General features: G+C 39.4%; 6 protein-coding genes and 1 long non-coding RNA gene across 20 annotated transcripts; 4 read left to right on the top strand and 3 right to left on the bottom strand.

Moving 5' to 3' along the window:
* Positions 1-20,806: 20,806 nt before the first annotated feature.
* SLC40A1 (solute carrier family 40 member 1) lies at positions 20,807-35,618 on the bottom strand. The gene is made up of 8 exons (XM_040562265.1): positions 35,371-35,618; positions 35,185-35,252; positions 30,783-30,942; positions 29,863-29,978; positions 29,416-29,542; positions 26,028-26,270; positions 23,606-24,271; positions 20,807-22,594 (listed from the first exon to the last, which is right to left on the bottom strand). Exons 1-8 carry the CDS (start codon positions 35,414-35,416, stop codon positions 22,275-22,277), a joined length of 1,746 nt encoding a protein of 581 aa, XP_040418199.1. The 5' UTR covers positions 35,417-35,618; the 3' UTR covers positions 20,807-22,274.
* A 30,474-nt stretch (positions 35,619-66,092) lies between these two features.
* ASDURF (ASNSD1 upstream open reading frame) lies at positions 66,093-68,981 on the top strand. The gene is made up of 4 exons (XM_040562260.1): positions 66,093-66,226; positions 67,172-67,225; positions 67,608-67,683; positions 68,541-68,981. Exons 1-4 carry the CDS (start codon positions 66,128-66,130, stop codon positions 68,609-68,611), a joined length of 300 nt encoding a protein of 99 aa, XP_040418194.1. The 5' UTR covers positions 66,093-66,127; the 3' UTR covers positions 68,612-68,981.
* On the top strand, positions 68,632-72,677 carry ASNSD1 (asparagine synthetase domain containing 1). Its single transcript, XM_040562254.1, has 3 exons — positions 68,632-70,113; positions 71,645-71,826; positions 72,348-72,677. Exons 1-3 carry the CDS (start codon positions 68,632-68,634, stop codon positions 72,607-72,609), a joined length of 1,926 nt encoding a protein of 641 aa, XP_040418188.1. The 3' UTR covers positions 72,610-72,677.
* A 26-nt stretch (positions 72,678-72,703) lies between these two features.
* OSGEPL1 (O-sialoglycoprotein endopeptidase like 1) lies at positions 72,704-78,269 on the bottom strand. Of its 4 annotated transcripts, XM_040562256.1 has the most exons (9): positions 78,118-78,268; positions 77,427-77,662; positions 76,401-76,788; positions 75,310-75,514; positions 75,082-75,230; positions 74,446-74,576; positions 74,243-74,314; positions 73,907-74,010; positions 72,704-73,119 (listed from the first exon to the last, which is right to left on the bottom strand). In XM_040562256.1, exons 2-8 carry the CDS (start codon positions 77,636-77,638, stop codon positions 73,920-73,922), a joined length of 1,248 nt encoding a protein of 415 aa, XP_040418190.1. In that variant the 5' UTR covers positions 77,639-77,662; positions 78,118-78,268; the 3' UTR covers positions 72,704-73,119; positions 73,907-73,919. The 4 variants fall into 4 exon arrangements, with proteins under 4 accessions (XP_040418190.1, XP_040418189.1, XP_040418192.1 ...); XM_040562255.1 differs by lacking the exon at positions 72,704-73,119 and having other exon boundaries at positions 73,680-74,010; XM_040562258.1 differs by lacking the exons at positions 72,704-73,119; positions 78,118-78,268 and having other exon boundaries at positions 73,680-74,010; positions 76,401-76,783; positions 77,427-77,559.
* Positions 78,270-78,517: 248 nt separating this feature from the next.
* On the bottom strand, positions 78,518-86,520 carry ORMDL1 (ORMDL sphingolipid biosynthesis regulator 1). 4 transcript variants are annotated; one of them, XM_040562263.1, is made up of 4 exons: positions 86,381-86,520; positions 84,055-84,235; positions 81,627-81,778; positions 78,518-80,044 (listed from the first exon to the last, which is right to left on the bottom strand). In XM_040562263.1, exons 2-4 carry the CDS (start codon positions 84,226-84,228, stop codon positions 79,909-79,911), a joined length of 462 nt encoding a protein of 153 aa, XP_040418197.1. In that variant the 5' UTR covers positions 84,229-84,235; positions 86,381-86,520; the 3' UTR covers positions 78,518-79,908. The 4 variants fall into 4 exon arrangements, with proteins under 4 accessions (XP_040418197.1, XP_040418198.1, XP_040418195.1 ...); XM_040562264.1 differs by having other exon boundaries at positions 84,055-84,248; positions 86,381-86,490; XM_040562261.1 differs by lacking the exon at positions 86,381-86,520 and adding an exon at positions 86,026-86,220 and having other exon boundaries at positions 84,055-84,248.
* On the top strand, positions 86,030-132,523 carry PMS1 (PMS1 homolog 1, mismatch repair system component). Of its 8 annotated transcripts, XM_040562249.1 has the most exons (15): positions 86,476-86,613; positions 89,067-89,220; positions 92,537-92,719; positions 94,799-94,901; positions 96,336-96,499; positions 107,363-107,479; positions 111,176-111,298; positions 113,250-113,393; positions 114,584-115,476; positions 120,712-121,161; positions 121,708-121,838; positions 129,526-129,686; positions 130,773-130,797; positions 131,891-131,996; positions 132,097-132,250. In XM_040562249.1, the coding sequence occupies exons 2-15, from the start codon at positions 89,089-89,091 to the stop codon at positions 132,113-132,115; spliced, it is 2,751 nt and encodes a 916-aa protein (XP_040418183.1). In that variant the 5' UTR covers positions 86,476-86,613; positions 89,067-89,088; the 3' UTR covers positions 132,116-132,250. The 8 variants fall into 8 exon arrangements, with proteins under 8 accessions (XP_040418180.1, XP_040418179.1, XP_040418183.1 ...); XM_040562246.1 differs by lacking the exons at positions 130,773-130,797; positions 131,891-131,996 and adding an exon at positions 86,030-86,167 and having other exon boundaries at positions 86,408-86,521; positions 132,097-132,523; XM_040562245.1 differs by lacking the exons at positions 130,773-130,797; positions 131,891-131,996 and adding an exon at positions 86,147-86,167 and having other exon boundaries at positions 86,408-86,613; positions 132,097-132,523.
* A 333-nt stretch (positions 132,524-132,856) lies between these two features.
* Positions 132,857-140,225, top strand: LOC121072569. Its single transcript, XR_005821315.1, has 3 exons — positions 132,857-134,960; positions 136,001-136,060; positions 140,068-140,225. It is a non-coding gene; the product is annotated as an uncharacterized LOC121072569 (long non-coding RNA).
* The last annotated feature ends 2,480 nt before the right edge of the window (positions 140,226-142,705 follow it).

Below are 142,705 nucleotides of genomic sequence, written 5' to 3'. Positions count from 1 at the left end.
GGATATGTGTAATGAAAGACGCACCTTGCACTGGGCGACAGAAACCTTCGCTGCTTACCCTGTTGGATTTGCCTATGTTAAAAAGAGCAGCAAGGCCTCCAAATACACTGGTGATGTTTCAATAAATATTTTTATTCACTTTCATTTCCAGAGAAACTAAAGCAATCCCAGTTTATGATGACAAACTCAGAAAATATCCAGATAGTCCCAGATCCAAATTATCATGTGAAATGAGACAGTATTGAGGCCTGGTAGGCCTCAAAGATTAAAGCTAAGGCATGATCCACAACTGTTTACACCACCAAGAATGCTGATCTCATGTGGCACTGATAACACTGGTGTGGGCAGTCCACTGAAGCAGTTTAGTCATGAGTCTGGTTTAATATTTTGCAGGTTTTAATTTTGTACACATGTTTTTTAAATTCGCATTTTGTCATGTGACATATTTTGACTTTTGGTAAATCAAAGCTGAAAAACATGTCAAACTTTGCTTTAATCCCAAAAGCACATTCCCCAGATCAAAATCATATGACTTAAGGGTCATTTGTGTTCCTTAAGTGTTACTTCAGACATGTCTGCTCATCGAACCACTAACAAGTCACGGCACTTCTCTCCTGCTCCCAGCACCTAAACCGATGAGAAAGCTGATGGAGCAAATCTGCTGTGGCTTCTAGGGTTTACAAAGGGGAATCTTTCATGCTTAGCTGTCCCCCCAGTTGTGCAGAGAAAGGCCAGTCTGACTAACCACAAAAAAAAAAAAAAAAAAAAAACTCGAGTGATGCACTGTCTTCATTGTAGCTCTCATTACTTACAGTTTTTAATGTTTTTCAGCTTTTCCTTTAACTTTTCACATGTCATGTATTTATTTTAAGTATCCTGCCAAAGAATGAACCACCCAGTAGATAAAGTAATGGAGCTGTGGTTGCGGTTCCACTGGAATATGTTCCCACAAGGACCTCCAGGGCCACAGGAAGGCTGAAAACAAGAAGCAAAGCAGTCCTTAACCATTGACTTCCCACAAAGCATACCTTGCCACGGGTGGGCTCATCCAGCTGAAACATCTTTTAGGCTGTCTCAAAGTGCAGCTTTCAGTCTAGCTAAAATGTATTTTTAGAAAAGAACTTTTAAATAGCTGAGATGGAGAAAGCTTGAAGTATGCCTCTCACCCCGAGTGCTTTTATCTTCAATTTTTGATCTACGGCCAACTACATGACTGGAGGAAAAATACACAATTTTTCCTAATAAAAATATACCTACGCCAGGGATTTTATTCCATGTTCAAATTCCAAAGAGGAAAGGCATTCAAAGATTAGCAACATACACATCTCTTTTCGTACCAACAAACTGCAGCTCGGTTGGATTAATCACAAAGGTAGCTCACAAGTCTTTGGAGCTAATATGAAACAGGAAAAGTATTTCCTTCCTGTTCTTCCTGAGAGCTGACTTCCTTCATGAGATGACATGCGTTTCATAAGGCTGGGGATGGAAGCAGCTCCCCTGCACAGCCACCCCACAGAAAACACATTGTGAAAAAAGAAAAATTCCCCTTGGCTTTGACTACAGCAAGTCTGGCAGCCTGAACAAACAAGTCAGTCTGAAAGCTGGCAGGGATGGCTAAGGGCAACCAGAGAGATAAGAAGAAAGCACAGTGACAGAACTGGACTCCTCTTTATTTCTCTTTCCAAGACTCCTCTCATGGGCTGGCCCAGAAGGGGATGCATCTTGATGAGGAACGTGAGGGTTTGTAACTAGAAAAGGAAAGCACAGAGGTTTAAAGTAAAATACAAAATAGAGGTCTTAATGGCACCATGTAACATGTAGCTAAGGAGATAAATGTAGTTGTTCCTCCTGCCTGGATTCTGCTTGAGATGGATGTCTGGGCTGGGGGCCTCTGGGCACAGCAGTCAGGAGGACAAGGTTATTTATCTCCAGTGCCATCTATCTCTGCTGTTGCTGCTACCAGTGTAGCTGCCCGGAAAGCAAAATAGTGCTGCTACCTCTGCTCCTTTCCACAAGGAAGGCTGGTACAAGAGAGAACAATATTTGTTTTAGTTTGTTCTTGAACCAAACCAGGAGTTTTTTCTGTCCCCATTTCAAAAATTTCAAGTCTAAAGAGCTTTTTAGTAAAGGGTTAGAATGGAGATTCAATGATTTCTAGAGGTAAATATAATGCTGCAAAACCACCTCACTCACCTCTCTGTGGGGGCACAAAGCTTCTGGAGAGAACTACAAAGTAAGAGCTTGAGTGGCTAGCCTAGTGTGAATGCGTCACAAAACAAAAGTCCTATTTTAACCTCAGGAAACAGAAACAACGTTCAGCTCACACAAGTTTTGGACTGAGTGTGAATTTCAAAAGCAAACGTTCACAACTGGCTTTCTGCAAACAGCCTGCAGAAGCAGCATTTTTCACAGGGAAGACCAAGAGGACCAATATTCCCCCGGCCCAGGGTGGCCCCACCACCCCAGCGCCGAGCTCCATGCTCGGGGAAACAGAGCAGCCACAAGGCCCTGGGCTGCTCTGCCATTCAGCCAGCACTAAGGGAGTAATAGCATTGTCCACATTTTTTATTAGTGAACGCTGAACTCCTATGTCAAGGATGAAATGGATTGCTTAATACCCAGGTCAAAAAGTCAAGATAATCATGGAAGGTTGTCTATGCCCAATGAGCATCTCTATCAATAGACTCTTACAGCAGAATATGCACAGCATAGAGATTTTTATAGGATGAGTAATCCATTTTATAATTCATTTTTCCAGTAATTTTTTTTTGTATTGTTAAGTATGACGTTTAACTACAGGTTTCAGATAGCAATTTAATCCATTAAGCATAGGACAAAGGGCCTATTTTTATTTTATTAAACTTTTGCCCCTACAACCAATCAAGGCAGCAACAAGGGCACGATCCTGAAAGACAAAATACAATACATAGGCCTAGACCACTCAGATACTCGAGACTGCAGTACCTGGAGAGGTATCACACTGCAATTGCACAACAGGTAAGGTATGGGGATGACTATTTTTATAATTCTTTGCAAAAGCTGAAGGGTTATAGCAATAATTAGCAGTGGCCCTTATTCTGAAACAGTAACCACATTTTCTTTCTGGCAGGCAGCTTAATTAATGTTTGCAAAGGAGACTGAGATCTATCAATAGAAAGTGTACTAGAGGCGGAAAAGACACCAGTGCATTATACAGACCTGCAGTAGTTTTACTCCTTTGAAACCTATTTTGAATTAAGAGCTGCAAAAAACTTTGAAGTGAAGCAAATAATTGTCCTGCCCAAAACACAATCTGTTTTTGTGCTTTGAAGATGTGTGGCAGCGAAGAGTGGGAAGTCATGATTGATTTCCATGGGAAACATATGACTCCGCAGTACCCCGTCATTGCTCAGACGTCTGCTCCTGGGTCTTCTGATTACACTATGAAAGGATGTGAAACCTCAGAAGTATTATTTCGTGTATATTTGTACATGTCATGAGCACAATGAACACAATTACTCCCAGGAGCAAATCACAGAGAGTGCTGCGTGCTTCTTGTTGGAATCACAATGCACTGAACTCAGATTTTGATCTACTAAAATAGACTATTTACAGCTAGTGGTTCTTTTTTGAAGACATTTCCCCTTCTGAAATGTCATTTAGAGTTTGATGGTACATGTGTGCTATCATACATATTACTTTACATGGTAAAGGATGCATCATTAAGCACGGTGTGTATATTAGGGCTTTGGTACTGACCACTTAAAATTGTAATGAGAAAGGTTCACAGAAGCAATTTCCCCAACAGATTGTCAACCAAATAGCAAAAGTTGATGTGGCATAACTCATTCTTCCCTTGAATGTGTAGTTCACCAGGAGAAAGAACCACCAAAACCTGGTCAAGAAACAGATTCGTACTGTTCATAGAAGCCCAGATACTTCCAGGACCAATAAATAAATAAATAAAATTGTTTCTGATGCTGTAGTAAACAAATTAAATTTAAAACAAATTTAATTCACCTAAAGACAGAAACACCTGGCTAACTTTAGCAGGTGACATGTAAAATATGTGTTCTTAGACACAGCTGTATAGGCAGACAAAATAAATACTTTTACGTACCCTACTGTTTTATTTTTCCCTGCTCTATTTAAGCTTTCGTCATACACCTCTCAAAATGTCTGAACATCTTTGCAATGCTTTTCTGCTCAGCGTCTCTTAGCAATGCGCAGTCATTTTGCAGCTGCTGCCTCTCATCCTCACATTTCTGGCAAGTGTCTCTGACACTCTGACAAAACAAATAACTGTTGGACCATAATACAAATTACTACAAAACCACTTTCTAATTAAAATGTCATTTGAGAATCCCTTCTTATCCTAGCAGCTGAAATTACTTGAAACTAATATTATAAATATATTTATAACTCATAAAATATTTGTTCAATTTCAATGTTTTTTTCTTTTAATTTCTAGCCTGTGTTAGGAGGGTGGAAAAAAAAAACAAAACCCTGAAAGCCTGCAAACAGGAGCAACAGAAGTTCATTCCAGACCATATGCAAGGCAAAAGAAGCACATTAGCTCTTTTCGAGGCAAAAACAAAGATCATATGAGGCATGTGCCAACTTTCCATAGATAACCAATAGACAACAATTTGACTTCCTTCATGTATTTCTGCTTTTCCAAGGTCAGAGGAAAGAGAAGAGTTTCAAGGAAATGAAACTCCATAGTTACAAGTATCAGCATAATTACATTTGCTGTATCTGTGCTGAGACACACGACTTTCTAAGTGCAGAAATAAATAACAGCAAATATTCTAACAAGTGATCCTGAGGTAAGAGGCATCACGTGAATTTTCTGGTTCACTTAGACATAATGTTTTGGAGTCGGCAGCCACATGTCGTGGTTAACCCTCCTGATGTAGAATAGCCACTGGAGTAGGCTCTTCAGCAGCTAAAGCATCCTTGCTATTCACGGCCTCTGAACCAGCAGATTAAGCTGCTCTCCAGCACAAAATTTCTTCCATATCAGTGGCAGCATGGAAGACAGTTACATATCTTCTGGGGCTGAGGTGGAGTTCCTTGTATTAAATTAAGCACAGACTTGGGATGGTGCAGATGGTGTTTTGTACATTGCTGACCTCATACCCACATCTTTGTACTGTGCGTAGAAATGTTTTACTGTACTCCACATCTCTGTTTAAGGAAGTATTTTCACTACTTTGTCAATAAATTAGTATTTGAAGCTTCACAAAATATAATGGAGATTGTTGATTGTCGAACAAAATCAGCTTTAAAATTTCTGGTAACAGATGTGCTATGACAGGACTGCGGCACAAAAACGGAGCCCTGTGTTGCACTCGTTTGAAGATGCAGTGCTCCGCAGAAAATGGGAGGGAAGGAGGTAACGGTGTGGAATAGAGCTCCGAACCACCTCTTAATTAATCCTTTTAAGTGCCTGTGTACTGAAAATAGTTGCTAGATTGAATTTAGGTCGTAAGTCCATTGCTCATGAGATCCAAAGCCCATTGAAACCTGTGCAAGTATTTTTTTCCCCCATCAACTTCCATGGGATTTAGGTCTGGCCTGCATTGGTCCACTTAGTCCATAATCTACAAACTGTCAGCCTAAATAATGGGACAGAACGGACAAAACGTTCAACAATTAGAGAATACCACTGTAGGCACCTCAGCAGATATTGCTCCTGCTATAGCAATACCAAGGGCACCCATGGGAAATATTTTTCTCCTGCCAAGCTGCTCTTCTCTGCCTGCATCTCACCATGCCTGGCACGAGCCCTTCGGGGGGCCAGAGGCTGCTGATGCTGTGAGCTGCTGTGGGTGCCAGCAAGCCCAGGCTGCTGCACGACGGGCTGGTGGGTGGGAAGGAGGGGGCTTTAGCTTCTGACCAAGATGATGGAAGAAGTTCCGAGACTCAGGCGGAAGCTCAGGGAGGAACGCACTCAAGCTAGGATGTCAGCCTAAAGGTGCTGAGCAGATCTGAAGGTTAGAGTAACAGCAATCTGTTCTTAAACTGTGAGAGCTGCTCTCAGGGTGTTTGTTAATGCAGAGACGCTTGCATTTACTTCTTGTGTCCACTCCTACCGCTCAGCCAGTTAACAGAACCTAGGCTGTTCTGGAAAACATCTAATATGCATATTTTTCACTTGTAGTCTCTCAGCTTAAATTGTAGTTTTCTTGGCTCCTCTTTAACTCAGGAACCAGAATCAACAGAGAGCACTATCTAAGGCCAATGGAGAAATATTTACTTGCAGTGGAGTGCCATTAGGTTCATAAAGCTTAAATCATTCTATTAATTGCTCCCTATCATTCCTTGTATGTTAAGCCTAACAAAAGAGAAACTTGACCCTCCCAAAATATGTAAGACTCCTAACAATTGGATTATTACTATTTTAGCTCAAAGCAACAAATTGTTTCTTACCTAATGAGCTATGTTACCATGTTGTGCAATAGCTGCTTTCTGACTTGATAATCAGAACTCAGGCTTGTGATTTAATGCAGCTGAGAATATATATTAGTAGTTATAAACTTGTCTTACAGGAAACTGCACACATCTGACCACTTGAGTACAACTTCTGTTCATGTCAGCACAGACTCAACACCTGCAGTTGGAAAAGTAGACGGTTATTCTGTGATCAGTTGTAACCATCATTCTGATAACACTTCAGTAACAAGACAGTATTTTTAGCTTCTCCTCATTCCTAAAGCCTGTAATCCACACAGGGAATCTATTCAGGTTTGCGTAAAGTAAACTGCATGTACTAATAGCTTAAAGTGAAAATTTACTTAAAAATAAAGGTTTATACTTCAAGTCAATAGCCTTATCAGATTTGTGCCATCCAACTTTTTGTGTTCATATCTCATCATTCTAATAATTAGCATTATCAGATAAACATTATTAATATGAAGTGGGTGGTGAGTGGCAAAGGTAATATTGTTTCATCTTTTAAAAGATGGAAGGTCCTATACAGACTTCTCTGTTGTCATTAAACAGTATTTTCCGGGGGAAGTGATTTTGGAGCCTAATCAGAGGGTGTTTGGTTTTCCAGGCATACAGAGCCACTCACACATGCAGTTTTATCATCATGATGTTTTAGACAGAAGGATAAGATGAAAGAAAGTAAAAGCCAGTCATATCTCCATCCAAAAAACACAACGTGTGTTGGCAAGGAACTTCTTTACTTGGAGAAAAATCAGAAAGAAAAGGCTGTCACCACCTAGGAAACTCACAAGCACCTGTGCTAAAAGAATCTAAGGTAAGTGCAATGTATTATAAAATCATTACCTTTACCAATGCTCTGGATTGCCACAGATTTCCATTCATTACAACCATTTGTTTGAATTATTGTTTGGAACTTCCTATAAAATTTCAATACTTAAGTAATTTCTGAAGGAATGAACACAGAAGTTTCTGACAGAGTCAATTTTAGTTCCCCACACACACCTACACACAGAAGACACAGGTAATAACACTCAACATCCTCTGACAGCTTCTCCGAGACTAAAACAGGGAAGACGTTCATCAAAACAGCTGCGGCACGGCTCCGGCAGTGGTGGGAGGAAAGCTTTGTTGCGCCTGCCAAGAATCTCAGCGACGGCGAGCAGAGAGCTGAACTTTGCCTTACATAGAGGCTGACAAGCCCAGCACTCTGTAAGGCTTTCATATCTTCCTTGGGCTTTACTTGCTCACAACAATGTAAACTCTGTGGGAATCCGGTGAAAAGCAAGCTTTCATTTTGAATTACTAATTCATGCTGTGTTAAACCAGTAGCTACAGGTCAGCTTTTGCTATAATATGCAGCCACTACAGATTTCTTTTAACATATCTTCTCATAAAAACTTTCCCTCCTTATAATGACTGAAAAAAATTGATTTATTTATCTAGACTCTACCTACAGCGCCCTGCTTTGCCAAAAACAGCCAGGAGAAAAACTCACAAGAGAAGCCTCACATTTGCATTTTCCTGTCAAAATGTTTAATCTTGCCCATGTGAACATGAGCTGAGTGAACACAGGAGCACCCAAACCCTTGACAGCAATTTTGCCGGTGCTACCTATGCCAGAGGGAAATTGATTAATTCTTGGAGGAGATTATTTATTTTCTTAATTCTTTGGTTTGTTGCTGTTGTGGGGCCTTGATGCTACGTGGCACTTCTTCTTACCATTTCATCTTCACACATCACGTTCCCCTCCCCAGCCATACAAATCAATAGGCTGGGACTACAGCAGCAAGGAAATTTTGTTGTGAATTTGGATTAAATCACTGAACGGCTTCAACTAAAACAAACAAATTTTCCTCTTGAGTTTTAAAAAAAAGTTTGGGGTTTGACATTTAAAAACATTTCAATGTTCTACTTTGCAGAGTTACTTTTGTTTAGAGAATAATACTTTAAGTCACATTTTGGATAAAGCTCAATAATTTGGCTTTCCCAAAATACATTTTGGAGTGTGTGTTCTTTTGTTGCAAATTTTTGTTTGTTTTTGCCAAGAGCATTCAAGTTTTTGAGGCTGAGCAAGACCTGTGGTTTTTCTTTCCTCAGTAATCCCCCCCCCTCAGTTCAGTCATTGAACCAGTATCTAGTTTTATTGCCTAGCTGTAAACCTCACTTTAGTTCTCGATCACTGACTGAATTTGCAAAGACATTGTGAATTCTCAGCAAATCCCACTGAGAATTGTGCTGATTACGCTGTTCTCTCAGCGGGCACCGCTCTCAGGTCAGATTCCTTCCACCTCTCGTTCCCTGCCCCTCCCTGCAAAGGAAATGCCATGAGATTTTTTTCTCCAGAGGAGCAAGTTTGGCCACAGGGATGCTAGAAGTTTCTCCCTGCTTTCCAAGTAACCTTCCTGCCCCACAGATCTGCTGAGCAGTCCCTGTCAGGGCTGCTCCTGCAGGGAGCTGCATGGCCTCTTGATGGGCTCAAGGCCACCTCACAGCTCTGTACGCCATAGGAGCTTGCAGAGGCAGCATCTCACACAGGCTTTTTGGCTTTTTTTCTTCTCTGTGCGAGCAAGAAGGTAGACATGGGGCATCAGATGTGCTGCATCCTATTTTCTAACTGAAATTTGAGGGGGGGACAATGAAACCTAAGCTTAAGGGCCAGGTGGGTACTGGAGCAGGGAGGCCAAAACGCATCCCACAGTGAGGCACCGCACCAAGGCTCCTCTGTGGGAGGCCGATGGCGGTGCTGCCCCTGCATGTAAGGTAACCAGATGCCTAGCGAGATGGGGAGAGGGCACAGTGCAAGGCCTCCCTGTGTGGATAAGGAAAGGGGATTTACATGCCGCCAAAGTGCCCATCATCACATGAGCTTTGTTTCCTTTTTAGTTCTACTCATGATTTTATGGCAAAGACAGGAAGAACACTGCTTACTGCTCGTGATGCTGGATTTCTGCTACACAGAATGAACCCTCGACACCTACCTACAATGATGGAGTAGCACACACCTGGCTGCAGGTTAAACAACACGAGCATTTCTCACACACATCCCATATTTTAAGATAAAAAGGTAGGATTCAGCTATGTTTATGCTCATTCTTACTCTGTCGTTTCAATTTGCTAGCCTTACAGCTGGCCTCTAACCATTGTATTTTTTGATTTTCAAGAAAGATACAAATGAGTAATTGCAAATCAAACCCCAATCCAGGAGACACATACAAGTTGCTTCTTCTGTGCTAGCAGCCTTGAGAAGGTTGCTAACCCTCCTGCCTGCACACAGTGACATAAAGCTGTACTGTGTAATACAAGTGAGTTCACCCTGTCACGGTTATATTTCCGTGGGTTTTGGGTCTCTTTGGTTGAAAGTTTTCTCACAAGAACTAAAGTATCACAGAGAGTGCCAAAGATAATTATGTTCAGTGGGAATATTTTTAGTGAAAACTGTATTCATTCAGCTGAGCCCTCTCCTTACGTTGTATAACTTCGTGTGCTCTCATACTTCTAATGAGTGATACATTAATAGATTTACCATATAATCACAGATAAAGTAAAAACGGAAAACTATAGCTAAGGAACACATGATAGCAAGCCTTAAAATACTCTGGGATAGGTTTGAACGACTTGCTGGCTAGGAAACTGCTGAATCATTCCCTCACAGTCATACTGAAAATAGCATTTAATTTGGCAAAGCACATACAAGCTACTCATGTTCCCTATTGTTTAATGTCTGCTGAATAGCTGCTGATCAGTAAAGGTGAAGAAGCACTCTCCTAACTTTGCTGCCTCCTTGGGAGGAAAAGAATAGTGATTATATTTTTTCCTACATTAATTCTCCCTTTCATAACATTAGTTTTTAAATAGGAATAAACAAATAAACAAACTAATAAACAAACAAATAAATAAAGCCCCCAAAACAGTTTCAAACCATCCTGTGAGTTTTCTGAGCTTGAGGCACCTTAGAATAGAATGTATTTGCCTTTTCACACACAGAGCACTAAAGGGTAGCAGCTATCACTCATCTCTGTTACACAGTCAGTCCTCTGGGGAGGTTGATGTTTTCAGTACAGGGCCTGTAAGTTATTTCTTAGATCGAAGTGAAAAAAAGAGCCTATCTATGTCAATTAAACATTGAATCAATATGAAGGAAGCGGTGCTCTTTGAGGCCTTAGAAAAAGTGATTGCTTAATACTCTTAACAAGAGGTGAGAGGTTTTTAAAAGTTGAGTTCAAAAGTTCCAGCTGGAGTTAATTATGTTCTCTAATAGGCTTTGTAATGACTGCATTTCCCTGCCCCTGGCGTCCCAGTGGTGGAAGGAGAGACAAGAGCTGCACTCTGAGTTTCTCTCAGAGCCTAGCAATCTCCTCCCTTACTCCTTCTGCCCTGGTATGACGGAGCCCTGGGCTGAAGTCCCAGGTTTATCAGCAGAAAGGGCACAGCGCAGGCTGCTGGCATGACCTTCGCAAAGTCTGTCTAAGGCAGATCAATGCCGCACTTCCAGCAGCACAAGCTTCATCCTCTCTCCATCCCCTGGTCCCCATGGTGCGTGATGCCAGCACGGATGCTGTTGGCCTTACCCTAGGTGCCTTAGCCCTGCTAGAGGGATAGGTTGTGCAGAGTAGTGCTTTCATCAGAGCTGCCAGGGGACAGGCACCAAGAAAGTGTAGGGAGAAACTTAAGAAGGGAAGGAAAATGACTGCAGTTTTCTCTGCTCAGTCTGGGAGCAACACTTCCCATATCTCTCCCGACTTGACCCCTCTGCGGTGGCTGACCAGCACTGAACTCGCCAACTGTGCTCCCACTGGGGCATTGCCTGCTACTGCTGAGCCCCTGCTGGTGCTGGGAAAATGGTGCAAGGTCTGATAATGAGACAAGGATGTAACTGTCCAGTTAAAATCTGACCATTTAAAACATAATGGTGTTTTTTAAAAGAATAAAAGATATACTGCCCATTAAACATTTGCCTTGTAAACTTTATTCAGGAGCCTGTATATCACTTAATGAAACATTCTCATGCACTTTGTATTAGTGCAGTGGAAAATAAAATGTCTGCGGTAATCCAGCTGTGTGAAGTTGCAGCTCTTGCATTTTTGTCCGTAACTTAAATACAATCATGTAATTTTTCTTGCAAATAAAATCCACCTTTGAAAAGAGAATGCTCTCCAGGCAGGAAGCGTGGGCAGCCCAGCTCTCCAGTCTCCACGGAGGGCAGCTTGCTCTGAAAGCAGAGGGTGGTGTTTCCGGTGTTTCCTTTACAGGACTCCAAATTGCGGTAGGTTGGACACACGGGGGCTGCTGAAGAGATGTGCTGAGTCAGTTTGCTGTTTTAGCAGCACTGCCTGGTACAGCTCATCTGCAGTTTCCACACCACACAGGAGGTTATAGGTACTTCACTTCCCTAATTACCTTTTCCACTTCTGCTACCTGTTTCTCACAACTTTGTGAGTAATTCACTAAACTCTTCGGCAAAGCTGTAATCAGCTAATTCCTCTTGGTCTTTCTGCCTGACAGGTTAAACTTTTTTTCCAGAAATTCACAAACATGTTTTGCTTCTTGGTCCTACTTTTTTAGATTTCAACAGTAAATGACTGAGCCTATCCAAGCCCAGAAATTGTGGTCCCCCACACTCACAAAGCCCAAGACACAAACAAGCTGTATTAATTAACCTTCAGCCAGCACCATTAGGGTGGTGCAGAGCCACCTCACTCCAGGTGACTTCAGAAGCAGGAGGAAAGTCTAGAGGCAGTTTGCTAGAATGACAAGCAATGGTTTGGGGTGAGGGAGCAGGGAAGGATGGGAGCTGCCACACAATAAGATAAAGATCTGAAGGGTGCAGGGATTTCAATAATGCCTAGAAGAGAGGTGATAACGTGAAACCAAAAAACCTCATCCTTCGATATTTATTTGCCTGTGCTCCATCATGTGTTCCTGGTGAGCTGCTACACTTCCTTCTTTCTTAATATTTTATATCCCTTTAGCTTTCCAGCTGAGCTCTCCAGTGTGCTTTTCTACAGGCATTGGATTTCTGATATATTTTACCGATCATGACATAAGACAAGAACTGCTGACTCATCCCCAAGTTCATCCAATAATGCCTTGTATCACTTCCTCTGGGTGGTCTTGCAAAATTGTTCCGTCCTTTTTTTTTTCTTCTTTTTTTTTCCAAACAGTGCTATTCATAGATGCAAAGTTAGCTGAATAAAAACACATTGTAAGAACTGCAGTCAATACTACTGAAGTGAGCTTCTTGTATTTATTTCATTCCTTAAAACTTTACTCAGTAACAATTTGTGTAGGCATCAATATATAATGACTAAATTGTTCATTATTTGTCTAATAAGAAGCAGGATAACATACTGATATCCTTTTATTTCTAAGTGTTAAGGAGGATTAGAATTGCAAACTTTTGTTAACAGTTCTGCCTCTTAATGAAGAGAATTAGAAGATCAAAATGGTCACCAAGAAATCATTCTCTGAACATGTCTGTATTAATTCAGTACAACATTTGCTTGTTGATGTAATTTGTAATAGCACTGCATGGAGCTCTCTGCAGCATGACCTCAAGTAGAGAGGCGCACGTTCAGTAAACTACAAAAATTGAAAGTTGCAGCTGCCTTGGTTGTCTTGTTTGGCACTAGGCAGCACGTCAAGTCTGCACCCTGAAGCTTAGTATGTGAAAGCCACCAATAATGATGAAGTGCCACCAATAATATAGCTCCTCCAGATCCTTTTTTTCCAATGTCAAATTTGTCCATGAATACAAAATTGTCCTTAGCAAATAGCTGATGCATTGGAAACATACAGACCTCAAAATCAGCACCTGTCCTGAAGACACAAGTGCAGCTTCCATGGTGTGGGGCTCTGTGAATGTGGAGGTGCCTGGCTAGGGTTGAGGAGAATGTGGATCTGTAATTCAATTTCTTTATCACATTTAAGAGTACTTACACTTGCTAGAAAGTGCAGTGGCTATTCATACGATCTTCTAGTGCTTCTGCTTCCATGCTCTAATACTTATCTAACCTATGTCCTCAGCATCTGAATGAGGAATGCCAACTAGGCAGCAGATGGAACATCAGAAAGAAATACAAAATCAGTCTGAAGTCACAGCTTTCTGCCAAGCATCCAAATATTGGCCTCTTCTGTTTGCTCTGTTCCATTTAGATAAGACAAACATTTAGATTTTACCTCAGCTAAACAGATAAAATGAAACCTAACTTCCTTTGTAGCCTTGAACTTGAACTTAACTGGTACCCTAAGTTAACATCCAAGCAAGTTAAGCCAAGTTACCATTTCATTACTGAAAATGTAGTCTCAGTTAGCAAAGCAAAACCGGTTAAGAACTCATTATCTGTAGAGGGGGAACAAACCTATGCATTCACCTTAAGGAAAAAAAAATAATAATCTAATTCTTATTGCCTAATCAGGCTGTGTTTGCTTTGAATCCAAAGACTGGACATCCTCAGCTCTGGTTCCTCTATTCACTGAATTTCTCTATTCAGAAAATCTATTCCTCTGGGTGTCCACCTGGTCCCACAAAATTAAAAATACAGAAAAGAAGCAGTGGGAGCACAGTTTCCTTCTTTCCCTCTTTTGGCCAAACGAGGCCAAATGACACAGTCAGGGGAAAGATTTAAAGGTGATGAGATATATTGCATTCTTTTGTAGATACGGTTGTTTCAGCACTGAGGCTGGTGGTATCTGCCAAGTTTGGGCACTATTTAAAGCACACAAGAGAGCAGAAAATAGAGCCAAAGCATGACTCTACTTCTCAGGCAATTGCAAATCTCTAGAAAGGCTATCCTGGCAAGTAAAGGCAGTAAAAGGGCAGTAAAGTTAAAGGCCCTTGAAACGTGCATGACAAAACCAGCTCTTTTTTTTATCATAAGACAATTTCTAGGATTGCTATCCTGCACAAAAGGAAGAGAAATGTTATATCTTGAAAATAAATGAGCACAAGCTTCCTGACCTGCATGAACTTTCTACGTATTTCAGATGGGGAAGAAACTTTTCAGAAGACATTTAGGAGACTTTCTTCTATAAAACTTTTCTCCTGGTAGAAGTATTTAATGTTGTTGTTTTTACATTCCTTCCATGGGCATATAGTACCGTAGTGCTATGTTTTGTGTCTCTCTCCAAACTGGTCGTGTTCCAACAGCCTTGTGGTGCGCTGGGGTTGCAGGGCAATTTGTTCCTGATGCCGTCCCCTCGGTCCACTAAGATCCTGAGTTTACGCTACCGAAATTTGCAGTGGGTCTCTGCAGAGCAGGTCTGGCTGCTTGTTCACAACCTCTTGAAAGAAAACATCATGTGGGTGAAGTCTCCTGTGCTCAGACTTCCACCAAGGAAGCCTGGCAGTTCAGAGGGGCTGTTTAGTGTTTCTTTGGTCCCTGGCTGTGACACAGTTTGCTCCTTTTGGGCATGGCTGAACAATGCCAAGTCACTACACGCTGACATGGAATAAGTATTTTGCAGCCAAGCAAATAAAAATATCAGTGCTCATAAAGTTTCAATTAACTTATTTTTATTCCTCTGAAACTTTTGTCAAAGCTGTCCCAAAGAATGGGTTCTTTATCTTGTTTTGTTATCTTTAGGAGATAAATGGACTGCAGCACACTTCATACTGTAAACAGTGACTTTGACTGGCCTTACTCCAGGAGCAGCTGAACAAATATTTCTAACATGGACAACTCCTCCTCCCTCTTTCTCAGCTGGACAGACAACATATTTTTGTAACTCCCTGTTAGTTCTTGTGTCTAATGTGGTCGGCCTGCAGAGGGAAGCCCCCCAAAATGAAGAAATTCAAACATCGCAAGTACCTTCTCGGTAGTCTTAAAACCAAAATGTGCCTTTCTAGGAGCAGTCCCACAAAACACAAAGTCCAAATTCTCCAAGCTAAGGTCTGCAGCTCTTACTTAAATCAGCAGGCTACAGACAGCTGAAAGAGCTTAAAGAAGCAGACTGCATAGGAGATGTACACATATCATGTAGGCAGGCTCTGCACAGGAATATTGTAGCATGTGAGCACTTTGAACAACTGTTTTTGCAAGTCTGCTTAATGATAACAGGATTGTTTGCACTGTTCTACCAAAATAATTTGAGGGGAAATCTAATATTCCTAACTGTCATGCTAAAGTGTAAGATATTCTCTGCTGAACTAATAAGGACATGAATCAAGAGGCATTGTTTTGAGTCCTTTAGTTCAAGATAAAATACCTGAAACGGTTTGAACCGTATTGCAAGTGCTAATGTAAGGAATATATGTTTTCTTCACTTTAGGTGTCCTGCTTTAAAAGGATCCTTCAGTGGAAAGGTGCTGAAGCCGTGTTACTTGTACTTTCTAAGTATAAAGAGGATTTTCACGCTTGTAATAGTGAATTCAGAGTTTGCTTATAAACTGAAAGCAAATATTAAGTCTTTAAATGAAAAGATACATTTCATAGAATCATAGAATCACAGAATGGATTGGGTTGGAAGGGACCTTAAAGCTCATCCAGTTCCAGCCCCCTGCCATGGGCAGGGACACCTCCCACCACCCCAGGCTGCCCAAAGCCCCATCCTGCCTGGCCTTGGGCACTGCCAGGGATGGGGCAGCCACAGCTTCTCTGGGTAGTCATTGATGGAGAGCTAGCCATTGGACAGATCTTGGGAGGGCAATTAACTGGGGAGAAAAGTCACTGTGAACTTGTCTGCTATCTCATTAGTGGCTCTGGGGGAAATATAGAACTGAACCAAATGTGGAAAAATATTACGTGCAACCGGAGAAAAGTGGAGCTGGAAAAATAGCACCTCCCCCTTAAAGATAATTAGTATTAGAAACTCCACAACTTACAGGGTTGCAAGCATACTGTAAGCTGCCTTTGTTCTCAAGCAAGATTACACAGTATTCTCATCCCCTCTTATATACACAAGTATGGTTAGCATCACCTTTCAGTCTTTATATGACCCCAGTTCTTTCACTCCTCTGGTTTCTCTCCAGTTAGCACTGCTGCTCAAGAAAAAATGGGATGCAGTACCCCAGTCTTCCCAGTTCCAAAGAACAGCCTGTATGGTTCACTTCATGAATCACGCACTACATTACCTGTTCCCATTTCTCTTTTCATGTTATGGTGTTGACTTATGTTTGGCCTTGATGCTATAACACTGCAATTCTTTTCTACAAAAACAGATAGGTGTTCCCTAGCCAATATGCGAGCACTCAGTTGTTCCAGCTTAAACGTAGAGCCTTGCACTTGGCTATACGTGGTTTCGACTTATTTTTCTTCCAGACCATTTAATCAATTGGTTAGGATGCACTATTGGCAATCAACTAATTACAGCTGTATCACACAGCACGTTACAGGCATATTGCTTTTTTACCCATTTTCTATGGACAGGGGACTTACACAGTCACTCTGCTTTCTGTAACACGCCCATCCGTCACTTCATGGCAAATAGCTCCCAAACCACCTGGTTAATTCCAGCTACATTGGATGAAAGAGAAAGGTCTCCAGGACTGATTTTAATCGTAGAATCCATTTTAACGGATTTATGAGAATCAGCACCTGGCTGGAGGCAAGCCTGGCACTACTTCCCCTCCTCTGTGCTGTTTGTGCTGTCGACTGGCTAATCAGCCCCCCAGCACCCACGGGCCGTTGCAGGCACAGCACTCCTGAGGGTCAGGCAGAGCATGTGCCCTGCTTTACCCTGCCGATAACAGCGGGCAGCACTGCAAGGATATCTGGTGGAAGAGCCAGGAGCACACAAGGCAGAGTTAGGAGCTACGGTTATTGCGGTTGTGGGTGTACAGTGACCTAGGACACACACAGAAAGTCACACTTCGTTAGTTGTGCTGCTCAAGGAAGAATGTATTTTCAGATTTGGGTATGGTGTCATCAGGATGCTGATATGCTAAACGTTGTACCACGAACAAACGGTTGGCTGTGTTTTCTGAGCTGATACTACCATTTTAACAAGCGCTTGTTCTGCTGTTTTTTGGGGGCTTTGTTTGTTTCATTTAAAGGAGTGGTGCAGTTATCTACTGAAGCCCTAACAGCACATGCTGCTCTGCATTTTCATTCCCTTATCTGCCTAAGGAGTAGAATCAGATTTTCTAAATGTAAGTCAAGTAACTTCCTGCACACTTAAAATGGAGTAAGACCTCTAAGTCTGCGCGTGCAAACAAATTGCTCCATCACTCTCTACCTAGAATACGAGCGGAAAGCACATGGTTGCAAGCTTGTGACCAAATGCAATGAAAGTTTAACTAGAAAGAAATATTGACCCGCACAAGGACAAGCTGAAGTATTTGAAAAAGCATTACTGAACAGTTCGCACTTTGTCCGTGCACTTTGCAAGTCTTTAAGCAAACATCGTCATCCAGCTTTTTCTGGCCATCAGAGTTGCAAAACACAGTCTGTCTTATTTAAAGCACAAGCTGGAGGCACAGTCTTACTACAGGAGCAAAATACCTTCTTTTAATCCCACAGTGGTTATTACACCATGCGGTTAACAGCACCCAGAAAAAAGAACATGAGTACAGAGGGTAAGAGAGTAGTGAGCACAAGCACGCTGACATCTACTACCAGCCTCTCTGCTACTAAGTACAAGAGAAAAATCTGAATGCTGAGTGCATCAATTAACTCCTGGAGGACCTAAAAACTGGTCTGCTCCAAAGCACATTCACCTCCACAGAGAAAAGTCACATTATATGCACTGCTCTTCAGCAGAAACAATCGTCTTTACTCTGAATTTTTTTTTTTTTGGTATCCTTTTGGACTTGCAAAGAGCTTATGACTTCACACTGACTCAGTAACATCTGTTATTTTTTAATACTAAACAGCAGAAGTTATTTGAAATGAAATACAAGAACGGGCTGTTCATTTGTTGCAGAATGCTTGTTTTTTTTTTTTTTTAGGAATTTTTATCTGCGAATTGTGATCCTTTGTACATTAACAGTTTAAAGACTGTGCTTTGCAACACTAGTGAAGCAGGCTCTGAAAGAAGAGGGAAAAGAGTGAGGAAAATAAAACCCCACAGGAAAAGGTGTGGGCTTTGAGACTGATAGGAAACAAACACTCAGCCAATTTATTAAGCAAATGAGTTAGCTCAGCTAACCTGGGACATACTTGATCCCATACACCACATACTTTGTGGAAGTAAAGACAGCCATAACTGTAGTATTTTTAAAAATATTAAGTATGAACCTGGCCTACTTGTTTTGAACTTCTAAGGGATAAAACTTTCTGAGGCAAGAAACAGGAAATAGTCTAACCTATAGGGATTGAGTTTATTCCATCCTTTTCCTTGTATCAAGATATGAATTGGGGGTTGAAAATTGGAAGTGCTAGCTCTAAGAAAACTATTTTGAAAATAAAACCAAGAAGAATCTCGTCATGGAAATCCTACTGCGTAAGTACAGCATCCTTCCAAAGACTTAGTAATCACACAAACATACACACCTTCTATAACAAGCAGCAGTCCCATACAGAACATTCACCTGAAGTCTTTTCAAGATACAAACCACAGTATGAGAAATATCATGTTTATTTGCAACCACTATTATGCCTAGCTGTTGTATAGCTTTCTCACCTACACATTGCTGCTACAAAAGGCCATCATCCCAAATTCAGTATGGTAGGAAGATGACTGGGAAGGTAAAATCATTTGCTTCCTGCTGCCCAGAAAGTCAAGAGACAAAACTGCTGTATCACAATGCTGGTCCTGTGCTGAGGTTGTAAGATTCTGTGGAATGGTAACTAAAAAGCAGTTTACTGAAGACAGACTTAGTGTCATAGAAAGGTTTTTACTCCATTTACTATTTCCTTTCTCCTCAATGCTATTTGTTAGTGCTTCCTGGCTGTTCCCATCCCACCACAACAGAAAAAAACAGCTATGGGATCAGTACAAGACACACACAAACTGAATAACAAGCAACAACATTTTTTGTGCAAATTTATTCATTAGCTTTAACAAGATTAATACATAAATCAATACTATGTCCAGCATAAGGTCGTATAACAAAATAGTCTATTTTGGAAAGATTAATTTTTAGTGCGTACATTTTAAGGGCAGTTCTCATCCAAATTGGACACATTTAAAAAAATAAATAAATACAAGGCCAAAAATGCTTACTTAATGAAAGTCCTGCTAACTAAGACTTCAGGCTCCACATTGCTTCAAAGCACTGATCAGTACAGGTGTCTGTGTACATTTTAAGGACATACACATGGGTTGTGCTCAAGCAGCGTACATTTTTTGACATCTGACTCACTCTAAAGCATACTATACTAGATTTCCAATTTAGACCTCCTTATTCCTCTTAAAGCTAGTATCTATCTTGCTTTTCTGCCTTTTAGGATTGTCTTGCCATCCAGTTGTATATCTGCACATACAAATCCCAGGAACAGTATGCATACAGAACGCGAAGGACCAGCCCCCTCCCAATACCACTTTTTTGGCTTGAGATCCAGACTGCAATATCTAGTGGGCCTCTTTGTGAAACAAACTGCTACTCTACTGAACTAGGACTACAATGATCTTAAAAATAAGAATGCTTTGGGAACAGATGGGAACATGGTAAGCTCCCAGCTCTACTTGCTGTATGTTCTTGGAGCTCTCCGGACTGCAGGAACAGATCCTCTTTGGGATGCCTGCTGCTTAGGGCTGTAGCATTAAGCTTTAGGCACACACAACTCTGGGGGTATAGAAAGCCCACAGGAAACTGCATTTTCAGCTTGGCTTCCCTGAAGGACAGAGTGTCCAATACATAAGTTGCTATTTAGATCTTCCTCAAAGTCCAGTACAGAGGCATTCACTGTTATTTGGGCTACCTTTGTTTATATTCAGCAATACTGAAATCTGGTCCCAATACATGAGACAACATATTTGGCAAAACAGACATTTTATTTACTACTTTTAAATTCCTTACTGGTTCAACCCTATTCCCTATCATATGCTGTAAAGGCAATTATTTGGGCATCTTTATTCTACAAATCTAGATTAAGCTTGATTTATTTCTCTTTGATTTAAGTTCTACTGAGGGCAAAATTCCCTTTTCCTCAAGAATTTACACTCAGGATTGAGTCACAAATTTTAAAGCTCTTCTAATTGACATATTACATAAAAGAAAACCCCAAAGCTTGGACAAAGAAAACACAAACATAGTGAAAACATCCCTGAGAACCCTTCAGTAACATATTAATAATGATTAGTTTTGGTCCATTAGAGGCAAAAAATTATTACATCCAGTTATTGAATCCTGAGGGCTACAAGTGGATTGTACATTGGATTCCCATTCATTCACTTTCACTCTTCTTACAAAATACTGTGAGACAAAAGCCACTAGAAGTGGTTTACATTCAATTTAGATAATCACCACAAATTTTAAGACAGATGGTCTAGATTCAGCCCTGGTGTAACGCCTTTAATGTCAATGGAGTTTACACACTTACATTCCAGGGTCGAAGTTTAGCAACATAGATGACTGTGTGAAGGACAGTACCTAAAATAAAAACCTTAAAAGTTATGTCAGCAACTTGTGAAAATTATCCTTCATGTTTCTGCATACTTCTTATAATTTGGCAAACAAACATTTTACAAAGATTTAGGTCGAAAGGCCATACTGTCATACCATAGGAAAACCTGGAACTCTACAGATTTCAACTCTACAGAAAAGCAAAGTGCTTGGAATAGTTTCCACAAAAGTGCATAAATGGCTAAAGACTACAGAAGCACTGTGTTAGTACACGTGCAGGGTCAACTAACACAAGAACTTCTTGAAAATCAGAGGGATATATCATTCTCCATTTCTCTGAAGTTGCTTTAGAGGGCCACACAATCCAACATCTCATTGTTCTAGCAGTATTTTAGAACAAACTAAGTCAAAATCCACATAAATGTAAAACAGATAAAAGCAAGTCATCCACTTCGTTTCTTCTGCCTGGAATACTAACCATTTTCCAATACATCAGACTTCAAGAGGGTTTCTGAAAACAGTAGCATTTGAAAATAAACTAAAGCTGCTTGTAGTCAAAAGCAAAGGCTAAGTTAGCCCAGACTTTAAGTTTTCTGTACCAGTACTCCTGACCTTACTACTCTCTGCTACATCAAACCTGAGCAGACATGTCATTTGCAATTAAAAAAGCCATGCTTTATAATGTTACATTATATTAATAGCTTCTGCTAAAATGAGGTTATGTTCTAGTTTATGAAGTGCAACAGTGTAATACAATATCTTGTACCTATGGCTAATATAAATTGTAAGAAAACATGCAAAAAAACCTACACAGGTGTTTCTATAAAGTTAAACCAGAACAGATATAATACTAAAAAGCTCTTTGGGGAAAGCATCAGAACTTCAGAGTTCCCTTTAGGAACAGGACATTTTAACCCTTTTGAAAACACAGGGGAGAAATATGTGGAACAGAATGTTTATGGTTAGGGGAAAAATAGAAAAAACAAATATGGTATATGAAGCTTTTCTATGAAGCAACTAATTAAAAACCTTGTTTTGCTCAATGTGCAAAAGAATTGTTCAGAATTCACAAGGTGACTACATTTAACTGCAAAACAGTATCACTGTAGGGGTCTTGGGGACAAATTCAACATTATTTTGTGATCAAATACTAGATGTATTATTTCTGAGGTTCCCTTGAAACACTAGTCATGAAGATCCAGCTAGGTTGTCCTAGCCAAACATGAAACATTTGTGCAGGCTCTCTAAAATAGATTTTGGTTCTCTTGGGAAGGCTTCCTTACATGTTTAAGTTATGCATTCAACTCTAGAGAAACACCTTAGACATGGTAACAAAAGGCCATATATGTTTTTAACCATGATATTTGTGTAGCAAGTTAGTAAGAAGTGGATCCTTTCAGACAGTGGACGTATTACCAGGCAGTGAACTATCAGAGACTGCTTTGGGATCAGGAGTGCAACAAGCAAAAAGTTGTTTTCCCAAGCTTTTCTGAGCAAATCTGAAGTACATTATGTGGCCCATTGCAACAAAAGACACAGAAATAAGCACCAATAAGCCAAAAGCTTCAGGATTAGGGGCCAAGATGACCATGATGAAGTGCAGCAGATCAAGAAGGTAATTCATGGAGTTTTGGACACCGTTTATGATGCCTCTTTCAGATTCTACCACGTTTTCTTGGAGTAACTGTGTGACAGTCAAATCAAAGGACCAAAGGCCTAAGGAAAGAAAAAAAGTTATCCATACAACTGGGCTTCTCAAGATAAGCTTTCATTATTGACACAATCTAATTCATGTTTGTGAACACTTATTTCTGCCTAAAATATGCAGGTCAAACTAACCTCCTGTTAGAATACTATGCATTTCACACTGGCACGGTGAAGAGAGACTTATTTCCCCATTACTCATATTTCCTGAACTAATACAAACAGCTTGCCCATTAACTTGCCCATTACATTTTGCTTCAACACATCTATTAAGCAAACAATGTTTTGCTCACCTGTTCCTTATTTAAATAGCTGTTTTACAGCAACTTTACATTGCTAAAAGCTTCCTACATGTGGATCAAGTATTTTCTTCCTCCAAAATTCAGCAAAAGCTGCAGAAATTCTTAAGAGTACAGAAGTTCTACAGATGAAATTTACTACATGTACATATTTAACTTTTTTTTTTACTGTTGACAAATACTAGACTATCTGGCAAATCCTCAGAAAATTAAGCTGTCATTTAAATCAAAGTTTCCTGTTCTAAACTCCTTTGCTGGTCACAAGTTTAAAGAAGAGTTTAAAGAAGAGAATTTATTTCATGAATGAACTAACTTTAGTACACTGCAAAATATGAAGGTTTTTGTAGCAGAAGTGTTTAGATCTGTTTTGTATTAACATGCTTTTAAGGAAGGAAGAAAGGAAGATTATTTAGAGATTTTAGAGATGATCATTCCAAAAAACAAGCTAAGCTAATAAGAACAAGCTAATCCAAGTATGACAACTTCTCATGTTGGTGCAGAATGATATACAAGAAGTTAGAACTGCAGTCCCTGCATTGGCAATACTACTGTAAGAACATTTCATTTGCCTGTTAAGTGTAACGAATTAGACTTAAAAATGTGATGCAATACCAACTGTAGCCTACAATTCTCAATTCAAGTTTGTATTTAGTTGACAAGTAGCACAGGTTCTAGAATTAAAAGCAATCAATAGATCAGATTTTAATAGCAATGTGATACTCACCAACTCTAGCAGCAATGACCCCTGCAAACAGGAGACTAACAGAGATTAAAGGCACGGGCTCAGGACTCATCTCTGGGCCACTGTTAGCAGGAGTAGTAGACCCGTTTAACAAGTTGGGCATTCCAGTTGCCAAAGCCATTTCAGGCTCACCTCCTGGAGATGCAATAGTAGGTAATGGCTCACTTTTAAACAACCGGGCACTGATGTCAGCAAATGGGGAAACCGTCAAATCCATAGGACTTCCAGGCATGAATACAGAGATGGCACATAAGATCAGACAAGCAAACTGGGCGACTCCAGAAATAAGGCCCGTGCGAATCAGACCACATTTGCGACGAAGCCAGGTGAAAGCCACTGTTCCCATGATGCCAGTGACTGCCGAGGCACCCATCAGAAGGCTTAGCACAGAACCACTCAGACCTTGAGTGTATGCATAGCCTGTAGTAATGCAATCAAAGCCCAGAACAGTCATATACAGAAATGCAAGCCCCATGCCTGCAAGAAACACAGGCTGGTTGTAGTACGCAACCCATCCATCACGAAATGTGATGAAAGGCTCGGCAACCCGGGCAGCACAGCCGACTTCCTTCTCCTGTTGGGGCTCAAAGCCACTTACATCTTTCTCAACAATTAATTGCACTCCTTCAGCAGGTTTCATGTCATTGTCTGTAAACAGAAACATAACTGTTAGATACACTCCTGCCAGGAAACTGCAGAGTGGGAACTGCAAGACAATTGGTTGCAGTAAGCTCACTGCTCCAGAAGTGCCTCAGTTAAATTTGCTCATCAACTTTCCTCTGCTTAGTTAACTGTCTTAAATCTCACCTGCATAGTAAGATGAAGTAAAGTTTCTGTATCATTTTAAACTTCTGCTTTTTCAGTTAAACTCTGGTGAGAATGAAGCAGGCTATGCTTTCTTCATACTTGACTGAATGATTCATTTCCATAAGGAAATTATTTCCTTAATGAGTATTAGCTTGCATTAGTTAGTATTTTAATGCAGCTTTTTTTGTTTAAATGAACTAACCAGAGAAAGTAGGGAATTTTTAAACATATGTCAATATGTTATGGTAGAAAAGCCAAGACAGAAGTTTGCTGAAGCCTACCAAAGCCAAAAGGCTTCAAAACCTTAGATCATGCTTTCCTACAATTCCATGCTTACTCCTTTAGTAAAAGAAAAAGGCACCATGCTTCCACTGGTCACAAGCAAATTGAAAAAATAAAGTCACAGCAGTGTTTATATTTGCCTAAACTCCCCATATTGCAATGGAGACACTTCAAGTATTTTGGCAAACTTTCAAAAACTGCAAGTCCTCTACTGAATCAAAATACTGCAACAGCAAAGATTAAGAGAACATTCATGTTTGCTAAATGCTTCATTCACCAGGAGCAGAGAAGAGCTGGTTTCAGAGAGAGAGAGCCTTCTGCCCTCTTTATCATGCTCCTCTATCCTAGGCTGCCATCAGCCTACTGGACCACAAAGCATCTGTGCCTGGGAAGAAAAGTCTCCTTCAGCACTTTTAATAGCAGCCTCCTAACTCACTATATATTGAGCAAAGAACAGATTTGCCAGCTCACTTTTGAAGAGAAAACTAGAGTTCTTTACAAACACTTCTAGCTTTAAAAAAAATAGACGTAGTTGGGAGTACCATGCATAGCATGGGCTTTCAGTAGTATTTACATACTGGTATCTCCACTATGGGGGAAATGCTCAAGTCTTGCATTCTAGTATCTGGCACATTTCAAGTGCTTCATAACAAAAAGACTACTTGGAAGGAATTTTGTGCTATTAGAGAGAATCAAAATTAATATTGATATTAGTTTTACAGTTGCCTTAAAGGTCAGCATTCCAGCCATCTATACTGCAAATCCTAGTTGTTCAGCTTGGCCAAGGAAGTTGAGTAGATGGCCAAACCAGACTTTCCTCCACCGTTTCCTGCAGCACATAGAACTGAAAACATGCTAGATCAGCAATATTACCGCCTATTCTATATCTTCCTGAAAGCCATTACTACTGTGCATAAGTAGAGATAAGCTAGCAGGAAGAGACCTACACAAGCTGTTTTACTCATAGACACTCCAGAGCAAAGGGCTTTATCAGCCCTTTAGATGCGATACAGATGGAGGGGTGCATTCAACAAGATCAGTCCTGAATAACAGGGTAGACTGCAGGATTTAGAGGAAAGCATTCATTTTGGGGCTACATTTTATGGGATTTGTCAAATAGCTGCATGAATGAAGAAGTATCACTCTTAGGAGTCTCTGTATCCCTACCCAAAAACTGAAAGCTTCAAGCTAGGAGCAAAAAGCTTGAGCTTCAAAGCAGTGTCCATAGAAGACCAAAGTCAACAATTTCATTTTACTTTGACTGATAAAGTGAGGATACCACGGACTCCAACAGTTATGTTTGTGTTTCCAATACCTTTTTTTGCATTCAGCTGTTTCAGTTCTGATTCTTCAACTTTTGAACACTTGAGAGCCAGAGTAGGGGTCTTCTGATAAACCTTCCAGAGCAGCAGGTATTCCACACACATTGACATCAGGTTCCAACCAGAAATGAATCCACAGCCAATCGTTGGAGAGCCAAATGTCATTATCTGACCAACTGCCATTGGTGCCAAGATATTGGTCAACTGATCGATTCTTCGTATCGTGGCATTCATATCTGTCAGAATGATTTGAGGATATGAATTGCTGAATACTTACAGTGGAACATTCACTAACGTAATTGACAGTTGCACATAAGCACACACATCAATAAGCATTGACTCAATTTGAAGTGATTTCAGTAGGAACAGGAATTTGCTAGATACCCTTTTAAAGTGTTCCAATGTCAGAATTTACTGAGACCAATCCAAGAGTTCATAAGCCAAACCCTTCCTCTGTCAGTTTTGCCTGCAGATGGTCTTCCAGGTTTAGGATTCTGCATTTACAGTGGAAGCTTATTCCTGCAGGTAAAAGGCTTTCTCACTAGATCACAGACTGCCCTTACATTCAGGTGACGCTATGGACTCACTAACATTCCAACACAGCATGCACAACTCTGGACATTAACAGAAACCTGACATGGTAGAATTCATTCCTGAAAAGATAATTTTAGCAGCCACAATCTCCCTCCATTCACTTCTAATATGTGGTGACCACAGTACCCACCATGATAGCAGCAGACCTTTGAAATGGCTTTCAATTTCCTTATCGAGTCACATTGATTGATGGTAGCCATAGGCATTCTAAGAACTTACTGAGCAAAGTCCTCCCTCCCTTCTGCTCCACACTTGGATGTTTACAGGCAAAACAAGAAGCCCACAATACATCTTCCATTTGCTGATAGATGTCTCACCCTCCCCAGTCCAATCAGCTTCAGTCATCATGCCCTCTAGGTTGCTGGGGGTTTCAATTAATAGTGCCATTGTTCTGCCCCTAAAAGCTCCTGGATGCTCCATGATTTTACACACTAAGGCTTCGGGCTGCTTAGCAATACATCTCAAAATGATTTTAGATTCCTATTAAGAAAATAAAGCTTTTCAAGGGAAAATGAAACTAGTGCAATATAAAGCTGGCTTACTGAATCTATAGAGAATTGTTCCTTTGCATTCAGAGACTGGTTTAGGTTACTCAAATTAGAATTTGTATAATTCAAAGTCAATTCAGTATTAAGTACTTCACTGATATTTAACTACGATGAGTAAAGTCAGACTTGCCTAATACTTGGCTTTAGAAGCTCCAAGAACTAAGCTTTGTTTTATCTGGGTAAGGACAGTATTTTCAAACTCCGGAGAGCTACAAAGTAATCAGAGTGAACAGAAAGATTAATCATGGACAAGAAAGAAGAAGAATCCAAGGCAATTATTATTTGCCTGTTGCACCGATTTATTTAACTAAGGCTATTCTTTCAAGAAATCTAACAGTGCTGAGATAGATGACAATATTTGCTGCAAAGTCAATGCTGGCATTTAATTTTTTACATTAAGGAACCTCAGTCTCCAAGTTACATTATGACTCAGTACAAAACCACCTTATCCAGCCTGAGAGAGATTTGCTTTTACATAGATCTGATGAACCAAGGTGCTTAGTTTGGGCTTTTTGTTGGTTTTAAAATTGAGTTGCATCAGAACTTATAGTAACCTCTTGCCTGAATTTTCAATACAGAATGTAAGTGGTCATGTAACTGTCTGAACCCATGAAGCTGTACAGAGGCATGACTGCCTCCTTTGCAACAGTTCTCTGCAGGTGTGGTCTGTACCTTATCTCATGAAGGCACACAGGGATTGGGGAGCATGATCTGCTGAATAAGAACTAACATAAGAAGAAAGGTTAATGAGAACCATTAGAACTTCAAAGCTACTGTGCACAGATCATATTTTTCCTACGTGCATAAAGAAAGTTAACTGGTACTGCTGCTCTACAAAAGGCATGACCTAGAAAAGCATTGCAAGGTCAAAACAGAAGACTAATGGAGAACTTGTATACTTGGAAATGAAAGCGAGACACTTCAGGCATCTAATTAACAGCAAACCTCTCCTGGATGACATGGGGAAGTAAAATTCCTTCACAGGAGATCCACTGCAGATTTATTCCTTGCAGTTATGATTCAAATCGTTAAAATGATTCAGGCATGTGAACTTTATGGATAATTTAGGCAGCTTCCTACAAAATTAGAGACCAGAAGCAGAAATGCTGTCTAAGCCTCAAAGTATCTAAACTCCAGAAGTGTCTCAGACTTGGAACTTTCAGTCCCAGAGTTACTTCAATGAGCTATAAATGTCTTAGCAATGTCAAGCTGCTCTGTGCCTTGTTTGCACTTCAGTATCAGTTCCTCTGTCTGGGAAAGCTTAAATCTCCTCACAGGGTTGATCAGAGTCCCTACAGCATGCCCAAGTTCATTGCAAAAGAAGGCAGTTGTTATATCAGAGCAGCAGCATAGCACAAGATCGATCACATATCCCTTGGTGTGAACTGCCTTGCTGCTAGGAGTACTCCCAGCAAAGGGCAGTCAGATTCAATGTCTCCTTGGCACAGAAGATCCCCAAATCTCTCATATCCAAGGAGTGTCACGGCCACCAAGCTGCAGCAGAATCTGAATGGGAACTCTTTCTCCTAATAATGCCATGCCACTGCACAAGAAAGGGGAAAAAGGAGGAAAAACATTTACTATGCCAAAAAGGAGATTAAGTCCAGACTCTAATACCAAAGGTATCAGTTGTCAGAGGAATACTGAATATTCAGTTCCAACTGAAAAAGCATCCACAGCTTTGAGTTAGACACTAATGCTAGAGAACTGAGAGACTTCAAACACATCCGCATGCACAGCATTTCCTATTGGCAGCTTCCCGATCCATATACTTTATTGTTCTGGACTTCATTCGTATGTATCTCTTTGATCCCTAAGTAAGGAGCCCAATTACGCAACAGTTTTCTGTTTCATTCCAGGGACCTAAAAATAAAGTATTGCAACACTTGGCTTTCAGTGCCTTAAAGTTAAATAGCTTTTCTATTAAACACTCACTATTTGGTTTAGGAGTTGGTGCATGTTTATTTGGTTGACAAGAATAAAGACTTCCTCTGACAAAGCTGCATTAGGACTAAACAAGGACAAAAGTAGTTTAGGGCTACCTGAGTTGTAAGCACAACAGTAACTTCTAATCTAAGTCTGGTACAGAGCAGGAAAGGGGGAAATAAAGGCAGCCCTTTTTACCTGCTGTTTCTCACAGTAACTGGAACTCAAAGGTGTGCTGATCTCTGTGAAATTCTAGCGTGAAGTCAAACTCAAAGTAAGACATTTCAAGTATTAAAAAGGCAATGTATTTCACCTGCCAGTTTGCTTCTGTCTTCCCCTGCAACCACAACAATCCAGTCCCTCTGAATTGTGATCGCTGTGGCAGTGCTGGCCAAATTGGCAATATTTGCTATCGTGATAACCAGGATATAGCACATCGTCTAGAGAAATGGGGGGAAAAGTTACATGGTGAGAAAAGTGATGAAGGGAGATCTTCACTCCTACCTTGCACAAGGAGAAAAAGACACTTTCACATTTGAATCATGCAACCTACTGTTATTCTTCAGACAAGACCAAGTCTACTTTATAATTCCTAAAAGAAAACAATCACTTGTTTCCCCAGCTAGCTTCAGTTTTACTTGCCAGTTTTAGCTCACAGCAGTGTCTAAACAGAAAGAGCAAAATAAAAGTTCATCTGTCTCCCGTACTCCCAGAAGTTTCTTCATAAAAGAATTCCTTATTAAGAAATTTGAGCACTCACAAGAAGCCATCCATGGTATAAGGTCAAAAGCTGTGTCTTAAACCAGAAGACAATCATCAGGATAATACCACACAGGATGACAGATGCATTCTGTACAACCAAGGATGTCTGCGCCACTGTTTTAAATCAAAAGAGAATAACCATGAACATTAGTAAACTATAAGCTTACAGAGGTTATAATTTAGGAACATGTACGGATTCTTTAAGTATTTGTTAGCTTCCTATTCTCCCAACTCAAATATAAAACAAAAAGTATATATCACTTTTGATTTTGGAATATTCCATTGTCTTATAAAATGGAACCTACTGACTGATGCAACTTTAGAGCTAGAAGTAGTGCCTAAATAGTCCTTCTCAGTCAAAAAAATTGCATGCTGACACCATTTTTAAAAGGTCAAGATACTTGACTTAAGCCTCTAAAATTCATCTTCAGTGTAGCATGCAAGTGATGCTACTGCATAAACTCTTGGAAAGCAAGCATGTATATGAAAAACTTGATGCCACGTTACTTTTAAAACAGACTAGAGCAGACATATTTCAAACAAGTGTAACACAAATGCAATGTTATCACTTATGCAGATGTTTATATCTAGACAAAAGACAACAAATAACACATGATGTGTTCATATTAGAAGGTAAAGAACTTGCCTGTAGCTTTTACCTTAACCCATTTTTTTTATATTTTGAATTTCTATGCAACTCTACATATTGTATAGGTTTAGCCTGAGTACTGAATGTATCATGATATAAAACTGTTTACCTCCTGTCTTTGACATTCTGTATAGTTATGACCACTCTGAAAGACTATCCTTAATAAAATGAGCAAGCCCAGTTCTCATATTTGACTTCAGGAGTTAAGTAACAGCTTTGTCATTAATTTAATCTGTCCTTGAGTAAATAACCTGCTCTGGACATCTAACCTTTGAGCCTGGAGTTCTTGTCCACCCAGTCTCCAATAATGGCTCCCAGGAGAAGAACTGATCCCGCCACAACCAGTCCATAGACTGCAGTCAGGAGTAAGCTGTTTCCATAAAGTTCAACCAGGAATACAGACACAGCAAAATGCCACATACGATCTCCCTTTAAGAGTAACAGAAAGTTTACACACAGCATTATTATCTGCACTTTTCAAGCACGCTAGTTGACTATTTTACTAACGCCCTGAAAATATCTGTATTAGAAGTATCAGATATGTTACAAATACAGAGGTGGGGGTTTTGATTTTGGGGTGGCTGTCTGTTTGTTTTTTAATCAATGCATCCTGTCATCATTGATTATCCCAGCATCACTGAAATCATCTGTACTAATCAAATGTAGCATACATTTTTAAGCTCACACCAAAAATCCTCATTTTTTTTGTAATACAGAACAACGTTTGTTACCGGCCACATCCACCAGGGCTCAGAAAGCTTACATGGATTCTCCAGAGACCATCTATTAACAACAGATTTAGTGATAAATTATTTAAATAGCATTGATAATCAAGACAGCAGTTTGCTCTTGAAAATGCTCATTAGATGCCATTTTAAAATACAAAAGTCTAGTCAAAGCAAGCCATAATATAGTCCATAGAGATGGACAAATCAAGGACAGTGGTGTCCTACACATTCCTGAATGCTAACTGAAGTTTCTGAAGTCAAGGGACATCTTTACCATCTTTAACAGTAAGCCTGGGTATATTACTAAGAGATGGGATAGCAGAGCTAGTTTAGCCCATTTCAGTACTGGTGTTTAGAACACAGAATTTCAATGTTCCAATACCAGTAACAGCATGCAAAAAATAAGCCCAAAATACTAAACATGTCCAAGTGATGTAATTTTCCTACTATTCAAAACATCTTTAGGTCTGCTGCCAAAGAGACCTGTGGCTTGCTAATGAATACACATCAAGGTTTTAACAGTGTCACATGATGGAAGTTGGCATCTCACTATTTTTAGACATGCTGCCAGAAGTACACTACAGAAAATGTTTTATTTAATCAAAAGGCAGATAAATACAATCATTCATACTATTCTTGGATGGTTTGTTTTGCAAGGGTTCCTAATGTTAGTCTGTCATAAATGAAAGATGAAACTGTTTTCTTCTGTTGCCTTATCTAAAATAAGCAATTGCTATGTGAAACAGCAAATAGTACAAATTTCTAAGAACCTCAAGTACTCTAAAGGGCTGGGGGAGAAGATACAACATAGAAGCACTTACAAAGCAAAGTCTGCCAAATCTGTCAAGCAGCACAGCGATAGAGAGAGATATAAAATGCATGCTATTTGTAGGGGCAACATAATTACAAAGCTTGATGCAAGTCTTCAGTGTAGCATAGACACACAAAGAACTTAAAGTTAACGGAGTTCTCCAAAAGAGGCTTCTTCAGAGCATAAACACTTGTTTCCTTAACAGTGAGCAGAAAAAGAATTACATGCCAATTATGTGGGGAACAAAATTTCACCTACTCAAGGAAAAAATCTGGGTATTTAGTATGTTTTCTAAATAACGAATAAAAGAATGTGTATCCAGGCACAACTGGCTTAGATTTGCCTTCTCATACATGAGAGAATTTTCATTCTCTAAGGACCCCTAATGCGTTCTCTAAGATATGTTCCACTTTTACTCCATGTTTAGTAGAAGCACATAGTAAGTATTCCAGCCATGAGAGAACAGGGATGTCATTTCCCAAGTCCAGCATCCAATTAAGCCTAGTATGACCTGAGGCATCTCTTTACCAAAGTTCACTTACAATCTATGCAGGTGGATTAACTACACTTTGATTAGCCTGGATAACTGCTTAAGGTGGAAGAATAAGTCAAAAGAATACTATTACATCAAAATTTGATCATAGAAGTTGTTGGCTTTTCTTTATGCAGAGATGTTTCAGTTGTGATAAGAATTCAATGATTATGAAAGTAATTTTAAAAGCACCTAAGTGTGTGAAAGTCAGTGACAATCTCTAACAGGTCTGCTGTCAGAGTGAAAAACCCAATCTCACCTGATATTCACAGGAAGCCTCCTCTGGTTCCAGTGAGATCATGATTTTGCTACATGATTTGCTTAAGGAGCCTATGAACTCTGTTCAACCTCATCCAACATTTATGCAGAGTAATTTGACCAGGCCAATACACACTGCTAACTTCTAGGGTAACTACAGATGTTCTTATCAGGAAAGATGGTTTCTTTCAGGAATTAAAAACCATAAAGAGCAAGTAAAGATAAGTTAGTGTCACAGAAGAACAGCATTAGTGAATTACAGAGGTTTGAAGCTGGTGTGTAAGAATTACTGAAATTTCAACAGTATATATTACCTTCAGAAATGAGCAAAACCTTAATTACATAACTTAATCCCACTTCAAAAGTCTCAAAATATGGGGATCTCAACTCTAATAACTATAGCTGTTTAGCTTCACCAAACTTTTAAAGATGGCTCTTAGCTCTTCTGTTGTAATAATTACCCTTATAAACCACCTCAGAGTGGATGTACACAACCCCACCCCAGCACGAGCCTGGCTGCTGCCGGGCCTCCTGAGCTCTGCAGTGCCACAAAGCTGGGAAGTTGCTGCTGACCTCTTGACAAGTACTCAGCCTGGTAGCACCTAGATTAACTTAGTTTCATTCTGTTCCTTCTTTGGTGCTGAGTGATAGACACGAACGACTTACATACATAATGACAACAGCATGCGGTCTGAGACTCCAGGAGAGCAACGCACTGCAGCCAAGCCCAGATTCAAATGCTTTACTTAACGAGAGCCAGAAAGGTATGCTAGGCATTGTTTGGATCTGAAGACATTGTATTTAATCATTTACAGCTTCTCTCTGTATTTGGGCATGTCTTAGCAATGTGGAAACCAAGTTAAGTTCTCTCAACCACAGCAAATCCCCATTTCTCCTAGGCTTTGTCTTGTGGACATAGACGGTTTACAACAAAGATGCTATAGTCATTTGAGTTCTGAAGATAAAGGTGCTTGGTTGCTGTTTCCTGTTAAAAAATGTTCAGACCAGAAGAACACTAAAGCTTAGGAGATAGAGAAGGTGCAGTCCTGCACCAGTTCTGCCAAAATAAGCTGCATTTCTGTTGTTTCAGCAGGTCTGGAGGCATTTTTTTTTTTGGCGGTGTTTGTTTTGAGTCAAGGTTTTCAGCACAAAAGAAAACATGGTGGAACGAGGAGTATACTATTAATGCTGCTAACCAGCTGAACAGACATCCTGCAACCTGTTTGTCATAGTGTGCACCAGGGTTTTCAAACCCTGCTTTGTCACCCTCCCTTGCTACGAGTAGCCCCACCGCCAGCCTTGCCAGGGGCAAGCAGGGCTGGCTGCACTGCCAGGTAAGCCCTTTGTTGGCACTGCTGATGAAAACTCCTGCAGGTAACAAGCCTGGCCTCTAAAGAATGGTGAGCCAAACAGGTACATCATCACACAGCTCTTTCAATAATATTAATAATTGCTAAAACATTGCTCTTGTTTAAACAAGTGTTTGATACCACTCCGAGCCTCCTTCCATTAACAGGACACCAACACGACCTTCTGTGGTGGTGGAAGCAAGGCACTGCCAGAGCTAGGCACACAGTGCTGTAACCGTATAGCATCAACCTGTCCAGTGCTATACAAAGCCCATGTTAATCCAGCCCAAATCCAGCATGGGAGACAGCAGGGAAAACTGGGGGGGGGAAATTCTCCATTTCTTCTTGATTCAAGTCATTTGAAGGAAACTTAGGATTACAGTACAAGGTTCTATTCTTCATTTTCCTATACAAAAGATGACCAGAGCCTCTATTTTTTGTTTATATTTTAAGGTTACTGAACCACAGCTCAAGTTAATAAGAAATGTCAGAGTAAGTAATTTAGTCCAGAAGGAAAGTATTTCAGAAGCTAAGCACTTTGACAGAGAAAGGACCAGCCCCCTGACACTCTCAACAGGTTAGCTAGAAAGCAGTAACAGGTCTATTGCAAACACGGAATATTTCCTATTTGTAAGAGCATTAAGTAGTTAAGCCTTCCATTTACAAGTTGCAACGACCTGCCTTTCACGTTCTACTCTGGACCATGCTTCATGTCTTTCACTGACAGCTCACTCCACGGGGAATCTCACTGGCTCTGTAGTCACTTAAAGCACAAAAGGTACAGAATCAGGCCCTGCGAGTAGTCCTACGTGCTACTGGAAACTGAACACACTGCGGCACAGCACGTGAAGGTTGTGAATGAAGGCTTCTGATGGCAAGGTGCAGCAGCGAGAGCCCCATCCTTCTGGCATGCTGTCCTGGGGGGCCCTTTAGCTGGATGCTAACACCAGGTATGGCACATCCACTTTTACCCCGTGCTGCCGCTGTACTTACCCAGGTGGACAGCGCGTGCCCCAGGTAGAGGAGGAACTTTGCAGAGGTGAAGTAGCCGAGCACAGAGCCTGGAGGGGAACAAGAACTGAGCGCTGGGGGCTGGCAGCGGCCGTACCCTCGCCCCCCGGCCGTCCCAAGCCCCGTGCCCATGCCCGCCGCCCCTCGCCCCCCCGGCCGCGCACTGACCGCAGCGCCGCCGCCGCTCGCCCGCGGGCTCAGCTCCCCGCGCCATGCCGCGGGACAGAGACAGGGACCGGGGCTGGGACGCGCCGCTTCGCTCCGTGGTGCCTTCCCCGACTTAGCTAGCACTGTAGCTGAAGTCGGAAAGCGCTGGCCTTATGCGCCGCGCCGGGCGGGCAGGCCCCCTGTGCCGCGGGGCAGCCGAGCGCCTGCTCGGCTCCGCTCGGCTCCGCTCAGCTCGGCGGGGCCGGAAGCGCGGGGGCTGCGCGCCGCGCTTTGTAGGCGGCGGCCGGGTACGCCCACCGACACGCCCATCAGCCGCACGCCCCGCCCCTTACCACAAGCCCCGCCCCCCGCGTGTGGCACTGAGGTAGAGCCGCCTGCCCGCTGGGGGGGGCGCGGTTCGTGTGGTAAATGGGAGTTACCAAGGCTGAAGTCTTTATTTTATTCCCTAACACCGTAAAGTTCCTCCCTATCTGCATGAAATCTCTCTTTATCCCCCCCCCCCCAAAGTATATAGGCCATCCCTGCAGCAGGTGTGTGACATAATAGACCACTAATCTGTTTTGGCTTTGCTGCTCCTGTGATCCTGTTCAAAGTATTCCTTGTATTAATTAGATGTCTTTCTGCATGTGAATCACGCTTTATCCTTTGCATAAAGGGAACTCTACCTTGGGAAAAAAAATAACACGGGAATAAAAATCCATATAAACATAGGAAGCCTGAAATTACTGCTTTAATGGGGTTGGCTCTCCTGGGTGAGCTCAGTGCTGCTTCTTATGGTGCATTCCTCAGAAAATGCACAAAAGCTTTCCTCAGATTGGCATTGAAAATTAAAGAAATTTTCTTGATTGTCTTCTAAAACCTTACTGCTTAAACTGCATTCTTCTTTACTAACAGATAGAAAGATAATTCCTTTTCCTAAAACTACATTTTCCAAAGGGGCCAACATGCCTGACTGGCACCTTTTCCACCCCTGTTACTGGTGGCGTTTCTGGCCACTGATATATGTTGGTCACCGCACCGGGTAGATCTGGGACCTGACCTGGCCTGTCAGGTACCTTACTTAACACAGCAGCAGCAGAGCTGGGTCCTGAAGAGATTTATTACCCTCCGTACAGTACCACTAGGAACACAGATCAGAGAAGCACTGCTGGTTAGCCCCTTTTTGGCTACTAGACAACAATTTGGATGGATTAAAGTTCAAATAACCATTTCTGACTGAACACTCGCTGTAATTTATCCATGTGCCTTGGGTTCTATAGCTGAAGTCATTATCCTCATTATTTTTCCAACTGGCTAATGACCCACTTCTGTGATATTTAGGGCATGAGAAAAGGGCAAGAAAACATACTTCCCATCCTTTCACATTTAAAAAGCAATGGTTCCTGTATGCCTGTGGGATTTCTCAGACAGAAGGATATATGTTCTGTCCAGCGCGTACACAGTGGGTCCAACATGTCTGTGAATACTGAATTTATTGGATGTCAGGGAAAGATTGTACCATGTGCAGCATAGAGTGATCTGCGCACAATAATGCCAGCCTGTCCGGAGTACACGAGGCATGATGCATACGCTTTGCATAGTGCAAACAAACCGTGCAGTTCCTACACCGTAGGTCATGTATGTCCCGGACATAGCACTCACAACACATCATATACAGTCAGCCTGCACCAGTTGGTACAGTTGGTACCATCCAGAATTGTTTATATCTGAAGCCAGTAACAGCACCTTTTCCAGTATTTTGTCTGCCGAATGTCCAGCTAGGCATACAGCTAAAAGCCATAGCTGATTTATGAAGCTTTTGTCTGCTTCCAAAGGCAGTGTTGTTGGCAGGTAGAGGAAATCCACAGTTTTTCTGAATTTGCCACCATTTTGCTGCGTGATCTTTCACCAGATGCTTATTAAAATAAGTCTGTGCCCACGTTTCTTTCCCTGTCAAGCAGGGAATCGCGTAACATTTCTTACAAGGATGAGGTTAAACCTAATAAACTATCTGGAGTACTTTGATTTTACATCTAAGAAGTCACTAAAAAATTCCCAAATATTCTTATATTTGGACTTACACCTCCAATAACTCAAAATTTTATTAGATTTCTTTGTGAAGCCCTTGTGAATATTTTTAAAGAGACAGCTCTTGTTTCTGGGTGACTGGCTCACTGGAGTCTTTTCACCACAATATTTACAGATTTCAGATGCATTTAGGGAGGTGTTTAATAGCTGGAAGCCGTACGAGAGGAGTTACCTGTTTTACTTGGTATAGAACAGACTCAGCAGTCTTACAGCAATAATTTACATAATGGGACAGCATACCAGCAGTGGATTGGAGCCCAGGCCTGACTAATTGTCATTGGCAGAGTGGAACTGGAGACAAAAAAGTGGGATTTTGGAGATGCAAGATTTTTTTTTTTTTTTTTTTTTTCAAAACACAGGTGCTGGAAGACATCTGTAAGTTCAGAAAGTCTGCTTTCATATCTATGTTTCAGTTTGCAAATAATAGCTTCTGAGTTTTCAGAGTTTGTAAACAGCAGGATTCTCATCTTCCTTTACAACAAGGGCAACCAGCATGTGCAGAAGCCCTAGATTGTGTTTGGAAGCGTTGACCAAAACAGCAAGACAACCTGGCTATGCAGATAACACTGACTTTCCACCATTCACTAGAATATACGTTTGTGGACAGCCCAATAGCCTATTCTATTGCAATGCCAGCCATAGCTCCCTACTTAATAACTTGATGTTTCTTGTTCTTACCTACATCTCTGCCTTTCCTAGGGGAAGATTTAATCATTTCTTTCATTGCTGCCTTTTCCAGATTATTAGATAGCACTAGTTATCTTTGTTTTATTTCTTTTTTTCATGTGAGGAAAACCCTTTCAGAATTTAACTGCTGTTGTAGCTGTCACAAAGGCATTTTATTCTTAATGGAAATTTCTTAATTCTTTACTGTCTATCTCTGAAGATGCACAGGAATTAACAAGCCCTGTATTTATGTTATAGTCTTCCTATGCAAAACTTTTTGGTGGATAAAAAATCTTTAATTCCTTATGCTTTATTTAAAATATATGATTAACATTGTCTCTCCGGTTATTACCTGAGTAAAGAAATGTGACTACTGGAATAGTTTAGAATTTTTAAGCTTCAGATTAAGATCTACAAAGACCTCAATTCAAAAGACAGAAATATTCTTCAAAATGTTTCTAACGAAACATCTGTCTGTAACTAAGAAAGTCATGGTAGATTTAACCTGCCTGGCAACAAGGACAACAGCTCAACTACAAGACAAGGAACAACAGAAAACATTTTAGTGATTGGTAAGCACATAACTATGATGCAAAGAATATTCAAAGATACGCTTCCAGGAAAGACATGTCTTGAAAAATAAGAGAGGGCATGTTTGGCTTTTAACCACTGCCCACATCACTGACAGTTTTTGTAAGTGTTGTGCTTGTAATAGAGCTTCTGAATCTAGAGCAGCAGCAATTTCACAAAATAATTTCTACAAATGTCATCACGGATTCAACCAAAGAGGCATGAATAATGGTGAGAGACCTCATGTAAGCTCAGATCTTACACTCAGCAGAGAGGTTTCATGAAGCTTAATTATCAGGATGTTGCCATTCTTCATTACAGCTCCCCTCTTGGTGTGCAAAGTGGCTTTTTACTCATTAGCTTACACAAGGCCTGGCAAAGCTGGGAAGAATGTGCATGATCTGCGGCCTTTTGAAGGGCAAAGCGGGGAACCGCTCGCTGAGCCGGGCCCTGCTGGGACTCTGTGCGCAGCGCTGGGGCTCTCCTGCTCACAGCCCCCTGCCCTGAGCTGTTGGGCCCCCTGCCTCTGTATCAGTGGGCACACCGAGCCTGAAGTTGGCAATGCGTTGGCACGGGGAAACAGGCAGAGACGGCGTGGAGAGAGCCTCCCTGGTTTCTTAGGCTGCCTGCTCCCATGCAGAGAGAGATGCTTTTTCCTCCAAAACCATTCATTTCACTTGCATCTAAGTAACCTGAATATCTGTACATACTAACCCGCATTAAGGAAATGTCCAGTCCCTCCCACCTTTCTCGAAGACCCGTGGTGTTATGCTCCTATTGGATTTGTCTCATTTCAAAGTGACAGCTCTGTCTCTTGGGGCCAGATGACAGGCTGCAGTCATTGTCACCTGAAGCGATCATCCTTTTCATTACCAGTGACAAACCCTTGTAGGGGATCCATTCAGAGGGGCTACCAAACTCAGAATTCAGGGGTTGATTCAGATAGGACCTGATCCTTAGCTTATACAAAACTCCAGCTCAGGAGGCTGGACCAGCCCTCTGCTCACATGCCTGATCCAAGGCATTTGTAAACGAAGCAGTGGTGGCCTGGCTGGTGAGCAAACCAACATGCCTAAAATCCTAGGTTATCTTGTTTCAGTAGGACTCCTTTTGTGAGATCATTCTCAGCCATAAGAAAACACTGTACCCAAAACACAAATAATGAAAGTATCTTGTACCAAATGAGAAAAAAAAAGTAATTAAAAGGAAGGAAAGCACTCCATCTGCTAATAACAAGTGGATGTTTCACACTCGAATGACAGCAGAAACATTTCTGCAAACTCCCTCTATCTTACTGAACATTCATCCTCAAGAGCGTGGAATTACTGACTGGAGTTCGAACACTGTGTCGAGGAAGGGCCTGAAATGAGTCCTGAGGGTGAGATAAAAGCCTATCTGCAAGCTAAGTTAATTTTGTTTAGCTTTCCTCCTTAGAACTTCAGCCGTTTGTCACCTCCGGGGTGTCATTGTTCTCTTACTAAACAATCCGACAATGTTTATTAAATAGTATTTTGTTTCTCGTCCATATTTCAGTAGGCAATATGAAAACATTGGGGTCTGTTATTTTCCCTGCAGCCTTCTAACACCTATGAATTTTGGCTTTACTTTTCCATTCAGTGTTCGGGAATTTTGACACATGCAATAAAATCAAATGTGAAAGCAAGTCAGGAAGTATTTGCATCTCTTAACAAGAATACCCTATTGTCAGTAGAAGGCATTGTCCTCTTGAACAACTCCCACTGAAGATTATGCTTAATGTCTTTAAGACAGTCAGATTTTGACATCCCTGTTCACCTCTCTGCAATATTTTGTTCTGATTCTGTGCCAAGAAAAAAAGCACATTTTAAAGTTTAGGCACACATTTAATTTTCACTGGTTTCAATGAAATAAAAAAAATAGATTTAAGATAATGTTGAAAGGTTTTCAGACTAGAAGTGAACTGGGGAATAAAAGCTTCTTTTGACTTGCATGAGTTTGAACAGAACTATCTGTAATAGGAGTGATTTTTTTTCCTGCTGTACCTCTGCAGCAGGAAAAGGGAAATCCCACCAAAGAGCTTCTTAATGTGATGTACATGTGTTTTTTGCACTATCTGTTGCGCTATCAATTTCTGCTTTTGGGTGTGTCGCCCAGAACCATCTTTATAAAAACATATGTTTTGTCTTTGGAGCCAATATTAACTCACGTTCAAATTAGCCACAATTTTAAAGTAATTTTTTGGAAGGCAAAGCAAAAAGTGCAGGAAGTACTTAGAATTACATAAATAAAATTAAGGCAGTGAATAAAATCATTAATATAAGCAGTTCTACAATGACAAACATAACATCGACCTCACCAGCCATCAGCTTTGTTGGCATCTATTTTGTAGGCAAATGAGGAAGAGTGGGGACCTCTGCCCATAGACAGCACCCCATGTGAACAGGACTCTGCAACAGGGCACAGGACTCAGCCAAATAAACCTTCAGCAAAGCCTGCACCAATGACTCTGGCATTTCTAGGTACAAGAAAAATGTACGACCTTCTAGGCGTACTTGATGTTAGGCAGTGATTAACTAAGCTGCTGTATCTTATTAGGAATTAATAAACCAGTCTTCTGATTTTGCAATATCATTACTATAATCCTTTGGAGCAAGTGCTATATTGATTATTCATAATAACCCATCTAGTAATTAGTTATCATTCTATAATTACTTAGCTCTTGATTCTAATAAATTCTAGCTGTAGCTTTCAAAAGAGTCATTTTCCTCATCAGACTCGACCTAATACCTGCTTGCCATATGGCAGATGACTTCACTAACACTAGTAAAGATCAGCTGTCATTTCAGTCAAGTAAAGCTGGTCCCACAGAAAGCATTGTCCATCTTCAGACTTTCTTCTTACAACGTGTTTATCATTAATAAATATTTGAAAAAAAAAAAAAAAAGAAAAAGAAAACCTTAAAATGTAAGTTCATTCTGCAATTTCTTTTACAGAAAGAACAACAATACACATGTTAATAGTTATGTTACTGTTCTCATTTACCTGAGATGAAAGTTAAAGCAACTAAGCACCAAGGAAAACACTCCCTCTCTGTTCCATTAATGACGCCCATGGTCTCAACCATATTACAAAGATACTGCCTGGGAGATCCCCCCAGTAACCAAAATGGTCTGCAGAGGCTGTTGGCACCAGAGGCTTTATACAGCTGTGTTCAGTGACAAGATACAACCCTCACTGCCCCAGGGTGTTCTTCAAGGAGGTGGTCTTAGCCCTCACTTTCTGCTTTGTGTAGGCACTGCTCCATCAGCTCTGAAAATGTGGCTTAAGGTATTTGCAGGGTTTTTTTTTTCGATATCTTAAGCACAAATCTACTCATTAGCTGAAATCGAGCTAACAAGAAAACACAAATATGGGTGATAGCTTGTTTTTATCTTGCTATAATACTTCTCCACCCTATTATTATGGCTAGCACTCCCAAATGGATGGCATGACCTGTTATCCTAACCCATATATATGACTAAAGTACAATTTTTCATGGAACAATTATGCTTAATGGCACAAACTGTGATACATTTAAATAATTAGTTATGGAAATCAAGTCTCCATATAAGTGCCCACTGAAAATTTGAAAAACAAGTGTGGTCAACATTTCAAAAAACAATCAGCAGAAGCAAATGCAAAGTCTTACATTTGGGAGGAATAACTCCACACAATAGTACAGGCTGGCGGACACCTGTCTGGGATGCAGCTTTGAAGAAATGGATCGGAGGGACACGGTGGACAGCAAGTTGAATGTGAGGCAGGTGAACATGAAGCAACAAAGAAGGCCATCTCCACTCTGGGTTGTGTAAATAGGAGGGTAGCCAGCAGGCTCAGAGAATTGATCCTTTCCCCCCTGTTTGGCACTTGCAAGACAGCACCTGGAGTATTGTGACCAGTTTTTGTCTCCTCCAGAGAAGAAAGACATGAAGATACTGGGGCAAGTTCAGCACAAGGTTAGCAAGATGGTCAGGGGGCTGCAGCACACAACCTAAGAGAAGCAGAGAGGCTGAGAGAGCAGGGCCTGTTCAGCCTGGAGAAGAGAAGGCTCAGGGGAGACCTTAACGCTGTCAGAGGTTACACTAAAGACAGAGCTAGACTCTTCTCAGAGGTGCACAGCAATGGGATGAGAGGCAACAGACACAAACTGGAAAAGGAAAAATTGTAATAGCTACAGTATTTTTTTTTAATCACAAAGGTGGGCAAATACTGGAATAGGTTACCCAGAGAGCCTGGGGAATTCCCACCACGGTGGTGTTCGTTGTGCAGATGGACAAGTCCTTGAGTAACCTGCTCTGGGACTTTATTCAAACAGGGTGCATGACCTCCAAAGGTTCTTTCCAACAATTGTGGAATTGTATAACCTCCAACACTCAATATCTCAAACTGCAGGCTGGGAACCTCTCTTTTGGGGGCAGTGTAAATAAATTCCATTACAGATCCACCAGGTAGAGTCAGTGTGTGTGAAGAAAAAATGGTCAAAAACTGATCCTGTTTGTTTGAAGAGGCAATGTGAATTTGAATTTGGGGGAAGAGTTGTAAATAACCAGGTATTACAGAAGAACTGCTCATAAAATAAATCTGTATTCAGTGCTCATGAGTCAATCCATTTAAATCAAGGTAAAGGTATTAGAATAATACACACAAGCAGATCTTTGATAATTTACACATCAGAAGATCAAACAATAAACTAAGGGAACTGATTTGGAAAGCTGGTGACATCGTGGGGACCTTGGTCTAAATATATACGAAGCCTGGCATGCGAGTCAAGTGTGCATTAGCAAGACTCCTTTCCTAACACATCTGTGTCAAGAAAAAGAGCAAATATTTTCAGACAACTATGAGAAGAAAACAATCTAATGAAGTCTGCATATTACTGATATAGAACAGGTATATATTAGCTATATTCTTAAACTACATTGCATGTGTTTGCATATGGAAAAAGTAACAGCAAGATCAACAGATTTAAAATCGTCTCATAAAAAACAACATATTGATTTTTTTGCGACTTCAGTTGGGGCTGAGGCAGGACTCTTGCTTAACTGACTTAAGTTGCCTCTCAAGGTAATTTTCAAGTAAGTAGTCTTTTAAATCTATGGGCTGCTCACTAATTATGTCTTCTGTTCTATAAAAACATATAATTGTCCATTACTGTATTCAGTAGAAATAGTCAAGTATTTATTATGCACGTGCTTCCAAGTGTTTTTAGGGTGAGAGTCTGTGCCAAAGGCAATTAAATATACGGCTCCTAAGTGGTTGGGAAATTACATAGGATAAACAGGCAGAGGATGTTTCTTAAGTGAAGATGCAACTCTGGATGTCGGACACGGTCAGAAGCATTGTTGTGATGTAGTTAACCTTGTGAACAAACAGAAGAGTTGCTGTAACGTATAATTATTAAAGAAAACATTGACACAATTAAACCTCCAACTTTAATGTCTATTTACACAATATTCACATCCATCCCGAGGAACAGAGGTTTTTTATTTGTGAATTCCTTTCTTCTGTAGTCTTTCTGTTTTGACCACATTCTTATTGCCAGCAATCAATTTCATACCTCCCGTTGCAAAACAAGTGCTTTGTTTATGCTGTTGTGCATTACAAGTTTCAAAATGGCGATGAATTTAGCTGAAAAATCACACCATGACTTCGTGCTACACAGAGCCAAATTAAGCTGCCTAAACAAAGCATCTAGTTTGAGACACCCCTGTGTATTTGAAACACCTGAATGGCAAATAAAAAACAGGTCCCATAAGAGACCTGTGCTCTTCTGGAGTATCAGCTTCCTGGCAGATAGGATACCCTGTGTCATCTCAGATGATATTAGATGTCTAAATTTAGTAAAAAAGATAAAATCCTGACATTCTACAAACCTTACTGAGGCTATTGGAGATACACTAAACTTTTAGGACAGTATATGTTTATTATTATTATGGTAATTTTTTTTTGTATGTTATCCAAGTGCCAATGCTTCTCTGCTTAGACTCGGCAGTGCTTCTGCACTAGGTATTACAGCTACATTGTGGAAGAACTGAGATTCAAGAGGATTGAGAGTGTCTTGAGATTGAGATTAACCCTTCACAAATTCTAGTCTTTTCTGACCAGCATTTTCCACAGGAAGGGCATAGAGCTAACCAATCAAAACCCTATCTCGTAGCTGCAATTCAGATGGCATGTGCTTGGAGCTACGTAACTTCCTCCAGGATGACCACTTGGAGCCACCAGAACCCTTAGATGGAGTCTTAAGGGGGAACTTATCCTGGTGGATTTTTAGAAGGAAAACTGAAGAGAGAAAATGATGGCTCTCCAATACACGATCTTGTGCTGTTACAGCGATTAGCAGGTTGTAGTAATAACTGAGGGAGCTACTCACCACGAAGGAGAGAACCATTCCAAAGTGGCCAGAGGAACATGTCTGTCTTCACAATTACTGTTCCCTAGATAATTAAATGCATGGAGGTGGGCTGTGGGAAACACTGTTTGGAGTAACATGCTTAAGTTCCTCAAGATTTTGTGTAGAAGCCTAGATTTGGAGGTTTAAAGGAAGCCATCAAATGAAGTGTTTCATTAACTGATTCATGAAGATGAATTAGATGTGTTCTTGTGATTCAGCTTTGTTATATACTGGAATTTAATTAGTAAAATTATATAATTATGCTCTGATATATCAAATTAACAAATACAAGATACATTCAATGAGGTTTACTACTTTCTCTAAAATGCAGAGACCAAAGACAGCACCTAAGAGAAGAGGAAAACTGGGCATTTACTTAACTACAAAAGGAGGGGGGAAAACCAGAAAATTCGAGACTGTACCTGTCAATGTGGACATGATCTAATCTCCAGTGGGGCCTGGGGGAAGTAAAAGACAAATGGGAAGAAAGCAAGGAAAAAAATGAGGCTTTGGCACACAGGAAGACAGGACCAGGAAAGAGGTGGATCCAGTGACTGACCAACAGGCTGGGTGCCAGGCACTTCTGGATTCTGATCTTAAATTCATCACTGACTCACCATGTGGCCATGAACAAATGACTCCACCTTTATGTCTCAGTTTCTCATAAGCAGGGTGATATTTATCTACCAGTCTTGTGGAATGTTGTAAAGATTAATTAATAAATGTTTGGAAAGCACTTTGAAGATGAAAGGCTGAATTCACAGTAATGGCTAGGAGGCAGTGAATTGGCTTATTATTCCTTTTCTGCAAACACAGCCTATACATAGAGAAAACATACAAAAAATATGCCAAGATACATTTCTATTATTGCAGTCTACTCTCTCCCCTACCTATTTTCTCCTATGATTACGCTCAGTATTTAGTTGATGTTTGATTCAGGCAAATCATACATGTACAACTATTTATCAGCTAAAGTTTATCACGTGCCCAAGCGATTGTCAGATCAGATTCCAAGACTGTAAGAGGTGTGTAAAGTGACTATCTTTTATCGTATAGCTACATATACCAGGAAAATCTGGTAAATGCTTTTTCAGATACAAATAATAATAGCTGGTTAAGTTTTTAAAAAGTGACAAATACATTTAGCGTTGGTCATCAGCTCTATGAGGCTGGAACCGTTCTTAAGGTCTGTATTTCTTGATGTCATAGCATTGAAATACACTGCTGATGGCTGGCGTTCATTAGAGTTTTATATTATTAAAATACAAAAAAAATCACAACAAACTATAGGATATATTTATTATTTCACCTAATATCAAAAGACTAATACATCTTAGACACCTTTGTGTTTGTTTGGTCACAATCAAACCAGAAGCAGATTGCTGTTTTCTGGGCTGGTAAAATTCTGGTTGCTTACTTTCCCTGATGATTCCTCTATTCAAAGCTGAGGTTTTTCGGGAAAGCAAAACGGTGTCAGCTAGGCCTTTCGTGTCTCATGAGTGCCATCAGTCAACCATAATTTCTCTTCAACTTAATAAGCCTGTCTTTATTATGAGTTTATTTAAAGTTATGTGTTTCAGGCTTTACATATGCAACTGTCAATGAAATCACAACTTGACCCAATTTGGTAATGCTGAATAACTGAAACACTTTTGGTTTGTGGCAATCCAATGAAAAATAACTTACAATTTCTGCAAGGTAGGAAGCGTAGGGGTGTACATTATTATGTACATTATCATTAAGAATGTTAATTTTTTTTCAGACCATTTTAAAACTTAGATGAACACAATCAAGCATACTCACAGGTTTTGCAAAAAAACGCTGCAAGATGCAGTTATTTAGCAAAACAAAATAACTGCTAGTTTAAAAAGAAATACATGCTGTATCTCTGAACATGACAGAACACAGTCACTAGTTTTCAAGAACATCACATATAAAGAACATCACTCAAGAAGTTACAAAACGTTAAAATTTGCAGATGAATATTGTCCTGCACAGTAAATTCAGACAGCTGTCATGTACAGTCATGTCTAGTTTTATATCCTCCAATTTCCTCATCTATAAAATGACAATTATTATCTTTGTTATAATTAATGGGTCACTAAGAGGTTAAATTCATGAATGTCAGTCAAGTATTCTGAAAACATGAAAAGGGAGGCAGCATTCAAAGAATATTATTATTAGTTTCATCACATGCAAATTGCATAAAGCACAACTCTACGGAGAGGCCAGGGAGCAGGAGACAGGGAACAGTGATGTTATTGTGACCAGACTGCTGTTGGAACAATGGCCATTATAACCCGATGATACTCAATTAACTGAGTGGAACAACGGCTGAGGCTTAGCACCCAGTTCTCTATTAGTTGTGACATCATAAATCAGAGAGTTCCTAAAAAGGAGGTCAATTCTCAGGGTTAACTGTGTTTGGCTATTTGTTGAGAATTGTTTATGTAGGAAAATGTGTAGCTCGGTTTACAGATCTACTGCGCTAAAAGTGAGAAATTCAAAAGGACTAAAACTCAGCTGGGCTCCTTCCCCAGTGATACCAATCACATTTCTGTAGCAGGGTCCTGCAGCAGGATGCTGAGCACTTCTAAAATCCCAGTGGAAAGTGCGCTGTTAGCAGGATTCACAAGTGAATTAGTTCTTTGGGAGGAAAAGTCACAGTGTTAATACCTAAAACACATGTGCACGTTGTCCACTGTACTGGGCTCTCCTTGGGGCACCTTCCTTGAAGGTCTTCAGAGTCATCTGTCCACTGCTTGTCTTGCCATTACATTTGCCATCTGCTTTCTGATCTGAGACAGTTTTTTGGTGACCAACCTGCATTAGAACTGTGGGATCACGCAGAGTCACTTGAGGAGTGACTGTGCAGCAGTACAGAGAAGAGTGCAGGTGCAGAAGCAAACAGTGCATACCTATTGAATAGAGGGGACAGGAGGGAAAGTGGAATTAACTTAATTAAAGTCTGAAATACAAGATGTGATTAATTTATTGCAGGTGTTGGGGAAAACGTGAGGATTAAAGAATGGCTGGAGTAACAGGATGAAAGTGGCTTGGCTGGACAGGTCAAAAATGCTATTTTATCTGAAACAGCGTGGCACTTATCACATACAGTACTATTATCAGCATGAAAGAGGCAAGGAAATTAACTTCAGTAATTGAGCACATGAAAGGAAACAACAAAACTTCCTGAAATTATAATATGGTACACACTGTCCTTGTCCACTCCTCTCTCCAGGATAACTTCATGAAAGTCAAACAGCCTTGGAGAGAACTGATCAGCACAATCTTTATACTGGAGTCTGGGGCAGATCAGTGGGTGTGGGAAACAGGTTTGGAGAAATGGCTGACAGGAACCTCCTTTGAGAAATGGGCTGAGAGGGTTTTGAGAAATGGGCTGGCAGGAACTTACGAAGTTTGACGAGAATTGCAAAGTCCTGCACTTGGGGAGGAACAACCCTATGCACAAATATACGCCTGTGGCCACCAAGCTGGAAAGCAGCCTGGCAGAAAAAGACCTGGAGATGCTGGTGGACACCAAGCTGCACATGAGCCAGCAATGTGCCCTTGCTGCTAGGAATACTGATGGCATCTTGGGCTGCAGTAGGTAAAGTACTGCTAGCAGGTCAAGGGATGCGATCCCCTCAGCACTGGTGAGGCCACACCTGGAGTGCAGTGTCCATTTCTGGGCTCATTAGAACAAGAGAGACATGGACGTACTAGAGAAAGTCTAACAGAGAGACATGAAGATTATTAAGGGACTGGAGCTCCTCTCCTGTGAGGACAGACTGAGAAAGTTGGGACTGTTCAGCCCGGAGAAGAGGAGGCTCAGAGAGAATCTTATCAATCTCTATAAATACCTGAAGGGAGGGTACAAAGAGGATGGAGCCAGGCTTTGCTGAGTGGTGCCCAGTGCCAGGACAAGAAACAATGGGCACAAATTGGAAAACAGGAAGAGGTCCCTTCCAACTTCAATCATTCTGTTTTAGGTAGCACTCCACACAGAAACTAACAGAAACAGGAGATGGGAACGGCCTGACTGGAAAGAAGGGCAATCAAAGAAAGGAGGATGTTGCAAGCAAATATCAGGTCAGATTGTGGGAGGTTTTATCGACCTTATAGATGCTAGACACCTTCAAGCCTTTCTAGAAATCACAGATTTGAATAACAGGATAATTCAGGTTGAAAGGGACCTTACAAGGTCTCTTGTTTAACCTCCTGCTCCAAGCAAGGTCAGCTACAAGATCAGGTTATTCAGAACTTTATCCAGTCTGGTCTTGAAAACCTCCAAGGTTCGAGACTACAAAACCTCCCTAGAGAACCTGTTCCACTGCCTGACTGTCCTCATCTGCTTCTTGTTTTATCTCATCTGAGAAATGGATTAATGCTTCCAGCTGCCAGGTATCTCCTGCATCTGTTCCTGCTTCATTTTCGTTCATGTTGACAGCCTGGAATAGATTTTATTTTGCTAATGTGGCAGGTGAAATTATTTTTTTCAGAGTTCATATATTATGAGCTGTGTATAAGCGTAATAAAATAGAGGAGAGATGATGTTACATTATAAACTTCAGAAAGCGCACCTTTGTTCAGGAGATTGTAGGGCATTAGGAGGTGGCAATGCCTTTCACATTTGGCTTATCTAAATTCTGTAGGCTATGAGGCATTAGCCTCTTGGGCTAGGATTTTAGGAGTTCCTACCTGACTCCTGTACAAGCTGAAATATTCATACTGTTATCAGAACAAGGACTTCAGTCCCCAGGGATATCTAATAGAAAAAAAAAAAAAAAAAAAAAAAAAACAAAAAACCATAAGCAGCTGTGCAAGCATTCCTGCCAAAATAATCAAGAAAACAGTAACTAACAGCAACTGGAGCGAGCGACTGTTTAGCTTGCACCCTGAGTACCACAGGGAGTCAAAGGGAGACCAGCAGCTGTGGAAGTAGTTACAGAAATAGAAAAGGACAGCCAGCAGGATACCCCATGATACAGATTTGTATTCGTTCTGAGGTATGCGTCTTCTGAGACAGGGGCCAGAGTGCTTGTCACCTCAGAAAATTAAAACTCAACAACATCGTTTGTGTCCCAGACAAAGCACTGATAAATGTTCTTCCCACACGTGTGTGGGGAGGTGTGGCGCTCTGGTCTTTCATCAAATCTCTGTTTGCAGGAAAACTGGTATCTGTCAAAAGCTTGACAGATACAGCTTCTTCCTAGCAAGAGCCTTTCACAATGCACGCTCTGAACTTGGCTGGGTAACGCAGGGAATTTCCTCAAATTAATAACCTTTCCTGTTTAAAGATAGCTTTTTTTTTGGATAAATTGGTAGAGCCTGCAAGGAGCTCAAGGACTAATTACTCCATTTTCCCTCCTCAGACAAATTTTCAGTCCGGATGTTGCAGCTGTTCCACTGTGCACAGCAGTCCTCTGCAATAATTTAGGCCAGGAAACGGGGATTACTTCATAGTGATGCAGGGCTGGTTGATGATTTTTAAAAATTCTCAGAGGTGAAGTTTTATTTCACAACACACCAGTAAGTAAATAAACACATGAAGTGATGGCACCAAAGTCAGGCAGGAAGCCTGCTTAACAGTTTTAAAGTATGAAGGTCTAAAAGTACAGGCTAACATAAAATGACAGTAACACACAGAACAAAAATATCCTCAGCCTATTCAACTTAACTGCTGCATTTAACAAAAATGATTAGCCCTCTACTGAATTAGACACAGGCTGTTCCATAAGCAGTAAGAACTACTCGATTCAAGCCCCAAACTATATTCAGTTTGATGAGAAAAAAGCTATTAAGAATTAAATAATGAAATCTTGCTGAATCCTTTTTCTGTGCATGAGGTAAGTATGATTTCAAAACAACTGCCACCTATTCTGCTCATCAGAAATTCAGACATAATAAACACATGCAAGAAGACCTATTTACTGCCTACAGCTATATGATAAAGTCTTTTAAAGATGAACTAGTTAGAAATTCATTTAAATGGATCACATTAATGCCTAAGCTGAATTCCCTTTTGTCATGTCTCTTAGTAAAAACTGGAGTTAATGCTTCAGGAAAAAGAAAAAAAAAAGCAAAAAAAAAAAAAGCACTCACATTAAAACACAAATGCAAAGAACTTAAGTTGGATCCAGTTATTTTTAATTCATCACTCTAAATAGCATAGAGAAAAATCAGAACTGAAGCTGATAACCAAAAGTTAGCATTGCCAGCTACCTGTCCTCCCATGCAAGAAGACAAGTCAGACTACACTGGCATTTGTGAAATTGTTCTGCTTCTGTTACTTAACAGCTACCAGCAGTAAGGCGTAGCCAAGACTGTGACGCTTTGTTGTTGTTGTTGACTTCTTAAATGGAAAATTTGATACTGAAGCATCAGATCTTTCCCATTCAATCTAAGTGTCTGGCATTCTGGCTTTTGCTCAGACCAACAGCCAATACTATAAAAGCAGATTTCAGTAGAGCTAGACGTGCAAGGCACTGCTGCATTTGCACACACCACTGCAGAAGGAGACTTGAGGGCTTAAAACAATTCCTTTCTGACACCTGCTTATGCCCTGAAGCATGAGATGTGGTGCCACTTATTCTACTGTACACTGCAACAAAAAAATGTCATTAGTGCTCATAAAATTAGTCTATTAAAAAGCCAGCATTTTTAGCTTAGAATTTCTGTGACATTTCACCCACCATGTGCATCATAAATATATCCAGTTCCCAATATATTACTGTTCACAGGTCCTTTTTCTGTTATTTAATTAAATTTCAGAGAGGCAGCCATCCTATTTTGCATGTCTCACTCAACCACTTTTCCAGTTCTAATACAATTGTCCATAAATTCTCCCACACATCAACCACATAGTACCAACAAGGTGTTAGATCAGAAACATAATTAATGTCAACACTGTTACCAAATTTCTTGCCGATCATCTAGCGAGTATTTCCTCATTGTTTTTCTGTGTAGTGCCAGATATTTTGGCTGGATAGATGGCGCAACCTATCATTAGAAGCTGTGCTGGGACGGGGCTGAATACTACAAGACTTCTCCTCCCCCTTCTCCTCCAAATCATTTCCCTATCTGTGTATTAGTACAGAAAATCTTTACCACCGACGTCCTCAGCTTTGTCCTCAGCATGAGAATGTGAAACACAGTCACAACTTTGCAATGACTGGAAAACAAAGCAGCCAGTAACTACAGCTAAACGTCCAGCTTTCCTCCTCAGCTCAGTACGTGGTGCAGCCACGTGTTCTACCTTCAGTTTTGAAAATCTAAAAGCAGCTTGAATAAGACTTAATGTATTATCAAAATAAAAAATAACAGATTCTGTGGGTGATTGGAATGGAGTGGTGCCTGAAAGAAAACAGTAAACTGAAGTGCTCTTACATGCATATTTAGGTCGGATTCATTACGTGTGATATGGAAATTGCCCACTTTCCTGCCTCATTCCTATTAAAGTTTTAATTCACTTGAGTTTTAATGACTTCCATAAACTTGAAAAAATATTAGCTGAGTTATCCATGATGATTTAAAAATCCTATTCAGAACAGGATCTGGCATCCTTAGACATAATTGAGCCTAACAGAAAATTTTTATCACTATTCAAGGCAGATCAAAACAGAAGTAAGAACAGAATCTATTAAACTATAAAACCATTTAAAATACTTCCCATTCTCCTTTTTTTTTTTTAAAGTTTAGTACCACCTAATTTCCTTCTTACACTTCTAATCAATTGTTAAATATCTTAAACAATGAAAGTCCACTAAAAAAGCCAGACTCTTCCCCTAAGTAACGTGTAGACTGTTCATTCTGGGAACAGCTATTCGCTTCAACCCTTCTTGTCACGCAGGGATTCATCCTGACAATGAGTTTATCCTCCAGGTTATGTCTGACCTTGTCCCCTACACAGAGCACCAACTATTCCAGTAGATTCCACTACCCATACAATATTTTCCAAGTAGTTTACATTAGACACACTGTTTAAACATCACATATCAACAGAATCTGATCAAGTTCAAACTTAATTCTGAAACTGGTATGGGTTTCTACAGAAGAGCTTGCTCAAACTTGTGGCCACTTTTCCACTGATTCCTAGTGATTTTTGCCTGGACCTAACAAAAAATTCACAAGAATCTAGAACTATTTAAGTCAGAAAACTGTTTTACAAACAAATTCAGTACCTGTATTGCATAGTCACCTCCACTTTGGTTTCTAAAGAGTCTCCTTCTTAGCATATAATTTTACTACATAGTTCTCAACTCCCAAACTATTTTCTCTAAGTTAATTCAATCCTTGTCAACATTTTATATTATTCTTGCTTCATTTTCACTAACAATTTCTTAAACTTTTCTATGTACAGTTTTAATATTTTATCTTTCTCTGAATCACTCTTTCACAGGAATGACGTTAACTTGGACATGATTTTTTTTTAGAGTTTAACTACAAGCTTCTTATGTGATGCCAAATATATATACACATATGCACTATAAAATTATTTAGCAAAAATGCTATTAACAGAATTACTGGAATATCTAGGATAATTATCTCATAAAGTACGTTCATGTACACAAACTTATATCTCTCTACACACAGACACACACAAACTCATCCATTTAAGCTAATGGGAATCCTCCAAAAGCAAGGCTTTCAATCCCATGTTCCGTATATTCCCTACCAAAAGAATGCAGTCATCCAAATAGGTCTTTACCAGCTAACTCTTGCTCGTGTAACTTTGTAATCAACAGTTGTGTGATACAAATTATTTACAGCAGAGGATTTGGTGTTGAGGACTAGTAGCCATTTAATCAAGGAAGACGCGGATCATATATCTAACTTCCTATACAAAAGTCAGTTTATCGCATAATAGTGACTCTTATTACGGTTAAAAATACCAATTGTGACCACAAACTCAAATTCTTTTTCCCATTACTACTCAGAACAAGAACGTTTATTTCCCAATGCAATGTATGAACACAATTTTCTCATTTTTCAACATGATCTTGAGCTTTTAATAACAAATGAAATAATATATCAAAAGTGCAAAGATTCCTTTGCCAAATTAAACTCACCCAATGGGTTTCTTATGAATCTGACAGATGTTTTTCTAGTTTTAATTCAATTTGAAACCATGTGTACAACCTCCTCCAATACTTCTGCAAAAGTCATGAAAACATCTGTGATTTCAATTATTGATTAATGTCTGAAACCCGTCTCTGGTAGAAGTCTGTTTATGAAAGCAATGAAGATGAAAGAGCATGTACTTCAGAGGCTCTTGCTGCTTATTTGTGAGGCTTGAAAGCCTAAGTAAATACCTAGCAGGACTGAAAAACTACCTTAAGCATGTCAGCTCATGCAGAAGTCACAGCTCCTGGTAGCCAAACAGCTGTCACACAAAGATGTATTTCACTCTCCAAGTTGTTAGCTCTTAACTCTTTTATTACAAAAATAAAAGTACAACACTAAAGGAGGAAGCATGTAATGTGCAAGAGTCTTTTCAAGTGTGTGGCCAAAAAAAAAGCATGGCAAAGTCTCCTGGCAACACTCTGTGTAAAGATACAGTAAACAAATAAGTGTAAGTTACATGGGCAGTAACTGAATATAAGAGCCTTGCTTTCTTAGCCAAAAATACTTTGAATGGTTCTGTGTCCTGTTAAGGACCTGCTGCAAGCACTTCAGTAGCAGACAATCCATGTAAGACTGTATTTAGTGGACTTATTTAATGGAGGTTTAAAAGTCAGTTAAATACTTCAGATAAAAACTACAGTAAAAACTACAGTAAGTAAACTACAAGAGAAGAAAGGGTAATGGCATCATCTCACTGATTTTTAAGAGGATCATGGCATCCTTCTAGTTAATATCATTTCAATCATTAACGTCTTAATATAATTTCTGCAGTAGCAGTTTAACTAACAGAGCAAATCTGACAGTTGTGAGGCCTGGCTAGTCTCTTTTGCTTATTTTAAAGAGAGGCCTTTTCAGAAGGTATTTGCCAAACCTGTCTGCTCTGCCCTTTAATTGTGTTGAATACAGTATAACTTCTTTAGCAGTGGTGGCAAACATATCACTTAAGTTCTGCTCACCAACATGTCAGGCACAGCCTTGTAGGGGCTTGGGCCTGTTTTTTGTTGTGTTTTGTTTGTTTGTTTGTTTGTTTGTTGTGGTTGTTTGTTTTGTTTTGTGGTGTTGTGTTTTTTTCCAGTGGGACAGATGCTGCAGGGATTCTTAGAGTCCAGTGTCTCTGTAAACTTCAGCCAGAGAGCTTTTTCTTTTGAGATGCCAACATCTTAACCATACTCTTCTATCTGCGTAAGGATTGCTTTAAATTTTGAATTGTCTTTTGAGTTATGAACAACATCAGCAAGAGAATTTTGACTGCATTTACAGACAAAAACATGAAATCTGAACACTTCCTCAAGAAGCAGTAGTGCTGTCTTGTGCATTCCACATGGCAATAAACCAAGGACTAAATTATAATCCTGGCTTTGACATGAACAGTGAGAATGCTCCCCCCTCATTTAACCTATGTAGGATGGTCTCTAGCAGCCATTTGGGGGGTTAATTACTTAGTGCTTTCTGCATGCCACAAACACACATTGTTACATACATCCTAGCATCCGTAAAGTGATTTTCGCAATACAACTTCTTTTGCAGATTATTACTGAGAGACAATGTGTCTTTCTTTTCCTTTTTAACACGCCCTTGTGCTAGAAAACTGTAGTTCTCCGAGTCCAATAAATTAGAAGAAGCAAAAAACATTTATTCCCTAAAAATTCCTCTTAAGTGCTGAGCTGTCTACCTGGAAAAACTGACAAGTTCCCCAGAAAGTTTTTATATACGCTGCACTTTCGTTCTCTACTCCGAGAAGGCATGCACCCGGCTCCTCCGTTGTCAGCAAGCAGTAGGAACAAACCCAACTCATCTCGTTAAAGAAGACAGTATGCTTTCAAAAACCAAAGAACTTCTGCCACACAGATCACCCTTTTAGTACAATCAGCACTTGATAATTTTTTTTTATACTTCTTTGCATATTCTTTTCTGGGCTTCAGCTTTCGAATACAGCCAGAAGCAGCCTACAGACCGAGATGGACCTTTGATCTGACTGCAAGCAGACACTTGTGTCATATCTTAGGTTCTAACTTACTTGTTTCCACAGAGTGCTGTGTATCAGTAGGAGCAGAATTTTCCTTGTACCAATTTAGTACTGTAATTCAGGTACAAGTATACTGAAATAGCTTTATGATGGAGATAATATTATGGGCTATTTTTGGTGCATTATAAGGAAAAGCCATATCAATATACACAGTCCACACTTCAAAAACCTACCATGTTCCTCAAGTATCACTTTTGAGCTTCCACATCAAGAACTGAAATTTGTCATCTCCCTGATAATTATTTTGTAACGTTTACTGGGAGAACCCCAGAGGAAACAGCCTGAGAAGGCTCAGAAGATCCAAAGAGAGTGAAAAATGTTTGCCAGTTTTCCCTTTCTCTGAAAGAACTTACACCTTCTTTTGGATTGGCATAATTCTAGGAATTTCTGTTCTTCAATTACAACTTACTGTTGTACTTCTTTGTTCCAGTCCAGAGAGAATCAAATGTGGTCACATGTTGCTCATAGGTCGCTCTGAATTTTCTTCCTTTACACCTAAGTAATCTTACCTTACTTACCTTACTGCCATCTACAGCCTATAAAGATTGTAAGCAGAATTTCACAAAGGCTGTTTATTCTAAATTTGCTAGTCTTATTACTAACTTCCACTGCTAACAAGGGTCATTTTTAGCATCTCTGTCAAGTTACACTGATACTCTCATATTCTTCTCTTTTTAGAAAGTTTTAAAAGTTTGCTCTAACAGCATTAACTGAACTCTCAATGTGTGGTGGCTGAGATTTTAATTTACAGGTGTCTAATATGATGTTTTAGTTTCTTCTCCAGACAGCTCCCTTACCGTCTTGAATTCAGAAGTGCTAAACACCAATATCTTTCATTAAATAAATGAGTATTTATAAAAACAGTATGTTACTCTAATGTTCAATGTTGTAAAATTATATGATTTATCTAGGCTACCTCTATCACATATGACAATGTATTTGACTGACAGAAAAAACCTTTTTAAAGTTTTCTATTACCTAAACCACTGTTAAGACTCCAAGTCATTGTCAATGTTTTGCTAAATATCCACCAGTTAAAATACATGCCAGCAATTACATAATAATGCATCTCCCTCCCTTGTGGTGGTTTTGGCTCCAAGTGACGAACTACCCTATTCAAAAATCACCACTGTGTGTATTAGAAACTCATTCAACATTACTACATTTCAAATAATCATATCAGCTACAGCTATACAAATATTCAAAGCCTACTAAGATTTACCCTACTGGATTCTTAGCATCTAGTGGTTCTGCTTTGGAAAAGAAGGAAGCTTTCTGAGTGCTGTAATACTATCTAAGAGATGAGCTTCTTACACCTCACAGTAGCTATAGTCCTTTCATACTGCTGTAGGTCCTTGCTCAATTCTAACAGCTGTAATTATTCCAAAAGTTGTGGTAAAAGTGGGAAAGAATATACGGTCAGTGACCGTGTTTCACAGGAGGGTAGCTGGGGAGAACAGTTAAATCTCAGTGATGTTCAGACTTTAAATAAGATGGCAGTCCCAGTACTGCACAGGACAGAGCAGCAACTCGTGACTAGTGAATTTTGCCTTTCTCCAGTTTTTATGCCAACATGACAAATTGAAGATGCTTTTGTCCCATGACATTCCAAAATAAATGTCTCATGAGATCTAGGCTGTAAGCTCTTCTGTCAGAACTCACCTAACTGTGGAATCCTAGGCTCCAACAGGACTTCAGTTATTTGGGTCCCAGGTTGTCCTGACGGTACAGGCTGATTTGTACCAAAGCTTCAAGTAGAAAAAAAAATGCTCGAGGGTAATAAAGTCAGTGGGTAAATGGGAAGCCCTCAGCATAACATAAGGCACAAAGGACAAAGTATAAAAATAAGTGAAGCACAACAAACTGTCTGATAAAATGTCCTCTGGCACATTAGAATTTGAAAACCTGAGAGTTTCCTTTCAAATCAGTCCCCTCTCTAACCCTGGGAAAACTGAATTTTCTGTCCTTGGTGTTCAAGTGGCCATATTTGCTCGCTAGAAAGCACTAAGTCCACATGTGTGTAAAAAAGAGGACAGAGCAACAAAGAGCACTCAAGAGCACCACATTTAATAAATCAGTCTAGGTAAATCCTAATCCAGCTGCGTGCCTTTGACCAGCCTTACCATCACTCTTGCCTCAGAGAGTTTTGCAAAGGTATTAGGCATTTCCTCCTCTCTCCAGCCTACTCAGATGTGATCTGGTCTGCCCAAATTCACAATTAGGCAGGTTTATTTTCTGTCTGAGGGAATGTGCCTTATGAGATGTAACATTCTGCAATGACAAAGGCCCTGGTTCTAGGAGACTCATGTTGGAATATCGCAAGCAGGCTGCCACTTCTGTACCTTTAGCCCATACTGCTTGGGCCGGCGTACTTCAAAGCAATCTAATCTCTGTGTTTTATCTTCAAGAAAATATCAGTTGTGCATAATATTTTAAACACAGTACTTACCAACAGGGAGGAACTCCCAACAGGAAATAGGAGCAAGCACATAACTATCTCTCTAATCTTCTTCAGGCTTCCTAGCTCAACTTGCAAAAAAACAGGCTCCCGGTCAGGCTGCCTCTTCTCTCGGTGTGTGGTTGGTGCAGTTCTCTTTTCCTTTCAGTATTAGATAGATATACTAGCAGTCATCTGACTTTGCATCGAGATGCCCCACTCCAAGGTAACACGAATGAGGCGTAGGTCCATCTGCTGTCCACAGACAGTTCTGAGCTTCTCATGCCCATGCTCTCTAACAGCATCAAAAGAAGGGCTTCCAGCTTCCAGGCTTCATACTGTAAACAAAATGATTGTTGTTATAAGACAGAGCACTCGATTTTTTAAGATGCCTGAACATTCATTGCTCAAAAGGTGTATCTAGAAATCTGATCCCATTCTCAAACTAGACACTTACTAAAGTGAACCGGTGTGTTGGTTATTTAACATATGTGAGGGAATGCCATGTCAGTTTATTAAGTCTGTATAACAAATATGACAACGCAAATCTTTTTGTTCTACTTTACTAAGTAAAACTACAACTCATATGAACTTCTAAGCAGTGCACAGCACGGTGTTCTGCACTAAGGAAGGAAAGATATGAGAATTAAAGGTCAGACTACATTCTCAGCTATAGCAACATAAGACCTGGAGAAAGGACCTTGTATTCATTAGGGATATCTCAATTTTACACCAGGGAACACAGTGTGGACCTGGAAAAGTCTATTTTTAGACCTTTTATGTTTAAATCATCAGATGAAAGACTATGCTGGGAATATCTTTATAAACAAGCTGCTTGGTCCAACGCACTCAGCAGCTTTAAGCAATGTAATCAGAATATAAAAAAACTATTGATAGACGATGCTGTGGAAGTTCTTAGCCATTTTCACGATAGCCTGAAAACATTCCACGTGAAAGTGATGAAATTCTGCTTTTAATTGGAAAATTAAGAATTGCCTGCATCTGATCGACACAGAAGTTTTGTGCAAAGGAGGTCACTGATTGCTTTAAAAGTGTATCAAAAGCAGATGCTGAAAAAACCTGGCTGTACTACAAGCTCACAAAATGCTCCGAGATCTTGTTTTGTTTGCAGTAAAAGGACTTTTAAAGCAGAATGATTAGAGGGTTTGCAAGGTTTCTTGTGCAACTGATAATCCAGATACTTAACCTAAGGAAACAAACCACAACTTTGCATAGATTCAGGTACAAAGATCCAGATTCCTAGTTGTGTAAACTAACCTGACTTCCTTCAAATCCCAACGTCTCAATCAAATTAGCAAAAGGATTATCGCGAAGCTACATTGATTAATTTCAGCAATTTGAATTTTCTTGGACTACCCTGGCATGAGTTAATAAGTTACTAAGATATAGGTTTAACAGAGAAGTTAATGTAGAGATCATTGTTATGCCTCAGAATTTACTCATGTGGATCCTGAAGCTGCAATGTCAGAACACAAAATAACCCAGGATCAGAATGGAAAAGATTCCAAAAAAGACAAAAGTAATGCAGATACCACCTGACCACGCACTCCCCTATCTACCTGTCGTATAACCCAGGCTCCATTCTTTCTTTGACCAGCTCTGGGTTTGCCGAAGAGCCAGCACAGTTTCAGCTTGCTCTCTTGTGGCCAACCCTAGAGCTACAGTTGTCCTGGTACTGTTCAGTTCCAGTGACTTTCAAGCATCACGATGGCAAATTAAATTTAAGTGCCAGTAGTTACCACTATCTGCAAGACAGTAAAGAAATGGTTTTCTCCTGTCTAGCTCAGCTAGCTATGTAGAAGTGTAAAATTCCTTCTGACTGCCCTGTCTGTTTAGTTCTTGTGACCTGTGTGGACTACAACCCCTATTTTGTAACTTGCGAAAGAACATGCTGGGTAGGAAGTGCAGTCCTCCAGGTAGGAAGTATAATCCCCTGGGCAGGAAGAAACCTGAGGGAAAACACACATGAAGGCCACCTTGGCTGCTGCCCATCTGGCAGCAGATGGAATCCTTTCCCAGCCAGTACTCCTCTCTTGGAGCAAGGGGAAAGCATTAGTGAAGCTCTCCTCTTTTGTTATTTCTCAAGGCTGCTGTTGGGATAAAATTACCTCCAGCCCCTTTGCCAAAAGTTTCCAGACTCTTGGGAGACTTCGAGCAGCTAACAGCTCATTCTCAGGCCCCAGCTAAGTACTTCCCCTCCTTGTACACCTGCCTGCCCCCTCTGGGAACTGAATGAACCTTACAAGTTTACCTCCCCAAAATAGTTTCATGCTAAAAATAGGCCGGAGCACCAGAGGTGTGCACAAGCACAGGCAGACTGAGCAGAGCTGTATCACTGAACCACGTTGTCCACTTAGCTGACAACCTCATATTTTAGACGGCGTGAGAGCATTCACCCCACCACCTCTCACACGTGGGCGCACAGTGAAAGACCGAGATGGAGTAGCCCTGAAGTGAGGTTGATTTTTGATCTCACAGGCCTGCACATGGAGAGGAAAGGTGCAGACCTTTTCCTTTGCTGAGTTTTAAACACAGCTACTCTTACTGTGGGTAAAACGTGGGTAAGTTCAGGAGCAATGATGTAGTAGGAAGCCATTCATCTTTAAAAGGACTTCTCAAAAGCACATTCCATATGAGCATGTATCCACAATGCATGGTAAGACCAGAAGCTGAAAACGCTCCATGTTCGCTGTTACGCCTCAAGACCATTATTGTCACTCCTATGAACCAACCGATGTAACAATCTCAGAAACTTTTTTGATTAATAAACATTAACTGTGTTTATTACTGAACATGAAAGGGATCATCATTACAGAAATTATACTTTGACTACCGGGTTACTTAATCATCAACCTTTGTAACAGAACAGCAAATAAAATACACCGCCAGCAGACGGCTGGGAGGTGCTCCGATTAAACGAATTACTCCACAGAACAGGAGTGACAAACCACCACTAACAGTAACCAATAGCATCAAAACTGTGATCCAGGTACGTGTGTTTCTTCTAGAATTTGAAGGACGAGCCCTTGAACCCTTCTAAACCATAGGCAACAGCTGCCCAGCACCTTCAGCTAATCTGCTTTTGGAGTGCCGGGATCACGTAAGCACCCAGCTTCCTCCTTTGTCTCACCGCGCAGTCCCACGGGCAGCTGCAGTGACGTGAGGCTGGAGGCAGGAGAGTGTGGCTGAAGGTGGAGGGAGCAGCCAGACTGACCTGTTACGAAACTGTATCCTCAGTTTCTCTTTCTGGTGAAGGCAAATACAGCAATGCTAAGTGTAATGTTAGCAAATTACTGTGTTGGTAATTATTCCTGCGGCCAAATTTTTGTTTCTCATAACTCTGCTGGGAGCCAGACTCTTCGTCCTTCTACCACTGCCAAAAATTCCAACCAACTTCAGTGAAGCTCATGGACACCATCAAAACAAGGTACAAACTTGCTCACAAGCTGGAAGTATTATAAAAACATGTGTGACCAAAAATGCCACAAATCATAGAGCAGCAAAAGTCAAGGCTCCTAGCTCACTTACGCAAATAACAAATGTTTCACATAATTCATCAAGATTTGCACAGTGTTTGCAGTGCACTCAACAGCAAGAGGACTTGTGGGATTTTATGAGATTTCTATATCAACAGAGCTGTGAGTAACAGTCTAAGTTTGGAATGGCTCTTGAGTCTTTAGAATGAGGTACAATTTTTAAAAACAGGGAAAGGGATAAAATGAGACCAAAACCAAACAAGCAAACAAAAAAACCAACACAACAACACTAATGTTCCTACATCGATTTGCTTAATAAAGTCTTACCCAAACCCTCCACTGCTATCCGCTATTACCCATTAATAAATATATGCTCTATTTTCCACGAAAGTCAGTAGACTTCTGATTTTTTGAGATACACAGTTCAGTCAGCAATTAATTCATGGATCAGAACATAAAATTTCTTTCATAGCCAAATAAAATTATATCTTAGAATAAATCATTTTCAGAACATTCTTGTCATAATAACTTGGCTCGTTCTTCATTTCTCAGCCTAAACTTATTTATGATATTGAATCACGATACTATTGATTTGTCTTTGTGTTATCGTTATCCTGCCACTTAAACAACTCTCTTCTTCCCTGATGTATTTGCAAAGACAGGAAAACAGATGTATCACTGAAATATACCTAGAGCAGAATGAAAAAGACAGAGAATTGAGACCATCACATCACACGGCGAACTATATAACCTTACTATCTGTAAGTATTATAGAATTCATATCTCCTCTGGAATGTCTTTACGCAAACTGATGGGTTCACAAGGGAAAGCACTTGCCTATTTTTGTTGACTATCTTGTTGATGCAAACAATTGCTTTTCCTGCAATAGAGACGTTAGGGGTCATCGGGGGTGAGAGGTGGCTCTTCAGATGTTCTGAACACTAAATTGACATAAGAAACACGGAGTCAATCCTGACTGAACTAACTTATTTCAGAGATACCTTAGGGAAATGATCACCATTTAAAAAATCATCTTCTCCATCTTTTCACATTATAGAACATTTCCTGTAAGCAAGATAGTGAGATACTTATTTCCTGAAGTGTTTTGCTTGAAAATTTTCCTCTTCAGTTCTTTTTTATACAAAGAGGTGTGATTGTTGGATTGCCAAAGGATGCTGAACTGCTTGCAACCCCATCTACTATAATATTTCAAGTAAGCATCCTCATGATGCAAGCCTCACTTGTGCTTCTCTTACGTGTAATTAAAGAGACAACAAAAAGGGCTCACCAACAGCACACACTTCATTGAAAAGGACAATACCAGTGCCTTCAAACTACAGAAACTGCAGATAAATTCATGTCCTACGCTGATTACATCATCACTCATAAATCAGAAGTTCACTGAGAAAATGATCTTATTCAGAAACATCCGCATTTTCATCTGTACTCCTTAAATAATTAAAATAAAGAAACTAAAGCCAAGCTAAATTCTTTCTGTCTCTTATGATAACGATTCTGTGACTGGGGCTTAATTATCTGGCTTGATGTTCGAATCAAGACTGGGGTTTTCACTCTCTTGCTGCTCATATTCCTTGCTCCATGTCAACAGAATCACAATAAAACAAAATCTACTTTGACAGTGAAGCAAAAATACAGCAGATAGTGTATGATGACCACACAGTCTGACGTTTTCTCACATAAATATTATGACAGAAATACGTCCAGGTGCTGGAAGGCATTCATGCTTTAAAGGTGCCCTTGAGAATGAGGCCCCAAGCCTGTATTTATGGAATCATTTTTTTCTAATAATTTGTGTGTTTGTAATGTTTGAGACATTTTAAGCTCTTCGAAAACATGTGAGCACAAAATGCCTCCCCATCGACACATTTTGCCAATATAATAAAATTATTTAATACAAGTATTTATTTCAACAGTTGCGTTTCTTTTTGGTGGCAATACTGTAGTGGCATATCAACTGATCAGCAGTCTAATAAATTGTAAGACTGACTGCATAAAGAGACTGCTGGACTTGCTTGTGGCTAAAATTGTAGCTATTGTAGCAACAGCTACTCTAGCCTGACAGGGCAGAAATTCATACAATAAACGCATGGGCTGCAGATTAGTTTTTCCTTCCCTCTAGACACTGATCTACTTGTTTTGTGGGTTTCATTCTCTCCATCGTAACATTTTGTTCTATAAACTTGGAGATGGTTAACATTCTTAGTTCTTACTGGAATCTTTTTATGGAACCCTGTAGATGCTGGGGAGGAGGAACTGGGCACAATAACCAGGGCAGGCAGAGGAGGTGGCCACAGCAATAGGGCTGCAGCCTCAGCAGGCACGCAGGGCAGACCCAGCAATGGCAGCCAGGTTCAGCCCAGAGTCCAGTCCACCAGACAAGCCCATGGTGATGAGGCAGGGCCAACGGCAAAACGAGAAGGTGAGTCACCAGCAAGCCACGGGCCGGTAAGGACAGAGCAACCAGGGCCCTGAGTTCCCCAGTGACGAGCTGGGTCTGAGGTCAGGCTGGGAAACAAGTCAGCGGGTCAGGGGCCAGGTCCAAACCCGAATCCTGCCTACAAGGCAGGGCACAGCCGCAGCACTGCCACAATGGTAGCTCAGGTGAGAGCCACACGCGAGAGGCTCGACCTAAAAGCAGCTCCCAAGAGGAGGAGCAGGCCCTGAAATAGTGAGGGGACACTCTGCTGAAGTTTCTGCCAGCTGATTCTCTGGGCTCCAAGGCCACTGGAAACAGCTTTTCCTTAACAGAGGGCTAGCACTCTTGGGACAAGCCTCCTGCTCGTGGGCTGACAGGAGAGTCCTATAATGTACTAATATACCATACACCAGAGTTGGATTCTAGTCACTGATGCCACGAAATTGGAAAAGATCCACTAAATCACTGAACAAACCGCCTCTGACAATGCTGTGGCCTTTAGCAACCCTGACACAAGCAATTTAGGGGCTTCCTTCCTGTTTTAGACTGTCAACAAAGCATGAGTTGAGGTCAGAAAAAGGTCTCCAGTGTGAGAGATAAGATGGATATTTTTGTTTTACATATGCCCAGCATGATGAACTTGCTAAACCAATTTTTGTTTGCAAACACTGCAATCAGGAAAAAAAAATTGTTATGAACACAAAGCGTTCTCGTGTTCCTATATTCCACCCTATCAGCTGTGTGGTATTTCCTGTATCAGAAACATTTCTCAGACCTCCATCCTCCACAGCATATAGTAGTGACTCAAACTCCTAGGATGCACTTACCTACTGCGTTCAGCACAGAGCCCAGGTTAAGCAGAGCATGTGGCACCAGCCTGCTCCCAGCTCTCTGCACCCTCCCACGTGGTGGTTTTGTTTCAGCTTCTACTGACAGACTGCACACACTAAGCACGAAGCCATTTGCTGCTTTACTCATGATACCGCCATGGATTCAGGCGGTCTGCCACATTCTTTTAGTCATAGCCTTTGTGAATGTTTCCAAATGCTCCATTTTGGTAGTCCCAAATTATTGGCTCTGCCTCTCATGTGGTGTCCAGACCAGATACACCGCCACTGCTCTGATATTTGATTTCCATTCCAAACAGATAGCATTAAATAAATTGCAAAAGAGGCACACAAAGATGAGGCATCCCACCATTATCCTTGGTAACTGTGACAGCTCATTTAACCATGGAGACTTCAAAAAAGGTCTTGCTTTGCGACCTCCTGAAGTATGCACCAAACTCTACAGCCCAGGGCCTTTCTTTCTTTCTCTTTCTTTCCCCTTTTTTCCCCTTTTTTCCCCATTTTTCCCCTTCCCGCCCTCAGAAGCCCGCCTTCCGCTTCACTCCCCGCCGCCTTCACACGGCGGCGCTGCCGACGCCCTCCCAGCGCTGTGCCCGCCCCGTTCCTGCCCTAATGGCGGCCGCGCGGCGCATGCGCGAGCAGCCTGGCGGCTGTGGGGCGGCAACCGAGGCATGGCGGCGCGGCGGGGCGAAGAGGAGGACAAAAAGGAGGAGGAGGAAGGCGAAGGGGAGAGCGCTGTTCTGCGCCCTAGAGACCAGCTGAGCCGCAGGGTGAGCTGAGGGGGGCTGAGGGGCGGCTCTGCGGCGGGGAAGCGGGCGGGGAAGCGGGCGGTGAAGCGTGTTGGCTGCCGCGGGGAGGAGCGGAGGGCCAGTCCTGTCAGGAGGCTGCGTTTCCATGTAGTCCCGTCCTGTAAAGTCTGTGGTGTTTCCATATTGTCACGGCTGCGTTTCTGTCCTATAAACTCCGGGGTGTTTCTGTCATTCCGTAATTGCCCGAGGAGCCATGAAGGGTTAGCACAGAAGTTTTGCAGCCTGTAAACTCTCAAGGGCCTGGCACACTCTGTAGCAAAAGATGGCACTGCTGTTCTGTCTGTTGGGACAGTTTTAATACAGTTTTAGTGGGGTTGGTTATTTTATTTTCTAATGTATTTATTTATTTTTGCCCGTTTTATTTTGAATCTGGAGAATATCTGTGATTATAAAGTATCGTAGAGGTTATGCTAAACTTTGGTCTCCAAAAGTTATTTGATATTTTTGTTGTTAGCTGTTCGCATATTTCTTTGCTTTTGTTTTGTTTTCTGGGGGGGGTGATCTCTGATCATAAATAGCTAGAGCTACTCTGGCTTCCCAGTAATGATCCCTTTGGGGGATAGGGGAAATGCCAATTCATGCAAGATAACCCCTTTCCAGAGCAGTTATTAGTACTGCTTCACCAACCTGTAGGCGTATTCATAATTTTAAATTCAAAAGAAGTCTGCAAACTGTAATTCAGTTACATGGCCCAAAGCATTGCAGTACCTGTTTGGAATAATGGGTAGTTTAATGCCACTTTTTCATTCCTGTGTCCACTTTCACTTCAACACTCTGTTCAGGGAACAGTGACTGTGTGTACTTGTAACTGTCTTTAAAATATGGGTAAGGGTTTTTTCCCACCAGGATTATAACACAATAGTTTATTTTTAATAATTAAATTGGACTGTGTCTTTTACTTTCCAGATTAAAGAGCAGAAAGTTGTAATTGATGAGCTTTCTAATTTGAAGAAGAACAGGGTAAGTATTTACAAATTTGCATTTGGCTATTTGTGCAGTGTAATACAGTGTGGCATTGAGGTATTGTTCTTAATGTTTTATCTAAGGTATGATGTTTGAGTTGAGCAGAAGATGTCATTAAATATTCTTGCTTCTCATGTTTATATGTTTTAAAATAAAATATGATCCCATAAGCATAAGGAAGAGAGAAATGCAGAATAGTAGTGGGCTGACCATGAAATGTTTTTTGAAATTACATGAGAGCATTGCTGTCAGCAGGGTAGAAGTAACCCTCCTGACCTAAAAGTGAAGGATATCTCAGTGAACCTGCATCAATTTCTGCTGCTGTGTGGTTGCTTGAATTTGTTACTTTTCCTTAATGCGGTTTGTTTTTGTTTTACAGAAAGTTTATAAGCAGCAACCCAACAGTAATATATTCTTCCTTGTAGACCGAACAGAAACACTGTCTCAATGCAAAAGTAAGTTTGCAGAGTAAAAGGTAATCCAGCAGTTAACTGTTTAAAAGATCTCTGTGTAGCTTTTAAAGTTTTCAAAGATACATTAAAATGAAAAACTGGCAACTGCATGTTAAATGAGAAGTAGGCTTCAGGGACGCTTATTTTTCTGGGTTGGATAAATGTGAAAATGTTTCTGCTTGGTATGGATACGATACAAAAGCAAGTGCTGAGACAGGAAGGAGACATCTGCCCCTGCAGAGGAATCACTATTATTTGTGCCCTTTGTGAAGCTGTGTGCACTTGGTCCCATTTTTTTCTTAAAAAAAAATCCCCAAAATTGCATGGAATGAGTATAAATTAAATAATGACAAACTAAACTGCAAGCTAGGCTAGAAAGCTTTAGCTGTGTGAAATATTGGATTCGTGGAATCAGGAAAGTAGGATAATGGAGGACGAATAGAGCTGATGGTTGAATAGGTTAAAAATGTATAAATAGACTTCTTGGAATGAACAACTGCTAACTTCATTCTCTTCTTTTGATTGGAGTTTACAGTGTTAACACTTTGACAGTTCACTTATTATGAACGTGTAAATCCTACTGATTATGTAGGCAATAGCTGGCCATTCCTTCAATTCTTAAACTTGTAGTGTGGCTTCCTTTGAGGAGGGGAAAAATCATAAACTTTGTATAATTGAAGACAAATAGGCTACAGTGAACTATGTATTATATCAATATTATAGACCTTTTGTTTCAGAGTTTTGTGTTCATCTCTTTAACTGAACAGGTGGCTAAAGTTACTCATTTCTTAGATATGCTCTTAAAGTTGCTTACTCCTAAACTGACCGAAACTAATCATTTGTGTATTTTTATCACACAGTTGTATTAGATGAATTAAAGAAGGCACATCAGGAGATGGAAAATTCAGAGAAGACGAAAATCAAGAAGTAGACCATCTGAATTCAGTCGCAATGTGTGGTATTTGTTGTGTTGTTACCTTGCCTAGCCAGCACACTGTTCATCATTCCTTTAATGAAGACATGCACTGCTGTCTGAGAAGAAGAGGACCAGACAGTAACCAACAGTTGATAAAAACTGCATCTGATCTGTCTTATAAGTGTCTGTTTTCTGGCCATGTACTTCACTTGAGGGGAGTACTGACTCCTCAGCCTCTGGAAGATGCCAATAACAGTATTTTCCTTTGGAATGGAGAAATTTTCAATGGATTGCCTGTAGGAGATACAGAAAATGACACTGAAGTTATGTTTCGTCATCTTGAATTATGCAGTAATGAAGCTGATATTTTGTCGCTCTTTTCATTGCTTCGGGGTCCGTGGTCTTTTATTTATTATCAAGCTTCTAAACACAGTTTATGGTTTGGTAGAGATTATTTCGGTCGTCGTAGTTTGCTTTGGCAATTCAGTAATAAGATTGATGGGGCTTTCTGTCTCACATCCGTAAGCGTTTACTCTGAATCTGGTAACCACTATCAAGAAGTCCCAGCATCTGGAATTTTCAAAATTGATCTCAAAGCTTGGGCAACAACTAAATCTTTGTCTTTAACGTTCTTTCCGTGGAAGTACAGCTGCTCAGAGAAAACAGTAGAAGAAATATTCATTAATGTTCTGGACCAAGTTTCAAAAGACTTACCAAATCACATACCTCTTGTGATGAATGAATCAAAACTATGTCTAAGAGCACCAGTTATCCCCTTAAATAAAACAATTTCTGAAGCCTCAGGTGAATGTGCAAGCACTAATATTAGTGACATTACCCCTACGGTTTCCGTTGAAACTCTTCAAGAATTTCTTGCAAAGGGACACAGGAAAAAATTAGTCCATCTGTTTATTGATGTTTTAAATGAAGCAGTGAAGAGGCGGGTTTTATTACTCTTTAGAAATGAAGAACAGGAGACAAGAGAAGTTCAAAGCCTTTCTCATGGGAAAGCCCGTGTTGCAGTGCTCTTTTCTGGTGGTGTTGATTCTATGGTTATTGCAGCCCTTGCTGATCGACACGTTCCTTTGGAGGAACCAATTGATCTTCTCAATGTAGCTTTCATGATGAAAGAACAAGCTAAGCAAAAGGGTACTACTAAAAAACATACCAACCAGGAAATAAGGCTTGATTTGCATAGCCGTCAAGAAAGTTGTAAAGAGACGGATGCTAAAACTGGTGGTCATTTGTCTTGCTTTGATGTTCCTGACAGAATCACTGGTAGGGCAGGACTGAAAGAATTAGAAGCCCTTAACCCCTCAAGAATCTGGAACTTTGTGGAAATTAATGTTACACTAGAGGAATTGAAAGAAATGAGACAACAACACATCAATCACTTAATTTATCCACTGGATACAGTCTTGGATGACAGCATCGGCTGTGCAATTTGGTTTGCTTCCAGAGGGGAGGGGTCTATTAGTAAACAAGAAGAAATGAAACCATATAAAAGTCCTGCAAAGGTACTGATTTTTTTTTTTTTGGATTTGTTTTCTTTCTTACACTTGATTTGTGACTGTGAAAATAGTTCCGTTGCAGAAATTAGCAGCAGCTTTTAATACTCATGACGCTTCTGAAATTCAGTGGCTGAATGCAGGATAGTTCTGTACTGATAATCTTTTTATAATTCTGGAATTAAAAACTATTCAGTTCCTTTGTCCTGTAATGTGTATAGCTTTTCAATAAGCTTGAATAAGCAACAGTGACTAGGAAAAAATAACACACAACACCTCTCATGCTCAATGTCTTAATTCAGTAGTAGAGAAATGTTATTCAATCCGATGGAATAGGTTAATAAATTTAGAGAGAAACCTTCATAAATTAAGTGGTACTGTTTTGTGCCAGCATCCTAGAAGTTGTAAAATTACTAGCTGCTCCTTTAGACAAATGTACATGATGAAATAGGCATTAATAATGACAGAAAAGACGACTACTTTGAATCTTTTATAATTACAGTCTGATTGAATGACTGTTCAAATTACAAAGAGTAATTATTTCCTTTTGTAACTTGTTTTCGTATATGTAGTTTTAAGTAAAATATTTTAAGTAACTAGATAATTTCCTTGTGAATTCATTTTTTTTTAATTCCTTCCCCCATCCCTACCCAATTTCCTGATGCTTTATATTCAGAACGATTCAAAAAAAAATAGAAGATGTTGGAGCGATGCTATAATGTGCTTAAAAACTACCACTTGTAGATCACTATTTGTTTAGTTGACCGCTCTGCTCAAGTCTGTGCATCTCAGATTTGCAAAATATAAAATCACAGTAGGTCCAGAATATGTTGAAATGGGTCGCGAGTTTCCAAAACCAAGTGACAATCTCATTCTCCTATCAGTGACTACTGTGTGCAGGTAGATTTGGTTGATAACTAGCTAGTGTCACATTAGTAGTACACTGAAAAAAATGGTTAGTCATGACTGGTTATTCTACAGTGAGTTGCTGTTGAAGGCACAGTAGAGGATCAGGTATAGTAGTGTTGAGGACATTTTATGTGCTTATCACTGAGTAGACAGGACAATGACATTTTTACTTGGTGTAATGTGGTTATTAACCCAGTAGCTGGCAAATTAATATAATCTCCATGTACATTCAGGTAACTATTTAGAGTGACATAGCACCATCTCTGGCAATGATTTTTTTAAAGGCTGGTGCTTAGCAGATGCTGTTTATTGTAACAGAAACTGACAGAGATGTTCTTCCAAGATACCCATTTCTGACACACAGTATTTCAGTTTCTTTTGCTCGCGTGAGCATAAATGTGTGCATGTACTTCTTAGGTCTGATCGTGAACCTGTTAAAGTTTCCAAGTGGCTTTACTGGGAACTATTTCAAGCTGTGTAAATATATAAGGTACATGCCATCACGATAGTAATATATACAGAAGATACATATTATTTTCCTTACCATGTTGTAGTTAAGCATTTAAGGTCTGTTACGTATTATTAGCCTGCACAGACACTAAGAAAAATTTCTTTTATTCTCTTCTCTTAGGTTGTGCTTACAGGCATTGGAGCAGATGAACAACTTGCTGGGTATTCTCGCCATCGTGTTTGCTTCAAAAAATACGGCTTAGAAGGTCTGAATAAAGAACTTGAAATGGAGTTAGGACGCATTTCTTCTAGAAATCTTGGTAGAGATGACAGAATTATTGGTGATCATGGAAAAGAAGCCAGGTAGTATTGTTTTAACATGAAGCAAGACTGGTTTTGCTGGTTAGATTCTGGTTTTATCAGTCTGAGAGAAAGCTCAGTTTGGAAGTTGTGTGCACTTTTTCATCTCTAAATTCTGTTTCATTTGTGTTCATGCTGCTAATAACATTTGTGGTTAGCTATGAATGCCTGGAACTCAGAAGGTTGTGAGAACGTGTTGTGTAAATGTTGTTGTTTTAAAGTTACAGCATAGCTTCCTATAGTATTTTTAACACTTTAATGTTTATCTTCGAGCGTTACTTTAAAACTTGTCTTTTTCCTTCATAGTGTTTTTCTGATTTTTTTTTTCTTTTCCCTTGCTATAAAACCAGCATTTCTAAGCTCAAGCAAAGAGCAAGAATGAGCATCAGTTTTGAAAACTTAGGGGCTTCTGAGTTTAAATGTGTTTAAATCCTTCTTCCTCTCACACAGTATACCTGCTTTGGAGACTTGGCACCAACGTTTAAGGTGTATCTATAATTTGCTGTGTATGCCTTTCTCTTTAGGTTTCCTTTTCTTGATGAAGATGTTGTTTCATTCCTCAATTCACTGCCTATATCAGAAAAAGCAGACTTGACTTTACCTCGAGGAATTGGTGAGAAATTGATTCTGCGTCTTGTAGCCAAGGAGCTTGGTCTTCAAGCCTCAGCTGTTCTGCCAAAAAGGGCTGTACAATTTGGATCTCGGATTGCAAAACTGGAGAGCAACAGTGAAAAAGCATCTGACACCTGCAGCCGACTGAAGTTACTTTCAGTAGATGAATTATAAAGCTGCATCCAAAATGTTGTATTTATCCTAAATGTACATTCAGTAAATCTTTATTGGTTGTTTTTTTTAGAATGTTTGGTCTGTTTTCTTTTTCTTTTTCACACACTTGGTCTTTAGAGTCATCAAAATAATACAAAAAGATGCGTACTTGTAGTAGGATCTCATTATGAATGCATCTATAGGGGAGAAAGAAATACTGGTCTCTGAAGAAGGTGGTCTTTAAGGTCCCTTCCCCTACCTTTCTAGGATTTTATTTGTAGAGCATTCCTAACCGTTACTTTACAGTGCCCAGTGATTGAGGAACCCATTTTACTAACTGCCCTCTCTACATGTGAGAGAATAGATTGCTAGGCTCACTATTTCTGTATCTTCTGTTATTTTCAGTGTCTATCATACCTCTTCAGCTTCACTTTCTGTTCCCAAAATATGGCTGAAGTTTTGTGCAAGTGACAGTAAACTATGCCTTCTCCAGTTGTTCATTCTGTATTTTTCAAATGTAAGATCTTTCTTCTGCATTAGAAATAACAACATGACAGGCGCATATTTGTAACAGAAAAAACATTACTTTTCCTTGTAAAATGTGAGGAATATATTTGCTGTTAAGAGTAACTGCCCCTATCATAACGTTCAGGCTCAAGTTGCATATGCCTTGGCCTTTTTTGTTTTAAGGAAGAAGTTGTTGCAGGATGTCTTACAACGGGAAGAAAGTTTGGCTTACTCTGATGTTTGTGATCTCTTTTTTAAAAAAGAAGAAAGTTAAATAGTGCTAGCCCTATACTTACAAAAATTAAAATTTTGGTGTAGGAATGATCTTCTAGCACCAACAGAAGAAAAGGAGGTGCTGCTGAAATTCAGCTGTAGTGGCACAGCCAACATATTAAGAGCTTGAAAGTCTGTGCTCACTTGTTTACTTCCTTTAACTTCTCACTCACAGAGGGTATGATTTTTTTATATGCAATTTGAATTACCTTATATAAATTATATATACTGTTAAATTATTAGACTATATGTATTGTAATTACATCTTATTACAAATTATAAAGTAAGCATAAGCAATGGAGATACTTTCACTTACATTTAGGTTTATTAGAAAATGCACTTCCTTGTTATTGTTTTGATACCTAGAACTCTTAGACATTTGTGGAACAGTAACTACAGCAACTGGAATAATTGTGGTGATACCACACAGCATTTATTTCTCCAACAGGTGATCTTTCAACAACTGAAAGCAAAGCAAAGTAAGTATGTTTAACAGCTTTGAAATGGTTTTTGCTTAACCATTTATCGTTGCATTTACCTTAAGTTACATCTTAACTTGCCAACTGTAGTATCTTCCTTAGTTTTGGCACCTTGATGGAATCTTCTTCAACTTGGTTTGAAATATCAGTTCCAAGGGGAGCTCTAGAAAATAACAAAGTAGTATATTTGCTAAAAGTAATTAAGATAACAGTATTGCTGCAGTAAGATGGTGGTCCTGTATCACTTGGATGTGCAGATGCACAGACCTTATAACCATTGCAAAGTTACTCCTCATCAGTTTCTGATCAGTTTCTCTTTAGTTTCTATCTCCTTCCACTTTCACTGACTGCAGTGAGTAAGCGAAGAAATAGACTGTGAATAATTGAGTACTTACTTAGGTTCATAGCGGATGCCCTCAGTGCTGTTTAAAACACCAAGTCCTGCACGTAATCTTTCAATGCCATTCCTAAGCAAGAAAGTAATTATGTAAAAACGTATGTTGTAATGTATATGTGGTTCAGTCACCACATAGGGACATTCTTGACTGTCAAATTTTAAAGAACATTACAGAAACACACACAGAAAAACAGTCCTTACCATGCAATCATAACACCATTATCAGTGCACAGTCTTGGAGGAGGAGACAGAAAAGCAAAATTGTTTGCATTTGCCAGAGTTTGCAGGCCTTTTCTGATATACTGATTACTTGCAACTCCTCCTGATACAACCTGACAGCAATTTAAAAAGTAAGAAAAAAAAAAAAAAGCATTAACTCAAAAGTAACTCCTGGTAGCATTCTAACTAGCATTCTATTTAAAAAGAAAAAAAAATCAAGATAGTTTTGAAGACAGCAATAAATAATAGAACAGCTATCTAGTACTGGTTAGCACTAGATCAAAGTATGTAGCCTGAGTTGTTATAGAAGGTTAGGTTAGTTGGTAAAACAAAATAAGCAAAAAAAAGCCTTGTAGCTTAAAACCAAGTATAAAAGATGTCATATGAATACCTGAAATGAGTATTACTTTAATCCTAGTGTTTTAATACTAGTTGACATACTGTCAATCTTCCTCACCCATCCAGATTACCATTTTTGTCAAGGGAGCAAGTATAACAAGGCAACTGCATCTTCAAATTATGTTGTGAGAAGTGTAAAAAGCAACATGCTCCGTAACACAAACAAGAAACTCAAGCAACATGCTCCGTAACACAAACAAGAAACTCAAGTATACCCACCAAAGTTGCATGTTTTGATGACAATATGCCATTTTTTATGCAGAAAAGCATAGCTCGATATGTCCGCTGGATAATATGAATGGCTACTACATGCTGTACAGCAGCGGCAATATCCTTAACACAAGACAGGAGCTCACCTTCTTGAATACCTATAGAAATGTATGATCAAAGGGGTTTTCCTGAGTACAGCTCATCAAGCACATGGTTTATATCTGACTTTAAAAATACCTTCGTCTTTTTCTTTTTGTATAATGGTTTTATTGATGAGGTTCTGAAGTCCAGAAAAAGAAAAATCACAGTTACGATACTGTTGCATGGGAAGTCTGAATGTGTACTGTTGCCGGTTTCCAGTTTGAGCCAAGTGTTCTATCGCCTTCCCCCCAGCCATGCTGTGGCATTCTGGGTGCTTTATTAAAGAGAGTCTTCTTGCTACCTGAGGAGATAACAAACAGAATCAAAATAGGGAGCTAAATTAATTCCTCTGCATATGTAACCACATAACTTTTGCGGTCAATGGAGTGAAATCAGACACCACAAAATCCAACATTATTAAGATAAAATTATGAGCAGGGCACTATATGGACAAAATATAATGCCACATGGAAGTTTTTGCTAGCGTAATTAGAAATGCCATTCTATAATAATTTGGTCAAACACGAGGACCATCAAATTTTGCAGGAAACATTACTTAGCCAAGTTTTGTGCTGTAGGAAACACACATTGTCTGCTATACTGTATTACCAGGTAAATAGGAACAAAGTTGGTTTCAATTTTAAACTATCCCCTTCTCAACTTAATTCATCTCCACACTTTTTTAAATTCATAAACACATCCTTTGTTTTAAAAATAGGCTTGTGTATGAAAACAAAATTGAAACTGGCCAGTTTTACAGATCACACTCAGCTACCCTAGCAACATAGACTCTGAAAGCCAAACCAAGCTTTTCAAGCTATACAAAAAAGTAACCAATGTTTTAATATGTATTGTTTTAAGTATCCTTTAAAATATTGCTATTGATCTTATCATAATAATATAACTCATTTGTATAATGGCTATCATTGAACTTTCCAAGACCAGTTTTGGTTATGTTGTCTATATGCTAAAAATATATTTAATAAGCATATTTAATACTGATGCTACTAAAATGCATAGATTTCTAACAGCACCTTAGGTCTATGATATTTCGAAATAGCGAAATACAATGTTAGGTAAAGCTCTTATCACATTGTATTACTGTCTTCATGCTGATCCTAATACTATGATTGTGTAGTGTAGCTGCAATAAAAACAGGAAGATTCACTTACGTATGGAAATATTACCTTATCCAGCATGTCACCTGGTGCTATATCTATTGACTGTCCAAGCACAAGGAAATCTGAAACTCCTTGTGCTACTGCCAAGATACAGTGGCCTCCAGAGAGTAAAAGAACTAAGAAGGGAAACTCCACTTGATTGGTCAGTCTAATAGTAAGTGCGTGAGCCTCCATGTGATGGATGGGTATGAAGGGCTTCTGGTACTTGTTCACCAGTTTTATGCTGTAGTCCAGTCCCACCTCCAGGCTTAGCGCAAGTCCTGGTTTCACTGTAGTCGCAACAGCAGTAAGTTCATTTACAGAAACTCCACTGACACTAAGTGCTTCCTTCACTACTTGCTCGATGTTTTCCCTGTGGAGTTGCTGTGCCACAAGAGGAATTATTCCACCTGTTCTAGTTAAAAACAAATATTTGTAACATATTTGTATTTCATAAGTAAAAACATATTTTTATGTGATTTTAACGCCTCGATCTTGCCAGATTCTGCCTGTTTCTTAGGACATTTGAGAATGCCTTGTTTAGTCTAAAGAACATCTATGCACTGAAGAGAGTATAATTATCATTCGGAGGTCAAAAAATGTACCTTTCCCTTTTTTGGTACACATTTCTTTTAAATATACTTCAGTGCTGTTCCAAAGCAATGTCTGTAACTTAATGTTCACAGTCCTTCATTCATCAGTTGTGGTACTTAGTAACTAATGCCTATTTTTGATTAATTTTCCCTTAAAACATATATATGGTAGTTTTAGTAGTAATTGAATGTTTAATCAAGTGAGATGAGTAATCCGTGTCTTATTAAAAAAAAACTTGTTAAACGCACAGCATTTCTTTCCTCACACTTGCTATTATCTAAAGCAGAATGTGTTGGAGCTCAAAAGATAGGTCTTTATAGCCACCCACTCACATCAACTTTTCTGGAGAATACTTTTATACAGATGATATTACATGGAAGTATAACAATAAAATCACTAGTGAGCATATTTAGCCACAACTACAGTATTGTGGTTACACAGTGAGCCATATATTCTTACTTCAGATGGACTTCCCTTTGACATTGCAGCGCTTCTCCCAGAACATTGCCAGCTTCATCCACAACCGCAGCACCTGTATCGTCACAGCTTGTTTCTATTCCCAGAACAAGTTTTGGGAGATGCCGTTTTCCACAGTGAGTAGAGCTGCTTCTCAGCCACCCAGCTGGGCTGCATTTAACTGTTTTCAAAAGACTTTTGGCAATGCTGTTCATTGCTAAACATTTATCTTGTTATGTCTAGGAAAGAATTGTACAATTTATTACTACTGAAGTGTTCTCAAGCAAGTACTCTTACAGATTTAAAATCAGCCTACTTATTTTTAGGTAAAATATACCAGTAATATGTATTTATCTGTAAGTTAGGATTTTAAAGCTTGCACGGCTCTGAAGATGTGCTATAACTTTCAAAGTTATGCACTACCACACGTGGTTTTTAAGACCTTAGGAAGAAATATTTTTCTCGAAGGCGCTGGGGGCGAATGCCTATCCTGCCTTAGCCGTGCTTCAGGAGGATTTCTCTCCACGGGCCCTTGCTGCTCATCGCACTTCCCACAGACCCACCGCCGCGTCAAGCCCGGGCAAACTGCAGGAGAGCCGCACTTTGAGACCCCCTCCTGCCGCTGCCCGATCCGGAACCCGTGAGTCTCATCTCTACGCGATCTCCCTTCGCTATGCCGCTGCCAAAGCCTTACCCGCGACCTTAAAAGCTGCCAACCACCCCGGTCCTTCCCGCCGTCACGGACCGCCATGACAGCGCGGGGCATCGGGCGGAGCCGCCGCCATCTTGCGGCCGGGCGGGCTGCGCTCATCTCCGCCCCGCGCCACACGGCTCCAGCCCACACAGAGGAGGCGGCCAGGGGAGGGCACATCGCACATTTTAATTCCGCAAATTAAAGAGGCTAAGTTCCTATTTCTGTCCAATCTGCAGTTTCGCCACTAAGTGCCACCAGCCGCCGTCACGCTGCGCTGGTAATCCAGTCCATGTCCTCAAGTCGTGGGCACTTTTGCACAAAACAGGGATTTTCAGTAACATTTTTGAGGGGCTAGTGTAATGTGGTGATGAATGTTATTTTAAAAGTAGCCAGTTACCACTTTTTGCACAAATAAGATTATTTACTTCCAATGACTTTTTTTTTATACAACATCTTTTATCACACATTGCTAGAACATTCTCTTAGCAAGAAAAGAAATATACCACTGGGCTTTTTTTGTCCTCCTCCGCACTGGCTCTCATTGCAACCAAAATTTAAATCAAGTCTTAAATAGTCTTCTGTCAAATCTTGAGCTGTTTTTGTCTGGAAGCCACATGGTATACTTAAAAATCCTTTTGGCTAGGATACAGAAATAAGCACTTAGAGCTCTAGCTGTACCTCCTTCATTCTAGTTCCAGAGTTGATTATATACAAGATTACTCAATACTACACGGTACCCCTAAAATGCAGTATTCCTGCACCTTTCCAAGACGTGCAAATTATTTATATCCTTTTCTGCAAAAGCATACTGTTAGGCCATGTAATCTGTCAATTCACCTATTTCTAGTTCCACTTCTATTCTAACTTACAATCTACACAGTTTCTCTTAATATTCTGATATTGTTCTATAGTGAAGCTCCTTCTCCTGTAACAACAGCAACCCTTTCCCCCACTGTTACAGGCCTCTCAGCTACTGAAAAATAATCCAGCAGTCAAGTATCAGAGAAAGCAGTCAAAAAGCTACACCTTAAAAGACATTTCAGTTTCTCAGGATGTCCCATTTACACATAGACAAATCAATGTTTTGGTAAGCAAAATGAAATAAACACAAGAGTGACAACTTGCAAAAGCATACATAAACCGAGCTACCAAGTTGATGCAGAAATCCCCTGAGCTGACAGTTAAGGACTTTCTTCGGTCTTTGTGACAAAAATCACAAGAACAGATAAGGCATGAATTATACCACCACTTTATACCAACTGTCACAGTATTTACTGTGAGACAAACTTTCACAATGCAGTAACAAACACACCCATCTACAATCCATACAGCAGTAACCAGCTACTTTTAACTATCCTATACAGGTAGCCCCACCTGTCCTTTGAATGGAAAAATTCAGGATTATTTAGTAGATTATCACTTATGTCATGGCTGATTGGGCATCTGTGAAACATCACTCTCCATTTCAGCATTAATTCATAGCTTCCTTATTTGCATCAGCCAGACTTTACATACAGTCTTTAGTGTTGATTATGCTTTAGAGCTGGGCCTGCCCAGTTCTTCATGGAAATCTTTCTTCTTGATGTTTCCAATTCACATTTCAGTATTGGAAGGCTTCTTCTTATAAACCCAACTTTCACACCAGACAACACTTTAAGTAGTAGTAATTGTATCTCAGATGTAAATGCATCTCTCATCAAATACAATTACACAAACGGCACAGTAGACTACTGTTTCCTTTGCCCGAGAAGCAGTAGCCATGTCAGGGTCGGTCAGCATCACACCTTCTGCTTAGTATTTGTTGATGCCAAAGATTCGAACACCGTGCAACTGTGGCAGCTTGGGGATAAGCACTGTCAGAAGAGAGGTGGTGTTGAGAATAAAGTGTGTTGGATCATACTTTGTGTAGAAACTTGCCAGGAAGTACCTGCAGGAGAAAAGGGAACAAGCTTAGCTGATGACACCCTTGTCGACAAATACACCAACAAAGCATGTTTGAAAACGGTGCTTCAGTAATCGGTTATATTTTACTAGCCAACAATGGATATATTCCTGTATCTCACCTTGGGTTCTAGAACGCCATACAACAATATTATGGACTAAGTATCTTCTTTCGATTGTTCTCAAGGTGCTAGAAAGCAACTCTCAGGTAGAGTTTTCCTCCAGCATTTCTCCCCACCCCTGAAGTTAGAGTGTCTGAATTCTGCAGTATTTCAAGCCCTGTTGCAGTAATTATTCTGCAGTAAATTATATAGTAAATTATTGCAGTAAATTATTCTGCAGTAATTCAAGCCCTATTTGTAATACAGACATTACATGGTATGAGAGCTGTTACCAAAAATATGTGCATTTCAGCTACCCTTGCAAACTCAGTGACAGAGCATTTGACATTCTTCAGTGCAAAACTCATTTCTGCTAAGCACATCTGTGAGCAGGGTGATCTTAAAATGCTTCCCGTCTGGCATGCATTTCCAACACAATTTGCTTTAAAGCTAGTCCACAGCCTGTTCAACTGGAAGAGTGAGGGAATGTGCCTCAGAACCCAATTCACTACATACTTTTTTACACATTGAACCAATAATTTCATCTTATTTTTTGCAAAAACTAGTCACAGAAGTAGGGTTATCACATTTGGGTTGGTTTGTTTGTTTGTCCAGCAAATGGGAAACGTTTATTCAGCTTCTTATACATTCTTGGTGCGCGAAGAGAACCATATACAAGTGTTAGGAATACAAAATTCTCACTGTCAAGCAGGAAGCTATCTTTGAAGAGAGGATTATCTGAACAGTTATATGTATTTTTTTCATATTCTATCCATTGTGAAACAACTTTCTATACACAATACCGTATCCTCCCTCACGCCTCCCCCAGCCCTGCCAAGCCAGTGGACAACTTCCTTATAGGAAAAACAGAAAAACTTTTTAGGACTGGATATAAAATACATATCTGATTTCTTTCAGTTATGCAACCATACTTTTGTCAACAGAGACAGGTGGTGTAGAGTTTCCAATCAGTCTATTTACGTAACTAGTGTAAACAAGACAATCTGAACAAAGCACAACTGACATGCAATACCATGGACCTCATACAGTGAGCACTGCCACTTCCCTCATAACTCACAAGATCCAAAATGGTTAATAAAAGCTGTAATGTATATGTATTAAAGGCAATTAGTTTAGCTTTTCAATATCGATGAGCTCAAAATCTCTTAAAGAACTTTGAGGGTTAATACTAAGTTTTCCTCACAAGCTTTCTAATTTTGTAAACAGTTATTAATGGTATGGGTTTTAAAATTTCAACTTCAGTACGTGAATTAGTACTGAAAGCTGCAGGAAGGAAAGCTGTTGATAATATGGTCTGTAAATATATGCTCCCTACATCTTTGATGTAGATACGAACAAGCAAAAAAGAGAGAAATGCTTTAAAATGTAAATTGCAGCTCATTTAATCAAAGCTTTTGAAATCATGGTTTTATGACTCAAATCATCATCATATAGTTTAGAACTCACAGAATTATAGGAGAGATTGTGAAGAATTTTCTTGAAGATGTGAATTGTACTCCATAATCCAGTTGTTCCCAGTGTGTTAGTAGCCTAGCTTTCCCCTGATCAGGTGTTTCAAAAGGAGTTCCCTTTACTGCATGCAAGAAGACGTACATTCCCTGAGGGGGAAAAAAAAAAGTGAATACAGTGGCACTTTTATCTGTATTATATAATTGCGACATTGTTCAATGCATTGTGGAAAAGAAAAAAAAAAAAGACTAAATGAATTCTCACCCAGAAGAGCAGCTAACCTGAAATAAATTACAGAAGAGCAAGGAAAAGACAAGAAATGATTTGCCCAAAGTTACGCAGTTAGTGGCGGATTCAGAATTAAAGCCAAGGTCTGTGACATGCAATCCAGTGCCTCGTCTTCTACATCAGATGGCAAAGATTGCATGACATCAACAGAATTTAAACAAGTACTGTAAAAAGTTTAGGGCTACCAATGTATATTACTGCTTTCCTAACGGTCTCAAATTGAGTTACAAGGTAGAGTCTGCACTAAGTAAAAATCTATCTGTGAATGTTGGCAATATTACAAGAACTTCTGAAAGTTTTCTCAATCCCCCTCTAGCTTCAAATACTTTGAAGCTGACTACCAGCAGTCTGTTGAATGCCATCTATCCATCTCTGCTATTTCTCCTGAACCACACTGGATTGTTCTTTTTTATTATATGATGGAGGGATGCCACGGCTACTTGATTCTAAAAGATAAATTTGAGTCCCTTCATTTGGCATAGGAAAGTCCAGTTTCAACAAACGAATAAACTTTCCAATTTTAGCAAACGTTTGTCTTCTGTCAAAAACAGTATGCCAACTCCAAGCAAGAGTCTCTATCAGAATATATCAAAGACTTCAGTTTTCTTTCTTTCAGGTGCATTTATTTCTTATGGACCCAGAAAAATAATTATAGAAAGATTTATACGGAAAAATCACATTTTTCTGAATTCTTGTAAAGGAGGTGAAAGCTGAGCAAGTCACTTCATGTCTTCTTACACTTTTTTTGAAACAGCCTCCTAACTGGAGGCCTACTACCAGAAGAGAATTAGTTTGCGTAATATTCATGATGTTTGAAGCATCTCAGTTTTAGTAAGCAAAAAGGCATTTTTTTGGACATCCAAATGCTTACTACACATTTTATTTTGCACCGATACTTACACAAAGGACCGCCAAAATTTCTTTCAAAGTCAGCTAAGAGTTTTCCTCTAGCAGAAATCTTTATCAAAGCATCTAAGGATTTGTTTCAATAATAATACATAATAACAACAAAAAACTGCCACGTAAATACTGAAATATCCAAACTACGGTTTATAGTCATCTTCTGTGTTCCACTAGAAAACTACTTGCCAGTGCACGCTCTCATCCCTGTTGTCATTATATCTAGCTGAATTAATTTAGTAAGGTATTTGGGAAATATTTAGTAATTTTTGCTTCTGTTAGTATCTTCCTAAGTCAGGCATGTCTGATATTGTCAAATTTAATGAACGAAATGCTCTACTAATGCTTACAACCCTGCTATTATTAAACCAATTTTTTTAGAAAATGAAAGGCTCAAGGAAAAATAAAAACAATTTTACAGGATTATAGAGGATATTACCTAACCTCAGTCTCAAGTTGAACTACCATTTTCCTAGATAAGGAAGAAGATATCTTTTTGTCAAGACTTCTTGGCTAACCTTTGAAAGCTGTGTTAGCAAATCTCAAGTACAATATAAATTGCTGCATTACAGCCTTCTTTTCTGTAAGCTTGGCAGGACCAATATTCGTATTTGCATTATTTAAATAGTTACAACCAAATTATTGCATCCTGGGGAGAGAAGGCAGAAAGATTTTCAAGGTCTTCAGCTTCCAAATGCTTTTGCATACCGAAGTCATCCTTCAAATCACAATCCACTGAGTAACAAATCAGTTTCAGGGCATGGGTCAATGCGGTCCAGTTTTTCCCATCACTTTCACAATATAATTTTTTTTAATGTCATGTATAGTTACAGAGCTAAATTTTATCTAGCTTGACCAGAAACCATAACAAAAAAAAGTACACAAACTCTTCCGTTCAAGGAACAAGCATCATCTAAAGTACTGAAATCAAACATTTTAGAATATGAACAGATTTAAGCAGAAACATTAATTGAAAATATTATTTTTAATACATTACATTTACAGTTCTTAGATATGTTTAGTACATAAGAAATAGGTCATAACTTTTCTGCTTCAACCCAAAGCAATCCTCCTCCCAAAATGTGCCAACCCATTTAACAGCAGATAAGTCATGTAGAGAAAGTGTTTTGGCTAGATGGATTTTATTATCCATACAGCCAGGCTTTTTTCTCTTCGACTGCTTCTAAAAATACGTGTGAGCAACTTTTTAAATTGTCTTAGAAGAGAGGGTACTCACCAGATTGTGAATTACATTTGTTAAAGTCCATGCAACAGGGACACTAAAGAAAGGAATGCTGAGCAAGACAATGTGAAGCATGCCAACTCCAAGTGCATATGTCAGCCACATTCCACGACTGTTCATCACCCGCGTGTTTGGATTTACCTCGCTGTGGGCAACTCCTACGTTCATTTTTACCCTATAAAACAGAACTGTTTGAAGAGTAAGACTGCTGTATTATAGAGGTACCTAATATATATATGCAGGTTGAGAATTAGGAAAAAGACCGTTTTAAATAAGTAGGTCTGGAAGGGACATGGTGCCTAAGTAGAGATGTACCTCAAGATCTTCAGGTAAGTTTTATACAGAAGTCACTACGAAGAGACTGCTGGGGACTGTTAAAAAAAATGCACACACGCAAAAAACCCACACCATCAGGCCTGCCACAACAGGGATGTTTAAAAAAAACAGTAAGCTGTGCTGTTAGAAGCTGAAGGTGCAAACCTATAGTGACACTAATCTTCGTAATTTTTATCCTTTAAATTCCTTTCTCCTGCCACTACAATATCCACAGTTCTGTCCTACTTCCCATATCAAACAATTGTCCCTCACCTCTCACTCATGTTAAGGCTATGCAGGAAATTTGCATTTACCAAATGCCTGGCAGCCTATTGCTAGGAAGACTGAATAAGGGTTAATTTAGGCCTGCTCTTTTGCAGCAAAATGCAGATTTCAGATTTCCCTCCTCCTTTTGTCAGTTTTCTGCAGATTTTGGAACTCTTACCTTGACGTTTTTATCTGGCTGGTATCAGCCAACAGGCTCAGAATTTTTCTAAGTGACAGACATACACAGACACATACAGCACAATTTTGTGATTTTAATTTTTTTGGAAATTGACACAAGTTAATGGAGGAGACTCTCCTGGCCTGGCGTACTAAAATTTGTAATCATTATTTTAAAAAGTTGCCGCATACTTCATACTCACATGACTTGTAAGACAATATACTTGTAAGACTATATTTATTTATGGGACTGTGATGGAAAGCTTTTAACTTCCTTCTAAATCAGCATACAAAAGAGTTGTTTAACTGGCAGAAATAGTTTGTGTTTTTTAGGAAGTTTGTTTCTTGTACTTGTTTAGTATAGTAAACCCCTGTAAGATCTGTCATATTACAGCATAATGCACTGTAATATGTACAATACACACATTAGCAGAGGTGGTAAAATAAAAATAGATGCGACAAACGTGAAATTGAACTGGGGCAACGCTGATTCTAATCAACACTTGTTGCACAGTATTACAAAACGGGCATGTGCCAGGAACACGTGACTTGAGATTTGTAAAATAAGATTGTTACCACCTTGCTAGGACAAAGCATCATCGGTTAGCGAGTATGCAGACAGAAATTATTATATTTTGACATAGTTTTTTCTTAACATTTCTTGTTTAATCAGATGAACATACTCTCTGTTTACTGTATCCCTGTGATTTCTTATTGACAGGAACCCAGGCGTATTTAGGCGCACGAAATAACCACCCTGCCCACTCGCACAGCGGGCTCGTTCCCTGTCCCCAGACAGACCTGGAGCCCGTACACCCGGAGGGCCAGAGGCCGGCCACCTACACGGCTGGGGGCAAAAGCCGCGCCGCAGCAAGCGCAGGGCGCGGAGCAGGTGCGAGACCAACGGCAAGGCAAAGAAGTCATTAGATGACAAAGCCAATACGACATACTAGCTCTGACAAAAGGGCACTTCTACGCTGCCGTCCCATCTGACCACAGAACCCCTCCTTTTAACCCCAGCCCCCCGGGAAGAAGCGCTGCGCTCCGGGTCCAAGCCCCCAAACCCCCTCAGCCTCCAGCTCTGAGCCCAGCCGCCCGCAGGCCCCTCCCCGGGCCGGGCACCGGGGGCAGAGCGGGGACAAGGACCCCCCCGCACTCCCGGCCCGTATCCCCCTGTCCCCCCGAGCCCCCCGGGCCCGTCCCCACCTTGCCGGCGCTGGGGGAGCTCCGCGGGGCCGAGCAGGGCAATGCCGGCCGGGCCGGCCTGCCGCCCCCGGGCAGGGCCGAGGGGAGGGAAAGGAAAGGGAGGGAGGAGCCGGGGCCGCCCACGGCAGCGGCGGGCGCGCAGGTAGCGGGGGCACGGCGGGGCTGGGAAGGGCAGGGAAGGGGGAGAAGGGAGGGAAGGGGAGAGGAAGCAGGGGGAAGGGGGAAGGGGGAAGCTGTCCGGCACCGGCCTCCTGCCGCCTCCCGTCCGGGCCTAGGCCTGGGCCCAGCGGCCCCACCGCCAGGGCGGGCACTGGGCCTGCTGCGGGGTGCTCGGCGTGAGCGTTTCGCTCCTCACCGCCCTCCTCTTTTCTTCTTCTCGCAGCTGAACGCTCACGGGAACGCAGCGGCCGTTGAAATGGAGGCTGAGCGCTGCGAGGCGTGAAGCTGCGGCCGCGAGGTGGAGGCTCACAGGGCTTTGTCCGCAGCCTCGCAGCAAGTTGGTTGCTGCACGCTGGCTTCAGCGAGAAGGGTGTCGCGTCTGTGAGAGTCCCAAAGCACGGCAGTGTTATCCCCTCCTGTTCACCACAGGTTAGATAAGATATGTCCGGTCAGTGAGGGCTTGTAGTAGTAGTGTGGCTTCAGCTAAAATAATTATTTTTTGTGCTAAACATAACAAGGGGTTGGATGTGCTTCCGTACATAGTAAGTATCAGAGGAACTTCCCTCCTAGAAACCTGGACAAATCCCAGAATCCATCATCCCCATTTCACCTTTGGTTTTGGCTCTTCTTCCCACAGGTGTTCTGAATTAGTCTCTCTGTGGGCACTTTGTAACATATTCCATTGCGCAGTGCAGGGCATCAGAGTTCTGGTTTGGTGGAGTGCTGTATGCGTGCTCTCCCCTCTTGCTTTTAGATTAGCACAGAGGACCCTACTACTGGCTGGGTCTGTGCGTGTTTTATTTTTATTAATTCTGACAGAGAGGAACCCCAAGGAGTGGTGCCAAGCGGCCAAGGAGTGGATGTGACTGTGCTTGTTTTCACCCTTTGAGCAGCAGGCAGGGCTGCGCACCATGGTTTGGGTCCAGCAAAACGGGAGGGCATGCTGAGAGCTGTTTCCTCTCCCAAAGCGTGTGCATCAGTCACAGCTCATAGAGAACTTGTCTTTCTGATCTGCAACATTTCTCTTCTTAGATCCTCCCTCATCTTAGTCAATGTTTTTTAATAAAGATACTCAGCTCCAATCTGGCACTTGTTATTAGTAAGGCATAAAACACTTGACACAGAAGTCCTGTATGATGTGTGAAACCTACCTTTCTGAATGCATGTAAACAATTAATATTGGTCAGTCTTTAACACATATCTTCCCATGTGCCTTTCCTTTCTCATTTTGTTTGGTGGAAAAATGATTTGTCAGATCTTTTAACCACATCTAAAGGGAAAATTCTCTTTGGAATGTAAATGCCAAGTATAAAGAGAAAAAACTTCTGATGCTGTTCTCAGAAAAGTGCTAATTCTGCTTCTTCTTCAAAACACTGCGCGTTGTTTTTTGGTGGTTAGTTTTTTTGGTTTGGTTTGTTTTCCAAGTAACCATGTATTTGTTTTGTCCTTTGTGTTTACAGTGGCGCTTCTGAGAAGGATATCAAGGCAGAGAAGTGTTCTGTAATTGTTGTATCAGCTGCACATACCCTGCAGGGTAGTCTGGGGTGCTGGCCACAGTCCCTTGCTGTGCACACCCTCCCAGTGTCCTCAGTGTGTCAGAAAGAGGTCTGGGTTTGCTCCATTCCTCCCCACGTGCTCATATCCTCGGGACAGATGCTGAGTGTGCAGTCAGGGAACCAGCCACGCTGTTCTCTAGCAGATAGCTTGGACTGAAGCAATCAGTAAACTGGGATTGTGGGTTTGTTTGTCTTTCAGTGTAAATAATGGCTGTTCCACATCTCACAGTAAAGAGTGCTGTTGTGGACAGACAACGTTCCTTGTAAGACAGAGTGACGTAGTGCTTGAACCCTTCTTGAGGCACAAAGAGCTAGTAATGCTCTTTCTGCCCCCTTTCTTATATACAAAAAAAAGCTATGGTTGAGTTCCTTGTGTCAGGCTGCAAGGATCAGCAACGATTTTAGCTGGAGCTTGGTTAATTACGTCTAGTTGTGTACTTAAAGATCAATATATGCAAAAACTTGCAGATCCACTTACAATCTTCATGGTAGATTGTCTCTGCATCTCTATTTTCAAATGGAAGACCCAGAAATCAAGTGAGCTGCCTGAGGGAACATAGTAAGTCTGATAAGAAAAGTAAGAAAAGTAAGGTTATAATTCAGAAGGTTTTTTTTTTTTTTTTTTTTTTTTCCTTATTTCCGACAGTAGATCATAATGCCAATGAATACAACTTTTCTCAGCACCACTGTGCTGCCCTCACCAGATTCAAAGAAGTTACTTTCAGGTCATGTTTCTTCCTTGAATTTTTGGCTACTGGGAATCATATGCAGAACGCAGTCAGCAGCACTGAACTCAGAAATTACAAATGCAGGGAAAAAATATACAAAAAGTTCAGAAAAAAATGGTAAAGTTTCAAAATTTTTAGTTTTTGTTATTAGCAGTAGAATTAGATGTGGTGCTAGGTAGATACGCTATCTGAAGACATTTCTGATAGCACTCCAGGTTACCATGTAATGTCTTTTCTGTTATAATTGCAAGATCAAAATCATGTTATGGTAATTTAGAGGAGATGACTTTATAGATGCAAGATAGTATACTGTTTTCCTCACTACATCTCTGAATTCTTTAAGTGTTTTTTTTTTTTGGTAGAAGTTAAGTCTGCTTAAAATAATATTTTCTAGTCTAGACCTCTGTGTACTGTTTCTTCCACAAGTCAAACTCACTGACTGGAGAGAAAGCTGTGTCCTAGTGTGTCTTGAAAATTTTACTCCTTAGCTGTGATGTTACATGTTACTTACATTTAAAAGTCACTGTAAAACAATTATTTAGAAATGCAGATTTGTAATGTGTCTTTTATATTCTATTTCTCCTTTGTTTCTGCGCAGCTTCTCTGATTCTAATTCCACTATGAAACAGCTTCCGGCAGAAACTGTTCGTCTCCTTTCAAGCTCTCAGGTGATTACATCTGTTGTCAGCGTGGTGAAGGAGCTGATAGAAAATTCCTTGGATGCCAGTGCCACAAGTATTGATGTTAAACTGGTAAGTCCTCTTTCTTGTATGCTTGCAGGTAATTATACATAAAATAAGATGGTGGGAAGGTTGTTCCACTGTCAGTGTATTTTTTTAGGCTATCGTAGTTTTGGTGGTGGGAGGGTATTAATAACTGTGTTTAAGTATATATTTTAACCTCAAATAAAAATGGTTCCAAATCATTTTCCCTTAATGTTCAGAGGTCCCACTGAAACGACAAGTTATATTTGTGCTGCTGAGTGTGTCTTGAGAAGAATTGCCAGGTTATTTAATACTTCTTTTCTTACTCATAAATTATTTTTTCTGACTAATAGCTTGTTTTAAAAGATGTTGGACTTGAGTTTCACTGCTAGACTGGCTCACTGAGTTCTCCTTATAAAGTATTGGCAGGAAGGTGAAGGTGGAAGCTGTGGAAAAGGTTGATGTCCATGTTAGGTCTTTTTGTAGTATCAATTACTACAAGCTCCCTAAGCAACATGACTACTGTGGCTGCTGCTTAGTCAACAAAGACAGAAGTGGCATTTTTTTTTTTTTACGGATAGGCAGGAGGTAACCTGCGGGTGAGATGGTTTGCAGGTAGAAGCCATTGCAGTGGCAAGCTGTAGCAGGAAGCTTTGGCTGGGGTTTTATTCTTGTTGACTTCTTGGCTGACCAAACTCCAATAGGTGGTGTTGTCTTTGCATGGTGTGTCAGCTAGCTTTTACACAAGACTGGGGAACACATCAGCTTGCGCTGTAGCTCTAGATAACGTGATATTGCTTTCATTACAATATAAACTTAGTCATTTAATCAAAAACTGAACTGTGGCCAAGATGTTACGTGTTATCTACTTATTAATTTGAACCTCAGCTCTGTTGCTATTAGAAAGACAAACACGCTGGAGCTTGCCTTGTAAGCAGCAGGGTCAACTGCCTCAGTAGCATGACTGTGCAGTAAGCATATGTAGAGCAATGGTTTTATTTTTGACAAGATGCCCTGGGTTCAGGTTAAAGTATGCTAAAAACTGTTGATGAAGCAATATAATTGCTTGTGTATGAGTGCAGAGACTCCACAGGCATCAGTCTTATCAATTTCACTGACTGAGCTCTAGCAACAGGAATTTGAGACTGATCTTTAAAGTCTGATTTACACCCATGTGTTGTAATTAAACAGAGAAGATGAGCAACAGCCTATGTTAGTATTTGGAGCAGAAGTGGGATTCAGAAAGTATGGATCTTAGCTACAGGTTTGCTACTGTTACATGAAATGGCTGTTGTAAAAGGCAGGCGCTTGTTTCTGTTCCTTTTTCTCCAGCATGAGAAGTGGGAGCTCTAATACTTAGATCGCTCTCAGCGGAAGCGTAGCTCAGGATGAGAGGTTATACTACACAGCTGATCCATCTAGGCACCGGAAAAGCAAGGACCTAAAACCCTGTGCTTGATATTGCTAGACCTTTCTGCCTCTCACGATTGGTTCATCTTGTTAATGCAAAAGACCTGCAAGAAAGGTGGACTGTGTTGTGCCAGTTTAATGAGCTGAATTGATCTTCAGAGAGTCATAGCTGAAGCAGAGATGAGACCACGTAGTCGTGAGTAAAAGAGGAGGGAGCTGAACCACATGGCTTGGCATCAGTGGTCTGTTAGAATAGCATAAACATCTCAGAATCACAGAATCGTCTAGGTTGGAAGAGACCTCCAAGATCACCCAGTCCAACCTCTTACCTAATACTGACAAGTCCTCCACTAAACCATATCACTAAGCTCAACATCTAAACGTCTTTTAAAGACCTCCGGGGATGGTGACTCAACCACTTCCCTGGGCAGCCCATTCCAATGCCTAACAACCCTTTCAGTAAAGAAGTTCTTCCTAATATCCAACCTAAACCTCCCCTGGCGCAACTTTAGCCCATTCCCCCTCGTCCTGTCACCAGGCACATGGGAGAATAGACCAATCCCCATCTCGCTACAGCCTCCTTTAAGGTACCTATAGAGAGCGATAAGGTCGCCCCTGAGCCTCCTCTTCTCCAGGCTGAACAATCCCAGCTCCCTCAGCCGCTCCTCGCGGCTATCTCATAGCATCACGTGGTATTAAGGCCATGTAGCACAAGTGGAAGGTGTTAACAGAAAACAAAGATTAAACACTGTAATATTTTAAGAAAATGTGCGTGAGTAAAAATGAATAATATTAGAAATTAAATAGAAAATCAATCAGTAACATTGTGATTCAGGTTGAAGAAGATAAATCTGCTCACTTTTTTCCAAAGCAGATGAACAGCAAGTGTTAGAATTGAAGGCAGTTCTTCATGGTAAATGCAAAACCCAAACCCTGCATTGTTGCATACTGCAGTGGAGTGGAACATTTCCCCTTTTTATGCCCTGACGTGTTTTAAGTCCAGTTGAGGTATATCTCAGTTTCCATGTTGCTTCCCAGTAGGAGGTTGACTCAAATATAAGCAAAAGATTGTTTTTCACCTGAAGATAACTTTAGCAATATTCATTAATATTGAAAGTAAAAACTACCAACGTTTCTATTGTATATCAATTAACTAAATATTTATAATTCTCTGCCTACCTCAGAGGCTTTTGATGTTTCATAATGCAGGTTATATGTGAATACATGTATTATCTGTAGATGCCTTCCTTTTGTTTTGAGTTGCGTTACTTTTTACTTTGGGAAATAACTCTGGCAGTACATCCTATTTTTATTAACTGCTTCTAGCATATGTCCAGGTGGAGCAACAAAGTTAGTTCTGTTTAGCTTTCTGTGATCACCCATCATGTGCTCTGCACAGTGTCAGCGTGCTCTGGAACCATGGTAGCCACTCACTGAAGACATTCTTCCTAAGCAAAACCTGTTTTAAGGTTCCTAGATGTACCATACAGTACAGCGTGCTTTTCTGTATGTCACATCATAATCTTTTCAAAGAGCCACACATGGCTTCTGTAAAAGAAGTTCAGTTAGTGATCCTGCAGCTCTAATTACTTTAACCTCCTGGCTTGTGAATTCTTTGGGTGTGATTTATACATGCAGATTATGATATAGCTGGAAGGAAGCATTTGTTTGCTGGGGCTGAGTTTGAGATGTTACAGAATCTGAATTCCATCTTTCATTTAGCTGTTCTAATTACCTTGGTTTTCAGAGTTTTAACTATATATGCAGGTGTTTATTGAAATGACAAGTATTTAAATCAGACTTCAGTAAAATATGTATCACATACGCATAAAGGTAAATCACAGAGATTGAGATGCAGTATTAAAAGAGGGAAGCAGTATTTTTAGCTGGTTTTTTGTGCCTTAATTCATTTGTCTGTCTTTGTGATCAATATCTGTTTTTTTTTCTTTTTGAGGAGAATTATGGGTTTGACAAAATAGAAGTAAGAGACAATGGCAATGGAGTCAAGGTCGCTGATGTTCCAGTTATGGCAATTAAACACTACACCTCAAAAATAAGCTCTTCTGAGGATCTTGAAAAGCTGACAACGTACGGTTTTCGTGGGGAAGCCCTGGGATCAATTTGTTGCATATCAGAGGTGAGCAGTTGCTGTGTGTCTGGGCTTCTGTGATTTGTGCGTGTCTGTGAAAGCTTTAATAAAATATCAGTGCAAAGTGTTCAAATTGTTCTGGCAGCCTGCATGGAACCTGTTTTCTGAACAGTCTGGCTTGTGTGCGCTGCCTTTCTCTGCCCCGGAAGTCGTGTCATAAGGTTAGGAAGCAACATGGATTTCTTGTTAGTGTCACTCCTGCCATTCTGTCATACTGATTACACCAGTGCCGCATTTATTTTCCTCAGCCAGAATGGAGCAGGGATGGATTGTTTAATGTTTCTTTGTCCTTTTCTTTTGTGTCAGGGTATAGATAGATACGTGATTGCTTAAAACACTGGTTTGCCCTTTGTAGCATTAACAGAAAATGTAAAGTCTAAGAGTATGGCTGAGTTTTCTACTTGCATTAAGGTACGTCAAAATAAGAAACGGAAGATAGTGGCCAGGAGGATTCACTCAGGGCACTGATGGCCCACATAGCTGCAGTTCCAGTGAGGATTTCTGCCTTGATGTTATCTAGGTGATCGGCAGTCATGGGATCTTGCTGGGCTCCACGTTGCTTCTTGACGTGTATGATGGCAGTTGCACAAACTTAGTGTTGTCCTGAGGAGTAAACAGGAACCTGCTCCCTGGCCTGCTTGAGTCTGAGCCATGTGTTTGTGTTAACAGGACTGACGCTGACAGTGTACTTAAGATGTAACCTGTTGACTAAAAGCAGCCACGTTAGTTCAAAACCATCTTAGAAATGTTCGTACTGCACGTGAAGGGCACAGCATCTGTGTGTTCCATTGTGCTTTGCCTTTCTGTCTTTGTGCTGTGCCACAATCAAGTTTGGGGTTCTTTTTCCTAAGCCTCCCAAGGATTAGATCCCGCAGGAAGATTCTGGTATCAGTGTCTGATGGGAAGTGTCAACTATCAAGGTCAGGAGAGGTGTCAGAGGGTGAGAGCGCCTGACTCCTTGCTACCTTGGGCTACGTTCGCATTGCACTAAGCAGGAGTGGGTTGTGTGTTTGGATGGAGATTTCCAAAGATGCTTTCAGAAGTGTTGGTGTTTTGACAGACGATGCCAGCCCTCAGTCGCTGCAGACAAGTTGTCAGAGCAGGATGCCATCTGTTCTGAGCATTTAAGCAGCTCCAGGTTGCATTTCGTAAGAGATGGGAGTTGGTCTGACTGTATTAAGTACTTTAATAGGTATTTCTTTAATCCACGGATCAGTAATTACGTTAATTAAATGCTCTTGGTTTTAATTGCGTTTGGCCTACCCAAACTGCCCCCTGAAGTTTCAGTTCAGAGGTACTTTACTATTGGCCCTTAACCATGTCTGTAATACTGTCATTTCCAATTAATCAATTACTGGTTTTTCTTTCCAGAGGCATGGCTGAACTCAGAATGATTTGTACGAGAAACAAAAATAAACCAAAACATCCTGAAGCTCTGTAGGAGTGCTAACGTTTGTCTCTCAGGTGGTTAAAGCATAGTGGCTCTGTCATTCAAAATCTTGATACCTGAACTCAGGGAGTTGCAGTTTTATTTGAACTTCTAGTGTGCGATTGGTCTTGCTAAAGATGATCGTTGTATTACCTTAGTAGCTTACAAAACATACTACTGCATGATTGCTAGATACAGTTGGGTGTGGAAAGATAATATTCTGTTTGTTTGATAGTAGTTGGGTTTGTGTAATCTCACGTAGTTGTCATAGTATGTCTTCTCTCGTGAAGGATGGAAATGCAAAATGGTCGGTTGATTTAGTTGTTCATTTAAACTGTTCAGAATAGAAGACAAAGAAGTGTGTCTGGTAGGTACCAGGGATACCTTACACTTTATAACACTGTTAGAAATGTGTGGCTTTTAAAAGCTTTTTTAAATGGATGGAAAAACTGAGTGATAATGCTGAATGTTTTCTGTGACTGTAAGAAACACCTGTAGGAGAAGAATTTTATAAACTAATTAAATGTAATTGTGGTGACTAAAATAACATGATGGTTAGAGTGAAAGCGAAGCTTATCTAAGCCCGTTCTGATCTTTGTGAATCCTCGATTAACATGGTTTATTTTTATTATTTACAGGTTTTGATCACAACAAAGACAGCTGCTGATAGTATCAGCACTCAATATACTTTGGATAATAGTGGGCATATAACTTCCAAAAAGCCTTCCCATCTTGGACAAGGTAGGATACCGTGCTCTAGCGTTGCATTGTGACAGGTGTTTTATGTTTCTCTGGGGCTCTTATTTGATGTTGAAATGTCTGTTCTGTACTTGACGGTTGAGTGTGAAATCTTTTCTTGCCTTATGCCTGTCAGCTGAGAAGAACGTGTTGTTTTCATGAGAATGTCTTGGAAGTTGCCTTAGATAGCAATTATAAACTAGCATCTCCTTCTCTGACTCTCTTCTTCAAGCTGGCAGAGTGGAAATAAAAGCTGTAAAAATTCTGTGTCCCCAGGTCCAGGCACAGACTATACATGAAAGATTTGTTCAGGACAAAAATAATGTTTCTGTACGTTGCAAAACCCTTGCTTAAAGGAGGAAGAGTTGCCGTCCTATGCATGAGGGAGTAGCCGGAAGCAGCGTGGCTGTAGGACCAACCAAGCAAAGCCTCAATTATTTCTAACCTGCAGGGAAGGGCATGTCATAGAAATCCTTGTGCATGTTTGTGCGAAAGATAAAGGTTGCCCTCACCTCAGAGGTGGCCTTGGTGGTTCAGACTTAGTGTGGGTTTGGGGTAGCATTTGTTCTTCTGTTAGCTCTGTTCAGCTAATTGTTGCCCGGTGAGGACTGTTAAAGACAGCGTTGTCTCCTCACATACACATTCCAGCAGGTCTGTGTTCCCAGAAGAGATGCTGTTTGCTCCTTTCTTATGACTAAGGTGGGCTTCTGAGGAAGCAGTTGCTGCCTGTCTGTAAAGGTACCTCTGTTCTCACCCTCAGTACATCCCAGCTGAGCCACAGAAGCTGCCTGTCAATATTCTTCCCCCCTGAAGCATGGAGTGCCTTGTACACCCAGAGTGGAGCCTGGCTGCCAGACCTGTCTCTTCCTTGTCAGTCTGCTGACTGGCAGCAGGGAGCCATTAAGTCAGAAGCAGTTGCCTAGGGCTAGTCAATGGACAAATCCCAAACAAAGGCCTGAATCTGAAAATTCTGCATCTTAGAGAGCTAATTTTAACCAGGGAATCTTTTTAGGATTTAGGCTGCAGTGTTTTCCACAGCCAGAAATCCTGGTCTGGAGCCTGTAAGTTGCGTTGCTGTGTGTTTTGTCAAAATTGTGAAACGATTGCTGTTGAAAAATGAATTCTGTGGCATTTATCTAACTTTGCAACTAGGAATTTTTATGGTTGTATTGGTAGATTGATAACCCTCTTTTTGTCAGGTACTGCGCCTTGAGCAGAGGTACCTTAGGGGAGGCAAAGCTTGTGAAGTCTGTTGGCACTTACTTTGGTGAGATGACTGCTAACTTGGTATATTTCTTCTCCTCGAGCTGATAATCTAGTGTTACTAGGAGTTATTTGTATGCAGTGGCATACATACAGTCCTCTTCAAGTGGAAAAAAAAAAGTTGTTTACTCAGTGTAACTTCTGCTTGTTTTGTTTTTTATCACCTGCTTGCAGGTACAACAGTGACAGTCCTCAAGTTGTTTAAGAACCTTCCTGTAAGAAAGCAGTTCTACTCAACAAATAGAAAATGTAAGGAAGAACTGAAAAAAATCCAAGATCTTCTGATAGCATATGGCATCATAAAACCAGACCTGAGGATAATCTTTACACATAATAAGGTACTAATGACTTTTTCTATGTCAGCTATGTTAAGGCTCGGTTTCTGAGGAATTTAAGAAGTTTATCAAATAGTTACATAACATCTTTCATTCCCAGGAATTTTCTTTCATCATAGGTTCCTTTTGGGCTTCCACTTCTTTCTTCGTTCTATATATGTATGTTTTACGATGGTTACAGATTTCAATCTTAAACTTGTAAAACGCAGGCTCAGATCTGCCTTTTGGTCTGCTCCAACAGATACCTTGGATAGATGTATAAAGTATAGACATTATTTTTAGCTGGTGTTCGCTGAACAAAGAGCTCGGATCTTACAATGACAAAGGGCCCAGTCAAGTGTTAACCTAGCACATACAAGTAGCTTGCTGTGTGCTAAGTCATAAGAGCTCAGTGCATAACGATGGTTTTATTTAAAAAAGTTAAATATTTCAAAACAGCTTGCTACATTGGTGTAAGAGTAACGTGTTGTAACAACAAGCTTTAGTTGAGTTTGTTGTTTGAAATTGAGAGAACAAATTGAGAGGCTTCTTGGAGGCTATTTTGACTTCACAGGTTACTGAACAGTAATTTGAACACACAACTACAGAAGTGACACCTCAAGCATTTCTCCTTTACCTGACCTCAATTTCCCATAGCTAATATTACTGGCTGTGCTCCTGCTTTTGACACACCAGAGGGAAGTTACACTGATGAATTCCCAAGTTGCCACAAAGTCGAGAGTGACATCTCGTGGCCAGACCCCTCAGCAATTTTTCTATTCTAAACTTCAGTTTGTTGACCTTGTTATTTTCCCTGTTTATTGATTGGTTTGGATCAGTTACTTGTTGTCAACCAAACATTCACACTGGAGTTCCCTTTCAGGGGAAATTGTGAATTACACTGTGCTTTCTTGAAAAGACAACAGATTGTCCATCTGTTTCTGGAGTTGTATAACATGCTTTGATAATATTTAGGTACGTATTTCTAAATATCAAAGTGTATATCTTGTGAAAAACAAAAAGCTAGCCCTGTGGCTACAGAATTAGTATTCCAAAGCTGAGTAACTACATTCAGTGCTATTTCATTGAGACTATGGAAAGCTTGAAACCAGAGACACCTCAGGATTTTTTACTTCATAAATTGTGTTAAGCTCGCTGATGTATCTAGCAGTGCTTCACAGTATTGGTCTTAAATGTTGGTTAATAAAACTAATTTAATATTTAATTGGTGGCTTGGTTTTTGCCCTCTCTGATGGATATGGTATAATTCTTCTGTGGTTAAACTGGGGCTTATATTTATGGTCCTTGGTTACTGCAAGGGCTTAGTACAGTACATCAAAAGTACCTTCTGTTGACCTTTTTTTCCCCTGTGGGGCAACTGTAGCTTGTTATCTTCTATTACAGATCCTAAGTTTGATATACTGTGTTGGGAAATGGCTTGCGTACTGTATAGAGCATGGTTGCTCAGCTGACCTTGCTGAACTAGACATCTATTGCATGGTTACTTTCAGAGTTTGTGTGATCCAGTCTGTTTGGAAATTCGTATTGATGCCTGTGGATGTTGGCAGAAAGGCATAGGAATGACTCTCTTGGGTAAGGAAGCAGTGATGTTTGAGGAGTGGAAAAATGAGAAGCGGAGCAGCAGTGAGATTGCTACTGACAGGCTGCAAATGATTTCTATGGCATTTTGATTTCATCCCCCTTGATTAGGCTATTACGTATCTTTTTTTTTTTAATGTCTATTATAATTCAATGACAATAATGTGCAGGTTGGTCACATGTCTCTTTCATGGTACTTACAACAAAAATGTTGAGATAGTAAGCATTGCATGTTTTTGATGTTGGCTGTGCTCAGGCAACATAGATTCCCGCAAGCTGTTAGCTTTGAAAATTTACGGAAGGACCCAATAGTATGGTTCTTTCAGTGATTAGTGGACTTCATGATCTCATTTTGCAACATCACTGTTAAGTTCTTTGTGGTATCTAAAACCCGGTTAAAGCTGAAAGAAATGCATGAAGATGTAAATGGCTCTGTTCTACCAACCTGTCCTTTTGCTGATGGACGAGAAGGAATGCAACTGCTGTCCTGTAAACTGTTTTGGTTTTGTTGGAGGTAATAGTTGGGAAATGCTTTTTAGGGATATTTTGTCACCAGGTTAACTCTGTACACATACAGACGTATTTTCTGACAGTGAAATGTTTTCTGATCATGAAATTGTACTTCAAAGTGTGGGAAAACAGCAAGCTGGAGAAAAAAACTTTGAGGGGGGGAAAGCAGTGATCAGGATGTGTATGTTATGGGAACTGATGCTCATTGTGATCGTGTAAACAAAAAAAAAATAGAATTATGAAGGGTCATTATCTAACGGCATGTGTGATACTTCTGCAGACCAATAGTCTTAGGAATAGAGGATATTACATGGTTTGGCATGAGTCTCTGATATAAAAAGAAAGGAAGAGGCAAGAGAATTGCTTTAGTTGTCACTACGTTCTTTGCCATGGGAGGGTAGCAGTAGTTGAAAAAAGGTTTAATGGCTACTTGAAGCTCATTTCAGGCAGTAGTCTCAACGTAGCTTAGGAAGTGATGCATCCATGTTCCAAACCACTTGGTTTCCAGTTGCTGGGAATATGTGAAGGCAGCCTATCCTCTCTGCTTCAGAAGTAAATACTTCAATACCATGTTTGGGTAGGCTTATTTGGTAAAGTAAATCAGTACAAATGCTATCTGCAGGCAGTATGTATTCACTGTAATGGCAAAAGTGGTGCTGATTTTTTGGGCTCTTCATTTTGCACTGCTGGCCTTACATTAATTTAATTTATTTAAAATAAAAACTAGTAAAAAAAAAAGAAAAATGCTCAGACATTTTTCAGCACAAGAGGTCGCTCAGTAGCTATTGCTGAGCTGGAAATATCAAAGGCCAAAGAAATCATATAGAAAGTGTAGTCTGTCTGTGCTTTAAAACTGCTTCAAAATAATTTTCAAAACTGCTTTAAAATGATTTTCAAACTATTTAAAACAAACAACTCTTTGAATGTATATTCCTGTGTGTCTACTGCTATAATACCTTGCAAAATAAAAATTGCCTATTGCACCATGCATTTTCAGAAATTTGGAATTGTGTAATTCCAGTGCATAACTACTTTCAACAAGACTACATGCATTTGTTTGTACCATAACATCACAGAATATGAATTTTAATTCATTTTCCTTGAGATGCTAAATATTATTGTCATTACAATTCCTAATTCAGATCAGAAGATGCATATCCTATAGCAATCCTACAGGATGTGTGTGTTAGGATAATACTCTACTGAATCAGGTTGTCTTTTTTTTTTTTTTTTTTTTTTTCTGGTGGCTGTTGTATTTGTTTGACACGTACCAGGAATCAACTTCTTAGAATAGCTTTATTTTTCATGGAGCTCGTGGATTATATATTACTTGAAAAAAATTGTATGTTCAATTATTCAAACAAGTTCCTAGAATCCCAAATTCTTGAGGCTGCGCCAATACTTTCTGCTGCAATAGAAGATGATACACGTCAGGAGTAAGATCAGGTTCCAGGGCTTAAAAGAGCAAGAAGGTAGCAGAGATGAGGTACGGCAGAAGGAGACGAGGAAAAATGGGTTAAAAAAAGTAGAAAGGGTAGTACAACACGTGTTTTTAAAAGATCTTGAAAATAAGTAACAAAAGCAGTATATTTTAACATAATCCTTCTTAAAGTCCTGTATTTTATAAGAAATTAAAGGAGAATGGAAGAAAGTATAGCTCTCACTATACTGAGGAAGAATATGTAATGTAATGAGGCTGAAAGTTTCATTAACGGGTCTGAAGTTAGGCATCTGAAAATGGTTGAATGAATCTAGAAGAAATCCATTTTGGAAAATCAGGCTTCTTATTGAGCTGTTGAATGTATATGCATTTTTAGGATCAACAATACATTGCATGCTGTATTTCCACTACATTGATTTTAATGGTGTTCATCTTATGCTTCTGAGTGAAATTTCTAGATTTATTTTCTTGCTGTTGTGCCACACTTCATATCCGTGTTAGTACAAATGAAAATATATCCATTAAATGTCTGGTTTGTTTTCTGTGAAGAGCGATGCTCTTCCTGCCTTTGAGTTGTTTTCTAGCAAGAAAAATAGATCTCCTTTTATCGATTCTCCCAGGGTTTATTTATTGTGTACTCTTTGTCAGTGAATTCCTGATAGGAAATGGTTGCTGTTTCTGCTCGGAGTGTTTTGTTTGCATTAGCAGTAAATAATGAATCACTTTGCAGATCAACCCTTGAAGTACTATTGCTATTTTGACAACTTGGATTAGCTAGTGCTCCTTCTTTTTATGAAGGTTTATCCTGCCAAGACATTCTTTGAATACTGATAATGTTGATCCTCTTGCCAGTATGGTTATGTTAGAAAGAGGTATTTTTCTTCTTTCATCACCATGTTCCTTGAAAGCATATTGAATAATGAGACAGCCAAATGGAAATAATTTACATGAGTATTCAGCAAGTTTATTTAAAGTTAACATTATCTGAAGGCGTGCGAAGAACATTCCAGAGTCAGCTACCGCTTCAACCACGTCAAATCCTTCAGCCCGAGATGCCATCTTCTGGCCACCTACGGGCTCGGGCTACGTTTCACGGTAGGTGCCGCAGGGCTCTGCCCCGCAACAACAGCTTTTGTGCTCTTTACTGCATGGCATCAGTAGCCCATGACAGTCTCAGAAGCTAGTGATGTTCGAGAAATGCCCCGGTATGCCATCAGGTTGAACCTCAGCTCCGCTCCAGCTGTGTCCCCCAGCTGTTCTCTGCTCGTTCTGTGAGGGGAATGTGGCTCAGACCTCCTGGGTGCCAGTGGTCCCCTTCATAGCCCTTGTAATGGTGGGTGTTACTCTTACCTGGACCCCTTTTGTGGCTGTGCTTGGCCTTAAACTGAAGGATGCCATCGGGTGATGAGTTGAAGCGTGTGCCATGTGGGGAGATGCTTCTTAATGATTTAAATCAGCTTTACGTAAGATTTGGAAACAGCCTTTTTTGGCATGTATGTGATGCGTGATTTGGGTTGCAGATACTTACCATTTTAGTTCTTTGTGAAGAAATGCCATGTTATTCTCTGCTATACTCTCAATTTTTTTCTGTACAATTAGTCTCCTCTTACAGGACAGCCTTGACCACCCCCAGTCTGTATCCATTAGTCCAACAACAGTTTGCTTTCTGTAGTAACTGGTCTTATATTTATATATATATATATATATTATATTATATTTATTTATATATATATTATATATATATATATATATATATATATATATATATAAAAAATAAATATTATATATATATATATATTTAGGGATGGAATATCCAGAATCGTGCATTAGGGTAAATTCACCATTTTTAATAACGGTTTTGCACTTCAGATTCATTCACTGTGCTTCCAAACTGTCGTAGCTGCATGTTGAAAAGAAATCTACGTTGAGCAGAAACAGCAGCACTCAAGCTCTTTCGTGAGTTGGAAAGGCTACTACTTTTAATGTAATGATGATAAATTGACTCCTTCCCTAATCTATGTTTTAAAATATAAAGGGGAATTACGATTAAGAATCTGCAGTGCTTTGCAGCCAAAGTGTTTTCATGCTGACCTGGAATACAGTTCAGCCTTTTCTTCCATTCACTGCTCACTGGCTTTGCAGCGAAAGCCAAACAGAGAGTTAATTATGGTGTTTTTTGTGATGTGGACACCTGTCCACTAGGAAATGCGCTGAGACCCTCAACTCAATTTACATCAGCCAGAGAACAGCTGCCAGATGGTAACTACTTTTGGTCGCTACCAACCTGGTTGAATTTGAACTGGTGACCTAGAGGTGAAATGCTTTATATCCTATTACTAATTCCCTGAGGTTTCCAGTTTCTCATCCATCACTTTTTTTCAAATGACAGCACAGTATATGTCTGAAATCTCAAAACAATTACTGTTTCACATACGCCTTGTGTGCTGCAGTGTCTGAGATGTGCCTTTAGCTCTTGTAAGGCTTTCACACTTCTGTTGTACTCTTGAAAGCTTAGCACAAAAAGGATGTTTCCAAAGCCGCCCAGGAGTTTTTCCTCTTCCTTAGCAATGTACTTTGTCACGGTTAGGTACGTTCTCTGTTACTTCTGCTAACTGGTACCTTTCAAAAGGCTTTAAACACCCTTCTTAAAATGGAAATCACTATGATGATGTTGCATCCTCTGAATGATAGTTTAGGATTAGAAACTGTGTAGTTTTTGTTTGTTTTTTTTTTTTTTAAACAGTTGAATTGTTTGCTTTTTTATCTTATTATTATTTTCTTATATGGAAATTGAACTTCTCTATCCACCATAGTAGAAAACATGTGGATGAAGCAGCCAAAAAAAGTTGAACTTTTGCCTCAGTCTTTGTAATTCTTGAAAGCTTGTAACAATAGGTGTTAGCAGATGAAGGTCCCTGGCTCCTTGTAGTATCTCCTGGTTCTTCTCATAACTTACCTTCCAGCTCCCCAGTCTGAGCGCTTCTCCACGGCACGATGCTCAAGAATGCCTCTTCCTCGGGCGGGTGCTCTCATATCACAAATGGGAGATCTGAGCAGGAAATTCTTCAGAATTTCTAGGATGAAGGGTGCTGTGGAAAATAGCTACCTTTCACCAAATTTCTTTGATAGCTGTAATGTCTGATGCCTGTGCATAGAGTGCATCTGATGAGGGGGGGAAAACAACAGTGCCTTGAGTTTCTCTCTTCTCTACCTCCACCTGGTTGAGCCACCATCAGTTACAAAGATTCTTCAGAGGCAGATATAAAATATATGCAGAAAATAGTTATGATTTTCTAAAGGGTTGCATTCCTTTTCTTTAAGCTAAATTGCAAAAATGCCTCAATTTCTGTTCTCAAGGAGGGATAATGCAGGAGTTCTCTTTTCTTAAGGTAGCTTGCCACGCTTTTTAAAACAAGATACCAGTTATGGCCTGGAGCAGATCAAACAACATCGCCACTTTTCAAGGCTGGCATTTTAAATAATGTGGTTAAGTCTTTATCTTGGTGTCTTCTTGATCTTAGGTGATAGATTTTCTTCCACCACAGAGAACGTGCCTGCCCTTGCAGTAAGGTGTCGGTGCATCATGAGCAAAAGCGGTTATACACATGGTACAAGGTGATGTCTTTGTTTCACTTCGGCCAAATTCAAACTTTTGTTGTGGCTGCCAGGCTTTGTTCCTGTTTATACGCCATATTAACAAGTAGGCAGGGATATTTTCAGTTATGCTGGAGCTTAACAAACAGTCTGGCTTAAGTTTTAAGTCAGGGAAGCTAAGAAACATACTAACCTAAAGATTTAACTTTCTGAAGTGAGATCTCAGGTGCCAGGGAGACAGGATTTTTGAAATATGTAGAACAAAATTAGTGAGACTGAAATGAAATTAGTGAGACAAAATTAGTGAGACTGTTTTTTTAACAGAGCTAACTTAGGTTACCAATCTGCAGTTCATGTACAGCATGTGCTCTGCTGGACCTTTACACCCTCAAATGGTATTACAGGATAAATAACACAGTGTCTGTCACAAAATAAATGAACAAAAAAGATTGGGTTTGGGTACTGGAAGTCCACATCACCTTTAATCCAAAAATCTCCATTGTGCCAAGGGAGGCTGGTTAAGTTACAGCCATCATGTAGTAGTAAAGTAAACAGGAGGAATTTTTTTCGACATCATTGTTACGCTGCACGAGCCATCTTCAGCAACAGCATCCAGTCCTCAGCTCTGACTAAGATTTGTCTTTTGTCTGTGATCTCAGATCATTGTGGATGCTGGTAGAAGTTCTAAAATATGAAGGATAGTTTGGCGGCACTTTTTCCTTTGTCCTTCCCCGGGGTCTTTGAGGAAACAAATGATGAACAGCTCTTCTCCTTAGTGACAAATACTATGGATCTCGATGGGAAGAGGTTGCATACTTTTTTTTTCCAATCATTTCATGTTTTTCTAGGAACCCTTCTGGGCTATGCGTAACATAAAATAAACAGAGATGCCTGCTGCATGCATACGTGTATGTTGTCATCCTGCACAAAAGGATGCCTACATACACCTGTGTTCTAGACCTTGATGGGGCTGAAGAAGTACATATAGGGAAATTAAGCACGTATGTATGTGCAGCAGAGTTTTATATACATTACAACTTTTTTTAATAAGATCTAGATCATGTAATCCCCTTCAATGAAACAGAGAGGGAGGTGGGATATATTTGGCTAGCTCTAACAAAACCTAAGATGGTCCGTATGTAATAATATATCTTTGAGTAGGCTGTTTTTGCAGTGTCATCATACTGACCAGAGTCAGATTCTTCCTTGGCTCATCCTGGACACCAGGTTAAATGACCTAGAAAAAAAAATATGAGGGGTGTGTGGGGGTGTGTATTTTTAGCTGAAATAAAGGGTATAATCAAGGTTAAAAAAATTAGGGTATTGCAGGAACCTCATGGAAACAGGCACTTTGTAAAATAAATGAAACGGAATAGTCATTGTTTCTTAATGAAGTTTTCTTTTTAAAGCCTGTTGATACATCTGGAGAGCCTAGGAAATAATTTTCTTTAAATTTATTGGTTGTTCCTACATTATGGCTTCAGAATATGCAGTCAGGGCTAAAACTGAGCACATAGTCTATTCTACGTTTATTTAGTATAAAAATTTAAGGAGTTGCATTGCCTGTTTAGTATTTGGGCTTTAATGTATGGTAATGGTAATTTAATGGTGATGGTAACTAGTTCCTAATTTTTTCTCTGTAGTTCCTAGTATTAAAATTTGACAAATATGTGGGTAGTTCAAAAATCAAATGAAGAAAAAACCTCCTGAACTTATTAGCAGTGTCTACTTTTAGCAGGTTTGCATTTAATAAGTTCTCATGTTCCCTGGCTTTTTAAAAGCACTTTACTGAAGTGATCTTTTTACAGGCCCGTGTATCAGCCATTCAGCAGGTCAGACAGTGTAATAACAACCTTGCATTAATCAGCAGCTACAATTTATATCTGTACCTGTGGCATCACACTAGTATAATCTAAAATAAGCAGCATGATGTTTATATTAGTCATGTAACAAGTGTCTTTCTCTGGTCACAAGAGTTTAATTTAAAATGTATCCAGTAAAGAAAAAATTGTTTGGCACTCTGTGTTTCCATTTTAAGTAATCAATTTTAAAATAGCAACAGTACAGGATATGTTTTATAAGATGAGCTCTAAAGAAGACGACCAACTCTTTCATCACTTGAAATGTCTCCGAGGAGATGTGCAGCAGGTGTGGAGGAGGGAGGCCGAGCGCAGCAGGCTTGGGCAGCCCAGGTCCGTCCTTTGCTGCTGTCTGCTTCCGAAGCACAGAGCCCTGGACATGCAGCCCGTGGCTCGCCTTCAGCCCTTTGTGTATCCTCTGCCCTCCTCAACATAAATTGTCTTTTATGTTTGGGGTTTTCTAGCTTGCTGTAGGATGGCAGGGCTGTGAGTGCAGTATCGGTGAGGGGCTGTCAGGCTGTGTGCAGAAGGTGAGTTAAATTCAGGCAAGAGTGAATTTGGAAGTGGAAAATTAAAGACTGGGGAACAGTTTTAGGGTCGCCAGTCTCAAAGTTTTAAAATCCCACCTGTCCTGTAAGAAGGGAATATCGTTTTACAAGAGCACCGTGTTCTTCAGTGGAATTCACCCTTCAAGGCCAGCGAATATCCTACAGGACAGGTGGAATTTTAAGGCTCTGTATTGCATTTCTTGAGATTGGTGCATTGCTCACCGTGCTTTCACATAACATCCTGTACCGGAATACTGTGAACTGGTAGAATTTATTGGGCCTATGTAAACATCTCTTTTTCAACTAGCATCGTAGTGTCAGATTTAATGGGCAACTTCCCACACTTTTTTCCTTTTATGTTTGAATGTTGCACACTGAAATAGATTCAGCTAACAATAAGAGAAGCAGATACAAAGCCAGTAAGAATCCAGTAGTCTCAGTTGCCTAGAAGTGGAAAGCCAATTAAACACAGTTTTTTTGTTGTTGATATACAGTAGTAAAAGTAAGCAGATTCAGAGTTAAATTTGTGGCTGTTTCATATAGTCATTCATTCTCTCTCCTTAGTGAGAGATAAAATTTTGCTTCCCAAAGCAGTTAATACTTTCTGTGTATGTAAGAGGACTTAACAGGTAAAGTTTTCTTATGCAAGTTGCAGTTTATACTGCCGTACTGTATTTATTAAATCTTTGCAACAGAATTGTAAGCAGATATCCTTCTATCTAACATTTACAAACTTTCATTAAACAACCAACTGCTTTCCATAGAGATACTTTCTTAGAAACTGCTTTCCTTTCTAAAAAACAGACCTAGAGTAGACCTAGAGTATCCAGACAAGAACTGTGAATGGACAGCTAACATCCCAGTTTCTACGAAAATGGCTTATATTTTAAGTACCACAGGCATTGTGGTGTAATGTCCACCTTCAAATGCTGACCATCATGCCAAAAACATCAGAAACCCTCAATTTGTGTGCACAGTAAAAATACATAGCCCACTGCTATGTATCTTAGATGAAAAGTGGTATTTTTATTGATTTATTTTTTAACAATTGTTTCAAGTGCAGAAGTCCAGATTAGCCATGTAACATTCATGAATACAAACTCCTGAATTTTCTGATCACTGCAAGTCTAAATAAGTAATACAACATGAGAAGACATACCAAAAAGTACCATATCGTGTGTGTTAACACTGAAAGTTGTGAATGTAAGAGGGTCAAAGTACAGAATGTTACATATACAGTATGTGTGCAGTTGCATATGCATGTTAATAGACATGACTTGAGTTCAACAAATATAAATATAATGTCAAAAATTTGACTCTGTGCCATTTGTTTCAGGCAGTTATTTGGCAAAAGACCAGGGTGTCAGATCACAAAATGGCCTGTATGTCAGTTCTGGGAACAGCCGTTATGGGCAGTATGGTACCTTTTCAACACTGCTGTGAAGATCCTGAGGTGAGTTTAAACTTCCTTCTCCCAAATCCACTTAAAGTCTGTCAATGAGGAGCTAAATCAGCACTCAAAAAGGAGACTTTCAAAAAGAGAACATTATCTCCAGACTGACATCTGATTAATACATTTGATTCTGTTACAGATTTCTCTGTAAAATTAATTGGTTTGGTGATTGAAAATGCACTCCCAGAATCATCTAGTCAGGACTCATGTGGCACTGATCAAATGGCAGTAAAAACAGTTGTGATGACAAATGCAGAATTGCTGATTGCTCAGAGCTGTCTAAGTTAGGATTCCTGGCCTGCAGGCAGGTTGTGCTTTGATTAATAACTAAGCATTTATATCGTTCTCATCCTCGTGGCCTTTTAGCCTTATCTTCTAAAGTATATCTCCTCAGTTTCAGTCAGGGGCACCTCAACAGTAAAATAAACACATACTTAGAAGGCAAGTTGTGCAAAATTTATGATAAACTTATATGTCAAGGAAATACTAGCTAGCTTTCAAAAATTCTCGTGCACATAACTTTTTTTGCTCCTGTTGAAATTGAAGGAGCTCTGCATGATGCTGTCCTTCGTCTAATATTTTCAATTTTTTTTATTATGTTTCCATTTTTGTTGCAGACATTCTTATAAAGGAGAGTCTTCCTCCTGTTGAGCCTGGAAAGTTGATTTTTTTTCTGTATCTTGTACTAGTAGAACTTGTCTGGAGCCATGTAGATGAAATGAATCCCTCTCTGTGAAGTCAGAGTGGCTATTAAACACAATACCATGCTGCAAGAAACTGTTTACTCAGACTTAAATTGTGGGTTTGTAAGAATGCTCGTAGTGTCTACATACAGAGAGATGCTGGGAGGGGTTGGGGGGAGTAGCCAAGTTGCTGCTTATGGTTTACAAAGAAGTTTTTCCTGTTTATGTCCGAACAAGTCCGGATGCTCTGTTCATACCTGAGCGCCCACTGGCTGTGCCTCATATGGCAAGTGCAGGGAACTCTGCAGGGAAGACATGGGGGTATTTAGAAGGGACTAGCTCGAAGGAGGCACTCAGGTTCTCACGTTACCTCTTTGCTATATCATGAGGCATCCATATTCCTTGAATAGAAGTTGGGGAACATTCCATCTCTCTCTCTGTCTCTAAATAGTGTGTAAAATACCACGTGCATCATTTATAGGTGTATAAGTGATCCATGCATATTGCACTTGCACAGAACTACGTTCAGAAACCATGGACATTTCTAAATTAAGCAGCCAAACACTGAACTGACAGAATTAAGGTTGCCTGCGTAACCCTTATCTTTCTCCCTTGTGTTCAGGAATTGGGATAGGTATTTAATGACAAAAGATATGCCACTTTTTCCTTCCTATTAGGCCCATGTCTCATTCAGTACACAGACTAAAGAGCAGCTCCTTAATTCTTTTCATTTCCTACTTGTCCATTATGTAGCTTCTTAATCCTTTACTGCAACGTCTACTCTGAAGGCAAAATCAGAGTTGTTATAAACAACTTTTTGTAAGCTGTACCTTGCTAACCGCACATTTAAAACTTCTGCAGTGAGTGATCCTGGGGTTTGCAGACAGCTAGTCTTTAAAAACCTCTCCATTATGAGCACTGAATGAAACAAGAACATAGTTCAAGTTGGCTGCAAAGCATGGAAAAGTTAGGAACTACTCACAAAGTAGAAAGAAAACCAAAGAAAATAAAGAATTGTCAGTTTTTAATGTGCAAAACAGCATCTATGCTTTCTGCATCCCCATTCTTGGAAATGGGTGGATCCATTTTGGCTGAGAAGCTTCATTTGGGAAATTTTTGTAGTGAAAGGAATTCCTAGGAATTTTCCTATTCTGTGAAAGTTAAGTTTGGCAGGTACACAAGCCTCTGGGAAAAAGGTGAGTACTGTAGAAAGACATTGTCCGCTTAACACAGATATATTTTAATACATGTATGTATTTAGTAATTAATATTTTCCAGTCTGTGTAATTCTGCCTTAATAAAAAAACACTTTTGTATAAGAAAATTCTAGTAATTACAACTAGTTTTAGGAATTGTTACTAACTTTTAACGAGCATACTGATATTCCACATGGCTTTAAATAGTAACAGCAGTCAGCCATTTCTAAATATGGCAGCTTCTTAAATGTCTTATTTAGAGACTTTCAGTTTTGTTTTAATGTTGTCTGTATATAAAAATGCCGTTTGAAGTGAAAGATTTATACGGATATTTGGAAATTGGAAAAGGAATTTGAAGCATAAAGGAGGAACATTCAAAGAGGATGTGCTAAAGCTGCAGGACAAAATCTAGAAGTGCTGCATGTTGTTTTCTGATAATCATCCAAGAGATATTTGACACCTCTTTAATTTGACCAGTGGTGTTTGGTTATGTGCAACGTTGCTGACCAGAACACTCCAGCTTTAGCACAGAATGCTTGTTACAAGGTCAAGAGGGAATAAGGGAGCACATGAGCAGATAGCTGGTGTGACGTCGGTGAATGGGAAGGATAGGCCAAGTCCCAGGGATTTTAAATTCCATTTCAAATGCATGATCACTCAGATTTTAGTAAATACAAGTGGTTCTGCCAAAAGAAAAACTAACAAGGTCTGATTTCTGTCTTCTGCAATCCACCCTGCTACCAGAATGTTCTCCAAACTTTCCCATATATCCAGAATCTCAGTCTCTGCTGTGCACCAGCCTCCCACTGTTCCCATACCTATTTGTCTGGGCAACCTGCAGTGGGGAAGCACGTGGGCAGGTCGGCAAGTCAGTGCTTACGTGCTGGTAGATCCCGGCTTTTGAGAAGTTACAACTGCCTTTTCTGCAGTAAGGCCATTATTCCGAGGCTGCCCTCTCCAAACAGCTGTCAGTTATCACAGAAATTGTGGAAATGTAATATCTTTGGGATTTCTGCTTCTTCATCAGATTGAATTGAAATTGATCCAAGGGTTTCCAAGTTGCTCGGTAGGGGGGAGAGGGGGAGGCAGTGGGGCATGCAGCACAAGTCATTGCTCTCATTTTGACGGGAAAAGAAAAACACACCCAAAGCTAGAAAAGCTTAACAGAGAAGTTTTAAAACTTGGAGTTAATATTAGGTACTCGAATCGTGTGATTTGTTCTTAGGCTCCTTGACAGGGTTGGGTGCTCACAGGTTCTGCTGAAGGCTGTGAATCGTGGGTGCTCAGCACTCTGCAAAGTCAGATGATTTGGATACAGGTGGTGTAGGTAAATTTAGGTGACCTCAATAAATGCCTGCTGACAAGCTATTTAAGGTGCCATGTGTACAGAAAGGGAGGGATTTTGTGTTTTGGTGTTCCCAGTTAGAGGTAGCTCACTACTGCCTTCACCGGCTTGGGCAACACTGCATGCCTTTAGCTTCTTGCAGGCATTAAGTTGGCAGCCCTGCAGTCAGCAAGTACAAAGCTGGCTGGCATGCTCTCTGCAGCCCCCAGCTGCAGACAGCAGCCCGGTGCAACTGACAGTCCAGATGGGAAATTTCTCAATCATTTGATCAAGGGCAATAAATACAGAACCATCCCTCTCAACCTCTTTTTTAAGGTGCTTTTATTGTTTGAATCACAACTCTAAAGAAGTAGTGCATGTGTTTGAACGACTGGGACTCCTGTAAATTTCACTGTAATGTTTCACCCTTAAATAAAAAGCTTTTGGGGATTCTCTTTTAAAGACTTCTGTACTGTATTTGTTTTCCTTGCAGATAAATCTTTCTGGATTCCTCCCAAAAGCTGAGTCAGACAGTTCTTTGACATGTCTGTCAGGTTCAGAAAGGAGTTTCATTTTTATAAACAATCGTCCGGTTCTTCAGAAGGAAATACTGAAGGTAACATCCTCTAGCTTCTTATTCAAGGAATAAAAATATGATTTTTTGAGGCCAGAAAGGGCTATACTATCTGCAATATCTGCCCACATGAAATAAGTGGAGTATTACAAGTGAAGCATTTACAATAGAAACCTCATCCACAAGTCTGATACTCCTGGTATCTCAGCTCTGTTATGTTCTCTGCAGTGACTTGTAACCACAGAGATGGAGGCTATCCTTATGGCTGTTTGCAAAAAATAAGAGCACAGAATAGTTTACATTAACATAGCAGGATTACACCTGTGCAGTTTTCCATGAGGGAGCTCTATGTGGTTTCCTGTAAGAGAATTTTCCTGAAAATAAAATTTTAATTTTGTTCACTCTGTACTGAGGGCTTATCCAGCAAATATGCTTACTTTCCCTTTAAATCTGTGTATGCATTGAATAAAAATGAAAGTGATAGTGCAGAGGCATTGGCTACAGCTAGGCATTGTGTAGGCGGAATTTGATACTCTTGGGTTTCTCACACTACTGAACCTTGCAGCACCTCACTTGGAGCAGCATTGCTGTTCTAATCCTTACCCTCCACAGAAAATAAAATTCCATTCATGCTGAAGTGTGTACATGTAGGTTTTGAAGTGGAGACAGTCAAGTAGGTTTCAATTGGCAGTTTTGTAGATGTAAACCCTGAACTTGTGTTCATATTTTAAGTGACAAACAAGGCTAGTCCTGTGTTCCATGTCCACACAGTAATTGATCTACCTGGCTCTTGCTGGAGTTGAAAGCTCAGTTTGGATCCCATGTAAGAGACAGCTTTTTAACCAGAGCAGAGGCTAGGTGGGGTTCAGGTTACTGTAATGCAAAGTAAAAATACATGGCCCTTCATTTAGGGCTGTTCTCATAGTGGTGATAGTGATGCCTTTTATTTTTGTCCACCTTTTAGATGTTTTTATGTTAGGCGAGAATAGCAATTCCTCTGTAAGAACACACTTGGATAGGTTTGAAAAACCAGCTATAGACCACTTTCTTCATGCTCTGTTAATGTATGAGGGAAGAAGTGCTGGTGGCCCTTTTATTACTGCAGTTCAGTGCCAGCTGAGGACAGACTGTGGGAATAGTAAGGTTAAAATAATTTTTAAAATATTAAAATATTATTAAAATAATATTTTATAGTTAACATTTATTTAAAATTCAAGTTTCAGAAGCTCTTTCTTGTTTATACTGTTTGTCTGTTAACATATTTTCTCCAGTATATACTGGAAAGGATCCACAATACCAGAGGAAATTACAAAGACCTTTATTTGATCATTCTAGTTTGCAAGACCTGCATTATGAAACATCTAAATAACTTTGTAGTTTTTTGCCGTGACTTTTCAAGCAGATTATAGAGAAAACGGTAAGGGCAAGCAGAGTTGGAGAAAAGTAGTAAGTTTGTAATTGGGTTAATAAAAGGAACAAATTAATCCTGTTCTGCAAAAAGAGCAGGTCTGTGATGCCAGTGCTACTTTCTCAAACAGACTTCGGTTTGGCTGAAAGAGACAACAATGTAGTTGCATGCTATATAGGTAGATTTTCTTTAAAAAGTAAACACAGAAATAATAGCATTTGCGTTGACTGAGGAAGTAAGTACTGGAATTGCAGTCCAATTTGGGTATTTTTAAGTACAAGCGTATCATGTCTTTTCTTCCAAACATGATCAATGTATTCATTCAGAAGGTCAAAGTAGCTGCCATTAATTTCTTGGAATTTGTTCTTTTTTCCTTTTTTTTTTTTTTTTTTTTAATTGTGAAAACATGGAAACCACCAGTAACTCCCCTTTTGGTGGTTATTCTGGCATATATGTATATTCACAAAGATCTTTTTAGCATTCCGTTAATTTGGGGGAAAAATACAGTTATGATTTTGTAACATCTGTGCCTGTGTGTCTATTTTATTGCCTGTACTGACATCTCTTTACTAAATGAATCTGTAGTTAATTCGACAGTACTACAGTGCGGCGTCACACAAGGACAGTACCCGCTTATACCCTGTTTTCTTTTTGAATATTACTGTACCTGCATCTTCTGTGGATGTGAATTTAACGCCTGATAAAACTCAAGTTTTACTGCAGTATAAGGTAATTGATGTCTAATTCTGGTTTTGAGTTGACAACTTTTTACTTACGTACACATAATAAGGGCTTCTGGGGCTGCTGAAATGTTTGAAGGTAAACAGTGCCACTAAGGTTTTTAGGAGGATTATTTGAAACTAATTTCCCAGTTGGTTTCCAAGATCATTTATGTGCTGTCACATACATGTGTGTATCACTTTGCTTCCAGATGGCTATGTAGTAGTGACTGAAGCTAAATGGAATTATGATGTGTGCTTGAATAAATCTCATGTTATTTTCATAATTACACTAAGTAATAAACTTTTCAAACACTGCACACGTTAGGGGAGGAGAAGATGATTTCTACCAAATGCAATATTTGCCATTACATGTGTAAATAATTGTTGACATCACTTAAGTTTCAGGACATCCAGTTCATGCTAACAAGTCTTGAAATTTAAACAGTATATGCCCATGTTTTAAATGTTATGTAGTGATAGATGTTCCATAAATTCAGTTTCACTTTTTGGCACTTCATATGTGAGTGCCACAAAAATTAAAGCTACAGTGGTAAGGCTATTATTCAGAGTGAATGTAGGTAGTCACACCACTGAGATTATCCTTTTCTTCAGTGAAGGTTTTTGTGCTTGTCTGTGTTAATCTTGCAAATGTATTGCCTGTTAAGTGCCACTTGTATGAAAATTAACATAGCTTTCCCACATTTGTTCTACCTTAAAACTTTCTTTAGCATTACAAAGGGTTAGTTTGTTTTATTTCCATCATTTGTTGCAGAAATGTCCTGGAAATATCTTTGCAAACATGCTTACGTAAACTGGGTTGGTGTTCTGTCCTTACTATAAGTTTCTAACATTGTGTTAGGTGGAAATAGCTTCACTTGATACAGTTTTAAGCAATTGGTACGCTGTGATATGAAGAAAGCAGTTAATTGCTTTTGTAATACCAGAGTACACGAGTGAAGCAGAACACCTCTCAAGAAATATTTGAGGTGAAAGGTGTCTACTTCAGAGTCTTTTGGGACGTTTCTGAAAAATTGAAATGCAGTAATCCGCCCAGATTTATTTGAAAAATATTGCGAGTAAGATCACTTTGTTCTTTATTCTCAATATCTGTCAGTTATTATGTATTCATTTTTTTCATGATTGTGTGTGTTTTCTTCTGTTTTTTTTCCTTTTTTTTTTTTTTTTTTTTTCCTCCAGGAGTCTGTCTTATTTGCTGTTGAAAATGTGTTGAAATCACTCTATGGGCCACTACCTGCTACGGTCTCTGGTGAAGCTAATAAAACAGATGTTACCTCAGAAGACATGTTTGTTCATGAAACAGAACAAACAGATGTGGTTGTTAATGAAATGGAACCATCTGGAAACAATGATCTACATGCTCATACTTCATTCCTTTCATTCAGCAGTGATGTGCAAAATTGTCAAGCAGGAAAAAACACAGAGATCTGTTTAAATCATCAGGCGTTTTGTGGTGATAATATACATAGTCGCCTAGAGGAAAAAGAGGTTTCTAAGAGTGATGCCTTTCAAGACGGTTCCTTAAATTTATTGCGTGAGGAGGAACAGAATGGGCAGAATACAACTGATATTCCAAGTTGCAGCGCTCCCATGGAACCTGAATATAAAAAAGCTGATGAGCATCTTTTGAGTTCTGATAATACTTGCGAGATAGAAAAAAATGAGGAAACCTCAGTACCTAAAGACTTACCTGAAATCTCTGCTGATAATTGGAGTATGGGGAATGGATTTAAAAACTCTCTAGGAGACAACCTGGAACCTGTTAAGATTTTAATTCCTGAAGCTGGAGGAGCAACTAAGCAAAGCGAACATGCTGGTGAACAAAGCTGTGATCCACAAATCCCAAATCAAAGTATAAAGAAAACAAATGTAATAAATGATAAAACTGGACAAGTAACTGCTTATGACTTAATTAGTAGTCGAATAATAAGGAAACCAAAGACCGCATTTGCCCTCTTCACCCAAGAATATCGTTCAAAATTGTTTTCTGAGCACCCAAAGATTAGCATGAAGGACATCCTGTTGAAAATTGAAGAGCAGTGGAAGAATTTGAATGAAGAGGAAAAGAAGAAGTAAGTTTTCTAGGCTGTATCTTGCTTCTAAATCTCTGGTAATTACCAATGAGCAAATGAGTCATCTGTTGTGAATAAAATATGTATACATATATGTATATAACTTCCCAGTTACTGATGAAAAACAGAACAGAAAATTATTTTTTGGCTTTTCAAGAACAGCATTGATATAGTAAGTTGTCATCTTTTGCTGTGCGTAGATGTGCACTGCTGATCTGAGTTACTCATCTTGCCACTGTACTTGCCATGCAGCAGTTAAATAGGGACGGTTTTGATGAGCTATTATATAGAGCTAGCAGACAAGAAATGTATTTTTTAAATGGAAAAACCTCAGTTTTTTAAGGGCTTGCTGTATATTGTCACTGCAGATGCAGCATCAATGAAAACCAGTTCAGTGATGGATGAGGCACTGTATGGTTCCTCCAGAACTTTTTCCAACCAGCAGTTCTTTTTTATTGCTCTAAAGTGAGAGTTCTTTTTCAGGGTCTTTAGTACTTGAACATTTGGTAAACTCCTTTCCCCTAAATTTAGTAAATATCCCAACCCAGGCTACCCCATCATTGTATGTATATAAACCCAATCGAATGATACAAGGAATTTCATTTTTCCCCCAAACAGATTTTGCAGTGCTGGTTCAGAGTACAGTACAGTTTGAATGCTTTTTTATCCTCTGTTTCACTCTAAACCAAACCTCTTTTCAGATTACAATCTGAATAACTGAATTTCATTTTCTAAACTGAGTTCTGTTACTGCATTTTTGAAATGAAATCAACAAGCAAGGGAAATATTTTACCCTTTTTTTTTAAGGAAGAGGTTGTAATGGAATAGTTAATATGTATATGTTGTCCTTTATGTGAAATTTATATTATGGTAAAAGATTAATTAGAATAACGGGTTTTGAGGCATCCTAAGACAGTTCAAAACATGGAAGGTGGGTGTTTTGTTTGTTTTATTTTTGTAATTTTGTAAAATGTAAAACACTTTGGGGCATCGTACAAATGAGGAGAATAGAAGTCGTTCTTCAACAGTTTTACAAGCAATGATTTGAGTACTCATTGTGATTTGAGGCAGAAAGTTTGGGAAATTGAATTTGTTTTTGAAGAACAAAGTCACTGGCAGTGTTTTGAGAGTGTATTTTCTATTTTCTTAATGTTATGGAAGCAAAGAGAGGGAATTAAGAAAGATCACTGAAGAAGAAGTTATGCTAGTCAAACAGTATAATTTTAAACACTAATGAGAGATTTGATTAGGAGAATGGTAAGAAAGAGGAGCTGTACCTATTGAATTACTATTAACCTATCTGTTTTTTCCTTGAATCCTGTACCACATGACTCTCCTATTTGAAAACATCTGCATTGTTCTGAACACCAGCCATATCAGAGTGAAGCAAAACCTTAATATCTAGCTTTTGATTTACCTAATTTAAAGGTCACCAAACAAACAATGTGCTCTGATCACAAAGCCATGCCTGTGAGAAATAGTGTATTGTCCATCTCTGCTTCAGCAGAAAGCTTAATGTAATAGTAGAAATCTACTCCAATTATATTTGTGCTTTTAATGAAGTGAAACAAAAGGTTCTGCCAGCTGTTTCAGAAAATTTTAATTTGCTCTGCTTTAGCTTTTGAGATTTCACGGTTGCTTTCCTGGTACAACTGTTATGTTTAAGAGTGTGCCTACAGATTAACATTGTGTTACTTCAGGAAGGAGACCTCTCTGGTAATGAATTTTTATCTTACATATAGGACTGAACGCAGTATAGTCCAATGTATGTTAAAGTCAATGAAAAATTTCCCACTAGTTGTATCAATACAGCTCAGCTTTGGTATAGCTCTCTTCCACTTTTAAGATTGTAAGATTGCCTCTGAAAATAACAAATATGAAGAGATCTGCAGGTATCTTTTCCTTCAAGGCAACAATCCAGAAGAACTGTTGCATGTCTGGCAGAGAACTTAAGACTTGCCTACCAGATACTCTGGATAAATTGGGCCACCTAGAGGTAACAACAAATGTATATGCAACAGGTCTGCCACTGAGCACGCTATACCTCCAACTCCCTGCGACCTTTCTGGCAAGCCACCTCTTTTCCTAGGCTCCAGACCTCCGTCCTTCTGCGATGAAGTCGCGTGTTTGGGTTACAATGGGTGTGCTTGGCTTCAGCGTCCCTGTTTATCTCTGTGGCTTCTCCAGCAGGTCTAAATGAATTTAAATGCCTTTTGGGAGCAGTACAACTAACAGATGTCTCATAATGACATAGGATAGCCTTTTCAAAACAAGCCAGCATTTATTACTCAACCGGAATGTAAAACGTTATGGTCTTTAGGTTATAATAGAAGAGGAAAGCTTCCATGCATGTCCATGTTGGCAGCATTGCATATCCCCCTGCTTTGCACAGCCAGGATTTAATTTCGTAGACTCTCTCTGCTCTTACTTAATACAGCTTGTGTGTGTTTCTGGCCTTAATATTTCTCGCGTATCAGGCTCAGGTAACAGGGGGAGAAGTCCATCCAACCACCACGACAGGCAGCAGAAATTATCCTGAAGGTGTAGGAAAGGTTCAGAGTTACACACACGTTACCATGGGGCTAACAAATTACCTTGTCGGTGCTGTGCGGTAATTCTTTGTGAGTATATTTGTACCTTGGGAGAAATACCACTTCAGGTAGCGTGGCCCTTGTTGTCTGTTGACGGATTGGAGCATGCCCATAGACTGTCATTGGTGACCAGTAACTAGCTCGTGGCTGGTAGCTTTTGCCTGCCTGATATATTTTTATGCATTTCATGGCTTTTGTGTACGCCTTATTTGCAAATCTTTTGGTATAGTTTCCTTTGGGGTAAATATACTTGCCTAGCAATTTCAGAAGAATATTTTTTTAATCCTTTATTTTAACCTTTTAGTCAATATGTTGTTTCCTTTGGATAGGGGTCACCAGGTGGTCATTGGCCATGCACTGTATTCCTAGCCAGCTCCATTCAGATGCTGCCAGATATTAATAATAAATAATGGTATCAATAATTGGTATCAGTCCTTACATCCTGTTGTTTGTCCCCAGCATTTGTTCAGTAGTAGTAGCAGGTTCATATCCTCCACTCGGAGGAAGCTGTGCTGGTCACCTGAAACCTGCGTATTTCAGAAGCACGCTGTGACAAGCTGATAGGAGCAGTTAAAAGCTTTGTTTTTTTCCCTTCACAAAGGCAGGAGAGACAGAAATAGAATGTGACATTTACTTATGATGAGAGTTTGAGTTGTCTGGGTTTCGTTATGTGAAAAGGCTGATGCTGAGAGGTATTACATTCAGAATGGGATACCTCTTCTCTGGACTTGCACAAGTCGGTGCAAGTGGCCAGTTCTGGTCACAGTTTGCTCCAAATAGCTCACCTGAGGGCGGTAGTTTTATTTGTCTACTCAGTGTAACAGTCTGAGAGACATTATGTTAATTTTTTTTTGTTAGATGCTGAACATTTCATTTAGGTTTAAGCTGCAAGGAGAAAGTAATAAATTGTGGGATGCATTTTTCTAAGTTGCGCCAAAGTTTCCTTTGAAACGAGGCTTTATTCTAGTCTTCCAATTCCCTCCTTACACACAGGTTTTTGCAGATTTCCTTTCCTTTAGGTTTTGTAAATGGAGGAAAGGATCCTGACTTTACAGTCTTAATTCACAAAACAGGGAAGAAACTGTTCTTGTTGATTATACCTGCTTCTGTGGAAGGCCCTTTGAAAAAGGCAAAGGTGTTCCCTAGTAGTTTGTAAACTGGCTGTTTTCTTTGATTCTGAGACAAATCACTGATAATCATGTGCAAAACCCTCACAGTCAGAGCTTGCAAGGCTAGAACTTTTCTGATGGTGGCCTAAAATGACAAATAAGGAGGATTTTCTTTGAAAGTGTTTTTGTTTTGGGTTATCTGTATCACTGAAAGCTCAGTACACTTGTAGTTAAATAGTCTCCTGCATTATGACTGTGTCTATTCAAAACAAAGTATTTATTGATCTGGTCAAAGCTATAAATGTATTCTGGATAAAAAAAATACTGTTCAAGTGATTTCATCCATTCATTTTAAGAGGAGCAGATGTTTTTTATCTTAACATTTACTCCATATTTTCTAGGACATGATTTATAGCAAGAAACTATTTAAGCTGACTTTTTTAGTTAACTAAATATTGGTACCATATGTGAGTGCTAGCACATCATAATTAATTGCAAATGGTGACCCTTTTGTTGACCTTAATTTTCCAGTGTGCATACACATAATTGAATTAAACTGTTCCAGCAAGTAGCAATAAATAAATATGACCACCTAAAATACTTATTTCCAATACTTACACATGATAGTACTACCTTTTATTGAAGATCAGGTTGGTATGAATAACCTGCCAGAATTCAGAATATCAAATCAGGGCAAAAGAGGGAGTTAGCACATTGCTCCTTTGGCCTTCGAAAAATCAGGTTCTTATGTAGGAGGTAAGCATAAACCTAGCATCTATAAAACTTGAGCTATCTTCCTGACACTTGCAAACTCATTAAGAATCCATTCAGGTTGTAGAGATTTAGTATGTAGCAATGGTTTCACTGTTTAGAAGCATTTAGAATAGTTCATTATTGAGTACTTTTTAAAAAATCTGTAAGTTTATTAGAGTTCTGTGATAATGTTATTTATTCTGGATTCACATGTTTTTATTTCTCTGGCTAATTGTAGGCCATTTGAAGTCAGTGTAATTCTTTACCTTAAATAAAGCTTGAAGCTTATGAAATTATTTAACCTCCATACTCCTAGGTAAGCGCTTGGACTCCCCTTAAAATTTGCATAGCTCTAGAAGCTGAAATGACTTTGTGAGTAGGGCTGGATGCGCCTGTGACAAAACTCCTTCAAAAGCTGTGCATCTGATTGCAAATTTGAGTTAAACGTAGTCTTTGGGACTGAGGTCTAAAGCAATCTGCTGTGGCTCTTGGTATGATGCTGTAAGATGCAGCTTACTCCCCCCTGTTCAGTAACTCAGGTTTTCCTGGCTGTCATGATGAAGGAAATTTTCCAACTCCTCATGTTCACTGGGTAGGGTCACTTACCAATCCCAATCTCCCTCCCACCCCATTCGTAGTGGAAGCATATTGATGTGGCTACTTAAATGAACCATGGGTGTTCTTGCCTATATAGGAATGGTTTCCTTGCCTTTTGCTAGTATGTTGGGAGTTGGAGTCTGGGGTTTCTTGTTTGGTTCAACTGGTTCATTTTGTCTTTTAAGTTATGAAATAAAAGCTGCTAAAGACCTGGAACGATACAACAGAGAGGCCAGTAAAGCTATGCAGCAAGCAGTGCACAGACCCACAAAGGAGACAGAGAGACAGAAACCCAGGCTGAAGACTTCCCTGTCCAACCAGCAGAAGCTTGACAAAATGTTCCATGCTCAAACTGAAAAGAAGCAGAAATCTGACCAGCCTTTGAAAACTGTGACAGTACCTTTTTCCCTGAGTTCCTGTAGACATCAGAGGCATGAGAAGAGTAATTCAGATGAACATGAGCTTTACCTGATCCGTCGTCAGAGTTTTCCTGATATCTGGATATTTGCTACTGAAAAAAAGCTAATGTTGCTGAATCCATATAGATTGGAAGAAGCCCTGCTGCACAAAAGATTGCTGAAGAATCATCAGCTTCCAGTAGAGAAACTGGACAAGCCAATTGTGTTAACAGACAGGTATAGTACAAATGAGCAAAAATTTGTATATTATTTAAATAATTTATGATTATTTAGAGTAGGTTTGTATGGCCCCGTTTGCTAATTCTGTGACTATTTTAATCTGAAAGCATTCAAAGTATAAAAATATGCTCTTAGAGATAAACAAATGAACAAATAATGAGCACGCCTGTCATACTCCAGTTGAAATAAGTATGAATTCTGACCTGTTTGGCTGGTAGAGCAGTGAAGACAAGTTTCTTCCCCAAGAGGGAAACTAAATGCTGCACATTTTCACAACTTCACTCTAGCTAACTTTCCCCACGGATTAGGGAATGGCTGATGTAATTATTATTATTATTATTATATGTCTAAACTTGGTCATTCTTTAAGATACATGAATAGTTGATGTTTTATATTTCTTCTTTAAGCAAACTGCTTTTTTCCAAATACTTTTAAAAATTTTTGACCTCTTTTGATATCTTAACATTTTTAATGTATTTTTCTCACAGTTTTAATTTTCAAATTAATTTTTTTTTTAACCTTTTGGCTGTTTTTTCTTTCCAGTATTCTTGGTGGATCTCACTATATGTCTGCTCTTTACAAAATGCAGAAGGATAACCAGAGATTAAATGGATCAGGTTATTTGACAGATCCAAGGCTTGTAGCAAATGGATTCCAGATAAAAGTGATCGAAGGTATGATGGTTTTAAAATCTTTTTAGTCTTACTGGGGCTTGCTGCTTCTGATTTACTGAATTAAATGATGTAGATCTTGTTATTCAACATCACCTTACCATTTAAAGCACTGAGGTCCTGCCTTCCTTAAGATTGAGAATGTATTGCTTTGTTAGGACTGTAATTGTGTACATGGAACACTGAGTAATAAAAACTAGTAACTGAACAGAAGACACGAATAAAAAAGGAAAGGTCCATAGATAACAATGTAAATGAGCACTTCCTATTTACACATCTCAGCATTTCAGAGTGCTTGAAATCCACATTCTCCTGACATTTTTATAAAAAAATAAGAATGTATTCTCCAAATGCTGGATTGCCATTCTGACAGAATGATTAAAGCGATGAGAATTCCATAGTCCAGAAGCTTCTTCCAAGAGGATAGTTATTTGCAGAATCCCCTGTGAGTACATACTTTAGCTGACTATCCCTCTATCCTTCGGAAGTTGAGGAGGTCCATTAAGGAGCCGGAGCAGGTTATTGTTCTTCTCTCATATCAGGATTTAATACAGAGCCCAAAGGGGCCAGTGAAGAGAGGGTTAGAGGATCACTGTCAGCCCTTTTGGTAGAGTTTGTTCTCAACTCTCAGACAGTCTACTTTTCAATGCCTCTATTTTGATCACAGACTAGATCTGTTTAATACAACATCCTTTCACCTTAGCAAGAGAGATTTAATGTTTAAACATTTTTCTGAAGAGTGATTTACAGGGATGCTGTTGGAAGTCCAGAGGCAACCCATCCAGGGTCAGTTCTGTGCAACAGGATTTCTCCAGCAGACTTCCAAGAAAAGCAAACTTCCTTGGGGGTGGTACCTAGCTGTGACAGCTCGGAGAAAAGGTTCACTATAAGAGCTGTTAGAAATGCTATAGCTTCATGTGTTACAGAACCCCGCATATGTATAGTGATGACAGATCTACTCTAACATATGGGATCTTTTAAGAGTAGGGACAAAAAAGGGATGTAGAGTAATTCCCTCAGTCAGAGGCTGGCTCTTGGGAAGAACAGAGCCTAAGCTGTTTTCTTTTCTTAACCATGCACAACAAAAACAAGGACACTTCTTTCTGACTGGCTAAATCCTGTGATAAATAACAAGAACTTTGTAAAAGAAGCGTTCATGGAAATAATCTTAGATTGAATGATTAGGGGAATAGAGTGCCTATGGTAAGAGACAGCTCTTAAAAAGCTCGGTCAAGTAAATCAGAAGCTGAGCAGGTCTATGATTTGTCTCTAGACAAATACGGGAGGAAGGGATCTGAACTCAGCCTTTTTGCTCACATACCTTCCTTGGGGGGTGTAGGGGGCTTCTTCCAGTATTCAGGTTTGCACAGAATCCGATTAATGTAAACTGGTTGTGAATAAATTCACTGTGGAAAATTTTGAAGACAGTTTTTAGGTAGCAGCAGATTAGAGTTGTTGGGCAGTCTCATGATACCGGAGAAGGGAAACTACTTTTAAGATGGTTTGCTTAGTTTAAGAGCAATATTTAACAAAAAATACCAAAGGACTCAACCTAGTAAATAGTTGACTAGGAAATTGACTAGGGAAATAGTAAGTAACTGTCTTCAAATACGATGTCCCTAACTGTATAAAATCAAGAAAATGAAGTCTTGTGAGGAAACTTGTTCGCATTTGGATCGCAGTTAGTGGAAGTATGAACGCTACTCCGTTGGCTTTGTGTGTGCTGTACAGGTTGAGGAACCATGGTAGATAAGTCGTGGACTTGACCAGTACTATATGGCCAGCCCATATGGAGAATGGGAATCTAATTCTGTTCTTTGTCCTAGTGTTATATTTTAACTACTTGAATGAAATGTTAATAACATCTGAGGCTTGTCAGTCATGTTTATAAGCTTCTGCTGATGACATTATGGCAGTTACAGCCTCTGGTTTTAAAAGAGCATATCATTGCAGAGGAAGGTAGAAATACCAGGAAAAAAATGGAATTTCACCCAGCCTTTTTTCCAACTGACCCAAGGATTTTTACTTAATACTTCATCAGTTCCTCTTTTTTCTTTCTTTTATTAAACTCCCTCCTGAAATACGCTGCAAACTATTGCTGTTACAAACACTTAATAAATCTGTTTTTCAGGAACACAGATAATTATTAACACTCCTTACCTGCCCTTTTTTGGAAATTTCACTATGTAGTTTGGAGCTCTTTAATTTCTAGATCCTTCTTGCATTAATCTTTACGTAAAGTGACCTGCAGACCACGCATGTTTTGTCCAACTTACACCTGAATATTCTGTAGCATTTCTCAACTTCGAGTACAAGTTCATCTCATAAAACATTTTACAGTGTCTTTGTTTGATTTGTTTGTTTTTAAACTCAGCCTATAAAGGGGACGTTTGCTTAGAAGTTTTTGGACTACAAGTTGTCTCAGAAAAGTTTTTTCTTCGGTACATACTGTTAATTATTTGGGACGGGTTGCTGCTTCGCAGGGTAGATGATGATACAGCTTGCTGCTGTTCGTGGAGGGGTGCCCAGAATGTAAATGCACACTTAACCCCTGGTAGCTGGAGAACTTCACTGCAGCAGTATCCATAGTAGCACACCTGAATCCCATTTTCTGTGTGCGCGTACCTTTGAAAACCTTATTTTTTCCCCAAACTTGTTGGCCAGATTGGATCAGTCCTAGTATTTGCTGTTTCTTAATTGAACTATCAACTCTTTCTTGCTGTCGGGACCCACTGTAGTGTATTTAACAGTCTGTACTTCCCTTGGGCACTTCAGCCCTGATATGGCCGTGGTAGATGTCCCTTTCTGACTCATGATTGATTTATTATTAATAGCCAGTAATGCATGGCCTCCTTTTTAATCCTGGGGTTAAGAGTGGTTTGGGTTTTGTTTGTGTTTTTTTTTTTCAATAAAAATTTCCTTTTTCTGACCAATTATCACCTAATTTGTCAGCTCTCTTGAATCTTCTTTTGATTGCTGTTTCTTAATACAGACTTTATTCAACTCCTCTGATAACTTCATACCCCTTCAAAGGACAGTCTGAATGCCTTTGGGACAGTATATGTCCCAAAATTGTGGACAAAAATCATAGACTGATCTCTGTCTTACTATTGTTACAGTAATTCTCCATGCAGGGAGCAACATTGGAGTTTTCCAGGCAACCTTGTAACAGGAGCCATGCGAGAAGACAACATCTGTAAAGTAATGCCACTTTGTTCACCTCCTCGTTCTCCTCCATCTGGTGATTCACTTGCTTACTTACAGGCTTGGTGGGGCCCTTTCTGCTGATCTGAAGGCTCAAGGTGCACCATCTGCAGGTGGTGCCAGTCCTCATGTCAGCACACGTGAGTTCTACACTTGCTTTGCCTTTCAACCTGGTATCATGAGACGAAGTTAGCAAGTAAATGGCACGGTACCACCACCATATCACATTTAAAGGATGATGCAGGACCGGTCTGGCCATGCAGAAAGACAGTCAGTCTCTGGAGTTGGTGCACAGACCATTCATCTCAAATCTCTTCACCATGTGGGGACTTTCAGAGTGATCGGACATGATTGTAATGTACAGCATTTTAATGACTATTTTTGGGACATCCTCATCTTAGAGGTTTGTAGAAATCTAAATTCTTTTTGTGTTCTGTAAGCAAGATGATTTCATGTAGGCCCTCCCCAGAGCTTTCTTTTCCAAAGTATCCATCTGGTTTACTTCTGATCCCATGGACAGGAAGACTGAAATGCTTGACTTCAGGTGGAGCATTGCCAATATTGCTGGCTAACCAGTGGTCAAGGAAGTTTACATTTTGGAATTTTGTGTCTTCTGTTGGGAAAATCAGAACTCTGCCATTATTATTAATAGTCGCAGATCTTCTGCCATTGTACTTGGGCAGTTCCTGCCACTTTAAAGTTGGGATGTTGAAGTGCTTTTGGAGTTAGAATTGGACTGGTTTTGTGTTTGTTTTTTTCCATCATAGATATTTTTTTATTATTTTTTTTTAGTAACAGAAAGCTATTAACTTTTTATTCAATTTATTTGCCTAAATGATTAGTTTTCAATTTCATCAGCCTTATATTTCCAAAATGTTTTTCTCTGACTTCTCCTCGTAGGGTTTTGAATGGTCTAATTAGGACTTTTCTTCCTATCAAGGACTCATTTTCACATGGAGTTCTGATCTTGTTCTGTCATTTTAGCAGGAAAACTCTTTCAGCTTCTGGCAATGTTATCCTTTTTCACCAGTGCAGCCTTTGGATAGCAACTTTTACAGAAGTACAGGAGTTTCAGGCCCTACTTGTGTGTTGCCTTCATTTAAGGCTAAGTCTGTCCTTAGAATACTCCTTTGCTGTGAGACAAGAATGTCATTTAGCTTTGTTTTTTATTGTTTTTAGACTCTGACTGCAACCAAAGCTGTTTTAAGTATCTTAGACATTGGACGTGTCATATCTTCTTGTTTTGGTAGACCAATATTTTTCATAAAGTCTCTTTGTCTCTCCTTATATTGATTGCTCAGCAGTCTAAGGAGTTTTTAACTAGATTTTTCTCTGGATAGCTGACAGTGAAAAACATGTTGTGAAATAGCTCAGAAAAAGCTTCTTGCTGTAAATATGTCAGTTAGGCAAAATCAATGGTTTCTTTGTGGAACGTGCCAGTTGTTGTGATCTGCAGAGCTGTGACACTGAGCTCCAGTCCTCCTTCCACTGCCATCCCACCCCCTCATGTTTTGGCCTTACTGAGACTTCCAGTGGTGCTACCTTTGGGAGAGCAGTCTGTTTGCTTTTACTTAACTCAGTACTCTGGGATCTTCCAGGCATTTGTTTGCTGGGTGTAGTTTGCAGTGATCCCTGTATACAGAGGAGCATTTCAAGAAGTAAGATGAATTACTTTCCATCCAGTTCTTAACATGTTTTTGGAATATGGACCTTTACAACACGTCTGTCTCTTTCCTCTGGATGAATTTTTGGATGGAAAGGAACTGGGAGCAGGGACCATGTCTTACCCTTTTTTTAAATTATTTTTTTATTATTATTTTTACGGTGGGCTTAGTGTCATGCCCTAAGGTGTGCTGTTAGGGTAGAATTGTATGCTTAGTAGAATATGTGTATCTAACCTATGTATATGCAAAGAATGTGCTTACAAGGCTTCAAAGAGCAGTAACAGGCAAATAACCCATCTTCCTTGGTAACATGAGCTGCCTCAGCTCGTGTAACCAACCAGTGGAAAATCATGCTGCTACTTTATTTCAGCTTGATTTTGATCATAGACTGTCAGCTAGGTACTCTTAGAGTGTCACCTAATCTAGGTAGCAGCTGGAAGAGAACAATTTTTCCTGGCCATCAAAAAGGAATTATCCAAAGATGATTGTAAATGTTTTGTTTGGACAGAAAAAGGGGTAATTTGTAGCAATGAGAAATCCACATTTTTAGTCAGTTGAAAACTAGTTTATTTGTTCACTGACATATTTTCCTTGGAATTTGCAGAGCATTTCACAGAAATTACCATGGAAACTGCTTGAAGACTGCTGTTTGAGTACTCAAAAATCTTAATGTATATTTTGTCAAAAATTTACAAGTACACTGAGGTTTGGACATCTGCTTATATCATCAGATGTTGCCAATATCTGAATTCCTGCAAAGACTTGCACATAAATATGTTAATCAGCATGCAATGGACTACTTTTCAGTTTCAAGAATGTAAGCAGAAAAGGAGAATGATACACAAACAGAAGTACTAAAGAAGGAAATGTCACAATTTGTATTGTTTGTTCTTATGTTACACTTGCTTTAAAGTCTCATCTGACTTTCGAGTAAGTGAAAAGTATTGTGAAGTCAAATCTGACTGTCAAAATTGGCATACAGAGAAATTGCTATTGGTAAAAATAAAAAGTTTTGAGCATCAGCAGTCTTACAAGCAAGCATGTCTGACTAGTTTACTGGATTTGCTTAAAAAAAATGCTTAGTAAATCCTGGAACTCACTGTTGTGAGACTTTAAGAGGGAATACAAACTTTTAAACTGAAAATCTTAACATTTGAAACTTAATGAAGTTCTTTGTCCTGTCTTTGTTAGCATATAGAGCTTTGGTAGCCTATAGAGCATATAAAATCCTGTCATTGGTAGCATATAGAGCATATAGAACTATTGAAGGTTCATCATATAGGATATGCTCTTATTGTAGAGAGAAAGCAGCAAGTGGTCTGGAACAGTGACACAAATCTAGTCTTGCTTTCATTAAAACAAAATTTGCATAAAAATGAAAAGAGCTGGAGGAGATTAAGAACAGACTTCATCTTTGACGCTGTCTCTTGCAGCCTTTCTTATGGGGAAATATTGGCGTAGTACATGGTCTTATCTCACCTTTAATAACTGGCAACCTTTCAGATAGTTTAAAGTTTTGCTTTCAGCTGATTCTGATCACAGGCTTACAGCAGTACATAAAAAATGTCTGGTTTTGCTGGCCAAGATTAGGGAAAGACAGCCTGAAAAAGAAGAGGACAACAATGCTGGGTGAAACAGGAAATAAAGCTTCAAATTTGAAGTGGTGCTAAATATATAGCTGGAAGTAGGTTATGTGATTTTTATTTCTTTGTATCAAATTCCCACTCTGGTCCAAGTGTCTCTGGCCATGAAGCATAAAACAAATCCAACATTGTTTACCTGGTGACACACTCATATTTAGAGAACTGTTTTCAACCTATGTAGTCCTTCTGTTGACCTACAGACTCATTTAATGACTGTCGAGTAAACAGTGCCCAGTCATGGATAACAATCTTATTACAATACCTAATAAAAGTACATTGTGGTGACTTATATTGCACATATGTGTTTTTTCATTTCTAAAATCTTTCAGATCATTCCTAGTATTAGCCTGTGTCTTTATTAGGAATGTGAATTGTCCCTTACCACAGTTTTTTAGTTTAATCCTGTTTATACAAATCTGTTTGTCTCCTGCTTTTTTGACTTTGCAAAAGTTGGGTGGTATTTTTGACTTTTTTCGTGATCCAGGCTGAATGTAATTTAGCCCACCTTGGGCCATTACATAAGAGTGGATTTATTTTCATTAGGAATTGTACTTTGCCATGCTTTTCCTGTGAAGTTCTTATTTCTTAAGTTTGTGGCGGAGGAAAAGGGAGGGGATCCATGCCGGTTGGGTTGAGATTTCTGTGCACGCTATGAATGAGCACTGAAGGTCTCTTATACATGAGCTGGGTGCCTAAGAACTTCCTTCTGATAGCATTTGAACTGTACAGATGTTTAAACCAATTCCATAGGAAGTAGTGCCAACACTGTTTTATTTTTTTCAAACTAAATTGAATTTTATTACAAGCTTCTAATTCAATTTTATGTATGTTTTAATAAAAGCTGTAGAAGTTTTAATTTTAAATAAATTTTAATTAAAGCTATGCTCAAGACTGGGAATGTTGCAAAATGCTTTAAGCATTTAAACAGTGCCAACTAGGATTTGAATTAGAATAAACAGAAGTGTTTGTGATGTCAATATGCACGCATCATGACTGTGAAACCTTGGACAAAAAAATGCTTTTCACTCCAGAGAAGGATGACAAAAAGGTTTCCTAGTTGTATTGAATTCATTATATTAATTTATTAAGCGATTTTACATCTGTTTAATTTTCTCTGCATTGCTCCAGAATAGAAATCAAAGCTGTGTATAAATTACTGTTTTGTTTTCATATTTTCAGGTGCTTCACCTACAGAAAGTCATATGGAAATAGAAGGAATGGCTAATTGTCTGTCATACTATGGTCTTTCTGATTTGAAAGAAATTCTGAATGCAGTAGTTAATAGGAATGCAAAGGAAGTATATGAATGTAGGCCTCTCAAAGTGCTAAATTACTTGGAGGTAAGACGTAACAATTTGCTAGTAAGTGCTGACCAGCTAAGCTTATAGTAAGTCCTTAAACAGCTTGACAAATCTTTCTTCAGTTTTTAAGTTAATGTAGTTCTGTTCTACACAGAAGTTACTTCTGAAAAGGAGAACGTCAGATCTTCTTTGAGGTGTATGAGTTCTGCATTGCTTACCTAAATACTTCCATCAGTCATACTGCAAAACAGTCCAATGTGATCCAATACATACTTAGGTTCACAAAATTTTTCTACTTAAGCAATTTTCAGACTAGAAAGGCTCCATGTTAGAATACAGAACTGTCATAAAATTGCTTACAAACTCTACAAGCAGTTGAATCCAGAAGTCTTCAAGCTTTTACTCCTTTGTAAATAAATCTGTGAAGAAATGATAAAATGATTTAAGATAGTAGCTTATGAAAAGCATTATCTGAAGCTTAATTGTCATGTAAAACTCAATGAGATACACATCCTGAAAAGCAGAAAGTACACCATTTCCACTCAAAGAAAAATTCCTATGACTCAGTCAAAGAGAGGATAGAGACAAAGGGAGATTTCCTTGCCAGAAAGCAAGCTGTCACTGGAATTAAGACATGGAAGTAAAAAAAATGAAGTCTCACATGCAGTGAAATCCATATGCTTCTGCAAATGCTTGTATTTAGTTAACATCAATAACGTCCGCAGTTAAAGGAAGCACATGCTGACAACTCACAGTCCTAGAAGACTACTGCATTTAGTGCACTAGTAAGTTCTGCTGTGTGCTGGCAGAGGAAACCATGTGTTCTTCACCAGCAGCCAGCATTTTTCATAGGCAGCTAGAGGTATGGTACTTGAGTAAAATAATTTTTAATCTGTTTTCAGAAGTTACTATGCAACAGTTGGAACTGGAATGCCTTTTGTCAATATTTGATATGCAAATAGATGAACTTGTCTGTCCAGAGACAATAATAGGCATGAAGTTTCAGATACAATTAATACATATGGTATTAGTTAAAGCTGGAATAACTAACAAGAGTAGTTTTCGATCGTTTTTTATCTTATTTCTAGATGTTTCACTAATGCTATCCTTAATTCCAATTCCTAGCAATCTGTGAAGAAAGAATACCAAAGTACATGCTCAATTTTTTCTTGGTTTAAGTAATTGCCAACACGTTTTCCTGAATCAGGCTACTGAGTGGGACTTGGGCATTTACACAGAATATATACTTTACTTTTTAAATATTACTTATACAAATCTTTTCCTGTCTTTTGGAGGCAGTAAATTTACAGCTGCCTTTGGAGCAAGTGTGATTCTGTTGTGTATTACCGAACCATTCTCATGCACCCTTGAAGAAGGGGTGAGTTAAGCACTGAGACAGGAATGTAACTTGGTTTGAAGGTGGAAGCTTTATTTCCTCTACTTACAAATACTCATTAGTCAGATGGACTGGGATGGAGTTGGTTTGTATGAAGGCTGGTGTTTAGAAGAGAGGTGTGTGCATAAAGGTGTGTATATATATAAATAATAAAGATACATATTAAGAGATTATCAAAGGAAGCTTTATTAAAAACAATTTTTGATCCTGTGAGGAGCATTTAGAAAGAGGAAGCACATACAGCAGTAAAAGTAGCTGGAAAATGCATGTTTACTAGGAAGTATATGGCTTGCAATCATGAAAAAATGATTTTAAAAATAAGCACTGGGTGTTTTTTGCCATTCTGGTGGGCTAAACACTGGAAATGCGGTTTGCTGTCATGTTCAGAATTGCAACTTCTGTCACGAGTTTCATGTTTGAGCAGTCAGCATGTCCTCATCTTTTACCATCTTCTGGTAGACCCAGAAGCAAAAATTGTCTGACAAATTCATTTGGAAGTTGTCTGATTCTTTGCGGATGGGTGCTTCAGTAGTTGTATTTAGTAACTAGTCACTTTTGCCTGCTAGTACTGTGAGATAATTGAATGCAGTAGATTATAGTTAATACAGCATTGATTTAAAATTTCACTGTATTATTTTAAAAACTGTTTAGCTGTTTAATTTCTGCTAGTTCTTTATCTTGTGGTGTACAGTGTGTCTTTTGAACTGATAAATGTCTTCAGTTGATACTGTTGCCAACAGAAAATCTTATATTCAGAAACACTGAGCATCTTGCAAAAGTGGACCCTAAAAGAAAGAAAAGAGTACAGATATGACCAGGAGATTGACTATGTGTGACTCTGTTGTAGAAGTGCATGAAATGACCAGTAAGATATGTTTAGAGTTCCATTTGAGTTTCTGGGATTCAGAATGTTCAGAATATATCAGCAGAAAAGAGAAAGTGACCTTTCAACAGTGAGTGCTTAATTCCTGCTTTCTGGTAGCCTCATGTTAATATGTTACAAAGTGGTACTTTAAAACTATTGGGTTTTTGGTTTTGTTTTCCTTTCCACAGGGAGAAGCAGTGCGTTTAGCTCGGCAGCTGCCCTTACATTTGTCAAAAGAAGATGTACAAAACACAATTTACAGGATGAAGCAACAGCTTGGAAGGGAAAATAAAGGCTGTGTTCATGGTCGTCCTTTTTTTCATCACTTAACAGATATTCCAGAAGTTAACAAGCACAACTCCAAGGAATTTATTCAGTAAATGGAACATTTTGTTTGGGATCATTTTTCTCTTACTTAATTTTGATCGTTACTCTGTAACTTCAGAATGTTTTGTGTAAAGCTTTTGTATAATGACTTTTTATTATTGTAAGTTCACTTTCTGGAGTTTTTTGATTCAGATTCAAATGCTACTTGACAAATGGGAATAAATTAATACCGTAGAGAAACAACTCCACTTTTTTTTTTTTTTTTAAGAATTTATTAAAGCATTATTCTCAACTGGTTTGATTCTGTCCTTATTGCTGCATGTTTAGAAAATAACAGTATATCAAAATGTTTTAGATATGAAGTGGTTAGAAACTGCTTTCATCAGAGCCTGGCAAAACTTACTGCACTATGACAGGAGATGATAATTTTTAAAGGAAGCCAGGTGGCTGTAGGTATTTAAATTTGGCATTGCCCTGTACAGGTATTGTTGCCACACATTCATAGTGCTATTTCTGTTTGAAAATAGCTAGATTGTGTAAAGGGGTATTAAAGTCCTAGTCTTCAAAAGGCTTTTCTCTAATTATGCAAATAACTCAGAGTATTTCTAACCTTACTTTACAAAGGTTTGAATCTTAGAAGTACTCTACACTTACAGCTTTAGGTCATCAAAAACTGGCAAATAATTTAAAAGATGAAAGGATCAGAGTCACAACTACAGGTTGGAAAGGTTGGCACTGAAAGCAGGTGTCAATATGTGTTGGTACAGTGCTGTACATAAACTGGGAGCGAGAAGCACAAACAGTCCTCACTCAAGGAGAATGTGGCATAACTACAGAGAAGTCTACTATATAAAGAGCTGCTGATTCTGGTAAACTTGTTCATCCTCTTCCTTCCATAATGTAGTGTTTTCTCCTGTATATTGAATAGTAGTAGGCTACTTCCATAAAGTTACTACATTATGCCTTCTGTGCATAGCAGCTGCACTGTCTCTGAATTAGTATGTTTTAAAAGTTTCAAGAAAGGTCACCTGAAATTTTGTCTGTACCCAGTTGTTCTGTCATAGCAAATCTTGGCATTAGCAAACTGAGAGTTAGACCTACCTTTTCAGTATTTCTTTGACTGCTAGATAAGTGGTTAGAAGGTTGCTAAAAGGCCTAAGTGTAATCTAGTTTGTGGATGAGAATATCAGAGCAGATAAGCAAATGCACACAGTGAAAATGCAAGTTACTGGTTTAGTGCTGTGTTTCAACCAATGTTGAACTAGTGAATGAAGTTAAGAAATTGCCTAACCGCAATACATGACAGCATACACCTTGTGCATCCATGCAGGCAAAAGGCAGGCTGAATCCAGTATTTGCTCTATTATGCATGCAGATGACCCAGCCACCTGCTGCTGAGACTCCTGCTCCATTCAAAACACATGCTCACTTCTGCTTGTGAGGCACATAGAAGAAAATATAGGGCACTAAATGCAAAAGGAAGTAGCATTTATTACCTGGAAGAATAGCGCAAAGGCCTGATCTAAGATAAGGTGTAGTAGCAAACAAAGTACTCCCTTCTTGTTGCTGTCTTGGTAGGAGCAGGAGCACAAGAAAATGCAACTTTCTCTGTTGCTGTTTCCTACCTCTTGTGTATGTGCGAGGTCAGGCTGAGAACGGGTGAAGTATTAGGCTTCAAGAGCCTCAAGTGAATGCTGTGTGATAGTAGTTAAGTGTAAGTGGGGAAGGAGTGGTCTTTCTGAAAGAAGAGAAAGTTTAATATCTACTGTAATACTTGATGTAGTCTTAGTACATAGCTGTGAAGGAGTACCTCTGAAGGCCTGCAGATGTTTTGGGGGTTGATGTGCTGCCTAACTGAAAGGCCATTTGATGCCTGGTGCCACCATTGGGTGACCAAGCGGTTAGCCACCTTTCTTTTGGGTCCAGGCAGTATGCTTCCCAGCTGCTAAAGGTTTCAACAGATTTTGATGTGTTGGGATAAATTTATGGAGGGATTTTGTGCCCGTGAGAGAGGCACAGGATGAGATCGTGACTGGAAAATTGGGCACATGTTGGCTGTAAATGTCAGTCAGTGCAGGTTTTTAGAGAGTAGGTGCATGGAGGCACAGGAAGGAGATGTGACACTTGGCTCTAGGGGGGAAACAGGATCCCAGGGTGTCATTGGATACAGAAGGTTATAGTTTGTTTATTTAAGTTTCTGTTTGGATATAAGCTGTTAAGAGTTCAAAGAGTAGCCCTACCAGAAATACCAAAGACAATTGGGTGAATGGATCACCAAATGAAGTCTGGTAGAACTTAAAAGAATATGTACACCAACTTTAGTCAGTTGGGAAGAGTAATTGATGTAATATATAGCATTTAATAAGATTAATATTTATTTACCAAAAAGTAAACTGTTTACTTTGGACCAGCTACTGGTATCTTTGATGAGACTAGTGGCAGCATCAAATTCTTTCATACAATAGTACTGTTTCAGAGGAAAAAGTGTTCAATAGCTATCCATCCCCTAGGCTGAGTTAAAAAAGGGATGGTAAATTGGGATTTATGATATTTTACACAGGTGCCGAGCTGGTCTCAGTTGCCATGGCAGCAAATTAGCACCAGGGACTTCTGTCATGGTAGGTGCATTAGGCCAAGCCCTTAGGCCCTCGGGCTTTCCTCTTGCTTTTCAGGCCAGGCTGGCTGTCCGCTGCCACAGAGGCTGCCCCCTTTTCATTTCCCTTAGGTAGGCGACTATACAGTTTGTTTTCTGTCTTTGTAGGGTGCTGAGGGCTGTGCTGAGGCTGGGTGCTGGCAGGATGGCTTTGGGGAGCAAGTCTGGGCACCTCCTCTCCTTAGTGCTCATGGTTATGGGCATGTGAGTTAAAACTGTGAGTTGTTCTGGCACTGAGCTCGCTGATGGGAGCGGGGGATGGCTTTAGATTGGGTGGTTTAAAGGAAGCCAAAATGGTGTGCTTGGTGTAATGGCTCTCACAAAGGAAGGCCCAGCAACATATTGTCGTTACATCCCTGCCTGGTGTCACTCAGACCTTTCATGAAGTGACAAATCTCACCAGGCTCTCCTCAGAGTGTGTGCGGGCTACATGTCTTCTGCCTACCTGTATGTAGCATTTGCTCTTTGAAATAAAGCAAAACTTCAACTTCTTACATGAAACAATGAATAGACATAGTTATTGTTGTGCTTGGCCTCTTCCTTTGGAGGAAAGGCCAGAGACAGGCCTATGAGGTGATGGCGTCGAGCGGGCAGGGCAGGCCGCCTCAGCGTGGTGACCAGCTCTGGGCGTCTTGCTGGACTTGAAGTATTTGTGCTGCCCTCTGCTGGTATTTTGTTTCTTGTGCAAATTTGGTAATTAAAACGATCAGCTGGCAGGCCTGAGGCTGACTATGAGTGAGCATTGTGCCTTCCTTCCAGCCACCAGCATGTCAAAGTGTTACCGCTTGTGGAACTTCTAATGGTGTGTTGTTTCTCCCCTTCCCAAAATAAGTTTAGTGGTGGTCCCTGTGTGATAATTTAGGGATTTTCAGGCTAAAATATGCTCTAGTAATAGTAGTTTTAAAAAAAAAAAAAAAAAAAAAAAAAACTTCTGTCTGTGTGTAGACTTCCATTTTTTTCACGTGATTGTGCATGATTTTCACATGATTGTGGGCTTTGACCAGCAGCGGTGATGCATTTACAGCTTGAGCGTCTACCTTCCCCAAATTCTGAAAAGTTGCATATTCTTTAAGTATGAAACCATGGAATATCAATTTTCTTTTTTAATACAGGAAAATCTCATTGAAGAAAGAATGATTTTCCCTGCATATCTACGTAAACATGCAATTAAGGTAACATCTTTTACATGTTTCTTTTCTAAATGTATTAAGAATCCTAATAGTGAAGTTTCCGTTTCCCCTTGCTTAAGAAGCGTGTGTGGAGGGATTTGGAGTATTTCCATGGATTTCTTTCTTCCTTCAGTACGAATAGTAGCAGTTCAGAGAATAATAGCAAAAACAGAGAAATGTTTAACTTATTTCAGGAACGCTCAGCAAGTCATTGGCAGTAGTAAAATCTATGATGTATGTTGTTAAATTGGGCTCCTCATCTATATTTCTGTATTTTAATATGGAATATTTAAAAGATTTAGCAATAGAATCAACACCTTCAAGCAACATCTTAGTTACAAAACTGATAATTCCCCAGTCACAACTTATGCAAGTGGTTTCATTCCATTTCTTTTTCACTTGCGTATTGGTATTACTTTCATGAAAGTAAACATCAAAGGGCAGATTTTTTTTTTTTATTTATTTACTTTTTTGGGAAAGTGTGGTAATATTTGGTCTTCAGAGCTTGTTTCATCTTTCATAAATAGGTCTGGTTTTGGTTTTGTAAGGTTTCGTGTGTTTGTGTTTCTTAAATCTATCTCTCTGAATTATTTTTTCTGGCTGCAATGGCAATATTGAAGGATTCTTGATTTTTTTTTTTTTTAATATATATATATATTTTTTTTTCCTTTTATGCCCAGCATTTAGCAGGTTAGGTTAACCATTATAAGAAGCTTAAGGTACATTTTTCAAATGGAAACCTACCAGAATTGGCTTTTATTTTCTCTCTCTCTCGAGTATGGAGTATCATATCTAAAATTATGGAGAGTATAAATGTGGAAATGTTAAATCTTTTGTTAATGGCTTCGAATTAAGCACACATTGTTGCAGATGATTTGGAGGACTTATTTAAAGTAAATATACAATTTCAAGCTCAATTATCATTCATAGTTTAACCGCACATAGCGAGATATTAGGTCTGTGAATTTGATACAGTGTTACTTCATAATTATGATGCTTTTTTACAGTAAATTTGATATAGAACAGTTGTTAAAGGAAAGCTGCTGAATAGTGTGACCAAACATTTTATGGAACACATCTGGTGAATTAGTTCAGGATGTTCACTGCATAAGAACAGAGCCTTTTGCACAAAATGAGAAGGAAGCTAACTCCACATGTATATGTTTTGCGGACATGAGAAGAGGTTAAACAATTACAAGTTAATTGTGTAAGCTAATAGGAGGGGTGTTCATAATGACATTTCAAAATAGCTAAAGAGGAAATGGATGAGAATTATTGTTTTAAAATCTCAAATGAATGGTTTACACCTGTTAATGTTACATTTAGAACAGCTGTTTCTTTTATTATCAGTAAACAGATGCAGAAAGTAATGGAATGTTTTAAAGCAATATGTTAATCCTGTCCCCCACTACTGAACATTCTCACAATCTCGTGATTAGATATTAACCGTAATGCTGTTGTCATCTGCAGTTAGAGAATTCTTAGTTAATTTTTTAGTCACTTATGTATCTGAAATTGTAAATGTTTGTCCAATGTTATTGTAGTCCTTTGTCAATCAATTGTGAGTCCTTTTGCACATCAGTACTTTTCCTGATGATTCTGCTGTGTTGAATTACTCTGCCAAAGCAACACTGAATTTGGTTTTGCTCAAGGGTTATTTCTGTCTTTGTAATTTCTCCCTGAAATGAAACAAGCTATATTTATAAGAGAAGAAAACAATTGCTCTTGAGGGCCCAGGCTAGCACAGATTTCATCTGAACTCTACAAGTCGTTGCTTGGTATTATGGGTAAAGCTTTGTCAGAGCATGCTCTGGTAGATCCAACACTTCACATGAGTGCAGGTTGGAATAGTACCACTGTGGTGGTATGAGTGAGGCTCTTACATAACACATAGAAATTTTTGTTTTATATGAAAATAGCTTTAACCCTAGTTCATTTATTTTCTGTACACCTTATGACAGATATCACATTACTAAGGGTTTGAAGTACAGAACAGCTATGGTTCTGATAGTCTCTTGGAAAAAATTAGACATCAAAACCACAGATAGAATACTACGTGGAGCTTTAAAATAAATAAATAAATAAATAAAGGTGTTTAAAAATTAGTGCCTAAATTGACCTGAAGTTACCTGGAAGCCAGTACTTGCCACTCAGATCCTCAAATGTGGTAGCTGTAGTTCCTCAGCCTAAAATGTGTTAAAGTTATAATATCTGTAAAGGTTATTTTAAAAAAATGTAGCATTTCAGTGACATGACGTGCAATTGTGGAGCATTACTAACTCAGCACTCCAAGAACGGAAGCACAGAAGATTAATACTGTATAACTTATTTGGCAGATTTGTTTTCAGGAAACGTAGAGACCAATGAATATGGCAGCTGCATTATTAAAATACTGTATTCAAGCCCAGGTCAAATTGTTCGTTCATGCATGGAGTAACTCAGCATTAATTGAATCATTCCATTTTTTAGGTATTTTAGATCACCAGTATTTTGTGCTTCAACACTTAAAATGCCTGTTTAAATTAGAATATTCACAAGGAGCAACCATTTTGACCTCTGTATAAAGTGTTTGTATAGGAGCATTTGTTTTGTGGTAAGAAAATCAAGGTTTTACCTTATTTCTGGAGGATTTTAAGGATGCTGAGTCAAGTATAATTATATCAGTGGACGTAAAATAATAAAGAGATTGTGTCTTTCCTTGTTCTCGTTAGCCTGGTACTGTTTCCACTATATGAATGAGAGGGACCATTCCTGACAAAAGAGAAGAGAATTTATTGTCTTAAATTGAAAAGAAGGGGGAATGAGGTACATTCTTGTATTCATTAAGTAGGGTTTTTTTTAAAAGAAAAAAAAAAGTCCTGTCATCTCACTTCAGGAGAAATCAAACGGAAAAAAAAAGTTTATTTCATGCAAAGTAGTTGTTGAAAGGCAAATGGTTTCAGCTGTGAGGAGTAGATCTAAGTATAATTCTTGTCAAACTTCTGGCCCAAACTGACTAGTGATAAGTAGATTATTTCAAAGCAACGTACTGTGGGATTTCTGTTCACTTCAACCAGACAGAGTTTGACTCTTACTTAGTCAGTCAAAATTTCTGTTGTTCCCTGACAGTTTAGATGTGTGTAATTTAGAATAAGAACCTGTTAATAGTTACTAACCACTTCTAGGCTTTGAAAACTGGAGAAACAGCTCAATTTTTCTTGAGCTGGTTGGAGCTGATGAGGGGAAGAAAAAAAAAAAGTAAGTGGTGGAGTCCTCAGGACTCCGTAATTTCTAACTGTTTAGTACTAAGAGTCACCAAAAGTATGCAGGTTTTTTGTTGTTGTTGTTGCTATTGTGTTCTGTTTCTTCTGCATTTACTTGGATGCTGTATAGAAAGAAGGTGTCATGTTGAATTCTTAAATCATTTGATGGAGGTCCCAAGCACCAGTATTTTTATTTTATTTTTTTGAAAACCTGTGAGGATGCAGAATTAAAACTAAAATCAAATTATTCTAATATCCTAAAGAAGGACTTCAGTGATAAAATACATTGCAATACTAGCTATCTTACAACTTTTCTTTTGGTTGTCAGTCCAAGTCTTTAAACTGTAGCTCAAAAATCTGGAGCAAGTATTTTGGCATAGGACAATTTGTTGTAAGGAAGATTTAATAGCTTGTTATGTCCTATTTCTATAAACAGAAGTCATTTGGAGTTCAGCAGATATATTTAGAATCAGCATTTGTGCTGGTAGTTACAAGCTGAATAAAATTATCTTTGAAAATCTCTATATACAGAAGGGGATATACAAGTTCAAATTTATCTCACAACAAACTCAAGAGGCTTTGACTAACTCACTATTATTAACCTCCAAAACTGGGAGTCAAATTTAAACTAATTATTAAAAAGATTTGTAAATGAAATGAGAATAAGTTTGGTGTGAAACACCAGTAGTAAGGGGGGAATTGTATGATTAAAGCTGTACAAAGGTTTGGTCTTGCACTCATTGCCCTGATGAAATCTCTCCTTCACAGAGGCTGTCTCTGTACCAAGGAGCCCTATGTACGGCCCAATAACATGGAAAGCTGGAACTTCTGGAGAAGTTTGCTCTACTTGGGGCTGTTTTGGATCAAAATTATGAATAGGAGTTTACACCGAGTGATTTTTAATCTAACTTTGTTATTTGCTGACTTCAAGGCATGTGTACTATCTGAAAAATGTATGCAAAGTCTAGTTAAGATATGAGTTTTATAGAAAATTAAAACCATAGTGACCTTTTAGCCTTGTTGATCATGTGCATGAAGATGTTCATCTGTTAGGCTGTACTAATCACAGCAACAGGGCTCTTGCTCAGGGACAGCAGATATGAGCAATGTTCTTGTACGTTTGTTTTTCTGTGGTTTTGGAGAGAAAATTCTGCAATTAAAACATTTATAATTGCATTTAGATGATGCAATTTTTGTATATTCTATTCTGGAAAAGATGGCCATTCTTTTGTCATGAAAATTAGATTTATTAAGCGCCACAAATAGACACGAGTGTCCTAGTTTAAATTTCAGTTGATATTTCTGCCACGATTGCTGGCCCTGGCCCCAGTGGTGAGAAGTTTAATAATTTTTCCTAGATTGCTTCTGCTATAGATTTTGTCAAACACTGGGAATTTGAAGACCTAGAATTCAAAGTATGTGTTGCTTTTAAATATCTTTTGCCTCCTGTATTTTAACAGAATAACAGCTGTTGTCCTTTCTTCTATATTAAGTGTCCATACTTCAGCATCAGAAAAAAATGTCACCTGGTCATGTGATCCCCTGGTCACCCTACTAAAGAAGCATCCTCCAAGGATCATTCTGTAAATAGCAAAAATATTCTCTTTATATTATCATATCTAAGCAGGACATCTTTCAGTTTTTACCTTGTTTGAGTTTTGATCACTTCAGTACATGTTGGAGAGATTTTTTTGTATAGTGGTTTTTTAAATGGCATTACTGATGAGAGAAAGCATAAGTAAGCTTTTTTTTATCATGTTACTTACAGAGATTATAAAATAATACTTCAGGGTACTCAGTGCTGCTCGTCCAAGTGACTGAGACACAAAGTTGTGTGCAGAAAGGGGAGCGATATCACGCCCTTTTGCCCCGTCATTAAGCTGGCTTGTGTTGAGAAGAGGACTGGCCATGTAGCTGGCTGTTGGCAGATCTGGGAACAGAACCTACCATGCTGATAGTGTTTCCCTGCTTTAACTGCACTGGAAGTCTACTCGCGGGAGAAAATGATACTCTGGTACCAAATGATATATAGGATGTGCAACACAAAAGATTTCCTGTTTTCAGTTTATATTACATGACCTGTGGGCTAGCTGAAGAAAACATCACTGAGAAAATGCTACATCTACATATACAAGTGTTTCTATTGATACGTTATTTTTCTAAGATTTTGCTGAGTAAAGCTATTTCCATACATAAGCGTTGTGGCCATCTGCAACTGCTTGTCAGTGAGGCTGGTTTGAGAACACTGGCTGTAATTGTAACCTCAGGAATGTGTGACCAGCTCGCAGCCAGCTGTGCATGCCCTGACTTTTTCCAGGTGTTACGATACATGGCCACTTTTGTTCTCTCTAACCAATGGGACAAAATGCATTCCTTGTTCTTCACCACCTTGTATTAAACCTAAAGGCTGCTGTTATTTATTTTTTTTAAGGTGTCATAGCAAATAACTAGACGGAGTTGTCCACGTTGTTTAATTATTGTTTGTATCTGTCATAGTGTGCAGCATCTCTATGGTGGTATGTATTTAGAGAAATGCAGATAAGGTCTTCAATGTGCCATGGTTTTGCTTTAAATTAACAGTGCTGACCCTGCAAATTACACAAGTGCTTTTGTTGTTGTTGTTTGAAAAATACTTTGCTTATGTTTCAGCAGCATAGATATCTCTGCAGTTTAAGGCTCTTCAGCTAGACAGTTAGTAGCAACATTTTCTGATCACTCACTTTGTTTACGTGTTTATCATCACTCATTTTTATAGGAACAGTTAATTGCTGACTTCTGCTTGGGAGCCTACGTGGAAGTCGTCCTAAATCCAATCTAGAGCTATCTGAATAGGGTTTTTTCTTTAATTTTCTGTCCTTAAGTAGCATTTTGTATACCTGTAGCACTTTATTTACATGTGTAGCATTTTCTGTGTTCAAGGTGAGGCATGAGTATAGCTTAAGAGCTATATGTAGTAATCACAAGGAAAGGACTTGCTCAGTAGCCCTTGACATTGTGCTTAGGTAAGTAAAAAGTTGAAGCATGAGATCAGTTTATGGATGTGGTCATTTGCTGATGTTTTTATTCATTATTTAATACAGGAATAAATCCATTTCTCAAGTCTGTACTGCTGGCTTACATTTGCCAGCAAGTTACATAATCTCCACATAAACTCAGTTATTGTCCATATCTATTATAACTTGAGGCCCATTCTTTATACGGTCTAAAAGACACACTTACCTCTGGAAGTAACCTTCTTACTCAGGCCAGTTTCTGGGGCAGAATGAATTCAGAGCTTCCAGCAGGGCAGCTCTGTAACAAGGTGCAAGCTCATGAAGTGTGAGCTCACATGTACAAGATATGCTTTGTATGGATCAAAAGGAAATGCAGCTTAGGGCAAAAGCATAAAGACCTTGACAGCACTTTA

Source organism: Cygnus olor, chromosome 6, assembly GCF_009769625.2.
Source record: "Cygnus olor isolate bCygOlo1 chromosome 6, bCygOlo1.pri.v2, whole genome shotgun sequence".
Lineage (NCBI taxonomy): Eukaryota > Metazoa > Chordata > Aves > Anseriformes > Anatidae > Cygnus > Cygnus olor.
This window is presented reverse-complemented; position numbering and strand designations above follow the sequence as displayed.

What these genes read in the sequence shown, in the direction of transcription:
- SLC40A1 (XM_040562265.1), bottom strand. Translation starts at nt 35,416, where the DNA reads ATGGCGCGGGGAGCTGAGCCCGCGGGCGAGCGGCGGCGGCGCTGCG. An exon ending in ACAGCTGAATGCAAAAAAAG is followed by an intron (nt 24,272 to 26,027) that starts GTATTGGAAACA and finishes TTCTGTTTACAG; the next exon opens with ACAATGACATGAAACCTGCT. An exon ending in GGTCATTGCTGCTAGAGTTG is followed by an intron (nt 22,595 to 23,605) that starts GTGAGTATCACA and finishes TTCTTTCCTTAG; the next exon opens with GCCTTTGGTCCTTTGATTTG.
- ORMDL1 (XM_040562263.1), bottom strand. Translation starts at nt 84,228, where the DNA reads ATGAACGTAGGAGTTGCCCACAGCGAGGTAAATCCAAACACGCGGGTG. An exon ending in CAAATGTAATTCACAATCTG is followed by an intron (nt 81,779 to 84,054) that starts GTGAGTACCCTC and finishes TTTCCCCCTCAG; the next exon opens with GGAATGTACGTCTTCTTGCA. An exon ending in ACAATCTCTCCTATAATTCT is followed by an intron (nt 80,045 to 81,626) that starts GTGAGTTCTAAA and finishes TTTCTCCTGCAG; the next exon opens with GTACTTCCTGGCAAGTTTCT.
- OSGEPL1 (XM_040562256.1), bottom strand. Translation starts at nt 77,638, where the DNA reads ATGAACAGCATTGCCAAAAGTCTTTTGAAAACAGTTAAATGCAGCCCA. An exon ending in CAAAGGGAAGTCCATCTGAA is followed by an intron (nt 76,789 to 77,426) that starts GTAAGAATATAT and finishes GTTTTTAACTAG; the next exon opens with AACAGGTGGAATAATTCCTC. An exon ending in AATGGTGTTATGATTGCATG is followed by an intron (nt 74,315 to 74,445) that starts GTAAGGACTGTT and finishes TTTCTTGCTTAG; the next exon opens with GAATGGCATTGAAAGATTAC.
- PMS1 (XM_040562246.1), top strand. Translation starts at nt 89,089, where the DNA reads ATGAAACAGCTTCCGGCAGAAACTGTTCGTCTCCTTTCAAGCTCTCAG. An exon ending in CAATTTGTTGCATATCAGAG is followed by an intron (nt 92,720 to 94,798) that starts GTGAGCAGTTGC and finishes TATTATTTACAG; the next exon opens with GTTTTGATCACAACAAAGAC. An exon ending in TTCAGAAGGAAATACTGAAG is followed by an intron (nt 111,299 to 113,249) that starts GTAACATCCTCT and finishes ATGAATCTGTAG; the next exon opens with TTAATTCGACAGTACTACAG.
- ASNSD1 (XM_040562254.1), top strand. Translation starts at nt 68,632, where the DNA reads ATGTGTGGTATTTGTTGTGTTGTTACCTTGCCTAGCCAGCACACTGTT. An exon ending in CATATAAAAGTCCTGCAAAG is followed by an intron (nt 70,114 to 71,644) that starts GTACTGATTTTT and finishes CTCTTCTCTTAG; the next exon opens with GTTGTGCTTACAGGCATTGG. An exon ending in GATCATGGAAAAGAAGCCAG is followed by an intron (nt 71,827 to 72,347) that starts GTAGTATTGTTT and finishes CTTTCTCTTTAG; the next exon opens with GTTTCCTTTTCTTGATGAAG.
- ASDURF (XM_040562260.1), top strand. Translation starts at nt 66,128, where the DNA reads ATGGCGGCGCGGCGGGGCGAAGAGGAGGACAAAAAGGAGGAGGAGGAA. An exon ending in GAGACCAGCTGAGCCGCAGG is followed by an intron (nt 66,227 to 67,171) that starts GTGAGCTGAGGG and finishes TTTACTTTCCAG; the next exon opens with ATTAAAGAGCAGAAAGTTGT. An exon ending in AACACTGTCTCAATGCAAAA is followed by an intron (nt 67,684 to 68,540) that starts GTAAGTTTGCAG and finishes TTTATCACACAG; the next exon opens with TTGTATTAGATGAATTAAAG.